At 38.3% G+C, this 144,179-nt stretch overlaps 1 protein-coding gene across 1 annotated transcript; it reads right to left on the bottom strand.

The window, feature by feature from the left end:
- Positions 1-32,865: 32,865 nt before the first annotated feature.
- COL5A2 (collagen type V alpha 2 chain) lies at positions 32,866-112,734 on the bottom strand (the record flags this gene model as incomplete). The annotated part of the gene is made up of 54 exons (XM_079538891.1): positions 32,866-33,012; positions 33,897-34,121; positions 36,322-36,509; positions 37,728-38,019; positions 39,830-39,937; positions 40,934-40,987; positions 41,802-41,909; positions 43,111-43,164; positions 43,279-43,386; positions 43,747-43,800; positions 43,930-44,037; positions 45,219-45,326; positions 45,439-45,600; positions 46,542-46,595; positions 46,782-46,835; positions 46,938-47,045; positions 47,810-47,863; positions 48,703-48,756; positions 48,874-48,927; positions 49,771-49,824; positions 49,943-50,050; positions 50,741-50,839; positions 52,592-52,636; positions 52,963-53,016; positions 53,539-53,592; positions 54,078-54,131; positions 54,281-54,334; positions 54,445-54,543; positions 55,309-55,362; positions 55,875-55,973; positions 56,653-56,706; positions 57,374-57,481; positions 58,589-58,642; positions 58,928-59,026; positions 59,122-59,166; positions 59,656-59,754; positions 61,463-61,516; positions 64,277-64,321; positions 65,018-65,071; positions 66,224-66,268; positions 67,619-67,672; positions 68,399-68,452; positions 69,664-69,717; positions 71,062-71,115; positions 71,718-71,771; positions 72,281-72,325; positions 73,929-74,006; positions 75,285-75,395; positions 78,948-79,001; positions 79,641-79,673; positions 80,464-80,496; positions 82,500-82,513; positions 84,100-84,324; positions 112,629-112,734. The coding sequence occupies 54 exons, from the start codon at positions 112,732-112,734 to the stop codon at positions 32,866-32,868; spliced, it is 4,494 nt and encodes a 1,497-aa protein (XP_079395017.1).
- Between the last annotated feature and the right edge of the window lie 31,445 nt (positions 112,735-144,179).

Raw genomic sequence — 144,179 nt, 5'->3', positions numbered from 1 at the left:
TGGGCACCTCCAGTGCTGGATCATTCTTTTGGAGAAGTATTGCTTAATGTTCAAACTGTATCTCCCCTGGTGCATCTTAAGGCCATTCCTTCTAGTTCTATCACTAGTTACTTGGGAGAAGAAGCTGACTCCCACCTCACCAGAAGCTTTGTTCAGGTATTTGTAGGGATGGATAAGGTCACCACTGAGCCTCCTCTTCTCCAGACTAAATAATCTCAGTTATGGTGTTGCACTTTTGTGATTCTTCAACTGCCATTGAAGAGATAAAATTAAAGGCTAATTTCTGGATAATGTAGTCTGACCTTCCATGATACAGACTGTTCAATTTGATCTCAATTACTGCAATTTATATCAATTTACCTCAATTGCAGTGCCCTGTGCAAAATGACATGTTAAAGCATGCATTACAGAAAAACGTCTGCTCTTACCTAATGGAAATAGCAGTGTGGAGGTTTCCAAACTTTCCTTCAGGAAATTTTCTGGTAGCTGATAGCATTCTTTTTTAAAAACAGGCTCCTTTATGTAAAATCTTCTGTTATCATGTGCTGATGCAACAGTGCCAGTAAAGTTATAAAATCCCACAGGCAAAAGTTGTTTCCTCCATCTGCACAGCACTTACACTGAGATCCAAGTCTACCTGAAAGTATTTCAGTATTATGAAGATACGTATATGACGTGATAAATCTAAGTGATTATGCACCACGTAATACAAGTATTATTAAACAGAATTAATGTTTTGAAAAAAAGAACACTGAGTGACCAACAGTGGCAATGTAGGCTACACTATTAAAGTGAGTGGCTAGAAAGCAGTATTTGTCAGCCAACTTGTTAACTTACTGTGATAACAGTTTTTTCATAATAGATTGTATAAAGTGTAAGGCAATATGCAGTTGAAAAATAATTGTTGTAAAAGCAATTGTAGGGCAAAATAAGTAAACATTATATAGTATGAACTGTACTGATAAAAATGAAAGATTGATTTAGATTTGTATCTATCGTATAAACAAGTTTCATGATTCCATCCCCATCACCCTTCTTTAATCTTATGATGTTATAGCTTTAAATATGAAGGAAAATAATATAAATGTACGTAAAATCAACCAAAGTTCAAGAAGGTACATAAAGGCTCTTCTTTTCGTCACTTCTACTTTTTGTTTGTACCTCAAAAATAAAGAGTAAGCAATTAGAGCTATAAATTCATTTTAGAAATTGTTTCTGTTGTCTGCTTTAAGCAGTCAGCTTGCACCTGTTATGCTAATGAAATAACAACTACATTTAGCTTTTATTCTATGTCTGTTATAATATACAGTCAGTAAAATGTGTTTAAACCTCTCTTTTAATATCAATATTTGATCTGTGCGATGGTAGGAAAACCAGCTGAAATGAGACTGAGGGTGAGCTGTCAGCAATGTAATCTGGAGCCCACAATTTATTCCATGTACACAGAGATACTCTGTCACTCTAGTTTTCTCACGTAGCATTTTCTTAAAAGATAAAATCTGTATTTGCTACTCCAATTCTATAAGAACATGTAAAATATTTATTATTTTTAAAGGCGTTTTCAGTTCTTTTCAGATTTACAATAATCATAAGAAACAATGTACTTGAATACTGTTCACAGATCTGGTTTTCCTTTCCCACAGGGTTTTGATGGAAAAGATGGTGCTAGAGGTGACAGTGGTGCTCCTGGTCCAAAGGTAAAATAGCTAGTAATGTTTTTTTTACATTACTGTTCTCCATTACTTGTTATGTAGCTATGCTTTGCATGTTATGCTCTTACAGAAAGCCATTAAGTATTGAAATTTATCGAACCTTTCCATGAAAAGGATGAGAATCATGCTGATAAGAGTTGGACTTTGTAAACCGTATATTGCACTGACTTTCTAGCTGTGAAAGAGGCATGATTCAAAAATGAGAGGACGTGCTCAGATCATTTGACTTTATTGTATAATAATAAATTACCAGATCTTCCCAATTATTTCTTTTCTGTTTAGATATTTTGTTCTGGCACTTTTTTACGCATCTCACATTTCACAGACATCAGTGTATGCTGTGGACACTCAGCACCACGTGGTCAGGCACAGAGAATTGGATTGTCTTAATTCCATGTCTCTTCCTCTTCAGTAAACCAATAAACAGTCTCACCACGGTTCATTCTGTAATTGTTCGGTGTTTTCTTTACACCGCAGGGTGAAGCTGGTCAACCTGGAGCAAACGGATCACCAGGCCAACCGGTAAATATTTTTATCATGTAGCATGTAAATGGAAGTGCCAGTGGCGTTTTTTTCTTAGCAGATTAACTCATTTTTATTTTAATTACCCTACTACATGTATTGCCGATACTGAGCTCTGCAAAGAAAAGAAATGGTAGACTCTATGTATTCAGGAAGCTGTGTGGCAGACTCGTTTTCTCATGTTTTCTAGGGACCAAGAGGTCCAACTGGTGAAAGAGGAAGACCTGGAAATCCCGGTGGCCCTGTAAGTAATTAATTGTGGCTGTTGATCTTATCAACGAGCAGCACATTTTATTTCAGTATTTTGGGAATTCCCTGGTCATGGATTTATTTTAAAATAGCTGTATTGTAAGGGATTGGATAACTACATAGCATCTGTAAAATCATGTATGGAAACATATTAGTCTCCACCTGAAGGTGACAGTAAGTACGACACATTTTTGACTTACAACTTGTGGGCAATGTTATTATTTCCTTTTTTAACTGAGTAGATTCATTTTGTGGGGAAGCTTACTGTTTCAACAAAAGCTTAGGTTCATCCAATAAGAACAGGGAGGTGGAGTGGAAGGAAAGAGCAGGAGAGAAAAAAACATAATCTCAGAAACTCCTTGCAGGAAGAAGGTAAAAGCTGCATTCACACCAAGGTTAGGAGGTATATTCAGTGTCCTGAAAGAAATCACAATTGATAGCATTTGACAAAATTAACAAAGCTCTACTAACTTGTAATAACAAGCAGTGTGTTCTTACAACATCTGCATATCCTCAGTGGCAGACCTAGTCTATCACGTCTCAGTGATTTAAAGCAGTGGGCTTTCGATCACACCTGCTGAGATATCACATTCTGTAGGCTTCTGGAGTGAAATTTTAGCGTCGAATGTGAACTAGAATTAACCAGTATTGTGATTTTTACATATTCAACTGTAAAAACTGGCTACACGGATGATGCTTGTGACTGTCATTTCATTAAGAAATCTCTTAAGTATCTATTTTCCTGTCGTATTATTACAGTGCAAGGCACATGAAGCGATAAATATTCCTTCCGTAATATTTAGTTAATGGTTATTCTGGAATGTCTCACCTGGAGAATCCTTGGATTTTTGGTAAACTGAGGAGGATAGTACAAACACAAAAAGATGCTTTGTGAGCGATGGGACTAGAAGATGGGTTCTGCTTCCAAGCAAATGCTCATACCTTTGTTCTTTCCATAGGGTGCCAGTGGCAAAGATGGAGCCCCAGGAGCATCAGGCCCACCTGTAAGACTTACAGTTTGAATTCAAATGTTCGTGTTCTTCAAGTGTTAGTCAAGATACTTGAAGCCTACAGCAAAAATAGGAGTCTTCTAACACTTTATATCAGAAAATGCATATATCTGGAGACGCATTCTTCTCAGGGAACATGCAGATGGATAGAACTGTAGTTCTCTATGCAGAAAAAAAATGAGCAGTCTTATCAAAGGCAATATTTAGCTGAAGTGTGCAAATGTTTTTTTCGTCTTCATGACAAAACCTCAGCGTGCCCCTATGTATGTGTAACACTTGCATTGACTTCTTTTTCTTACATCTTTTCTTAATACAAATTTTAATGCATTTTATAACTTAATGTCTGTCATGATAAATTTATGTGGTTTTTTATCTTATAACACAAATTCTGCTGAGCATGGAAGTCAGGGGAAGTGACATATAGGTGTGATGTTTCAGGTCTAGCCAAGGTTCATCTTCTACAACATGATTTGTTTTGGTTATTTTGCCAGGTGTTTCATTATTCAGAGAATAATGTCATAATCAGACATCTTTTTTAAACTTTGGAGTAGTTCTATCCATATGGCTTTTTACTTCTTGTATTAATAGTATTTCTTTCACTTTTTAAGGGTCCTCCGGGTCCCCCTGGAACTGCAGGATTTCCAGGCTCTCCGGGTTTTAAGGTATTTAGCTAAATATATGCGCTAACATCAGATTTTGTCCTTTTTCCAGTTGAACAGCTGTCACCATACATCTTCATTTTATGGGCACTCCTTTTTCTGGCTGCTGTTGCACTGTTCACAAACGTAGAACCTATGTGTTTTCATATGCAGCATGAGCTAATCTTCAAAAACGCCCACTCTAACATGCAATCCATTGTTAGATCTACTGCTTTTTGCAGCCTTATGGGAGAGTCTCAAAGGAGCAATGCAGCATGCATTTATTGGAATGTATTGGGACCATGAGCCTCAGCTTCGGCTAGCTGAATTGATCTGGCTCTTGCACTCAGGTGACATGGTAGTTTTTCTTAAATCGTGCAAAGAAGAGAAAGAAGCCATGAAGATTTAGTCATGACTCCAGGGAAAATTCATTCCTTTTTCACTGTGGCTGTTTTTTCTTAGGGTGAAGCTGGTCCTCCTGGCCCTGCTGGTGCTAGTGGCAGTCCTGGTGAGAGAGGAGAACCTGGTCCTCAAGGTCATGCTGGCCCCCCTGGGCCTCAGGTATGGAAACATCAAAGGAGGACTAGGAGGCATGGGCCCAGAATCTTCACAAAGCCCAAGGACTCCTTTGGTTTAAGCATGATAGGTTAGCAGCATTAATTATTTACATAATTCTCTTTTCCAGGGTCCTCCTGGAAGAGCTGGTAGCCCCGGCAACAAGGGTGAAATGGTGGGTACTTTTCACATCAGTGTATTTCGCTGCACTGCATTAATGAGGATCACTTTTGGACTGGGCACAATCCAGCAATTCTGAGCTCTGTTAATCCCGATCCCTTTTTGGCTCTCTACAGGGACCTTCTGGAATTCCTGGTGCTCCTGGTCTTCCAGGAGGCCGTGGTCTTCCTGGTCCTCCTGGTACTAGTGGAAACCCTGGTGCAAAAGGCACTCCGGTGAGTTACTAGTGTTCATTACAACAGTTGTAGAAAGTAATGTGGTGAACGTAGTTTACCTCAATACTCTCTCTCCTGACAGCTTTATACCACTCATAGTTCCTAGAAAAATGCTTAGGGACTTCAAGTGGAAGTTACGTCGATGTCTGCGCTAGCTCAGAAACAGGCATAAAATTATTGTCAGTGATGATCCAGATTGTGTTGTTTCTTTAATGGATTTATAAAGAGTCCTGTACATTTAACTTTCAGGTCTGACTGATATACTAATTGTGTTGCAATAAGTAATTAAGATAATAAGAATTAGTCACTATTTTGAAATATATAATGTGTATCTCTTAGCATTTTAGCATTTTATCATAGCTCTGGAATAAAAACGTGCTGCGGTCAGTAATGAGATTTTCTTCCGTTCAGGGTGAACCTGGTAAGAATGGTGCTAAAGGAGATCCAGGCCCAAAAGGCGAGCGTGTAAGTGATTGTGTAATGCTTTCAGAGGCTTCTTCCAAGGAAGTCTCAACTCTGAATTGTTCCACACACAAAAAAACATGAGTTTTTTGGGTTTTTTTTTTTTGAGATGTCTAAGTTTGCTGGTGGCTTTTGTTTTTGCCAGGGTGAAAATGGCACCCCAGGTGCTCCTGGACCTCCTGGTGAGGAAGGCAAAAGAGGTGCAAATGGTGAACCTGGCCAGAACGGTGTCCCTGGAACACCTGGAGAGAGGGTAAACCACTGTACATGACCATGCGCACTGTGTACATTTTGAGTTTGTATGTTAGTAACCAACTCTGGATGAAGAACTTGGCTCCTTATTAGTTCTCACCAAATTCAACACGTGAGGTTGGGTACGAAACTTGGGAGAGTTCTTACTGACTTCCTAATCTGAGCTGCAGAGCTTGGTTCTATCTCTGACTGAAATAATTTCATTTTGTTTTTTATTTTTTTTTTATATTGAGGAAGTAATGTGGAAGTCATATCTGCAGCTTCGTTCTGAAAATCAGCTATGATCTGTGAGAAGCACACAGGGATTGGAAAAAAAAAATTAACTTACATGCAATTTTTCAAAGTTTTAAAAAAAGGAATATTGACAAAAAATTATCTGTGAAAAGTTAAATCAATGCTAAGTCTTCTACATTCAGGATACGTCGTTATGTCACCATCTTTATTATCGATGTGCCTTAAAAGTGGATAATGTCAACAACAGTATGATCACGATCTTATAATGACTTTATTGCCAACAAACTTTGTAGCTGTTCAGTTACTTTCTAGAGAATGCTCCCTCAAAGGATTTCTTGGATTGATTTATTGAAAAAACATAGCAAAGACGTTATGAATTTTATGTTTTCGTTCCCACCTAAATCTAAGGAAATTACCATTTTACTCATAACACGTAATTTAAGAACTTGTTGCAGTATTTGTTGAAGCTGTGAGGACCTATGTGATGTGTGGTAAACTAATTATATTAAATACATATGATGGGCTGTAAATGATATTTTATAATTAACATTTATTGTACACGATAATAATACAACAGAGTAATTTTCAGAATAGAATAAGGAGAAAATAATTTTGCAAGAGTTCAATGAGTTGTTTCATTTTTTATAGTAATTAAAAAAATAATAATTCCAATGAATAAAGAGACTAACGCAGGTCCTGTTGAAATAAGTGAACAACTGTCTATTAGGTTCTATCCAGGCAAAAATTACTGTTCTCGCGTTCTTATCACAGAGAAATGTGATTTCAGTATATTTTATTCATTAGTTTTCTGAGAGTTTAAGGGTGCATAGTTTCAAAAAAGTATTTTCCGCTGCCTCATTCATATTGTTGGAGATGCATATTTGATTCATTTATTTGGCAGGGCTCTCCTGGTTTCCGTGGCTTACCCGGTAGCAATGGACTTCCAGGTGAAAAGGTACAAGTTGTCCTATAAATCCACCCCAGACTTTTGTGGAATCCATGTTAATTTGAATTGACACTTTCAGATTGAATACAATACTCATTTTCTTGCCATAAATTTTAATGTCTCTTTTTAGGGTCCTGCAGGTGAACGTGGCAGCCCAGGTCCCCCTGGCCCAAGTGGACCTGCAGGAGACCGTGGACAAGATGGAGGCCCAGGTCTTCCAGGAATGAGGGTAAGACAGGATGTCTGCAGAAAATAATAAAACAAATTCTATTAGAGGTGCTTCATTGAAGCTGATGAAGAAAGCAAAACTAGGACAAAACTTTTAGCTTTATACAAAGCTAAAAATGCTCCACAGCTCTCAGAGTACAACATGCACTGTTACCAGTTATGGCTTTAATGTGAATATCATGTATTTTTGTTTTAATAGGTTTCTAAATTTATTATAAAAATATATTTTAATATTTAATAGATAATTAAATTTTTTATTAAATATATTTATGAAGGTTGATCCGAAAGTAATGCTTTATGTTTTGTTAATTTGATCTGTAGTGTCAGAGGCAGATGTGATATCGGCAGGAAGGTTCAACCTCTGCTGCCGTGCCATCAACATTACGTTTTGTCACTGTGCAATGGATGGCAGCAGAGGGGCAGTCTGACAAAATGGCAACCTGTAGCAAAAAAGCTCAGTTGTGGCCTGAAGCAGCAGATGAGCACCTGGTGGGAAGGCAGGGCCAACCCAGGGAAGCTCAGGTCCATCTCAGCCATCCATCTGAGTGACTGCAAGGGGTAGGGCCAGAATCCACCCCTTCCCTGGTATTATGTAAGGGTTGGCAGTGGAGGCGAGGGCATCTCCCTGGAGTTCCCTGCGTACCTGAGGTTTTCTGAGGGTATGCAGTTTCTCTTTGTTTCTGTATCCATAGCTGCTGCATTTGGGCTTGTTCTCATTTGCTGTAGCCTAGGATTGTGCTATTCTGCTGCTATCACTGGACTTTCTGTCACATTACAGCATCTGACGTGCAAGACGTGTTACTGAATTTCTCCTTGCAGAAAAGACTGCGCCTATTTATATTCATGCTGAACCTTTATGGAGACTAAAAAGGGGTTGTGAGGGCAGAGAGGTGGTGGGTGGTGAGTTTCAGCAGTAGTGACAGTGGATCACCTCTGCTGGTGCAGATTTTTACAAGAGCGCTGTATGTTGGCTCTTGTTCACCCCTGGCAGGAATGCACAGCCAGTAATGGTGACTATAGTGGAAAACAGATTTTTGTAGCCAAGAACTTGCTCTATTGAACAGCATTTTTGTGCTCTTCTTCTGTTGTATTTTCCATGTAAATAAATAGGAGGCATTACTTTCTGTGTGTCTTAAATATATTCAGTATTAAAGTAGAATTAAATTTTAAAAATTGTTTAAGTTGCATGGTAAATTATTTTGACTGTTTAATTATAGTTTAATATTTAGTTCTTTATACATTGTATAGTTGTAGTTAATGCAAACTAATGAAAATGTAATTGGTTGGATTTTCATAGTACTAGAAAATAATTTGTGTGCAGAATGTAATGATATTGTGTGAACTGTGCTAAGAATTAGCAAATGCTGTCAACAGATTTGAACCTGAATGCAGGCTCTTCAGAGCTGCAGAAGATTTTATTGGAAATTGAAAGGAACTATTTAAAATAGAACAAATAATTGCATTTCAAAATGTAAAACATGAACTAAAGATATTATGAATACATATTACGAATAATATGAATTTTGTTGAAGTACAAGACAGTTGAAATTGTTTTTTTAACTTCTGAAATTAGTTTTAATCTCATATAGTGGAAATACTGTTCCTGTGTATTTTGTTTAATGTCTGATTTGATCACTTACAGTAAGTGTAAGAGAACGATGTTAACTCCTGGCAATTTGCTAGCTTTTTCAAATTTTTCTCCTTAATGAAAGGATTTTAAAGAAATTAAAACCAAGAATTTTTTAAAAATATGGTGGTTTTTTTTGTATTTATGTATTGTAAACTGAATTTATGTTTCTTTAAGCTGAAGAATAACACGATTGGTTTTTTCTTCATTTGCAGGGTTTGCCTGGGATTCCAGGAAGTCCTGGAAGCGATGGGAAGCCTGGCCCTCCAGTACGTAGGCTGCATGTATTTTATGCTAGTCTGCCCGCTGTCCTACATCCTGTGATCCTACAGTGTCTACTCTGTACATTGTTATCATAGTCAGATCAATTTTGTCTCATTAGTTTCAATTTACAGGAGCAGTTCAGGTGCTGCTGCTTTGTAAGAGCTTTCTGCAGATGTTATTTTTCTGTTACTTGAAATACAGCATATATAAAAGCAGGGTTGAAATGTAAAATACACTTGAAATCTTGAATTGAAGCATCTTTAGCCTGCTCTTTAATGATTCATAGATGTGCTTTTATTTCACTTAACTGATGTTCTGTCTTCATTTCTTTTCTGTCTATCCCAGGGTAATCAGGGTGAACCTGGCCGTTCTGGCCCACCTGGCCCAGCAGGCCCACGTGGTCAGCCTGGTGTAATGGGTTTCCCTGGTCCAAAAGGAAATGAGGTTAGTGGGCTTTTTCTATTTGTCCCGTGTTTATGCTTGAGCAGTCACATGGTAAAATTATAGTGCTTCGTGGGAGGCTTGATGCTGCAGTTAAGTTATTGTACATGGACAAGAACAGGTATTTAACACGTGATCTTTCTCTTCTGTAAGGGTGCGCCAGGTAAGAATGGAGAAAGAGGCCCTGGTGGACCACCTGGAACTCCTGTAAGTTTTACTCTTAATTTATTTTTAATAATATAGTAAAAACATGAACAGCGAATAACTTGGCTGATATTATAGAAATTGTATCAACCCATAACCTCAGCCATGTTTGTCTTGCTACAGGGTCCTGCTGGGAAGAATGGTGACGTTGGCCTCCCTGGTCCTCCTGGACCTGCTGTAAGTGTGGGACACCTGAAGAGTCACTTATCCACTGTTGCCAGGGTTGTCTGCTGCCTAGACAGACTGCAATTTTAGGGAAAGAATACTTGTATGTTCTAAAGAAATCTCCTTTTATGAGGACAAAGACTAGAAACACTAGAGCTCTTGCCCATTTTTTCATACACTAATACTCAAAGCTTTAGGAGGAAAAAGGTTAGGAGAAACCTGAGGTAGATATACCCAGTGTAAGTCAAAATGAGAAGTCAGTTCACTGCTGCCAGGGGAATGTAATGGCTTTTCTAATGGAGACGTATTAGTACTCCCTTTTGAAGTTGATCAGAGCTAGCAATTTAAGACTAAGGTCAAGTATTCCTGTGAGGTAAATATTTCTGCTGAATTAATCAGGTGGTTAGAGTGAAAAGAGCAAATACCAAGATATATTAGCCTTAAAATTGCACGGTGGCTTCTTCAGCTCAAGATAAGGAGGTGTAGGTTAGAGGTGGTGTGGAATTATTTGAGAATATCTCTAACTATAAGCAATTTCATTTTTTTCATCTTTGGTTTGATTCCAGGGTCCTGCTGGGGACAGAGGAGAACCAGGACCATCGGGTTCACCTGGCCTGCAGGTGCTGTGTGTTTGTTCTCAACTGCGTTCTTTAAAAAGAAGTCATTAGGATTCATGTTATTAGCGTTGTGTTTTGAAGTAAAACAGATTAATTAATTGACAGAATGCATTGCTCAATGGTTCAGAATTGCAAACCAGACAGCAGGCTCGGTGGGTTGAGCTGCATTAAACCTCTAGCTATCAAATTGACTCCTCCTCCTTTGTAAAGGATTGGTATGGGTGGGTGCTAGGGAGGAAAATGCACAGTTTGCTTATGCGACATAGACTTAAATGGTGATATTGCTCCTCCTTACAGGGTTTGCCTGGGGGACCAGGACCAGCTGGAGAAAATGGAAAGCCTGGAGAGCCAGTAAGTGGTGTTTCCTTTTTTTTTTTTTTTTTTTTTGTAGTTTTTTTCCCAGACACGCACAAAATAATTAAAAAATATAAAAAGAAATGATGCAGAGGTCTTCTCAGATCACACTGCCGAAATCAGACAGCTATCAGCATTCTGCAGTGCAGAGAAGTCTGCTTATAGGAATCAAAGATGGGAGAAACAGGGCGACATCCACAACATGGATTCATTAACTGAAGCTCATGGCTAAGTTGGATTTACTTTGTTTTAAACAGGGGCCAAAAGGTGATATTGGAGGACCTGGATTCCCAGGCCCTAAGGTAAATCATACAGCTTCATTTCTATAATTACATGAATGAATTAACATAATATGAACCTGACAACAAAGGATAACATCTTTCTTTGTTACAGGGTGAAAATGGAATCCCAGGTGAACGCGGTGCCCAAGGTCCTCCAGGGCCTCCAGGAGCAAGAGGTGGGCCAGGTCCTGCTGGCTCTGAAGGTGCCAAGGTACCCACAGACTTTCTTGCTTTCCCCTTGCTATGCAAAGCATTCAGATTCATGTTCTTTTTTTTTTTTTGTCCTTACTAATGACTTCTGTCCCTTTTTAGGGTCCTCCTGGTCCCCCTGGTGCCCCTGGAGGCACAGGACTGCCTGGTTTACAGGGAATGCCAGGAGAAAGAGGAGCTTCTGGAAGTCCTGGGCCAAAAGGGGATAAGGTAACATACCCATCTTGAACATCCTGTGTGTTTTATGCTAGCTCCTGTGTTGACCTTCCACAAGTCACTGGATTTATTCATATGCTGACTTTCGGACAGATTTCAGAAGTGTTAATTGTGAAGAGCCTCTGCTTGTCTGTTTAGCAATGTTACATGGGATGTATACCTTTGAAAAATACAGCATTTTACAGTCAGTGTAGTATATGCTAGACATGTTACTCCAATAGCTCTCATTGGGGAAAGGATATAACAGGACAGATCTAATGAAGCTAATGTCAACATGCCACATTCTATGCCCCTTTCTATATTCTATATATTCTATACCCATTCTATACCCATTTTAAAACAGTATGGGTTTTTGCATCAAAATACTCAGTATCTGGTGCTGAATACTGGGGAGTATGTCATCCTATTTTATATTTCCACATATGACCACAGTAAGGAAATTAAGTCATTTGGATATACTTAGTATGAGATGCTCTCCACAGTAATGTTATAATTTTGGGGTGGAGGGGGGGGGTGCTTGATTATTTTTTCCTCTTTTTTTTTACTTTTGCTTTTTTCTTACACTTATGATTTCTTTATAGGGAGAACCTGGTGGTAAAGGTGCTGATGGCCTTCCTGGTGCAAGAGGAGAGCGAGTGAGTGTTTAAGCTTCAGTGTCTGAGTTAACTTGCTATTGTCTACACATTAAATGCGAGGAGAATTTCTGTGAGTAAATACTATGTAAGAGTGACAGCAGTAATTCTGTTGTAGTACATTCTGGCTGTGCAAATCTGGTTTTGTAAACTAAATTAGTCTTAGTGCTGTTCTTTGTGATCATGCCCATTTCAGCAGAAATGGAAGAATTTAAACAAGTACAGGATTATACTTAATGGAAACCACGCTTTGGAGGAAGAATACTGATTGTAAAAGCAATAAAAAATGTGAACTCGCTGAATTAAGTCAACTGAGAAAGAATATTCCAGCTGTAACAAAGTATAAGACGTTGTGATAGCAAGGGCTGTCATGCAGAATACTTGCACAGTTGACTATATATTTATTTATATATCTATCCACAGCATATCAAATTGGAATTATATACATATATCCAAGTATTCACAAGCAGTATGTACATAAAAGTAAAGAGAGGTAGCGGATACATTAATGCTGATTGTATGAATTGAAGGAAGTAGAAAAATGGATTAAAAAATAAGGTATGCATCAAATCATCATGGAAAAAATAATGAAGGAGTTGGGTGACAGACACTGGAGAAATTGTGAAGAAATATGGGCCCATAATGTATATAAAATTTAAGGCTATCAATGACTTTCATTTTACTACTGAAGAGACCTACTGACTTGAGGTGACTTAGTTTTAGGTTTACATGGGAGGGGGAGGGGAATGAGAAGTTATACTTCTCAAAAATGTGTGATCTCACTATGCCAGTCCAAAATGTTTTGTGCAACAGCACACTGGCATTACAGAGCTGCTTTCATTTATATGTCGTTAGCCACGTGTTTACACTGAAATATAAATGGTATTGATCACAAAGATAACATTTTCCATATTTTTGATACACAATATAATAACTTTTTCTTACATATGTGTTATTATCTTAGGGTAACGTGGGTCCCATTGGTCCTCCTGGTCCTGCTGGTCCACCTGGAGATAAGGTAAAGCGTCCTTCATGACACTGTGCGACGCTGTAAGCAGCATCATTGCTGGCCAGCTCCTGGGCAGAGGAGTAAGTCCTGGTAACCGTTCTCATTCCGTACAGGGAGAGACTGGTCCAGCTGGTGCCCCAGGTCCTGTGGGTTCCCGTGGTGGTCCGGTAAGCAATAGCACTCCTCTTGCAGTGTAATTTTACCATGGCTCAGTTGTACAGCAGTGTTGCTAACTGTCTCTATCAAGAGCAGAAAGCAGCTTGAGACCATAACAAACTGAGCACTTTCAGCTCCTGTTGGACTCTTGGGATTTACATCTGCTAAGGACTTGAGAGAAATCCAGTGTTTTAGCAGCATAAAGGGATTGGAGGCTGCAGTAACAGATCAGGGTAGAGTCTGAACCAACTGTCGGTAGATAAAGCAGAGGAACGTCTTAGTTTTGTTTCCATCCTGTCATAGTTAAATCAACTTACTAAAATTGATTTTCTTATATCTTTGATAAAACAGCACATCAATTACAGCTAGGGACTACCGTGAATTGTGATCAGGGTTTATATAGGTATGACTGTAACCATTGTTTCACACTTAATTTTCAGTTAATTCCTGAGCAGTTCTCTTAGAGCTCAAGATCAGCTGTTAGCTCTGATTGTTCGCATTTACTCCTGTCCCAAGACTGCTAAAACAAAAGAACTCCAGTTCTAGTCAACAGTACTCTCTAACTTATAACAAGAAGTATATTTTTCTAACAAATCCCATTGCTGACTTAATGTTTTCTACAGGGAGAGCGAGGAGAACAAGGTCTTCCTGGGCCTGCTGGCTTCCCTGGAGCTCCAGTAAGTACGAGTCTTTTAAAGCGATAGGATATGGTTTTTGATTTCTCATTTTTTTAAAATTGACTTGAATCTCAGACTTGCTGAGACTACTTGAATGCTTACTTTGACTACAGACACTCTGATTTCCTTGCTGCTTATTCTGTACTCAGCCAAACGTAAGGCAACATGTATTTCTTTTTCTTTTATCTGTTCGTTTCCATGCTAGTTGACCAATAAAACTTTTCCCTTCAGAAGAGGATAAGGTTTTTTCATCAGCGTTATTTTCTGTGTTTATATTATTCTTTAATGTAGTTAAAACTTTCTTACAGGGCCAGAATGGTGAACCTGGTGGGAAAGGAGAGCGAGGCCCACCTGGTCTGAGGGGAGAGGCTGGGCCCCCTGGAGCTGCAGGTCCACAGGGTGGTCCTGGTGCACCAGTAAGTCTGTGCTGCTCTTACAGCTCCAAATGAAGAGGCTTCTTCAGCCTTCCCTCAGCTTCAGGGTGGCTGGGCCTAAGCACAAACATTTGATGAACTGCTTGCTGCTTAACAATGGAATGTACAATGTTAATCTATTTTTCAAATTATTTCAAAATACGTTTCTGTCCACATAGGGTCCACCTGGTCCCCAAGGAGTAAAGGGAGAACGTGGATCTCCTGGAGGCCCTGTAAGTAGCTCTTTGGTACAAACAGTGCCATTTCTCACTGACTATTACAACAAACGTGATGTAGATTAATCACAAGGTGTAATTAAATCCACGGTGTTTGGAAATCTTGGATTCAATGATATTAATAAGAAAGAGGTGCATGCCAAAACAATCGTTGGGGCAAAACCCAAAACTATGAAATACCAACAGATACTAGATTTATTTGCAGTCTCTACCAACTTTCTCAGGGATTGGTCTTAGGGAACATAAAGGACATCTGCCTGGTGAGAAACAGTGGGGAGGTGGGAGGGGGAGGAGGAGGGATGGGAGATTAGAATTTAAAAAATATGTAAAAAACAAAAAACAAACAAACAAAAAACTTGATATTCAGTTGCAGGACTTTGTTTTTTTGTTTTGCAGGAATTTGTTTTCCCTAAAATCTGAATTGAAAGAATTCAAAGGCAGCTTTTGTACGGAAATGAATTGGTTCACTTTTTTTCTAATCTTTAGAAACTGATGAAAGCGTTGGTTTCTTGTAGGGTGCTGCTGGTTTTCCTGGCGCTCGTGGCCTACCTGGTCCCCCTGGTAACAATGTAAGTTGTTTTGTCCCTCTTAACTTTTATTCTTACCTTGCAGATACCTTTATAGACTTATTGTTACATTGTATTAAACAAAATGTACCTTGACATGAATAGTAAGCAGTGTTACATCAAATTTTCTTTTGACTTTCTGACTTGCAGGAAAAAATTCTGCAAAAGAAATTTTCTCCTTTTATTTTACCTGCAATAGTAATTCTATCACTTGGAATTGGTACACATTTTTCTACTACAATTTGCTTTCCAAAGCCCATTGAAATCAGTGGAAGTCTTGAGGTTTTCGTTGACTTTTCTTGCTTTGTCATGGTATTAAAAAAAAAAAAAAAAAAAAAAAGCATACTTCAGGATTTTTACTTGATTTTTTTTCTTTTTAAAAACCACATTTTATACATACTTGAGAATTTTTTTTAGTTGTTTATGAAATGGAACAAAATTTAAACTAAATTTGAATGAAACAGAGTAATATGGAAAGATTACTGTACCAAAGCTCTTTGTATGATCTGGGCTCATGGGGAGATTAATCTACCAGTCTGCAGTATTTTAGCTTTCAAAAAAAAAAGTCATGCTCGTGCATTATCTATTTACAGACACTTCATACACTGTTTCATAATGTCCTTGAGTGTTCAACATGCGCCCACTTGTCTTTATTAGAAAAAATCCAGTCTGATTTTTAGATACTCTTTGAAGTTTAAGAAAATACAAAGAATTAAATGCTGTTTTCCATTATATTAAATAAAAAAATACTATCTATTGTTATAACTGAGGTAAGACATCAAAACATATTTTCTATTTGAATAAACAAGTTTGTTGTTTAGTTACTGATAGATGTAAATATCACACTAAATGACAAGACAAATTAGGATTTTTTTTTTTATGGAAAAGCATTTCTTTCTGCCTATGTCCAAGGCACCATTGAAGTTATAAGGCATGAGTGTTTATTGAAATCAGTTGCTTCAAATTTTGGTGGCACAGGTTTGGGTGAGGAATGCGTATCCGATCTTGGATGTGCTACAGCCACTAGACATCCCACATGTGCAGGTGTTGTATTACAGAAACCATGCATCGCAAGAACAGGGAGGAAAAAAACGTGGGCTGAAAGCAGCAGTAGTGAAGGCGACAAATACTCCTTTTAAGTTCAGATCTCGGTGTACCAGGGATGTGCTCTCAATCTACCTTTAGGAAGTTAAAGCAATTGGATTGGCTTTGACGAGGGAAGATAATTACCAGTAAGTTCATCGTACTCTTTCAGATAATACAGCTCATGGTCTTATTTTTAAAATTTGTAGGGTAGTCCAGGTCCCCCTGGTAATGCAGGGCCTGCAGGCAAGGATGGGCCTCCCGGACCCCCTGGTAATGCTGGACCTCCTGGTGGTTCAGGACCTCCTGGACTACGTGGTGAGCCTGGTGCTCCAGGTGAAAAAGGGCCTCCAGGTGCACGGGGAGAGAGGGTAAGTACATGTCCAGCCAGGAAAGTTCAATGGTAGGTAGGGGCTGAATGTGTTGACTATCGGAAGTGAGACGCTTGGTGTTGACTGGCCTAACCTTTCTTTAAACAGGGGACACCAGGTGACCCCGGACCCCAAGGCATCATTGGCAGCCGTGGCAGTACAGGTTTACCAGGTCCACGTGGCCTCCCTGGCCCAGCTGGCATGGCAGGTGGCAAGGTAAGTGTTCATGTACTGAGATAATGACCTGGGAGATTTTAGTCCAGTTATTTGCACTTGCATCCCTAAGATCAGACTTAGAGACAGCCAGTGGTTACTGGATGTCTCTAAGGTTGTCTCTAAGACTCTTGGATCAGAGTAATTATAATTATATTAAGTATATAACCACCCTCACCCCTTGAAGAGAAATAAAGTATAAAAGCTCTAGAGAATTTAAATCATAGTTTCAGCTACCACCAGTTACTTTTGCTTCATTATCAGTCTTTTTTGCTCAAACATAACCACTCAAACAGGAAAACAGTTTAACCTGTCTCGAGAAAAGGAGATGGGAAGCTTGTTTGGTGTTAAATCACTGGTAGCTAGGATAGCCAGTCATTATTTGTTAAATGCTTTGGCTATTGTTTTTGGGCACTTAAGAGGTGATTAAACCTCTGTGTAATCAGCAAGTATGCAGAGAAGTTAAGCTGGTCTTCAGAAAGGGATAACTGGAAACAAATGTAAAGCTTACTCGTGTCCTGGGCTCACAGGAAAAACTCCAAGAGGAGAGATCTCCAGAAAGAGATCATTCCCCAGTGACACTCACCCCTTAAATGTGGTCTAGATGTGGAACCAGGCTGCACCCCTTCCAGTCGAACAGGTGAATTGCCTTCACCTGTGCTCCTGTGGTCAACTCAATGCTTACATCAGGTGATTAATCAGAGGTTAGGGCTGTGATTCAATAGTCCCCATACAATGTCCTTAGTATGTTCCAGCTGATAAAACAGTAAAGTTTGCTCCTCAGTTTCAAGTGTCTTCTACAAGTATTAGAGTATTACTATTGGTGAAAAGGAAGTCTGGGAGCGTTCTTCCTTCTTGTATTCCAAGTATTCCCAATTGCCCAAGTTGGAGTGGTGCTACACTTAATCTGACATCCTTCATTACTGCCTATTTTGTTGAAGATATATAATACAATGTCATTAAATAAACATTTTATCTGCAGATAAAACTTATTCCTTTTTTCATCAGGGTGAAGATGGTAAACCAGGTGTCAATGGTGTCCCAGGTGAACGTGGTGCTCCTGGTCCGCAAGGTCCCATGGGTCAGAGAGGCTTACCTGGAGAGCCGGGCAGAGATGTGAGTGGATGCGTTAGACATTTCTGATAGGTTTTGAGTTACATGCAGAAAAATCAGGAAGTAGGCATAGCTTGAAGGTTAGCAAAGGTTCCCTCAAGCGCCTGCTGCACAGTCCTGTGCAGATGACAGGTTCCTGAAGGAGGTGTAACCTACACTGTCCATTGTGTTCTTTTCTACCTGGGGATCATGTCTCGGTCTTGCTGGAATGCAAGTGAGAGAACTCAGTGCCTGTACACTAAAAAATAAAATGTTAGAAAAATCTTTAATGGACCCTTCAACCTTCCGGAACACTTCACTGTTGAAAATGCTTTCCTAGGCTGCTGAACAGGTTTTCATATTACTGGAGAAAATGCTGCCTATCTATAATCAGATTGTTTTGGCTTTTTTGTTAGTTATTTTTTTAAATAAACCACCATTTTAATTTTCATTATTCTCCTATAGGGTAACCCTGGCTCAGATGGTTCTCCTGGACGGGATGGATCTCCAGGTGGTAAAGTAAGGAATCACCAGTGTTTGTGAATTGCCATATCTGATGATGCATTTAACTAGTTTCTGTGCCTCATAACTTGAATCTTTTAACACACCAGAGAATGTACTCTTCATACAGTAATTATATAAAACACTAAATTTCTTCCTCACTGTGACTGTCTGCAGGGTGACCGTGGTGAAAGCGGCCCTCCTGGAGTTCCAGGACCTCCTGGTCACCCGGGACCCGCAGGTAACAATGGTGCCCCTGGAAAAGCTGGTGAAAGAGGATTTCAGGTAAAAACAAAACAAATGCATGTTGAAGTGTCCTTCCCCTGCACGATCTGTTTGATGCAGTTGTAAGAGGGGAAGTTTGGGACGGTGATGCTATTGTTACTTTTAATTTGTTTTGTGGAAGTCTTTTGGCATCGAGGACCACTTGTATAAGAATATTAAGTGGAAAAACGTGCCAGTTAATATTGCTGATAACTATATGCTGACAACATTAAGCTCTAAACCCACATACTTAGGACGCTAAAAAGCGTCATAGCACAGTTAATTCCCATCCCACACGATTGTTGTGCAGCACAAGTATTGTTATTTATTTAAACTAAAAGGAGTAATTGTGTATGTATTCGAGATACTTTTGTGAAGTGCTGACACTAACACTGTGAGCACTGAACACTTTTAAAAATGGATAAGGGGTCTTACGCTCAAGGTATGGTATCGGTGCATACAAGCATCAGAACGACTTTGGGAGATAAAAAGACTGGCTAAAATTCAGCTTAGTCTGTGTGCGGCGCTTCCTTGAGTCTGACTCTACTGTGTATCAGAAAATAAAGCACTCTAGCCTAGTGCAGCTGCTCCATGCTATCTTGTTCTTATTGCATCACAGGGTCCACCTGGACCTCCTGGCTCTGCTGGTCCTGCTGGAGCTCGTGGACCTGCTGTAAGTCATATTTTAAGTACTACTGAAATAATACAGTTAGTGTTTCCTCAGCTTTTTTTTGCCATTCTCTTATTTCTTGACATACTCCTTTTATCACAAATCTAATCTTAAAGGGTCCTCAAGGTCCTCGTGGTGATAAAGGTGAAACTGGTGAACGAGGCAGCGCCGGCATCAAGGGTCATAGAGGATTTCCTGGTACGCCTGGTCTCCCTGGTCCTCCTGTGAGTATACTGCATTGGATTAGGAGTGGACAGCAATGTCAGTTCATATGGTTGGGCCCCAGCCAGCTGATTTGAGAACAAAAATAAAAATAGCAAAGTAGTAATTTGACTTTTTTCAGATGCATTCAGTAATTTACCATTAGTGAATTAACCTGAAATAAGTATTAATAAAGAACTAGAAGAAGCTGCTAGGAGCGCAGTGTCTATCTGACTAGAAAAAAAACTTTTTGCATTCACATATATAGGCTATTCCTGATTAAACAGTGAAGACGCAAATTTCAACATGTAATTCTATACAATAGGACACCTGTGTTAAACAAGCATAAAATCCATAAAATAGAATCTATTCGAAGTCCAGCAATCTCTTCTGTCACGCATATCGCTCAATAATAAATAATGCAACGTAATTGGCATGAAATGGCAAAGGAATGAATTGTAAACATGCATTACCATTATAATGGTTGCTAAGGGCTGAAATTGAAAGGTAATTGACAGGCATGCCTTAGGTATTTAGGAAAAAATGTAAAGAGCAGGTTATTTTGTGTTGAATTAAAACAGTGCTACTAATAGCACTCACAATAGAAATGAGAATTGAGAAAAGAAAACTTGTCTAGTTACTCTGCCCCTATCAATGACAAAAATTGAAGTTATACTTATAAATACCACCTATATTTAAGTAATTAACAGGATATACCCTATTGACCTTTTTGACTCACTTAGAAACAAAAAGTCTGATAAGTTCTCGTATAAACCATGAATCGTTGTTTTAAAATGAACAGTTTAGCTCTTTGTGATTCACGCATAAGTAAAAGAGCAATGTATTAAGAAAAAAACAACAAAAAACACTTGGACATGAATGGTTGTCAGATTCTAAGTTGGAAATGTGATTACATCTGATTTAATCGGTGTTTTAAGCCTTGATGTATATATTCTTAGGTATACATCACTCAATACTTGTTGATATCAGTTGGCTTCCTTGCATTTTAGATGGTATAACTTAATTTAATCACATCATAAAAGTTCTTACAATTTTAACTGGTGTAAGAAGGGCATCCATTATTTCTCATACCTGACATAGTCCTTTTTTAAGCTTGAATTTCAGTTAATTATGAAGATGTTTTTAAAATGTTAATAAACATTTACCTTGGTGCAAAACATTACTCCAAAGACTTTTTCTTTCTAGGGCCCCCTAGGTCCGCAAGGTGCAATAGGAAGTCCAGGAGCTTCAGGAGCAAGGGTAAGAAAGGCTTTTTGATTAAGATAATGGGAGGGAATATTGAATACGTTGGCTTGTGTTTTTAGAGAGGCCATCTGAACCAGCAACTGTTAAAGAAAAAGGAGGCATCTAATAAACTGTGCAGCAATGTTAGAAGCATCTCAAATAGTTAAGAAATGGAAATTATCCGATAATCTATTTTGACTATAATGACTGTATTCATCTTGATTGTAGGGTCCCCCAGGACCAGCTGGGCCCCCTGGAAAGGATGGTACAAGTGGCTATCCAGGTCCAATTGGCCCTCCTGGCCCACGGGGTAACAGAGGTGAAAGCGGCCCTGCGGTAAGTAAATTGTGCATGCTGAAATGATACTTCAGGGGCTATTCATTAAACAAAATACTCTTTTGTATTTAAGTATCTGCGTTGGAAAATGCTGGTAGGAAATGATCTAGTTATTAACGCTGAAGTTCAAATCATTTGTAGTTGGGTGTAATTTGTGATGTACTGGGTATTGAATTAGTTCCAGATAATTACAAGACTTTTCCCATGGTATACGGAGAGTAGGGATCTCACCCCGTGTCTTCCAAATCTCTCAAACAGGGCTGTGGTTCTTCATTTGTTTTAGATGTTGTTTTTTTTTTTTAATTTTCTATTACCTGTTGTTGTGCTTCATTTTTTATTTCCTGCTGTTCCTTATTTTCCTTCACTTAGGATTGTTTTTGGATTTATTATGCCTGTTTCCTTTCTTCACCATTTCATTTTCGTTCCCTTTTTGTTTGTTTCCTTTCAGGGTCCACCAGGCCAACCTGGTCTGCCTGGTCCTTCTGGTCCTCCTGGTCCATGCTGTGGTGGTGGCATAGGTGCCCTTGGTGCTGGTGAAAAAGGTCCGGTGGGCTATGGCTACGAATTCGGAGATGAGCCAAAAGAAAATGAGATCAACCTGGGTGAAATCATGTCTTCAATGAAAACAATTAATAACCAGATTGAAAATATCCTCAGTCCTGATGGATCTCGAAAGAATCCAGCTCGTAACTGCAGAGATCTCAAATTCTGCCATCCTGAGCTCAAGAGTGGTATGTCAGGTTTTTATTGGCAGTAATGGAAGCAGATGATGTTGTGTTCTTCTTTTCCTAATTGTTATGGTCTTTAAGTAAGTAAAGGCAGAGATGTGCAGTGTAAAGTTCATGGTTTTTTAAAAAATGATAAATGAAGTAGTAACTAAAAACTTGTAGTTCTTTGTTCATTCATGGAGAATCACAGTGACATCAATCCACTCCTTTGTTGTCTTACAAAAGAAAGTTTGTTAAAATCTTACTCCAAAAATGTAGGAAAGGTAAGCTCTGTACTGACTTAATTCAAGCATCAGACTTCACTATTCTCACCAACTCAGTACATTTTTATATCATCTGAATTTTGTTGCTTCTACGCTATCAGAATTGAATAAGCTTTATAATTTGGCACAGGTTTCTGGAATGGAAATAAGCCTGTCACCATAAGGTAAAAAGCTTCTCCAACTACACATGCTAAGCCCCTGAACTTTTTTCACCTGTAGGAGAGTACTGGATAGATCCCAACCAAGGCTGTAAAATGGATGCTATTAAAGTCTACTGCAATATGGAAACAGGTGAGACATGCCTCAATGCTAACCCTGCCACAGTGCCGAGGAAGAACTGGTGGACCACGGAAAGCAGTGCAAAGAAACACGTATGGTTTGGAGAGTCTATGAAGGGTGGTTTCCAGGTAAGAAATTGCTACAGATAATAGCCAAAAAGGTCCTGAATGCAATATAGTCAAAAAGTACTGAGAAATACTTGAAGTTGAGCTAAACTTGCAAGGAGTGAAATAATAACAACATAAAGAACCTCTAGAGACAACTAAATAAAAGCTGCTGTTCATGTTCTACTTTGCAGTTTAGCTATGGAGACCCTGACCTACCTGAAGATGTTTCTGAAGTACAGCTGGCATTCCTTCGCATCCTCTCGAGCCGTGCATCCCAAAACATCACCTACCACTGCAAGAACAGCATTGCCTACATGGATCAAGTCAGTGGAAATGTTAAAAAAGCCTTGAAACTGATGAGCTCGGTGGAAACAGAGATAAAGGCTGAAGGAAACAGCAAGTACATGTATGCTGTACTGGAAGACGGCTGTACTGTAAGTGAAAACCCTTTCCCCCCTTCCCTTCCTTTCCCCCCCTTCCCTTCCTTTCCTTTTCCCCGTGCACACTATTATATGCCCAGCAGGGACCCCCTGCCGCTCATCACCGCCCCTATCTGTCTTCCTCACTCCCCCTCGCTTTGGCTGTGTCCTTTCATTGGTGCTTTGAGTAATACATTCATATGGAAAAAGTATGACATACATTGCACTGTAGGATAATTTTCATCTAGCCTAACCCTGATTTCTCTAACTTTTTGGTTGTTTTACTTTCACAGAAACACACTGGTGAATGGGGTAAAACTGTGTTTGAATACAGAACACGCAAAACAATGAGGTTACCTGTGGTTGATATTGCACCCATCGATATCGGTGGTCCCGATCAGGAATTCGGTGTGGACGTTGGCCCGGTCTGCTTCTTATAAATCAAGATCATGCTCTTTCTGAAACCCTGGCAAACAGATTCACACTCCAACTGTGCTCCTTTGTTTTAACCCTGTCAGCTAGTACAGACAACCGTCTGTAGCCCAGTTATTTATTTACAAAATTTCTGGGGGGAAATCAGTTTGATATCAAGGGTTAACTTTTTTTTGCTATTACACAAAGTACAGTAAAAATGCTTCTTGCTTTTTTTAAAACCAAATTCCATCTTCAGAACACGTCTCCGTGGTGCTATAATTAAACTTCAACACTTAAAAACAACAACACTGTGTTCTATTAGTTGAATGTTAGCCAATTTCCAAAGCACTGATTGCTCCCAGTAACAACGATTACCCTTCCTTCTAAGATACAGTCCATAAAGCTAGAAAGGCTTCCCTGTTTCAACTACCTCAACATGGCCAGAAACAGGGCTAAGTCAAACTGAAAATCGATAAAATCAGTCAAACTACATTGAATCCATCGGTCAATTCAGCGGAATCGTTTCGTACAAAATTGCCCGTTACTGTACTGATCAGCTGTGAAAAAGTACAGTCTACTTCAAGAGTTTAATACCTTAGTGGCAGTAGTCACCACAGCTTTATTGTTGGATTGTATTCTGTTATCAAAGGTGCTTCTCTACTTTCCTGTCATTGCTGGTCAAGACCACTAAAATTAGGGAAGTATAAAAGACTAACATGATGGTGCTAATGTATTTTTCACTCCTAACTCTGCAAGTCAGGGTTATCGACTTGCTTGGTAAACCAAAATAAAGGATTAAAAGCAATTATGTCTCCTGTTAAAGATTGTCATTGGCATGTCACAGCTGAGAACTTTCTCCCTTCACTCTGTAAAAGTCAATAAAGATGCAAAATTGTGAACTTCCTTTGTCACATTAACACATTTATAGTGTTGAAGGTTAACCATCTTTGTAAGCTTTTAAATGGTTGTTGGTCTATTCCTTACAGAGACACATAATAAAATACCTTAATAAAACTCCTTGTTGTTTCACAACACTGTTATATTTCACTGTTTCTGAATATTTTACTATTTCCTCAACCATATTAATGAGATGAGACACCACTCTGGCACCACTTTAAGGAAAACTTTGTAATCCTAAGGGACACAACTTATGGCATAATGCAATAAAACGTTTTCTTACTTTTTCCGTTCCTCTCCTTCAAGAAGCTCGTGTTACTGAGCACGGTGAGCTTCTTTGACCATCAGCCTGGATTCAGCTCTGTCAGCAAGATCCAAAATGGCATCCATACACAAAGCCACATCAGCTCAGAGTAAATAAAAGCACTCAATCCTTCTTCTCTCACCCAACCTCAGTCTAAATAAATAGGCAGTTGTAGTCTTTCAGATGGCTTTGGTGATCTCCAGTGCTACTGGGGCTGAGGGCGTGGCTAATAAGAGTTATTCAACATTAAAACTGAGACTGGGGGGAATTGTTTTGTTTTTGTTTTAAAGTCATCAGGTCTTTGATTACCAGTTTTATTACTAGGTTTATGACAGAAGCGTTCGTAGAAAAGTAATGGCTGACATCACCATAATAAACGTGATGCAAACACTTCCATTTTTTCTCAGAGGGTCACTTAGTAGGCTGACCTGATTCTTTTCAATTTTAATAGAAAGGCTTTCAGATAACAGCAGTACAGAATAGAGCTGGTTAATAATCCAGAATTAGCTTAGAAAGTCAGGCTGGCCTTTAGCAGATTTGAGTTCTAGACTTGTTTCTTTCTCAGTTATTTAAATCACCCTGAAAAATGCTCCAACTGTTCTATTATTATAATATTTCTCACATAAAATTGATCTTACCTGACACTTTCAGAGTAGCAGCAGCAGCATTACACACTGTTATAGGCAGCACATCAAGTTCACAGACTACAGCATTTCTGGGAGTGACACCTTTTTGCACAGGCAACTAGTAGAGATCTATCAAGGATGGACAGAGCCACCAATGTCTGCTTTTAAGCTCAAAGCTGATGTTATATGTATTCAAGTGTGTATTTATATGTATGCAACTTCCTTTGGCGTGTAAATTTAACATTATATGAGAGATTAGAGTCAGCAAAAAAAAAAAAAAAAAAAATACTGCTTGTCACAGATAACAGAGCCATTCCAACCAAGACTGAAGCCTGACTGGCTCTTTGTCCCACAGTTCCTTTAGCATTTCTAACATATCAAAAAGCAGATTTTACTTTATCTTTTGTTTTACATTTTTGTCTTGCTGATAACACCATCATTTCTATTATCAATTTTTTTTTCTTTTTTTTAAATGGTATTTGCCTACCTGGCAGGGAACCCTGTTTTCTTTTTTTCTTTTTTACACTCTTACCATTTTGCCCTGCTGTTCCTTCTACAAAGGTTTTATTCTCTCAGCCCTATTCTTTTTACAAACATGGTCTCTCTCCTGGAGTCCCACTGCCTAGCAAGAAACAGCACTTAAGTGTAACCTTCACTTCCCAAAATAAAAAGAATACAAAACAATACGTAGATGAAGTGACTAATTCAGGGATTAGATAAATTATTTTAACTGTTATTTAGAAACTTTGCAGATTCCTAGGGCACAAAGCCTGCTGAGGGGTACCTCTGTATAGTCCCAGGTTTACCACGCAGAAGTATCCTAATAACTTTTCTTAAATTTCAGGTAGGATATTCTATTAATTTGTTACTCAGTTTTAGAACTGGAAATTCTCTCCAGAATCCCATCTGAGATTCCAAGAGTGTTTCTAAGGGATATTCCTAAATATCCTTTTTGCTTACTCAGCACTAGTGAGACCACACCTGGAATGCTGTGTCCAGTTCTGGGCTCCGCAGTGCAAGAGACGTGGACTTAGCGGGATGAGTCCAGCAGTCAATATGTCTAAATACCTGAGGGAGAAAAAGCAGACAAGGGACCCAACCTCCTCTGAAGTGGTGCCCACTGACAGGGCAACAGTCACAGACCGAAGCATGGGAGATTCCAACTGAACACAACTGTGAGGGCGATCCAACACTCGTACAGTTGTCCAGAGAGGCTGGGCAATCTCTGTGCGTAGAGGTGCGCAACACCTGACCTCGCTATCAAAGCTTCAACCACTTTCTTACTTTTCATGCACAATTCATATTCTTCAACCGTGTCAGCATGCAATACTCTTCCCACATTTACCAGTCTGGCAACTGCTTAGCTCAGTTTCAGGCAACCGTAGGACAAAGAAAACCTAGAGTCCCTCAACAAGCAGCCATAAGAAAGTTACTGCTCTGTTCTTAACCCATATTTAGGACTCCTTACTTGCCTTCATAGAGAAGAATTCTTTCTTATGCTCCAGACTTTGCTTGCTATGCTTCATAGGCCTCATTTGTCTTGCTGTTAGCTATGATGTTTGCCTGATGCATTCTTCTATTGCTACGTAGTATCTCAGCACTCTAAGGATCTTCAGTAACAAAACTGAGGATGAATGAATATGTACTATACCCAAAGGAAAGCTAATAATTAGGTAAGGAAAGCACCTGATGGAGAGAGGCCATGAACTTCTGTGCTCATGCAGAGACAGCAGAACAACCACTAAGCTAGAGCAAGGCGAAAAGGAAAGGCCCATATGCAATGAGAGTGGAGAAACTGCACCTTAAGTTGTTCCAACCTTTAAAAAGAAAAAATACAGGCTAATTCTTTTTCACTGTCACTCTGCCACTGAAGCATTCACACTCAAACCTGTAAGCTGAAAAAGCCTCATTCAGGGAGGACTAAACCATTAATGCCTTGTTTTCCTCACCCTGTAAGCATCCAAACAGAAAGAGCTCTCTGTAAGGCTGTGATCACCTTAGACACACACATTCAGAGCCACAAGAGTAGGCGACATGCACTTCAGAGGTTCTGCTTTATAATAAGTTACCACAAGATGAGAAAAAATAGCCAATTTACAGAAGTGAAGGCCATCCAGCTGGCTTTACACATCGCTGTATCAGGAAAGCGACCACTGCTCTATCTCTACTGACTCCCAGTGGGTGACAAATGCTATATGGGGCTGGTTACAGCAATGGAAGCAGAACTGGCAGCACATAGGCAGACCGATCTGGGCCGCTGCCGTGTGGAAAGACATTGCTGCCTGGGTAGAGAACACTGCTGCAATTGAATTGCTCTGGCCTTTTTGACACACCCTGCAGTTACTTGGTCAGTAGCACAACACTCTTGATCCCAGGGTTGCAGGTTCCAGCCCCACACCAAACAATTAAAACCCCTCCAAATAAAGGTGATCTGTGGCTTGCACTCTGCTGCCACAGGGGTGGAAACACAGCCCCGCCGTTTGTTAGGGGCTGATACCCACTGCACTGGAACAGGGGAAGCTCCTGACCAACTGCAACGCATCAACAACAACATCATGTGGGGCAGCACAGCAGAAGTTTTTAAGAAAGGGAAGGAAATAATCCAAGTCTTTCTAAAAGCTGGTTTTGCAATAATGCAAATCAAAGGACCTGCACAGGAGATCCGGTTCTTAGGAATCAAATGCCAAGATAGACATCATCAGATCTCTGCGGACGCCATCAATAAAATACCTGGCCTCTTCTCTGCTGACTAACAAAAAGGTCAGAGAAGAGCACATCTGCAGTCCCCACAACCCTCGCCAATTAGTCCTGAGCTTACTCCAATCTCTATGACAAGCCCCATGTTGGGCACCACACTGTTGCAGTTTAACCTGCTGCGTGGCTCAGCACCACACAGTCATTCACTCCCTCTTCCCAGCTGAGATAAAACTATCCACCAAGAAGAGGAAAAAGATAGATAACTGTTATGACTATACATACATATATACACACACACACACACACACACACATATATATATATGAATGCTTATAACAAGCAATACATGAGCAAATTGCTCATCGCTCCCCAACCGATGGCTAGCTAGCCCCCAAGCAGTGCAAGAGACCCAGATGAATCTGGCTCCCTTCAGAACTCCTTCCACCTGATGCCGTATGGTATGCAATATCCCTTTGGCCAGTTTAAGTCATCTGTCTTAATTCCATTCCCTCCCAGCTCCTTGGGCCCTTTGCTCTGAATGGCTGTGGCTCTACACAACACTGCTTAGCAGCAACTTTAAACATCCATGTGTTATCAACATTGTTTTTTCCCTGGAACCAAAACATGGCATCATACCAGACTCACTGAAGAAAAAATTCCATCTCACCTGAAACTAAGACAAGAGCTAAGCTCCTCAGGAAATACAGAAGGGACAAGAACATTTGCTTCTTTGTAAAGCTACATTATTACCATTACTTCAGTATGCAGAATATAAAGCAACGCTAATATTGCCCAGCTAAACCACTGGGCAAGGTAAATGTAACACCATGACCAATTCTCTTCTGTGTCCCTTATTTTTCAAAACAAATTAACATGCGACATCAGGTAGCAGTAAGAGAAAACATCTCAGAGAAGGAATAATTAAACTCCTATCAAAATAGGAGGTGAGTGACTACTAAAACTAGTCAAACAGTAAAATAGTAAAATAAGAACAGACTCGGCAATACTTGAACCCCAATTCATTGCTCATTGTGCTTGCAGAGAAACACACTTTTCCATTTCTGGAAATATTTGTTACAACCTTCCTGGCCCTCACTAGATTTGAAAGATCGTCCACAATTTTTCTCCCTAAGAAAGAACAAATTCTTTTCAAGTTTTAAAATGTAAGAAATTCGCAAGTTAAAAACGCTGTAAGGAGCCATCAGTGTTAGGAGTCGCTGCAAGAGAAAAGAAACCCAAGATGGATTCTGAGTATGACAGCAAAGCCCAGATGTTGAACAATTAAGGAATTCTAGAGTATAGAGAATATATATATATTATCTATATATATATATCTATAATATATTATAGAGAATAGCTCTAGAGTTCATACTTGGCTGCTTCATTGTTCTCAGTGAGAGAAAGGACGGGATCCTGTAGCACTGATAGGGCCGCTCACAGCAGCCTATAAACAGCCACGTCATTACATACAAAGTCCGATATTTTATGTCAACAGTTCAGTGACACAGGGATAAAAGCTGAACAGTGAGGATACAAGCTTAGGAACAATCCGGATGCACTGGTTAAAATCTTTTTAGCATCTCAATACTGCTTACTCTCAACATCAAAACTGCATAGCATCATAGTTAACTCCACCGTTATCATCATTCACTATGGTGCCAAATTACCAGCAGCAAACAATGGGATTTCACCTCCTAGATGAGAAGTTAGTGGCTGTTGCACAGCTGCATTTGAGAGGTGCCGGCTAGAACCGCAGGGCTCCCAGTAGATCTCTCACTCAAGCCAGCGTTCTATAGGAGAATCATAGAATCGCAAGGATGGAAACGACCTCCAAGATCATCTAGTCCAACCACCCTCCCATTCCCAGTACCACAAGCTATTAAACCATATCTAAACCATACCTCGTAGCTCCAGAGTTGCTTAGGAAAAACAAGTAACCATCTCTTACAACTATCAAATTCATCTCGATTCAGCCTTTGACATTTCATTATCCTAACTGTTCTGAAGTGCCTTTTCTACTATTTCTGAAGCCACCTGCAACAAAGACAGGAGAGTTGTACTAAATGTCCTAAATAGCTGATCTTTAATTAATGCTACTTTATGAGCTAATCAACGTCTTGCAAATCATCAGATCGTTCAATCTATGCTCTTGGAATTCAAGATGTATTTACCTGAGACCGTGCCACATGACGTGCCATGCCACGTGACAAGAAAAGCCATGTTCCCATAATCCACTCTTCCACCCACTCTTCCTATTATTATTTTAAAAATTATTATAAAGACTCTTTATTAAACTTCATGTGAAGGCTCTGCCTCAGCTATCCTCCAGTGATGGTTTTTTACAGAAGACCATCTCGGAGTGCCTTACAGCTAAAGCTCTCTTTCACTACTTGAGGTGTATCCCTGTGGAAATACTGCACGCTTTGTATGGAGATGGAGGAGTGATAAGAACAACTCGAAAAGGGAAGTAATAGGTGCTCTTATAGTTACATACACTTCTCCTTCAAGAACCTCACAAAAATAATTACAATAAACAGGGATTGTGACACTTCACTGACAAAACACAAGAAATTTTAAAAACTTTCTAACATTATCTATACACCAAATGTTATTTACTTTGTGCATCTGACTGACGCTTAGAGGCATGATCACAGACCCTGGATAACACGTGTGCATGAACGCGTTAGAGCGAGCCAACAGATTCCTCAGATTATTCCCTGCAATCAATACAGTCTAGATTTCCTATTAAGGATCCAATGCAACACGCCGACTCATGAGTCACATATTAACAGTAATTCTATGCTTGTAAAAGAAAAAAAATCCTACTGCTCCCAACAGGGAAAAGAAAGAAAACAGATTACGGTGATGAGCATCTTACAGTTCTATGTTCCTAGTCCCAGTGGATGTGCATATGGACAATCTGGAAACTTCCAAAGCTCCTACATTTTCAGAAGGAAGAAAGGAACGTAAATCCTTGCCCGCCTTGATACAGTGCAGCGTTATGGCTCGTCCAAAAGCTGTTATCTGTCAGAGGTAACTTACATGGACACGTGGAATCAGATAAATCGCACTTTACCCAGTCTTATGTAAAACCATTCTAATCGCTGGAGTCTCAAAAGCAATATCAGTTTGGCAGCCTTCCTAGCGTTTCTGGTGACAGCTCCACGCAAACTGACAACTACCTTGTGAAAACTGTGACAAAATAAGGTGTTATTCAGCATACTTTCATTTCCCTATGTGTAAAATACTTCAGGCGAACACACTGCAAAGAAGTTATTCAAATAGCAACAAAAAAATAAATGCTTCCATTTTTACTTTTCTGCAAATTAATTGATACGGAACACACTGGAAAGAGTTTTACAAAAAGGAAACCACTTAAATAGCGAGAAGCATGTATTTAATTAAATGCTTTGCAAAGATACATGAATAAAGCTATGTGCATGACTTTCTTTAGGGATGGCCCCAGATGTTTATTTTTTATTTTTTTAAAGAAACAAACAAAAAACTTGGAGAGCACAGATGCAATTAAGAAATAAAAAACTAAGTAAGTAATTTTGTACCCACATACTTTACAAAATAAAGCATGCTGGTGGTACAAAACATTTTATACACTGTATGACCAACAAATAAATGCACTGTAACATTGTTCTCTCAAACACAGTAAGCCTAACAGCTAAACTCTGAAAATGATACTGAGTCAGCATCTTTATTTCGTCAGCCTTCTACAGAGCCATTTAGCACCATCACTTTTTTTTGTTTGTTTTTTTGCCCTGCCTATCGCCTTTCTCAAAATAATAACAGAAGCATAGCACCTTTCAGTACCTAAAATAACAAAACGAATATTAAATGCATCCCAACTTTCAGAGATGAGGTAGCTCACGCTAAGAAATGATGGAATTTCTTTGCCTTGACAGTTTGAGACCAGCAAGTCAAAATTACTGGCAATGCGTGTCTGGATGCCAGTTAAAAAATCAGGGATTTCTAAAATATCTCTCTTTATTAGCAACTGGTCTGGTACACACATGAATGATCGGCAACACGTAACACTGGCACCGTATATAAGATGCTGGCATAATTTGATACATAATGGCTTATTAAATGGGCAAGTATTGGAAAACAATCAACAAGTGTTGGCTTTGCTATATATGTTGAAGATCAATCATAATTTAATGGAATTGCACAGATCCATCGTGAGAAGTGACATCAGGCCTCAAAACTTAATAAATGGGACACTTATTCTGAAATCTTGTATTTACCCCAGTAGTAATTCTACTTCATAAATTAATCGTGGCTGTAGAAAACTCTTACGAGCAGACTATTATATAGAAAAGCGCAAGAAAGACAACGCCAGGTTCAGATGATCCTGTCCGAGAGATTTCCGTCTGCAAGAGACATGGATAGCTATGACAGTAGCAACCACAGGAAGATAAACTGGGGTAGAGAGAGTAGATAGGACTGAAAAATATCAAACAGTTCACAAAAGCGCTCCACTTTTCTGTTATTCGTTATGCATCCAAGCAAAAGAAATTACCATTAGAGCTTTACGTAGTCCCACATAAAAACTATCTATTTTGAATACCTGTAAATTCTGAAGTAATCTGAAAGAAAAGCGAGGAAAAGGATTCGTGTTATTTTTAAAAAGGTGGTCCTTGTTTCTCTCATAATTGTACTGCTGCGCAAGAAGTTGGTTCAACCATTTAAAACGGAAGGTTTGTAAGTAAAATAAATATTCAAAAGGAGGCTGGGCATTTAGAAACTGTATATACAGTGCTGATCCGACATCAGCCATTACTTCAAGAGTCCCAGGATTAACTTCAATCAGTCTAAGTTCATGAGTTTAATTGCTGTTGCGGCTGAGTACCATTTTAATTTCCCCCCTTCCTCTTACACAAAACAAACTGGCCCAATTTCAATTCCAAATTCCTGGTCAGTGCTGCCAACATCCACCGGTGCGATATCTATGATAGGCAGGCGTGCCACGTTCTGCGTTCTGTACTCAAAGATTGTCTTGCCCACGTTGCCATTACGTTTCTGAAAGACAAAAAAAAAAAAAAAAAAAAAAAAAAAAGAGAAAAATTAATCCAGATCTCATCTGAAGTCCAGCTGGGTGAGTCAACTGTCTGGGATATTTCAGGATTATCTCACTGTACCTCTGCTGAGCAATCCTCTCCTCTCTGCACTGTACCTTATTTTAAAACGTATATGTCTCGCTTTCACTGTGATGAACAGACCTGTCCAAATGATACAGGAGGATTCCCCCCTCAAGACGGATTGATTTTTCCTTTCATTATTAATTTCTTCTTTCTGTGTATATGTACCTGCATGCACATACTTGAAGTACATTCCTTTAAAACACAGAGAGTATTCTGATTTATATCAAGTGCAAGACTAATTTTAGTCAAATTTTGCCCATCTCTTGGATTTAGCTGAGAATGCTATTGACAAAATCTACACTATACTCACTCACTGGATTTAAGGCTACTAAAACTTTCTGGGGAAGGAACATTTTCCTCTCCATTTCAGTCAGTCTGAAATGACTAAATACCAGAGAATTTTCTCTAGAGTACTGCCGCAGTAATCCTACCCACTTGGCAGACCAATGCTTGAGATTATTCAATGTATGAGATTTCACACAGAAATAACAAATATTGTTTGCAAAATTGCAAATTGGGAAGATACGTTTATCCTCAGCGTGCTGACTAATAACTAGTAATTTTAAAATATCCTCTAAAGACATTGATTACACATACTGAGAATTGCAGTAAAATGCCTATTCAGGTATTTCTGTAACTCTTAGTGAAATTCTGCAGCGTTATATTTTTCCTATTCTATGGATTGCTTTCCAAATCAAGAATTGCCACCATCAAAAGCTAGAAGTCCTGTTCTTCCATGCCAAGAACAGAAAGGCAACTTACAGAACAGCTGTCGTGAAGAACAGTGTATCTGAATCGGCTGTTTCCCTCTGCCTTGATCTCCAGGTCATTGGCCCCTTTCAGAATGACAGCTTTCTTCAGGTTTTTAGTTTGGTCATCCATGTACCCAACGCTGTTCTTACAGAGGTAAGTGATATTCTGGGAAGCTTCCTTTGACAGGAGGCGCAGGAATGTCATTTGAGTGACAGCTGTATCCCCGTACACAAACTGAGAAGACACGAAATAGATCATCATTCATAAAAATTCAATAACAGCTTGTGAATTTTATAAACATCATTGCTGTAACTTTTCCCAGACACGACTAGCAGGAGCTTTACTACATAAAATCTAAGAATGATTTCTTTCTTAATTTCTTGGATGCTGAGAATGAGGAAACTGATAGCATGTAGCAGGGATCGTTTTGGGAGAATTTTGACCATTAAGCTCTGAAGCTGAACAACAGAAAGGCGGAATGAAATAGTGCTTTACAACAACCTCAACTGGAATGAGAAAAGTCAAGCTGAGAAAGTCCTCTTATAGTGTACCCACTATATTGCAACTGCAGTAGGTGGTTTTCTACAGGTCATGTACCGCATGTAGAAATGTCACAAACAGCCAGTTTGACTACATAAATTCTGCATATAGATATCCATCACATAATTAGCTTCCACAAAAATATGAATGTTTTATGATGTGCCATTGTTTCTAAAAAACATTATAGCAGTATTACTACGAATGACAACAATGTTTGAATTCTTGACAATTTTTCCCCTCTTGCGAAGATTTCATTTGATTTGTGCTTAGCAAATCGTTACACCATAGAAAAAAGTGAAGAATGACTAAAAATGAAAACGTTTCACTGGAACTGGCAAAGAAAAAAGAAAATCCTGCATGTCACCTCTGTCATTTATTATAAAATGTTATCTTTGCTTAGCAACATCAGACGTGTATTAATTAGCATCTGTAGTAAGGGCATATAACTACTAAACAGTTTCTAATGCGAGCTACCAAATCGGGCAGCGTTTTCAAAAATGAAATATTCTTTTACAGTTTTACTCAAAATCGCAGAATTACAGAATGGCCTGGGTTGAAAAGGACCACAATGATCATCTAGTTTCGACCCCCCCTGCTATGTGCAGGGTTGCCGACTGCCAGACCAGGCTGCCCAGAACCACATCCAGCCTGGCCTTGAATGCCTCCAGGGGTGGGGCATCCACAGCCTCCTCGGGCAACCTGTTCCAGTGCTTCACCGCCCTCTGAGTGAAAACCTTCCTCCTAATATCTAATCTACACCTCCCCCATCTCAGTTTAAAACCATTCCCCCTTGTCCTGTCACTATCCACACTAATCAACAGCCGTTCCCCTCCTGTTCACATGCTCTCTTCCAGTATTGGAAGGCCACAACAAAGTCTCCCCGGAGCCTTCTCTTCTCCAACTTAAAAGCTAATTTCTTCCTCCAAAGAGCACAGTACTTCAAAACAAAACAAAAAACCTCTTTATGTAGCACTGTGGGCAGCTAAATGTCAACTGTGACCTCTTGGTTCAAGGAAAGTTCTCTAAAACTTCACAGTAAGTGAAAGCATCTCAAAGAAAGCAATCAATGCCACATATTTTCTTAATGCTACATCTGTTTGAAACTCTAACCTGTCAACAGGAACTGTCTGATTGATAAAATCCCTATTATATTTACCCATTACATGTTCATTTTTAAGATATTTAATTGCTCTATGTGAAATAACAACTGAAAATATATTTGTTTTTAATTTAATGAACCAGGAATGAAAATTATTAAAAGGTGGTCAATTAATTATATGTTTTACATAGCATGAATTTCTATCACTTAGCAGGAGAGTTCAGCCTAACTTAGGAAGCGGGCTTATCACAGAGAGAAAACTGAACAGAAAGCTAAGGACAAAGTTTTTGTTTGCCTAGAAACTGACAGACTCAGCATTGAGTACTTGAAAACTAACGACAGCCTTATTTTCTACAAAAATAGATTCAATGAGAGAATTTCAAGTGAGTCTTGTAATTTTCAGCACTAAAGAGCTTTCTTTCAGAAAGCGTAGAATTCAATTAAAACAGGAGCAACTGCAGTCACATATTAGGGCAAAGATACACAGTAGGGACAAATATACTAAGTTTCTAAAGTAGATTGTCAGAAGAGCTGACAATTTTTAGGGCCAAGAGAAATAAACATCTACTAGCAGTGGCAGATCAGTCCTGCCTTAGATGTACAATTTTTTCCCTTTCTATAATAACTGTATAATAACAAATAATTGCGTATAAGTCAGTCAAATCAAGAAACAAAACGTTGTAATTGAAATCAAATTTGCTCGGTAGAGCAGATGAAATTCTACATCTACATCTACAAAAGGAAATAATGTTCATCACAAGTAGCTAATTCTTGAAACTAAATACATTTAGTTACCTGCGATCCCCTGTTCATATCAAGGCCGTACCAAATGGGCTTCAAGTCAGATGATCTGCTGGCCCACCATGTTTTACGTGGGATAGTTGATGGATTTGCAGAAATGCAGGTCTCTCCAGTTTCCATGTTGCAGTATACTTTTATAGCATCTTCAACACATCCCTGATTAGGATCAATCCAATATTCACCTGCCAAGGATATAAAATATAAAATTCTGTTATATTGCCATGATTCTTAAAACAATAGGGAAGATACAAACAAAACAATGCCTCGACAGTACAAAACACAAGGAAAAACAAGCGTTCGCTTCATGTAACCACCCAATATTGACATGCACTTCACTTTAAAGTCGCATCAGATGCAAGCCAATCAGCCTTTCAAATATTTCCCAGCTGAGGAATCAAGACTTGACAGTTGTTCAAGGTTAAAGTTGCTCAAATCTATTTCAAAGCTCCTGGCCGCTCCAAGTGCACAGAGAACAAGTAAGGGTTAGACACAAATTTTTGCTGCAGATGCCTCTCCTAACGTTGATGCTGGTGGCAGTGCACCAGGAAGCAAGGGAAAAGATGGTAGGGGGTACAAAAACCATCTGCCTTCCAGTCTATCAGTGGCAACTCATATTAATTAGGGAAACTCTAACTGTCACGTTAGCATTTTACCACCTACCAACTGCCAGTAAGAAGCAGCAGCAAAAACTCGGGATGGAACGAAGTCATACGCCATCAATCCTAGTTTGATTAGTAATATTTTGAGCTAATAGCAATTAAGCAAATATTCACAACTGATGTAACTATCTATCTCTGTCATCATCTAAGCAGTACTTCCTTACTACCTGCTGGTAACTTCCAGAAGCCGACCACCATGAAGTAAGAACTATTTTACATGTAAAAATACATAAAAATATGAAAGAAGGGGGTCACCTCTTCTCCCATGTAACCAGCAACAGGACTAAAGGGAATGGCATTAAGTTGTGCCAAAGGCATTTGGATTGGATATAAGAAGAATCTCTTCTCAGAAGGAGCGGTGAGGCATTGGAACGGGCTGCCCAGGGACGTGGTGGAGTCACTGACCCTGGAGATGCCCAAGAAACATGGAGATGTGGCACCGAAGGACACAGTTAGTGCACATAGTGGTGACAGGCTGATGGTTGGACTGGATGATCTTAGCAGTCTATTTCAACCTTAATGATTCCATTCTATACACCAAATGAATAAATTGGCATGTATTAGAATATATATCTAATAAGCAAGAAGAAATACTTTCCTGTGTGGGAGAAGTTTTTGACTTCCTAGTGTTCATGCTGAATTAGACTGAACTCAAAACTACGCGCTTTTTTCATGTATACATGAAAAAGTATAAGTATACACTGGAAATAAGACAGACTCTTATGGCATGTTCACACTCACCACTCTTCTTGGATGGGTGGCACAGTTTCAGGTCATCGCAAGTCCGTGCCGGGTGTTTCTTCGAACCGTCTGGGCTGCGCATAGTCTCAATCTGGCTGCTCAGTGACTTCAGCGTGGCATGGACTCCCGGGTCTGTTTTATTGTGGTCATCAGGAGCTGCTTCATCTTCAGTAAACTCTGGTAGCGGATCTGCCATAGCATCATCATAGTGTCCCATGATGTCACCGATGGCAGCAGTGAGGTGGCCTGGAGGGCCTGGGGGACCAGGAGGGCCAGGATCACCTGGTGGACCCTAAAGTACAACACAACAACAACAAAAATAGCAATAGAGGCACAACAGAGTAAATACAGAATAAAATGACAGAGAAGCAAGTCACTAAACAACAAAACTTTGGGGCCATTCACTCTGACATGGAGGAAAAAAATCACATATAGGTAAACACTGCACACTTCCAAGAACAGAGAAAAGAGATTAGCACTGCACACGAGGTACTGCATTCTAAGATTAGAGCTGCACCCTGCTTCACATCTTCACTGTCTGTCTTAATATCTTGCTCAAATTCGTCTCAATTTAGCTTTCAGACAACAGCTGGAAGAAGTCAAAGCCTCTTGATTCCAGTTTTTTTTAAGTCATTTGTCCCTCCTTGTTCTCGAATCCCAGTCTAACAGCTTTATTTCCACACAGCTGCAAGCAATTTTCAGAGCAATCTAAAATTTCTGCCTTCCATGAGTCAGCTCAAGCACACTTTCAATTAGTAAAACCTGGAAGGAAAATTTGGAAACAGAAATACCTATACATTTATCCCGCACAGTTCTGAGCTTTCTGGCAACAGATCACCAAGATGTGAATGAGAATCCACATCATCCTGACTCGGAACAGCAAGTATTTTTCCAAAAAACAATATTTTTCCTAATGTTGAGGTCTGTCTGTCCACCTGGACTGTGATATCTACAGAGGCAACTGAGTCTTGAGATAGATAAGGTATCTGTCAGCAAGCATTATATGTCCACCTGCACGTTCCGAGAGCTCTTTGGCAACAGAAAGCCTGCAATATACCCACACTGTAAGCCTGATGCTCTGGTACATGACATGGTATATTATAATGTGGCACTTCCTTTGAGGTTAATTACTGCAGAATTCATAACTAGCATTCCAAATTATGATAGAGCATACAGCCAAACAAATATATGCTGCATCTCTCAAATGAAACATTTAGCATTTATTTCTTTTTTGTTCCAATTATTAGTTGCATGCAAGTCAACATGAGAAGCAAGACTGAAAATATTGCTATGTAGTATTTCTTGTATTGTCTCATTATACTAAAGAACTATTTAGATACACATTTTATTCTACACCGAGTATTCATTCATTGTTGATGTTTCAGCAGAAATTGAAATACTGATAATTGGTAGGAATTAAAATGAAATAGAGTAAATATTAGCACGTGATAAAGACAGTAAACATCATGAATGTTTATTCCATGATGCAGAAATAAACAGCTGAAAATGCCTTCTCTTGTTTGTTAGTTTAGGAACATTTGTTCTACCTTTTCTGCCTTATTTCTCAAAACGAGCAACATCATTTCTTAATTCTTCACACAATCACCCGTGCCACCCCTTTCTCAAATCCCTCCAGTTTCTAACTATCCTTCTGGGGATGATATAACACATGTTTTATAAATTAGGGTATCATTAATTGATAAATTTGTAATATGCCTGCTGGATTTAGAGAAGTTTAAGACTTTGGCCAAAGCAGAGTTTTTTTATTTGCTCATTGTCAGCGGCTTAAAACTTCAGTCTGAAGGTCAGCTGAGCTCAGTATTAGTTTGTGCTGGGATTAACGGACTGAAGAATTTCCTGAATGCAAAGCATGATAGAGCAAGCTGCTGGAAATCTTGGTGATTAAGACAGGGGATGTCAAGAGGTTCAGAAGATAATGAATGAGATATTAGCCCTTTTGTTGCATGGTCACCCCAGTTAGCTGTTGGAGAAACTGTATCCAGTATCACGATGTGTCTGGAGTTTGTGGATGTTTGATAAAGCTGCAATGTACCGTAAAAAAAATCTCGTTATTTTAAAGTAACCTATTTCCATCAACTTACCTCAGGTCCAGCTTCTCCTACACTTCCTCTAACACCAGGAGGCCCGATTGGCCCTAGTGGTCCAGGACTTCCATCTTTGCCTGATGGACCAACTGGACCTGGAGGACCCTACATGAAATTGGAGAAAGAAGAAACCTATTTTAGCACTGAACAACAAAGTTATACAAAACCACCTTTCTACAAACAATCACAGAATTTCAAAATTGTTGGGGTTGGAATGGACTTCTGGAGCTCCCCCAGTTCAACGCCTCGCTAAAGCACATCCCCTACAGCAGGTTCCACTGGAAAGTTTCTGGGCAGGTTTTTAATATCTCCAGAACAGGAGAATCCACAATCTCTCTGGGCAGCCTGCACTGCCGTGTTCTGTAACTCTAAGTGAAAAGTTTTTCCTCATGTTCATATGGAACTACTCGTGTTCCAGTTTGCACCTGAAGCTCCTTGTCTTGTCGCTGGGCACAAGTGAGATGAGCCTTAAAACTTCAATACAATTATTTGTATTACCAAACTTCAAAAATAATCATTTTTGTTCTCTAATGCTAAAAAAGGCAGTTTCAATATTCTTCCAAAGTCAGTCACCTCAGACAACATACTTTGAATTCAGTGACTACCTTTGCCTAAAAGATTTAAGTCCAACTTCAAATGCTACATCTTAGAGCAGCCGCTGTATGCCCACATTCATACAGACCCAGAGACATCCCGTTACTCAAGAACACACCAAGAATCATACTTCTCCTTTATCACGGGTCAGTGATACCTTCCCAGGGTATAGTGAAGTCCAAGAAGTAGAACAGCCACATATGTGGCTTTGCATCAGATGTAGCTTAAGTGTCTGTATAAAGAGACTGCAGATCCCGAACTTCTCATCTAGCTCTCTTCATATAACTTTCTTTTGTTAGCTATTTTCATCTAACTACATTTTATGTTAAGCCTCATTTATTTAGCAAGGTAAATCTCTCAGCAGAGATGTGGCAAAAAAAGATATGGCAATAAACCCATAATACTGAAATCAATAAAAGCCAGAAAATTAAAAACAAAACTCAAATAGAAATCTAATTGTGGAAAAAACAAATGGGAAAAAGTCCCAGACTGAATCTTTATACTCACCCGAGGACCAAATGGGCCTGGAATCCCAGGACTGCCCTGTTCACCAATAGGGCCCTAAACAGAAAAAAAATCATAACTGTGATAACTGTACAATATAGACCTTAGTGTGTGAATATATTTATATTATATTTTAACAAGGGCAAGTACCTTTCCTTCTCCTGATTAGTTTTCATCTTATTCTCTTTTTCACTAAGACAATGGCAACAACAGCAATCTCAATTCAAATGGATAGAAGACGGTGCTTAGGTACACTGATAAAGTTGTTTCTGCAGAACAGGCTTGCTTCATGCCATTTACAATCAGTGCTATTATGAAGTCCAAAGATGCTTCACATGGTGCTTAATTTGTTTTGGTGGGCTTTTTTTGACTGACTCTTTGCCTACTGGTTGAAACATTCAGCTCCTACACAGGATCAGTGACCAGCCGTCAAAAAATTTTCCGTTTTATTTCCAATCAACTGCCACTGAATTCATGAAGTTCTTACAAGTACTGGTGAGAAAGAAACTGTCATAGTCCTCATGCGATTTTGGATTTGATTTCCTGACTGTTAAAATACAGCGTCAAAAAAATACTCCGCATTCTAATGTAATTACCCAAAGGGACCAAATTCTGAATAGTAGAGTGCAGTTCTCGCAAAGCAAAGGTTTACTTCACTACCAAGTAGTATTGCAATATTGCAATAAAAATAATTAGCAAGTGCAGGCCGACAGGCCAACCAAAAATACCTAATGAGAAAAAACAAACAAAAAAATAAAACTTGTGATTTTGTTCTTCCTTTGTGAGTTTTTGTTGTTGTTTTTTATTATGCATTTAACACATGGTTTAACTGCCACGAAAATGTGATTACAGTATAAACAAAACAGCTTACAGGAGGACCAGGAAGACCTTGAAGCCCAGTGAAACCTCGGTGTCCTTTCTGGCCCCTGTCACCTCGATCTCCATTGTCACCTTTGTCACCACGAGGCCCTTGGGGACCCTGTAACAATCAGTAATTATACGTAAAATTCCAAACTGGGAAAGAAAACAAAACAAAAAAAACCCCACTCATTTTCTTTTACGTGCTGCATTCAGAACTCCCTCACTTCTAAAGATAAAAAGAATATGATGCTGAAGCAGTTCCAGGAATTGTAATTGTTACCAAAGCATAAGCAAACAATTACAAAAACGGTGTAACACTTAATTACGAGTGTGATAATCAGCTTAGTCTGCTTAACTTCATAATACAGTAAAAAAAGACAAAAAACCGTAATAACACTACTAAATATCTTACACCATGAAGTTTACACTGAGAAACATCTTTGTCTTACTGGACATAGGAAATCATTTCCATGGGCAAGACTGAAGTATTACAAACCTTTCACAGGCTTGTAACAATAAACAGAAAGCCCCCGCGTCGCACTTTCAATTCTTGAAGCTCCTTTTGCCTTCGTTATGATTGAAGTACAAGTGAAGTTACACTGCCTAACTGCAGACAAAAGTGTTTGGGCTCCCCGGTACAAATGGCTGGATTCTCCTGCTGTCAATTTCACTCTTGTCATTTTAGATTGAAAATTCCCATACTAATTCAAGAATCATTGAAAAAAAACGGCTCGTGCTCTCAGTTCTATGTTTCTTATCACAAGTTTCATGCTAAATTTCTCAGTGCCAAATACCAAATCGTTTATCAACGGCATCATTATCACTAACTTTCTTTCAGTCATACAACTTCTGCTTAGGCTCTGGACAACATTCTTTCAATTTCCCAAGTTTGCAATTCATTTTTCTCCAATGTTGGATTATAAAAGAATTATGTAACACAAAAAGATGGGGTTTGTTTGCTTTTCTATTGGATTGAATTCAGATTCTTCTAAGCTGAATAAGGCAGTTTCATGGGAACAGGTGATTTTTTTTTTTTTTTTTTTGTCTTTTATATTTCTGCCATTTTGATCTAATAATCTGCCTTTAGCATTCATTTCTGCACTCCTAATGTGAACTGCCAGACAGATCATAGCCAATTACTGACTCAGGTCCACCATGCTCTGGACAACATCACGCTCCAAAGAGACTTGAAAAGCATTTGGAAATCAAAGCACTTAACGTCGAAGCTTTGCTCAATATTCTGATTCAGGCTCTGTTTCTCACGCTCTGTCCTGTTAAAAGTATCTCAGATGAAATCATAGAGATCACAGAAAACTTACAGGCAAACCTCTTTTTCCTGCACGGCCTGGGGGACCCACTGGCCCTCGAGAACCCTAAAAGATTGCACAGAGAGGACATGCGCATCAATCCACAAAAGTAGACACAATACTATACATATATAAAATAACAAATTATTAAAACCAAACCAGAACAAACTGGTCACTTACAGTTTCACCTCTTTGACCTGCATCTCCCGGAGGTCCAACAGGACCTGGAGTTCCAGGACCTCCTGGAGAGCCAGGTAAGCCTGCAGGGCCAGGCTCCCCACGATCACCCTGCAAAACATAATTTCAATATTATTTACCTGAAGAGAATGGAAGTACACTAAAACAACTAAAGTTAGCATTCTCAATGTATTTTCCCCTAAGCAATGAGACATTAGCATTCCTAATCTATTTTCTCACAACTGTGATCTACAAAGATATTCATTCCGTAAGAAGTCAAGTCTGAGTTTCCAGGGACATGTGCTCTTAGCGAGGTGTCAATTTTGAGAGAATCTTCTTACTCAAAGCTGTAATATGCTTTTAAAGCAAATTCTTCACTCCATGAAAAATGAATGAAAAAAAAAAAAACCACTAAAAAAACACAATAATAAAATTGAGATTTACAGATTTAAGAAAATAACTTATTCTTACACGCTCTCCAACAGCTCCATCTCGTCCTGGAGTACCATCATTACCAGCAGGTCCCTAGAGTTATGAAACATATATGGCCATTGATTAGCTCCATAATCTCACACTTACACAAGACAAACTAGAAATTTGTCTTTCTGTTGTTTTGGGTTTTTTTTCTGCATATTCCTAGGCTCTAATACTTACTTCTGGACCAGCTTCCCCTACAGGTCCAGTGGCACCAGACTGGCCAATAGGTCCTGGGGGACCTTTATCACCGGGTGGCCCTGTGGGACCTTGCTTTCCTGGTGTACCCTAAGAGAAATGAGAAATGCCACATCAACATTTTAATCACTGAAAGAAGAAAGCACAAGAAAAATAATGCCTAGAAGACACTGCTCATGAACCTGAACTACCCTCAACATCATTCAATGCATCTGAGTGACAGGAAGGGCTGGAGCCAGGATCCATCCTCTCCCAGACTTCATTTAAGGGTCGGCAGTGGAGGCAAGGGGTTCTTGCCAAAGATCCCTGCACTCCTGCGACCTCCCAAGGGTAAGCAGATTCTTTCCTTTGTTTCTACTTACGTGGCTGCTACATTTGGGCATATCCTCATTTGCTGCAGCTTAGACTTTGTCATGCTGCTATTATTGCTGTGCTTTCCATCGCGTTATAGCATTTTAGTATTCTAATAGATTTTTAATAATATTTCATATACTGCAATGTTTTTAAGCAATTTATTTGTGTTACTCACTTTTAAATAGGGTTATATTGACTAAAAGCTTCACTTGACATTAGTCTGTCTAGGAGCAGATCATGAGTATGTAATTTCTTTGTCAATGTCTTATGTCCTTATCCCCAGCAGACAAAGTTTTCCCAACACTGGAAAAATGCAATGCACTTAGAATTCATCCACACCAATACATTCTTTGAACCTGGAATAGTTCACACCTGTCAAACTATAAAGTGATTTCGTGGATCCAGCACTAGTGACAGAACTTCCATACTACCATTTTCATTGATACTTTATTTGATGTTTTTGTCTCCTAGATAATGAAGCTTTTTAATAAATACCTCTAAATACTGCAATGAAGTAAAGAGCACAACTGGCAACTGGGAATATTGTAGTTCACAATTTATGAAATAGCAGTTACAGAACATTTACTCGCATTCAAGTGACTTTTGGACACCTAAGCATATAGTCTGGGGTGTTTCTTGAAAGGTCTAGTTTCAAGTCAAATAAGAATATTTTAGCCAGATGCCTTAGCATATAACCCACTTACTCTTAATTCAGGTCCAGGTCATCCAATAAATCAGAAATAACATCTCCCACCTCATACACTTTTATGAGATTTAGTTATTCGCTATTCTCTCCACATTCACTCCAGGAATTTATGTTTTCCAGTTTTCTCTTCACATTACGGTGCGCTATGCTCTCATCCCACAAAGATTATGAGAATATCCAAGGTTGGTATATCAGTTGGGCTGTTACTTACTGCAGGACCTGGCAGTCCTGGCATGCCTCTTTCCCCTCGCTGTCCTGGCATACCAACGATACCTCTTTGACCAGTAGTTCCTGCTGGACCTGGGGGGCCATCTGGACCCTGAAATTCACAGGAGATAAAATGATGCTACCATAATTTCTGTAGCAATAACATGACAAGACCAAGCCTGGAGTTAGTTGAGGGAGAAGTAATGACATGAAGAAGGACATACCGGCTGCCCATCTTCCCCTGCATCACCCTTGTCTCCAGGACCACCAGGGGGGCCGGCTGGTCCTCGATCTCCCACACGACCGTGAGAACCAGGATCACCACGAAGACCTGGGGGACCTTCTTTTCCCGGCTCACCAACAGGCCCAGCAGGCCCTGGAGCTCCCTAATAACATTTTAAAAACTTCGTTACAATGGACATTATTCTGATCAAGACAAACAACCACCAAGGACAGCTCTTTTTATTAACTTTAAATATGAACCCCAAGAGGAACAACGTGTGACAGAGCACAGACGTAGTGTAATCTGATGTACAGCGGTGCTAGTCTCCCAGGATTTTAAAATTATATCCATGCCCAAGCCTTCTTCCTCACCCCATCACAATTTCAAATCCCTCCTTTAACATGCACTTTTATTTCTTTATTTATTAACTTAAACTATACGACTACTGCTAAAACATTCTTTGGCCATGGTTTCCAACATCAAACACAAGTTCACATTCAATGTTTTGAGAGTCATGTGGTCCAAAGGAGTGCTATCACTGGCCTTCTTTCATTTCTCAAATGCCTCTAAAGGAATTCACATTCATATTAGGTTTTTCCATCAACTTCACCTTTGGGCAAACTTACCATGACTGCCATTTATTTTGTACAAAAATTACTCTGTGAAGATGAATCTTCACCTGTTGATCCACAGCTAAGTTTTCATTTTACTCAAGAGCTTCTAAGAATGTTTACATATGAGAGATTTGGGTTTGTGTTTTAATTTTAATGGATCTCATGAGTAACTCCACTAATGAGAAACTAGCAGAGGCCTTGCCCTTTTTACAAAAACTTGCCTAACCTCAGTCACCACTGAAGAAAAAAAAAGAACAAACAATAGATAAGATTGTCACTTTGTTAACCCTGCAGAGTAGTTTGAGAAGCTAACACGAAGTCTACCTAAACACTACATAATCCAGTGAAGTCACATAAGTCAGTGGTGACAAACTGCTCTCTTTCATAGCATCACATGGTAAACGTTGCTTCCCGCTTCACACTATTTTATTCAAATGTTCAATGACTGAGTTATAATATACATCTATTACTGAAATGTCAATTGACTTACAGTAGGTCCAGGAGGTCCAACTCTTCCAGCAGATCCTGGGAATCCAGTAGCACCCTAAAACATATTTTAACAGCAACTTTACTAAAAGAAATACAGCACTGAAGTTACCTAAAAAGCTCTTAACCAAATTAGTGAAACTGCAAAATGCAAGCTGAGATGAGGAATGGCACACACATTGCATGAAGTTGTCATGTTAGATTGTCTACAGTTACCTCACAAAAAAAAAAAAAACCTACTTACAGGGGGACCCTGAGTTCCTCGACCACCTTTCAGACCAGGAACACCTGAAGGACCCTAAGAGGAAAGGAGAAAGAGAGGAGTGATGGGGAACACTCAGAAGACTTTAAGCAGGATCAATCTATGACACTATCCTCTGACAATGCTGCTTATACTTACTGGTGGACCAGGAGATCCAGCAAGCCCCTGAGGTCCTGGAGATCCAGCATCTCCTTTCTGTCCAGGTTCCCCAGGTTCACCTTTCACACCTGGCTGACCATCAGGACCCTATAAGAAATCATATTACAATAGAAGCACCAGATCGGAGAATACCACATCCTTCTAACCCAACAGGTCACTTTGCAGAGAACATCAAGAAAGCAAAATAAAACATAAAACAGTGCTCAATAGGTAAATTCAAGGGAAATGTAATCATTCACCACAGTCTGCAGAAGATGACAGATACGGTTTTCTGAAAACTCCGTGAAGTCAGAATTTCCATTAAAAATATTTTCTAATTAATATTTTTCATCTCTTTAGATTTCGTATTTTCCTCAGAACCTTTTCCATTTGTAAAAGAAACTGAACCGACATTGTCTTTTCCAGTCCTTTCTTCCTAATAGTGAAAGCAGGCACCTAATTCCTTGTGAGAGGAAGTTTGGGGTGTTCACTGAAAATCTCACAAATTTTCTATTTATTCCATTAATTCATACCATCTTCCACTAGTCACAGAGTAAATTTTACTACCTTCAGTAGATGACACTTTACAATCTGTTTTATTTTAATCTCAAAGGAACAACTAAGTGTATTCATGAAGATATGAAATCTGGTGAAAAATTACATCATCTTTTCAACTAAGCTATTTTTCAATCATCTAGGGTATTCATTGGCCCTCTTCACTACTTTGTATAACAATGGGTAAAAGAAACAAATCCTTTTCCAACAAAAACGTGACTCACGTTCCAAAACACTGCAGTATTATTCATAATGAAATAAACCAAATAAGTCAGAGCATGACTAAAAGAAACTCATTAGTGTTACGAAACACATACCGGAGGACCAGCAAAACCAACAGCACCAGTTGGGCCATTTTCTCCTCGAGAGCCCTATTTTAAAAAAAAAGAGTAACTGTAAAAATTGTAAAAGTAAAATAAACGTCTGTTTATATACAGTAATTTTTGTAAGCAGTAGTAGCAGGAGTAGCTAGTAACACAGTCTAAAGAATTTACCATTCCAATCAGATACATCTGGGGAAAAAAACTACCAACAATTCACAGATGCACTCCTGAGCAAGGTCAGAATGGGCTGTGAACTGCTTCAGCTGGTCTTTTCACGTAATGTTTTTTTGCAAAGGGAGGAGTTGAAGGCTGCCAAGCTCCTGCACTCCCCAGAGGGGTGCAAGCTGTTTCAATTTATACTAGAATTGAGATTGCTCTGATTTATGACAGAGACATAATCAATTCCAATTGGTATGAAGAATCTAGAAGGGCTGAGCTTCTAACTCCTTCGTCATCCAAACCAACTATCAAGACATCTAAATCACAAATAAAAGGAAGAATAGATGAAAAGAATTAACACTTTTGAATGAATCAAGATATATCTCTGTGCTTTTTTTTATGGAAAAAGTAATATCTGGAATTGGCAATCTTTTAAAAAGTCTTAAACGATTACAAGTGGTGTTATACTTTCAGAATCAAGGTAAGTGAGGGTAACTCTAAGTAAAGATTGCCCTAAAACAAGTACAAGACAGAGGAACAAGACCTGGCAACACTTTTCAAGTGAACAATATCAAGACAAGAACTACAAAGGTTGGCTAAAAAAGAAAGAAAGAAGAAAAACAAGAAAATATTAAAGCAAACGATACAAATGCTCAAAGCTTGGATCAGAATTATGTATTTGTAACATTTGTTAACTCGTGTCAGGTAAAAACTGAACATTTACTCACAGGGTTTCCACGAGAACCGGGAGGACCAACGAGCCCTCGAGGACCTGGTTCACCCTTAAGATAAAATTTAAAGTTAGTTCCCAGTAACTTATTGGATGAGTAGGAAACATGCCAATAAAACATGATGATACTAAGAAACTTGAGTAGGGAATGGCATGAAAATCTGTTTACCTTTTCTCCTGTGGACCCTGCTGGACCCATTGGGCCTATTGGACCGGGAAGACCCTTTTGAACAAATTAAGTAGAAAGAAAGTTAGAAAAGGGATACTTCAAATTGTTATTTCAAAACCTCTGGAACGATACTATTTCCATTATTTCTCCTTTCCTTTAAATTCTTCTTTCTGTCTGAAAACTTACTGTGTCCTCCATACCTAAAATTCACTTGCATTTCTTTTTGCAGTGACCAAAGACACTGTACATATCTCTGTAGTCTTGTTTCCTTAATTCTCTGCTTCTTCACTAACTTCAACTTCTCCTTCACAGCATTTATGAGTAAGGCCAATGATAAAAAACACAATACCAGCCCTGGCTTTATTTTGCTTTCTGAGGAAGAAATTAAGTCCTTTTTTACCCATTTAACACAGAAGACCTCAATATCTTTTATCCTAGTTGTTCACGCTTTAATTTTAAAGCATCTGTCATTACTTTGGAAGACTCTCATACATCTTGCACACTCTTCTAATGCATACTTTCTCCATGGCATAGTTAGGCAAGTGAGTTCCTATCTCTCCATCCAAACTGACCAACTACGGTTGATGATCCTCCAGCACTAACTTCAGCTTCCCTGTGTATCTAAAATATCAAATTAACACGTTACTTCTGCGAATCTTTACCATTAAAATCTCAACTCCAATTACCTATTATACAAAACAGGCTTGAAATAGGCATACAAGTGCACTGTGCACAGTTGTCTCGCAAAATTTGACCAGAGTTGAAGCATCAGAGGAAATGCATCAATTCATCATGTCTCCAAATTGAGTACATTTTAACTCTGCTCTGAGTAGCCCCTAACACAGTAAACAACCTTCTGCGTGGAGGGCAGATATTAAGAGTTACAGATTTACTTACTCTTGCCCCATCATTGCCAGCAGTACCTTCAGCACCTTTCTCACCTATACCGCCCTATGGAAAAAACCCAGAAACTCGAAGTTATGACACTGAATGCTGAACAGTTCACGCTACTGCACAAATGCAATATTAAGAGATGAGTGATTCTACTTGGCAAAACAAAAATACTTACTCTGTCACCCTTCGGACCAGGAGTTCCAGCAATCCCTCTTTCTCCAGGCATACCTTGAAGACCTGGTGGGCCTGGATCACCAGGTGTCCCACTAGGACCTGGGCTTCCCTGAAATGAATAAAGTACAAGTTATTGTCTATTCATCTGAGAAGTATCTTTGTCTCTAGGCTCCAGAACACGCTGAGCCTGTATCAAAGTCTCTGGGGTAGAGAATTAAGTAATAATTTTCTCTTAAATTTTGAACTTATTCATGTCCAAATACTTCTCATTTCCCAAAGCGTTCCTCAGGAAATTCAACTGTAACACCATAGTCCTTCCAAAAGCATTAGCATGTAATCATACCAGTGCATACTGGTGGTTAGAACAGGCAAAACAAAAAGAAGCTTGAGCTTCTCTCTGCCTTTACCTTGATGCTTCATCAGTTTATTATACAAAGTAGCAGCAGGTAGAAGCAACAGGGGGCAGAGATGTTCTATTTATGCTTAGTTTCTCACAGCTCACGTCTGTGTACGGATCTCACGTAACTAGTGCGCAAGGACCAATTAAATCAATTGCAGGTGAAGGAAAGATGTGCAGTTTTCAGCATTTACTTTTAAACACTCAACACTGCCAAGTCTCTTAAGGTAAACTGATATAGTTCTTCAAATAGAGCCATTATTAGAGTTTTTTCTTTTGTAGCTTAGAAATGGCTTTGCCTTTGATCTACTGAGAAGTATACACAATAAAAATCACTCTGATGCGCTTCTGAACAATTACACAAGGCATTGGTTTAGCAACACAAATGTCACTGCAGCTTACCTTTGGACCATCAGGACCATGACCTCCAGCCATACCCTTTTCACCTGGAAGTCCTGATGCACCTGGCTCTCCCCGTTCCCCTGGATTGCCGCGTTCTCCCTATGAAACGGATACTTGTTACTTATTTACTAGTCAGGGCACAATTCTGGTAGCAAAAACCCTAAGTACACTATGAGCACAGAAATACTACATAAAAAAAGAGCCTGTGAACTAAATCTACCAGGGCCACTCCAAAAGTAATGCCTCCTATTTCATTATGCTGGCCCACAGCATCAGAGGTGGATGTTGGTGGCATAGTAGTAGAGGCTGGGCCTTCCCACCAGTGTCCTGCTACATTTTGTTGCCGTGCAGCTGATGGCAGCAGAGGGGCAGTTTGACAGAAAGGCACCTGACGTGGAAGCGCGAATGAAACAAAGGTGTGTCACTGCATTCCTCCGTGTGGAAAAAATGGCACACGATGGCATTCATTGATGCTTCCTGAATGTTTGTGAAGACCAAACAGTGGATGTGGGTGCAACAAGGAGATGGGTGTTGTGTTTCAGCAGCAGCAACGGTAATGTGAACAATAAGCCATGTTCTGGACAGTCATGTACTTTCACAGCATGAAACGAAGAGCATATTAATCTGTGCCAACCAGAGGATTATGACCAGGGAACTGTGCACAGAGCCAAAGGTCAGCTTCGGTGCACTGAAACAATGGTGGTAACATTGTAACATCACAAAGTTTGTGTGAGGTTGTTCCCACAAACAGGGTATAGAAAGAACACCATATGCAAGTTGGTCAGGACCTACTGAGCCAATACAAGACCAATGGTGACAGTTTTCTGAATCGCATGATCACCAGAAGTTGTGTCACCACTATGAGCCAGAATCAAAACGGCAGTCCTTGGAGTGACCACATGTGAATTCCCCATTGAATAATAAGTTCAAGATGCAGCCCTCAGTGGCTGAAGTGATGCACACTGTCTTTTGCAAGGAAAAGGAATCTCCTTAAGAAAGGAGATTACTTCAATTTTCTGGAACACTGACAAACCATCAACACTGACCACACCATCATGATGCTGACAAAGCTGAAGGCTGAACTTTCAGAGTCAGGTCTGAAAAGACAACAATCAGGCCCCATTCCAGCATGAAAACCATGGAGCCAATCTTGGCTGGGCCGTTCTATCACACCCACTGTACAGTGTGGATTTGGTGCCTTCTGACTTCCATCTGTTTAGGCCAAGGGAACATGGATGTCATAGGCAACAATTTCCCAGCAACAGTGCCATTATATAGCTTTGAAACAGCAGAGCACCTCTGCTGGTACAGATTTTTATGAGTACTGCATAAAGACTCTTTTTCATTGCTGGTGAAAAATTAGTAGCTAACGGCGGCGATAATGTTGAAAAATAGTATCCTATAGCTGAGAACTTGCCCTTTCAACTAGTGCTGCTTTGCATTTTTTATCTACTGTAGTATCCACGGAAATAAATAGGAAGCATTACATTCAGAGCAACCTACGCAGGAGAACTGATGAAACAAAAAACAGCTTTATGTTTTTACTGTTAAAGCATCTCATAGAATGTTCCTTGGCAAAATAGACAGTCTTTTCACAGACTGTAAACCACATAGTTTATGGAGTTACATCTGTTCACTCAGCAGATATTAATACTACTTCATGAGGTATGGAACCATTAAAGGTGGTCAATTTTATAGAAAACACATCACCTTTAAATATATCCATGCTTACATTTATTCTACTGGGGGCAAGAAAAACAAAACGTTCATTTTGGGTGTCAAATTTCACATGGTGCATCAACTTTCAACCTCAGAAAACTGTTACAAATACTTCTGAAGGAGAATACTTACCCTGGGGCCCAAAGGACCAACAACTCCAGGATCTCCGGGAACACCCTACGCAGAAGAGAGTTCACCATTAGGATGAAAGCATACTCATAACCTTATAGCTGTGAAAACTACAGATAATTATTTTAATTTCCAAAGTAATGTGAAAGTGGACGACTAGCTCTGAATACCACGCGCAGAACAAGAGAAGATTTTCCAAGAACAGTAAGGTAGCTATATTCTAGTAATTACTTTTTCCAAAAGCAGTCCTCATACACAGCTTCTAGACTACATCAGTAAATATTCTGAAATAGAGCAGGAAATTAAAATACAAAGACAAGAAAAGGTAAAGCTACTTCACAAAGTTATTTCTTGAAAAATTATACAGAGATTACCTGATCACCTGGCTTTCCTCCTTCACCTGGAGGACCTGGCGGCCCAGGTAATCCCTGTAAAAAAATAGGTAAAAATAAAATATTTTAATAAAGTATGAGAAGTTCAAGTCAGACTTAGGACACTTTATACAGTATGAGACTATGCCCTCAGAAATCCCGAAGCAAAATAGTTACGTGAATATTGCATACAAGTGTTTTCCTACTCCGAAATAGCAGTCCTTCTTCAACATTTGTCAGACATATGCATGTCAGTTCTAAAAATAATGTTATCTACACATAGATTGACTTAATTGATACTTCATTATCAAGACAATCCTTTTGTTCCACATTTGGAACATTTTTGGAAAATCTGGAAAAATCAACTGAAAAACAGGACAGGTTTTCTCAGTGGATACAGAAATGCCACTTAAGCCTTTTCCAGTTAAGTGTACTGTACAGCTGATATGAAAGCTATCATTAATTATTCCACATATTATTGCCATCAATTCCCATGCTTTTCTTAAACATCACTTGATTGTATTCCTAACTTAAGAGATGGCTGTTTAGTTTTCCTCTTGCAAAAATTAATGCACACACCTGAAACCCTGTAGGACCTGGAGAGCCTTGTTCTCCTCTTTCTCCTGCCAGACCCTGCACAAAGGAAAGTAATAAGTGCACATCAGAGGAATAGTAGAGGAATTTTCCTTCTCCATGAATATTCATTTCTTCAGTTACATATTTGTTTATTGTACATTTTTACTTACACCAGACCAAATATATCCTATCTAAAATAAGGAGATATCTTGTACATTTAAGATTCTCACTCACCATTCTTTGCTAATGGCAAGACACTCGGTTCCAATAAAACCAAGGAAGCTAGGAAAATGAACTATGAAAAAAAATTTCTCCTTTGCACTTTTTTTATTTTATAATTGTCATAATGGAAATTGTGCTATCGATAGATACGTGTTTTAATAAAAAATTACCCAATTTCAAGGATTTCTTTTAGTATTATTGTAATTCTTGTTTGGAATCAACAACTGGCGTAAAGACAAAAAAAGCATGAGGGCAGAAAGATCAATGAAGGAACGGAGGAACGGGCAGGTAAGCAAATAATGTTGAAAAAGTTGACTTACTGGTGGGCCAACAGGGCCAGAAGGACCAACTTCACCATCTTTGCCAGGAGCTCCCTAAAAAAAATAAGACATTAATTAAAAAAAAAAAAAAAAAAAAAAAAAAAAAAAAAAAAAAAGACACTGAAAAAGCTTTGTACAGTGAGCAAACGTAACAGAGATGTATACTTTCTGTAATCACTGAAAATGATAACAGTCACACTCACTCTTTGTCCTGGAACACCTGCATTTCCTGCTTCTCCCGGTTTACCAGGATCACCCTAATTAACGGGAAGAGAAATGATTATTTTTACATCTTGTTTTCAGCCATTAACATGTACGGAAATGTGTAAAAGTGAAGCAGATCTTGGGTACCAAGTGTCATACTCACACTACCACCCTTTGGCCCAGAAAGGCCCATACTGCCTGGCTGACCTCTGATTCCTATTGAACCTGCAGGACCAGGACGTCCATCTTCTCCAGGGCCACCCTACAGAGAAAAAGCATTTTCTGCATTAGATTAAAAAAAAAATTACTTACTTATGTGAGCCTATTAACCTCTGGAAAATGACTACCAGCACTACTAGAGCAAAACAGCTCTAACTGAATTTGAGAACAACCTTGAAGTGGCTAGATATTCACATCTATTACCTCAACAAAATAACTGTCTTAAATGAAATTAAAATATAGCATACGTATTGTGTCATCGCTCAGTAACCGAACTCACACTGTTTCTGAAGTGTCATAGAGGAAAAAGTTCAGCAACAAAAATAAACGGCTTTCCAATATAATACAAATAATCCTTCCTAAAAAGGGCTTTTGGTGCTGGAATTTTTCACTTCTAAGTCGGTAAATATAACAAGAAGTACTTGGTTATCTTATACTGTTTAAGCACACAGAATAATACTAGCCTTATTTTGTCCTATAGTTATCAAAGCGTATCTGAAACAGAGCTACAGCCAGACAGCTGGAGCTCAACAAATACGATCTGTTTATTAACATTGAGCCATCATGTAGAAGCATTTTATTGTTCCCAAAAAAGAGGCACTTAGAAAATACTGCAGCAGCTGCTAAACAGACAAAATTATAGGAATATTAATTGCACTACATCTCAAGTTAGAAACCCAAGATTAATGCGTAATAGAGAAGGCAAACTTCCAGAAATCAAGAAAAATGGGGTTAATAGACGTAATTTCAATGAGTTGGGATCTCCAAACAACTGTGGCATCAGCTGAAATGACATACTGCCACTTACCAAGGGGCCAAGTTTTCCTTCAGGCCCTTGAACGCCTGGATTTCCAGTCAAACCCTAAAAACGGGAATAACATTGCTGTTAAATTGTGCATATAATTCTGTTAAAATATAAGAGAAATACAAGGAAAATGCAAATAAACTGAGAAGATATGCTCAGTTACTATCATGATAAAAGCACCAAGATATTCTTCACACAATTTTCTTCTCTGTGTCCAAGGTCCTCATCCTTTACATCTTCATCCCTCACCATCTTTGATCTTCCCTTTCCTATTCCCCCTTTTGCTGCTTTTACACCTCTCAAACTACCCACAGGGTCACATTCTTCAGTTGCATTAGCCAGTCTGTAATTAAGGTATCTTCTTCTTTCAAAGACAAATGGAACTTGTGCCTTCCAACATCAGCAGAAGAATAAAAAGAAGACAGGTATTCTGGGCTTTGGCTTTTAAGTTGTCCCACTGAAACAGGTCTATCCTTGTAACAGCAGCTACTGAATTTTGTGAAGTGTACTCTCACCTTTTGAAAATGACATAAGACATGGTTTATAATGTACTGTTATTAGTTACTTACTCTTGCACCTGGGAGTCCAGGCTCACCAGGACGCCCAGGATCTCCTTGCCCTCCTTTAGGACCAGAAGAACCTGCCGGACCACGCTCTCCTTGGGCACCCTACGGAGATATCAATAAGCTATTAGTTAACACATAGAATAGTCACAGTGAAAAAGCTAAATAAAATAGATATCTTCAATTTAGGACATAATTTTTTGTGAACAGAGTTCCAAAACATCAATACTTCTATAATTACTGCTGCTTTCCAAATTAATATTAAAAACTGTCTCTTCCATAAAGCAATCTGATGCGAGGACATTATAGTTCCTGTGGTTTTACCAAAAAGTCAAGTATTATGAGAAACACTAGAAAAGCATGTAGTGAGCCACTACCCTACAAGTGTTGTAGCACTTTAGAGAGCCAAAGACAGGTAAACTGATCTGTTCAAGAGACAAGTCAGAATATGAAGAAACACCAAAAAAAGGCAATTTTTCAAGTAGCCCCATATTACAGAACTATGTCTATAACAATACAGTACTACAAACAGCTCAGTTTCTCTTATGAGCTCGAGGGACCATTAACTCAGGCACATAAAATAAAAGCTGAACATCACAGGAATTCAAAGTGATTTCTCTCCATAAAATTTAATCTGAAAAACTTCCAACCGCTTTTTGACATTTTTCAATTCCTTTTCAGTCTACTTCTGGTGATTTTAAGGATCTGCCCATTTGTCCAGAAGCATAGGTTTTAATTGAACACTTCCTCTATATGGATGCATTTATGAAAACATTTCACTTACCTTTGGTCCAGGCAAGCCATCAGAACCTGGAAAACCACGGTTCCCAGGAGCACCCTGGGGAAAAAAAATCACAGATACAAAATTATTGTCAATATATCTTTTCAGCATAACTTATTGTAAATAAGCTATTTGACTTCTAGATTGGGGATTCAATTTATTTCCTTGCAATTTTCTTCAATAGTATAAATGTGGGATTTTCTTGTCCACGTGGAGACATGAAAATATCAGTGTTTTACTCATGCATGCTGAACAGCATGATTCAATAAATGATGACCATTTGTACAGAACATAAGTACAAAATCCGCAGATTAGCTCGTCGTCTCTCCAACATTTGTTACCATGTTATTCTGTGCACTGAATTCAGAAATTAAAGTATCCACGGCAGAAGTAATGCACAGTATCACCCATCTCTCTCCCCATAAAATAATAATCAGAAGTAAGATCAATTCAAAAAATATCATGCCACATTTTTAGATCCTGAGCTTCAGAGTATAATTTTCAAAAAGATTACGGTCTATCAGAGAAAACAGCACCCTGAAGTCACTAATCTGGTACAGAGTCAAGTGGTATACCAATATTTGTTACTGTTAGGAAAATAAAGTCTGATCGTACCCACAATCACACAATCAAAGCATAAGAAAATACGTGGTTAGGTCACGACGAGAAGTTTTCAACTTGCCAGTACATCTCTCACAAGACATTATTCTTCTGGATTGCTTACCCTCTCTCCAACAGGACCTGGTGGACCCACTGACCCTGGATCACCTCGAGGGCCTCTTTTCCCTTCTTCACCTATGGGGCCGATGGGACCCTGGGGACCTTGTGGGCCCTATTGAAAGTTAAATTTTGTAAAAATTTCTTGTTAAGCTTACCACTCCTCAAAAGCATATTGAAACAGACTGTCTTTTAAATATCATAAACATTTTTCTAAATGAAGGACGAAAGAAAACACACTTAGGTTTTGAATCAGTTAAAAAACACAGCATTTCAGAATCAGCTTTTCTCTTTTTCTATATTAATAAATAAATACCTCAGTAAGAGGGGCAATATGAATAAACTCCAACTCTATAGTTTGACCCTATGGTGGTTACTAAAAACACCTGCTTGCTCAGACACCGCTACGTAATTTTATTCATCATCACAAAATGAACAAACAACAAAGAACTGAAATTCAACAAGAATCTTGAAGAAATTCCCAAAGAAACAAGAAGCCAGTCAGTGGTAACAAAACTGTTATTTTATCCGCATGATTTTGACAGTTTTTATGCGATCACTTAAATTACTGAAAAATTAAAGATAAACAAGCCAAACTGAGCCCAACTCTGTAGAATCACCTTTTTCTCCCCTGAAATTTGTAAGTTAAAGCATGAAAACATTTCCAAAGAATACTTCTCAAATATTAGCTGTAGGGTAAGCAGCTATTTATACCATACAACCATATAAGCATTTCTATTACTCAAATGTTTCTATCTATATATACAGATCTGTTTAGGATGTATTAAATGTATAGTTTAAAACAGATTTTGTTCTTATGATTAGCACACAGATCTGAGTGATTTTAAATGCCTAGAAACATATGGGATCCATTTCTCTTGGTATGAAGAAATTGGAATGAAGTAATTCTGAGTGCTGTAGAAACCTGAGTAAATGCACTAATTGGTTTCTGAGTTCTTCCAGGCTTATAAGGCCTATACAGGATAGGTGATTTATACCATCAAAGGAACTCTTTTGCCATTCATTCTGTGTACTGTCCAGCTAAGTTCACTGTGGCTTGTCTTCCATAATAATTATTACTTGACAAACAGTAAGTAATAATGTAATAAACAAAACAGAAGTAGTAATGCATCAGAATAGTCATAAAATTTTTAAGCCTATTCAGAATACACATACAACCTCCGTGACTCCTTTTCATCTTACAAATCACATGGAGACTTACCGGTTCACCTTTGGGTCCTGCTTCTCCCTTGAAACCTGGAACGCCAGGATCTCCCTGAAAACAAACACGCAATTAATACATACAAAGTTAAAACCGTGTAAGTCATTCATTCATTTCGGATTATGCTATGAAATAGAAGTAGGCACTCTTCTTTCTTAGACCTCTAAGAAAGCAACAAAGTTATTCCAAACTCACAGAACATTGACAAGATCTCATTCTCAGCACACTCATTACCATGCTGCTAAGTTAAAGGCACCTCACCACTAAAACCAGCGTTTTAGTTTCATAGAGTAACACATTTGATAGATATCATAATTTTCACAGAAAATACATCATTACCGGCTGCCCTCGAATACCAGGTGGGCCTGTACTGCCTTGTGGTCCTGGGGAACCAGGTGGACCTAATAAGCCAGGGGGGCCCCCAGTGCCCGGAGATCCCTACAAACAGAAATAGCAGTAAGGAAAAATTGAAATACTAACAAGGAAGTAAATCCACTTACACAGTTTCTTCAACAGGTGATATGTTTACTTACAGTTGGGCCTTTGGCACCTGGAGAGCCATCTGTCCCTTCCGTACCCTAGAAATAACATCCCAATCATTAAAATTAATTTTATTGAGGAGGATATTGACAACAAAAGCAGAAGATAGTTATTTGATAACTTTAACAGAGCAGACAATAAAGGCTATTGAATAAATACATTAACCTAAGATCTACTCATGCAATATGAGTAACAAAGGGTACAAATTAAGATCTTAAAGACTGAAAATCACATTAAGTTTTTACAGTATCCATAGGATTGAGACTGTATCATACAGCACAACTTCCAGTTTTCTAAGTTGCTTTAATTAAATAACAGAAAGCAGTTATGGGAAAAAAAACAAAAAACAAAAAACAAAAAACCAACCCCAGAACAAAAAACAGAAAATAGATGAATGACGCCTTTCCTTCTCTGGAAAAAAGTACCTTGGGCAAAACTTACCCTCTACCAAGTAGGATGTTAAAATCCCCAGTAAACAGGCAATGTGCACATACTGAGCAGAGAGGAATTCCAAGTAATGTACTTACAGGAAGACCTTGTGATCCAGCTGGGCCTTGTGGACCTGTTTCACCTCTTTGTCCTTGAGGGCCTTCAGGACCACGAGGACCGGTTGGACCTGCTTCTCCCTAAGATTTCACAGAAGAAAACTGGAGATTACCTTCTGCTAGGAAGTAAACTTCAAACTAATGCAGGAGTAATACTGAGCTCATAAGAGAAAAACAATTCAGATCTTGATATACCTTATTATCCTTAAAATATACATTCACTTACCCAATTCTACTTCTCTGTGCACATTGACTACAAAAAGAATTCCCCCTCAATGTATATAAGAAAACTTTCCACAGAGGAGGAAACCGCTCCATCCTGTGGCCTAAATCACACTAAAGACTTCAGAGAGATCTCTGTCTAAAATCCTGGTCCATACCTGTAATTTAACAGTTTTATTTTGCTTAGTTAGCAGATAAAGATCAGGATTCAGGAGTTACAAAACACTTAGGTGGGGTTTTTTTTTTTGCACAGCACAGATGGACTTGCTGTTGCAGCACTACAGCTTATATTAAACAAAGTATCTTCATAGAGAGATATAGGTGATACAAAGATAGATGTAATAGTCCAGTAGTTGCATGTCACGCTGGTCAGAGTAGAACAGAACAAATAGATTATTAGTCCCAGTAAAGCCTTGTAAGCGTGGAACAAATACTCCAACAAAATAATTCCTCCTGGGATCTATTTAGAATTCTATTGTTATAAAGGAAATTTGCCTTTTGGAATTGATGGCCATCAGTATTACATTTTCAGAAATGAAGTCTACATCTTCAACACGATCAGTTTTTATAAGTTCATAGCAGCTATTCCAATTTAATTAATCTAATCTTCAATCTTGAAGATAGGTCCTCTTTTTCAAAATGTTTTCATCAATTCTTCACATAGAAGTTCCCCCAAATATTTATTTTGATATTTAGCACATGATAGACATGCAGTAAAAAGCACTATCATTTAATCATATACATTATCTTAACACTCCTATTCAGACTCCTTTCCAAAAGACTACTTCATGCATGCCGTCAGCTTCCCAGCAACACAAAACATCTGCTGAACTTGGCTCCCTGGCAAACTGAAAAAAAATTCTTTACGATACATTTTTCATGTCATGTTTAAGGATTGAAAAAGAACAAGGGGAAGCATCCAGGCAGGGAGCAAGTGCAAGAAATACAAAGAGGTTATATGAGTTTTCTTTTGTACCTTCTTGGCAGACATATTCTCAAGGCAAGGAAAAAAAATAAATAATGGAGAGGCTTCTTGAAAAACAAGAGAAGAAAATCCCACAAAGACAGTACTGCAGCTCATACAAGCTTTCCTCACCAGCCCAATCACACAGAACCACGAGAGCATCAAATTATTGTTTGTCTTACTGTAGAGCTGCAATGTATCTCTATTGGTGTTTCAGGTATTTTCTTTGGAGTTGACCTAGACCTGTAAAAGTATTATTGGCCAAAACTGATCATCAGAAGATGCTGCTCCCATGCTCTCTTGGACTGATTGTTACAACTCAACTTCCAGACTATACTGTGTTATTCTCTGAATAAACTGGACAACATTTTGGCTCACTGGATAAAAGAATAATTCCTTAGTGCAAGCAAAAGTGAAAGCAAGAAAAAATATCCTAACTGTGGTAATTTCTATTACTTTATTTGGTTTCTAACATCCTTCTCAAGGCCATGACAAAGATTGATGTTACAGCCACTCTTAGGGACCTGTACACAGTTGGTGTGAAAAGACTCCAAGATGAAACTGTTGTTAAGCGTACTACAAGGGAATTTTTATTATTTTTACCTTCATTCCAGGAGCGCCTGGAAAACCTGGAGAACCAGTTATGCCGAGGGGACCCTATAAAAGATGTTCATACAAAGATATAATTCCACTCTTCAAGTCACACAGATTAGTATCTAAACATTGGGTAAATAAGACTCTAGGATTCAGTATAGATTTAGTCATAAAACATGTTCTAAAAAGAAAAAAAAAAATTTCTTTTCCTGAGTGATACATGTGTTCTCTGAAATAATGGTATGGTGTTTTAAAATGTATTTAATGAATTATAACCAAACTTACAGCTCTTGATTCAGCTAATAATGTGTAAATTGCACAGCTCATAATTACTACAATGATCTTTCAATTTTAGCTTTTAATAAAGCCTTACTTCCTCTTTCTACATTCACGTTACTGTGGTATACAAAGGAAAAGGCAAGTGTTAAGCAATCAAATTTTTCCTACTGAAAGTAGCAGAGTTTCAATTATTAAAAAAAAAAAAAAAAAGAAAGAAAGAAATACAAGTTACTTCTCCATCATATCATAACAAATCATAAGTTTGCTGCTTGACAAGATATTTGAGTTGACCAATATGAAAAGCAAAAATATAAGAAAAAAAATGTAAGAAAAAATTTAATGCTGTGCAACTGCATGTCCTCTCTTCCTACACTTCTCTCTCATTGAGATTTCCAAATTCACAACCAAATTCTTGCCAGAGTTACAATGCAGACTTCCTATCAGGTTTCTGAAGTTATACAAAGACGTACAGCAGGAACAGCCCATTGCTTAGATATTTATCCCAAGATAAACACATGACTCTGGAAAAGGAAGAGAAGGAAAGGCTGGATTTCATGGCACACCATGAAATGTATTTCTTTGCAGAGGTGCATCTTCAGCTCCACCAAGCAGCATAGTTCTTTCTAAATAGTTTTATACCTCAAGAAAGTCAGTGCAAGACCTAAGAATGTCTGACAGCTTGAGCAGACAGATTATTATATGGCTACACTATTTCTAGATCTAGAGTCACATTCTGGATGCATTGTACCACAGAGCATTGGCTCACCCTTACGTGGCTCCTATGTTTGGGCATTGATGCAAACAGCTGGACTTGCCTGGCAGACTGTCCAAAGTCACAGGAAAGCAAACTTCAAGTGTATGTACTTTAATATACATGCATATAATGATGTAAAACTTGTTAAACAGAAAGAATTCCAATTAAGAGCCTCATAGTAAATTTATAAATCCGTTTCCACTTCCACAATACTTCTTTTGCTGAATAAGATATTCAGCAGAAGACTACTTCTACTGTATTATAAACTCTCTGAGTGGTGACACACAGTGGTTACACATATTCACTACAATGCTGGGTTCCTAAATGATTCCTCTTTCTTTTCCTGATTATTTTTTTTGCAAACTGACACGCTCTGCGAAAAAAAAATGTTCTATGTAATGAAGTTTTGCTGACAAACTCAAGAACAATCTGTCCCAGTGAGTATTAATTACAGACATTTCTGCCATGACCTCACACTGGATTTCTATAGAATTATGTAATATCTCCAAAGTAAAATTTAGAAAACATATGTCCCAGTTAACTGGATCACAAATAGACATAGGCCACATCTCCCTCAGAATTCAAGAATTCCAGAATTAGGGTAGATCACCAACTCAAATAACAATGCTTTTCATTAACTCTTCTTCCAATTAGAAAGATATGTACTAAGAATCACTGTCTCCCTTGTGACTATGCATGAGAATTTACCAAAGGAGTCTGCCAAACAATTGTGTCCAGTGAAGCTGAATTCATGCTTTACGCCAAACAAAAATTTCAGCCTTCATGTAGAATTTTCACAGTTTGAGAATTAGCCTTTTTTAACCTTTATATTTTGATTTCAGTGCTGAAAAATTTTTTCACTGTTTTGAAGTTTCTTCTATTAACTTACCCTTCTTCCATGATACATTAGCTGCATTTTTTAGACAATATTCATTCTCTAGCTTCTATTAGAGTTAATTATCTTTAATGAATTTTGTTATAAAATTGCTTGGTCATTAAGATGACACATGAAAATAAATATTTCTCAGGCTCATATTATTCCGAGACTATGGAAGCTTCTAAGTAGAGAAATAAACTGTGGGCAGATATGTTTGGGGATCAGTTTCCTTTTTCTTTTTTTTTCTTTTTTTTTTTTTTCTGAAATTATTGCCCTTCAATATGCTCACGTCCACAGTTTGCACCACCACAACCATCAGCAACTCAGCTGAAATTGTGTGAGACAGCCCGCCATTGTGCTTATTAAGCTTTTTCAGTGAGGAACCTTTTATCAATTTGAAGACATTCATACACATGCTGCTGGTTCTGCAGTTCAGTATGTGTGTGTTAATAATTAAAAGCCTGGCTTTTGTATATTTTATAACAGAGCAACAGCAAGTACCAAATTCTGCTATTGGGGAGTATTTCCGCTTGCTGAGTAAAATCTCATTTGTCAACTTTGCATATAGAGGAAGAATATATGCAATCATAAACTGCTTTACGTTACATATTATTTAAAGGCAATTATCACCCTATAACATGGATCCTAATTTAAAAAAGCAGCAAAACACCATCTGTCCATGGAAAATGCTATCCTAGTCCTCTGCAAATTAAAACCTTTAAATTAAGTAAAATATTTTGCATCGTTTTCAGAAAACATCAGTAAAACCAAGATCAGTAACTTCCTGGTCCAGAATCAGGAATCAATTATGGCTCCAACAATGGCCAGCAGTTGTTTGTGTTTCTCTTGATGATGCCAAAGGGTAAGTGGTAAATACGGGATGAAAAAAATCAAGATTAAGAAAGCAACTTACCATTGGCCCCGGCTTCCCAGGCATGCCATGCTGACCACGTCCACCCTACGTATGAAAATGGACAAGACAGAAAGTCTGGAGGAACTCGTTTTTTTTTTTTTTTTTTTTTTTTTTTTTTTTTTTTTTTAATCATTAGCATTTGTGATAATGACCACAGAGACTACAGTGTTCAAATACATGCTGGATTACAGACCCCTCCAAACACTGATGTATAACATTTTGGGAAGAAAATACGCTTCCTTTATGGAAATAGATTTCTCTTCAACTTCCAAGAGGCCAAAATTTTGACAGTGTCACTGTATGGTGCAGTAACGTAAACAAAACAAGAGAAGGAAATTTTTACTCAAATACAATTTCATACAAGGGCAAATGCCTATTTTTGTTTTCTGCTTCAGCATTTTTTGTTGAAAATAGCCTTTCCAGAGAGTTTTCACAAAAACAAAGGAGAAATTCTTGAATCACAGGAAAAAAGAAATACCGTTATGAGGGTATCTGTCCTACTGAAAAGTTCAAGCATGAGAAATTACAATGCTAGCATACAGGTGGCATTTTCCTCTTCAACTTGACTTCTGAAATACACTTTAAAGTTCTCTCTCCACAAAACTCTACTCAGGCTGTAACTTTAAGATACAGCAGAACTCACCACTGAAGTGACCAGCAGTCACACAAAAACTTATGGGCTTTAAATTTAAATTAAAACAACAGAGGAATTACTAGGAGACAATCCAAGACCCTACTTACAGGAGCACCCTGTGGTCCAATTCGACCTCTTTCTCCTGGCATTCCTCTAGGTCCCTTGAAGAGAGAATAAGAAATGCAATGCTCGAGTACAGAACAACAAAAAGTAGAAAACATGGTTTACTTAATTTTTCCTCAAAGCAGAAGAGACCCTTTCTTTTTTTTTCCTCCTATCTGTTTTTTTCTTTTTACTTTTTCTTCAAAAATTCTTGACTTTTCCTTAGTTTCAGAGATCCTTTGCATTATACTGCTCTTCAGGAATTTTCTGTTCAGTCTTCTTTATTTGTTTTTAATGAGAACATGATTAGCTTTAGTGAGACTACAAGCACAAAAAGGACAGCTGATTTGAACAATCATTACAGAAAACAAGCTTGATTTTGGTTTCTTCGTTCAGGCATATTTTATATTGCTCTATGACAGGAAAGAAATAGGAGCTTAGACAAATCCTTGCAGCTTCACAGGCTTGCCTAGCAGAAATGTAATGTAAGACTATAATTTCTCTTTTCCTGCTCCAACAGTATTTCTAGTTCTAAAATCATCAGAATAAATTCAGTACATTCTTACCAGGGTCAATAATGAAATCTCATTTACTGTGGCTCATTCACAAACAAGGTTCCCCTTCAGGGATATTACATTATGTAGGACACGATAGTGTGCTTTGAAGAGATGTCATTACCTGATACCGTGCACGTGCTTTATGTCTACAAGCAACTGCTGAAAGTGAACTTTTGCAATGCTATACTGCTTACAGTTCTCCACAAACACATCTGAATGAAAGCTATGCTGAAAAAAAGCTTCTCCTTTCTATGCCACAAAGGCACATCCTCACCATAATATCAAAAAACCTTTCTCGGTGGTTTTCTTAGCTCATACGTTTGTGATCTAAATTATTCCATCTCAGATTAATCTAATTCAAATGATGCATTAACATGGAAAAAAAAAAAAACTATCGCTACCCCAAATGTCTCAGTTTCTGTGAGTAGGCAAACAATTACAAAACCTACATGAAATTTTCTGTTGAATCTATTATTTGTATGTCCATGAATTGCCAAGAAAAACATCTTACAAGGTACTAGCACTACTTATAGTACAGTGGAAAACAAAGTGTTAGTAAGGAGAAAATTCAGCTTCAAGGCATCAAGTATAGATTTCATAAACATAAAATTCCTACACATACTATTGGCAGTATGTAACAGTGCCTATACTCACTAGAGGACCTGTTGCACCCATGGCACCTGTTGGTCCAGATTCTCCCTAGAAAAAGAAATGAGATGGTACAGTTAGAGGATACAAGTTAAAGGAAAATAGAATTACTTATTTCAACCCCTTCCTCTGCACTCATGTACAGCCTAAGAAGATGATTTGAACAGTCACCTGCATGCATCACACATGCACCAAAGGCATTGTTTTATCCTGACATCAGGTGTTCACTGGTTGACAAGGAGAAAAAGCAACAGAAAACAATAGCTAGCAGGATTCACAGGCAAGAAATTGTTGTATTTTCCCCCTGTTGTCCTAGCTGACAGCCAACTATTGCGCTGTTTCTACCAAATCCAATATTTCTGCTGTTCTTGTTTCTACAGTGTTACTCTTAGCAAAGATACCTCATCTTAGACAAACTTCCTTTACTTCTAATTTCACATTTATATAAACATTTTTGGAAGACATTCTTCATTCACTGCATTTGTAATCTGAAGGAATAGATCTATTCCACCTGTGATTATCACCTTCAGCAAGCCAAAAATGTTTTAGCATCAGCACTAATCAAGGTGTAAAAATTTGAAAATAGGTTTTCTATGCTTCATTAAAATAACTTTTAATCCATCTTGAAAGCACTGATAGCAGCTGACTATCCTGCTTTGAGCTGAAATGTAGTGGTGCTACAGAACCAGAGAATATCCCAAAGAGAAATTGCTAGCTGAAAAAAATTTGCGTTGATAGAATGTTTTCTTTCCCCTTCAACATCTGTTTCCTTTAAGCCAATCCTGTTTAAACCTAGCAAGGTAAATTAAGAGAAGAAAATTAGACCTGAACTGTGCATTGCTTTATTTTCTTACATATATTCTATATATGTAATTTTATACAAAATTTTAGAAAATTGTTTTTACTCTCTGTTCCAAGACACTCATTTGATCTGTGGTTATCTAAGGTAATTCATAAAGCAGTAACACAATGATCCCTCAACCAGCTCACACAAAACCAACATGGACCATAAACTGGCCAAGAAGCAATGTATATGGACACTTTGCTAACAGAATTCAACACCTTCAACATTACATAGGTGTCACAGACAGGCAACAGACTCACCTCATGACACCCCAAGTGAAACTGCAACCAACACAAACTCAAATGCTTTTTTTTTTTTTTTTTTTTTTTTTTTAATAAAGCCCAACTATGTAATTTCATAAGAGTTAACAATGATTGAGCACAAAGTAAAAATGGACAAGTCCACATAGCATCCCCAGAAAAAAAAACGTTAACTGCATGCAAGCAGCATGCAACAAAAGTGGGTACAAAGCTTTATTCTATCGTCTACTGACTTTCATTAGCTCGACTTTACATAAAACTTGTTTGAAGTTTTAACTCCTTGGGCCACAAAAATACCTTTGCTCCAGCTGCTCCAATTTCACCTTTTGGACCGTCGAGACCTTTCAATCCCTGTAAGAGTTACGAAAATCTGGTGATATTATATTTATATACATACACACTTATACGCACAGCATTTCTACCATTATTGTTACAATAATTCAATACCAGAACCTTAAGAATGGACTCCAATTGACAAGAGCAAGAAAGGGGGAAAAAACAGAAGGAAAAAATTATGAAAAAAGTTTCTAAACATTTCCTAAATGGAAATTGTTTGTACAAGGTACATTTCCTTGAGTTTACTTTCCTTAAAAAAAAAAAAAATCCGAGAACAACAAGGAGTAGACTCTGAGCAATAGGAAACCTATTTATTTCTCCCTGGAGTAAAGTTCTGGCCTGAAAACTTGCTACTTTGTAATCACTCCATCTTGCAAACACATCCACCCCTCAGGTTCCCCACCCTAAGGAAAGACTTGCCAATGGAGTGAAAGAACTGTCAGCTTTGGGCCTCCTGAAGCTTGGCAGGGCTCATGCAAGCTCCATCCAGATTCCCAGAACATATGAAAGTAAAGAGAAGAAATTAGAAAAGAATACAACTGAGGTCAGCTTAATGGGGAATAGCACTGATTTTCTACAAGGCCCTCTCTCTCTCTCTTTCTAATGGCAGTGGTTCTGCTATTATTGGCAGGACTAACAGTGTAGTCAAATTCATCACAAATACAAAACCAGCTGAATGTCTTAATGCTGAAAGTGTCTTGAAACATCACCAGTAAGGAGAGGGCAGACCATGTTTCTTACCCTGTGACCCTTGAGACCTGGAAGACCTGGAGCACCAGGAAAACCTCGAGGCCCCTAAGAAGAGAAAAGGAAAAAGAAAACAAAAACAAACACACCAAGTTAAAACACTACAGATTTCTGCAGATAAAACTAGTAACAACATTGTAAACAGGGAAGAGGGTAGTTTTAATTAGTAATAATGTTCCTGAAACTCCTTCACCACAGTGACATGATTCAGCATGGTACAGCATTTAAGGGGGGTCACAGACAAAACAAGGTAACATCCTATGAAGCCAGAGAGTCCCAACATTATACACATTTTCACTGATACTGACACTCTTCCAGGATTTTACTAGAGGCTTTAAGCACAGATGACGTTCAACTGCATGCACTACTCTAAAAGCACACAAAGATGATTTTATTAAGTAAAAATAAAACAGCCTAAACTGAACAGAATACTCCATAGGCTACATTAGCATGAAGCTTACAAAATATCATCTTTGATCCATAAAATTTTGAAGAAAGGCTTAGGAGACAACGCTGCCTCACTAAAAGATAATTTCTCTCTTGAAGAGATTGTATCTCTCACCACTAACAAAATTAACTGGCAAAAACTGAATGCTTGAGAGAAAAGGAGGCAGTTTAAGAGATGATGTGTATCAGGCAGCTTCTTGGATTTACCTGTCTCCTTTTCAGCCACACTACAGTTTCCTTCCAGGTATAGAAATGTGACTAATACAGGTCAAATATAACATTACACGTTATATGTGATGGCAAAATGGTTTATCAGACATAACTGCTTTCTTTTATTTCTAGAGTGAACCACGATGAGCATTCTCTGCAGCACCAGTACCTATTACTTGGAAATACTTTAGTCATGTGTACACACTGAAAACGCATAACAATATTTTTGATAATGTCCATGATACCATCACTTCTTCCCCTGTCTCAGACTTGAAAGGTGAACACTGCCACCTTAACCTGACGTCGCTTTATACTACAGTATGCATGACTGCAAATGACAATGTGAGATACTGGGAACTGTACAACTGGCAGGCACTGCCATCTGCTTCATGCATATTTCATATAGGAAATGACTCTCAGATTAATTGAGGGGACTGCTGAAACACCTGTTTGTTTCTTAGCTATTACACTGATCTGAATTGTTAGAGTTAGGTGATACAAACACTGCAGAAGCTGAATGAGTAAGCTCTGCACTTATCGAAAACAGATACTAATGACATAATTATGGCTATTTGCTAAAATGCAAATAATTATGCTCTTACTGGAGATCCTGGAAATCCGGGCTCACCAGACTGTCCTGGTCTACCGGGTTCGCCCTAAGAGGAAAAAGAACAACAACAACAACAAAAGATACATAAAAACAGCAAATAAGAAAATGCAGTTTTCTCACCTCTATCTCCCATCCAAACAAATACAAAGCCTGTTTTACAGTAACATTTTCAGTAACATAAAGCAACTGCACACACGACTAACAGCGTGCATTGCATGCACTAACTTAAAAGGCATTTTAACAGAGAATTGCAGAAACTGAAGATTGAGTCTAAAGTGCCAGGTGGTGCTGCAAGGTGGTGGTGTGCTGGGAATTTAGAACCAGGCAGCCTTTGGCAGCCAAATCATTTTGATTGTCCTTAGGAACAGAAATCTAAAACGATTTGCATTACAGCTTGTTACTTCTCCTTCTGTTTGAATTCTGTTGCAAAATGAGTACAATCCACCATTGATGGTTTTCTCCACAAAGCAATATTTTAAAGACCAAAAATCTACTAGACAATCAAATATTCCTTATACATATCAGGTAGGTCACATACATCCAGGACATCAGACTGCAGAAATACGAAAAGTAGTTTCTGGACAGAGAGATGGTAAAAACACATCACAGATGCAATTAATGAAACCCATACAGACATTGGAAATGGCGAAAGTTCCTAAAGTAGTATTGATATTTAGTTTCAGTGCATTGAGAATAAACTGTTTTCACAGATTCTTATACCGTTTGGTTCAGTTTAACAGGAAAGCAACCATTCCCATGGTAATTTCTATACTGAAGCATCTGGCATCTCCAGCTTTCAATTCACTTTACAGTTACAGTTCACAACTCCAATGAATTTGATGTGCTTTGCAAACAAAGAATGTATGTCTAATGGAAAATCCCCAGCTTACTGTTGTGCAGTATGTATACATTCATTCATATGCATGTATTTTACATGAAATATGTGTAAATAATCATAAAATCAATTATGGATATAATAAATTATTTAGTTAAGTTTTCTAATTGTAAAATTGTATTGTTCATATCCATGTGCATGTTATTGTTACAGTTCTTCTAGCTCATCATGTCACTCCAGGGAGAGCAGGGGCTGCAATTTGCCCCCTGATTTCAAGAAAGACAACTTACTGAAGAACTGGCTGAGGAAAGAAATAACAAGGGCTTAAACTTTGGGTATCATGGTAACATGTAGTAAGAAGAAAGGTAGGTTTTGAACAGAAAAACATTGCTAAAGATTATTGTTATGACACTGCAATAGTGGGAAGTATGATTACAAAAAGAAATAGAAAACACGTAGCTGCAACAGACACATCTGCTCGTTAGTCATTCTCTAAAAGAAGCCAATATTTGTTTTATTTGAAATAAAACAAAATACGAACAGTAACAAACTTACATCTTCACCAGGTTTGCCTGGAGGTCCTTCCGGTCCACGAGAACCAACTGGACCCTAAGGAATAAGTAGATTTGTTGAGAAGTAAATCTAGTCACTAAAATAGCTATTTGCTCTATTTGAATGCCTTGTTTCACAAAAAAAAACAGGTGTAGAAAAAGGATTATAATGCGTAAGCACGATTGCAAAATTTTGTGGTGCTTCAATCATCCTGCCCCTAAGAAAGCTGCATTAAGTTAAAATGTACATATGTATAGTACAAAAATGCAAGATAGATTCTTCAGGAGAAAGGAAATTAAAAATCAGTTACTGTTCCCAGTCTGTCTCTCACTTATACTTTTGAATCATTATAGTACTTCGAAAAAATGAATATTTTCATCTTCCTTTATGGGCTACCCTACCAGCTATGGTGTTACTCGTGGTTAGCTATCCTCAGGTCTGTGGTGGCAAAGTAAAAAAGACTGTTTATAATATCACTCAGATACAAAATAATTCAAGTTCACTGATCCCTGAAGGCATACTTCAAACACCACAACTCTTTACTTAAGTATTCATTACTTAGCTTTGGTTGAGACAGCATGGAAGAAAGATCTCTAAAGGAGGTGTAATAAACTGTTTGCAATTTTATGGTAGAAGTGCTTGAATTTAACTGGTCTTACCATAGGTCCTGGATCTCCAGGTTCACCAGGAGGGCCTGTGGGGCCAGCACCACCCTATAATTGAGGAGAGATGAGTATAATTACACATTCTATAAAGCAAACATAAAAGGATATAAATTAAACATCAGGATAAGGAAAACAACAGATTATGGGACAGTCTGGATTCTAATTCAGAAAAAAGCACAGATGAGTGAAAGGCAGATGCTAAGATTTCTCTGGAAGGATTCCTCTTCAGAGAAGCCCTGAGCCATACAGAAGTCCCATAAGACGTTAACATCACGCTAATGTCAAAATCACAATTGAAGCAGCATCATTTGCCCATCCTCATTAAAAGATGTGTTGGGTCAAAACCTTTTTAGAGATCTGATAAATTGTACAGTCTATAGAGTAGATCTGAAGCAGAACTTGAAAGCAGTACATTTAGTTCACTTCTAGATGAGGACGCATTCAGCCATACTTAAGACAGTCTCAGAGTTGAGTTCTCTTCTACATATACAAGTTACTACATGCTCTGTCATCTTCTTTGGCCAACTGTCTTAAAACGCATAAGATGAAACACTTACTTGTTTTCCTTGGAGGCCTTGTGGACCTCTTGGACCCACTGGACCCTATCAAAATAATAAAACGTTACAGACTGAAGACCATGTTTCCTTAAGCAACAATCACCCTTCAGAGACAGCAAAATTGCCTGATAACAACCGTCTAGTTAACACTTGTATGGACAAACTCTCTGAAAGGCTTGTATGTTATGAAATCCAAATAAAGCACATCAAATGAAACTAATCAAACTCAAAAGCCACAGCAGCATAACTCATTAGCCACTGAAATCACGAGCTTCGGATGTCACAGTCTGACATCAGTAAGAACAGCCTGCATGAGTGCATAATTTTACTAGAAAAATCCAAGGCTACAATTTCACCTAGGGGGAAAACAGTCTCCCCCTTTAATTGAATTTGATTAATTAGATTAATTTACTAATGCAAACAATGATAAAATAAATTTGCACTGTTCTTGGCTATGAGCAGGAGTGGTAATGAAAGGATGCACTTTCATGAATCATACAAAATACAGGAGGAGACTCCAAATGATTGCTGTTTGTTACAGAAAATGTAGATTTGCCCTTCAAAAGTTTCATGGTATTTTTAGAACCCGCAATATAACGTAATCTTTTCTGAAAGTCATTTTTTTTTACTTCTACCAAGATAAAAAAGTATATAGCAGACAATAACTTCCATTTTGACAGATTCCAGATTTCTCTTTAGCACACAGTTCATTATTTTTTAGTAATTTTACATCATATTTATGTCCTTTTCAACCAAAAATTTAAAAAGTGGGAAAAAAAAAAAAAAACCACCAAAAAATAGTAGGTTAGCTGAATAACAGTTATTGAGTTTTACTGAGAGCCTTTCAAACAGTGTTAAAACTGAGTTCTAACTGCTGGGGGCTTGGACGGATAAGATGCAGGTAGGCAAACTCATGGACAGGGCAGTCACTGAAGGAGAGTTTTCTCAAGAAAGAATGCTAAAAATGACAGGAAAAAAGCTAGCAACATTTTCAAGATACCACAGTATGAAAAAATACACACAGCAAAAAGAGATACTATTTAAAAATAACCCAAACAGACAGTTTAGGGTGGTGTAATGGATTTCACAGAAGATTAAAAAAAATTCCATGTTACCAGTACGTTCCCATTGCTCTAAAAATGAAGAACATACCTAAACAGTGAGAGAAAACTGGACTCACTGTCGAAAAAGAATGCCTGCCTTAAAACAATCAGCTCACGGCTGGTTTCAGAAATACGCTTTTAAATTGCTACCAAAGATAATTATCTTCAATGGCACAACATGAAAAAGAAACCTCCAAAGCTGCACATTTGTTTATTCAGCTTTTCACTACACCTGATACTCTCCAGTTCCTCTGTACTGACTCAATAAATGAGAAAATCATGCATTGCTTTTTTAATATACCCTAATAGCTGTTGCATTTCAGAAGGAAAAAGGAAGACAAAAAGCAGGACAGAGTGAGGAACAAAAAGCTTCCACTTTAACATCTTTTCACTGTCTTCAGATACCATTAAAAGCTGCACTGAAAAATTCTGTGTATTTAATTTCTAAAGGCACAGGAATTTGAAGAGGATGAATTCTACTTTGTTTTTTGTACATGCACTCCATTTCAAAACTATTCTATAATACAAGGCTGATTTCGTCTTACCACTGCACCAGGCATCAGCCCCATCTGACTACCAAGTCCAGATTTTTCATCCAGTCCTGCCATCTGAGCTGCAAATGGCTGAAAAAATAAGATGGGTGATTTTAGTTGTCAATCATGTTTATTCACAAGGCAAAATTCTATGCAACTATCTCTTCACTACTTCAATAGGCTTTACAGCACTACGAGTAAATTCTTGTTCCAATTGGTAAAATAAAGGTTCTTTTCATATATCTGAATGCTTCAAGGCATCAAAGACCAGTCAAATGCATCACATTATCTGCTTTGTATTCTGACTCTACACCCACCTTAATTAAAAGGGAAAATGACCTAAAAAGAGAAAAACTTCTAATTGAAGTAATTACATTTCTTTCACCATCCTCAAGTTTAAATCATACTTGAACTTCACCTACAATATTTCTTCATTTCTTCTAAGACTGCTTTGTTTTCACTTGCTGTGCCTCAAGTTCAGAAATATCTGAAGGCAAACGGAAACATGCAATCATAAAATCAGCTACATTAGGCTGCATTTTGTGGCTCTAACGGATTCCTCCACGCTGAAGAGATTTACTGAATCCGCCAGATTCAGGCCCATTCAGAATGGTGTTTAAGCCAAGAAAAGCTTCCTGAATTTGGAGGCTGTCGGCCTAAATAATATTCCTTCTTTTTGCCAAATAACAACTATTTTCAGTAATAAGGCAGGAACAATAGAGTGAGAAACAAAGCAGGTACCTTTCACATAGCAACAAACATGTAATTCAATTTCCCTCAGAAATTCAGAAATCTATGTCACTGTCAGTCATCATTCCACAAAATTTAGGAAAAAAGTAAGTCTTGCAGAATATTTTGTCCACATGTAGGGCTGGTTAGCATTCTTTTCCACAGTTAGTTCCTGATTAATCATTGAAGTGTTGGTCTGAACAACGTCAGCAAGAAGTAGACTGAATGACATTTTAATTACTCATATTGATTATTTCCTTATTTATAATCTCTACTATTTTTTCTTTGCTGTACTACTAATTTGGTATTCCAGTTTCCCTGTACTATTGATTTGACCCTTTGCATTTAAGCCAGGTGGAATTAATGGGACTCTGTAAAGGGCTTTAGATTTGGGAACCTTGTCTTTTCTGCATGTTAAAATCCATTATAAAAGTGTCCTTTTAGAGTATTTTCACATTTAAATTATCTCAGTTTTTTGCAGAACTTGCTTTCCTGCTTGCCATTGTCCTTCCTGACAAGGAGACAGGAATAGTTAGAACAGCATTCTGCATTTGTTGAAGTAAATAGAAGTTACTGTGTAGGATGTGGATCTGAACCAACAATCGCTTCACATTCCACCAAATCAAATGTAAAACTCACCCTGCTTAGTCCATCTGGTCCTGCGTGGGTAGGATGCCCAGGAGGACCAGGGTCACCAGGCTGGCCAGGGATACCGGGTTCTCCATCAATCCCTTGAGGACCACGAGGACCCTAGTGGGAAGATAAAAAATGCTAAGAGGATACCATGAAAATCCTTGTACACAACAAATTCTCATCTCTGATAAATCCAAATTAGTAAAGTAAGATCTTCAAATAAACAACATCCATCAACACCTGTTCTTAACCTTTAGATGAGAAGCGCTGGTTAACCTGAGTTATCAATCCAGCACACAAGTAAATTGCGGTAATTTCTCTCCAAATCTATTCTGGAAATTCAGGCTTCCCATCATTCCATATTAAGAGTATGCTATTCTTGAAAAACTATTTGGCTATGTGCACTGTACAGAATATCAAGAGTTTATTTCCAAAATATAGATAGCTCAGACTAGTACACATACATAAAAAGTCAGGAAATTCCATTGATTTCTGCAGCCTTCTGACATCATGAATGGTTAGCTCATACTGTTGCTGAATCCCCAACACAGTCACACTGCCAAAAATACAGAGCAAGTCGCTTGGTGTTGATGCTATCTCAAACCACAGCTTGCAGAATAGAGAGGTTAGTCCCACTGCTCCCATTTTTATCACCCACTTTTGATTTCTGAGCATGATCTTATCTTGTACCAGAACCAAAATTAATTTAAAAAGCAACTTGATAAAAACAGCAGTACAATAAAATAAATAGTAGTAGGGGCAGAAGATATTCTTCAATCCCAAACACAGACTTAAAAAAAAAAAAAAAGCTTATTTTAAAGCTTATTGCTGCTGCTTTCTTCATTAAAAGAAAAAGGCTGGAAAACAGGGAGGAAAAAAGTCTATACTATATAATGAGCTCTTCTACTTTAAGGATCCTTGGAAGCCTGGCTCTATGACTCATCTTTATAAACACAATCATAGTTAGACAGCTTTCTTGTATTTCCAGGAGATGAGGACTGTGTTTCCTTGCAGTCGGCAACACGTTCCAGGGAAATGTAGGGTCTGACTAGTATGATTTATACAGTAAAGATAACGCATTCTCTTGGGAAAGAGTTATGTTGGAATGGCATCGACATTAAGATTCCTGGAAACTTCTGTTGAATAAACCATTCTTTTCTCACAATTCTCACTGTATCTTCATGGTCTAAATTCCTATATGCCAAGTAATCAGTGGAAAATTTTTCTTATCAGATATACATGCATACACACATAAACTTGCCACATCTGATTTGTGAATAGCTGGTATTCTGAGAAAGATGGTGCAGATTCTTGCACGTGGGATAGAAACAGAAGTTTCTATCAAAAAACTTTACTATCTAGTATTTCTACTTAAAAAGAAGAATACACTGCCAAACCTACAAGACCGTAACGCCTGAAGGAGGAAAATTCTGAGAATTTGCCTGAAGGGATTCAGCAAGCCTCTATAAAATGACTACAAATACCCAAACCAAGATACCTTAACAAGATGTGACGTAGTAAAATGGCTATTTTTTTAGCTCCTGCTTAGGACAGAAACCATATTTTCGGTCACTAAGCATGCTTCAAGAGCAACAGTACAACCACCCCACAATCTCAGAAGTCCTTGAAAAGCATTTCTGTATTTATAGCTGGTAACTAACCACTGGTATATAACCAGATCTTCTTGCACTTCGAGAAAATATTAATTAAAATTAATTGATAGTATATATTTAATACGTACACGTAGAAACCTTTACTTTTAGCAGCCCAGCTAGAGTAAGAGAGGATTACCAAATATTTTAAAAATCTAGCAGAGGCCACAAGGTGGCATCCTTTAAATATGTATTAGAATAATGACAATTTATTATTTTCCAGCCCACTGCTGCTGTTGGTGAGGAAATACTATTACAGGTTTTGCCTGTAATAGAAAATGCAGCTTACAGCAGAACACTTCAAAACTATTGTATTTCTACTGCAATTACTATCTAGTGTAAAAATACTGAAACAAAACATGCTGATACTCTGAGCATGCTCAAGCATATTTTCTGTCTTCGTGAGTTCATTTGTAAATTGTATCACACTCTAAAACTTCCCATTCCCAGATGCATTTTATAAATCCAAACATACTGCTGCCTTTACGTTTCTCACTACTACACAGACAAATAATTGGAAGCAAATACTATGCTAATAGTTCTGAATTCACTTTATATCCAAGTTCCTTGCTTATGTAAAACGCAGAGACCCATTGCAAGGTTGAGTTTCTACTACTCACTAGTCAGTAGGAATCCACTTAAAATATCTTAAAAAAATATATAAATTCAAACAAACAAAAGGCTTGGAAATGTGCTTTAGTGGGTTTGCAGTTAATTTTATAGAGCAAAAGCCTATCTGTTCCATTACCACTTTTAAACAAATAATAAACAACGTTTATTGAGAGTTTTTCATGTTGCAAACAGGAGGTGTAAGCTAACTTTCTATTTTCCAGAAATGTAAACCAAAAATCCTGCACTAGCAGTCACTACAGACCTAAAGCACTGCCATGCGCTCTCAGATCTTGCAGTCTGACATAAGATCTCAACAAAACCTTTGACATAACATTCTCAAAGAAGTGTTTCCTAATCCCTTCATTTCTCTTCAAAGCACTGTTAATAATACAAAGGAACTCAGAACTTTATTTTTTTTTTAATAACACAATCTTTTGATGCTTTAAGTGTTTCTAGCCATGACTTTGTAAAGATATATACAGCACAGGATCAGAAATGTAGTGTCTCGCTGATAAAACTGCACACTGAGAAGACGTCAGACATCTCTGCAAACACATTCAAGATTCCTCCACACACCACAGAATTTCACAACTACTTCAAGAATTCCTTTATGCATTGTGACAGCCATTCACCAGACAAAGGTCTTAATGTTGCCTGATCTAGAGAGCAGCAGTGGCTTGGCATCTATCTCAAGAGGCAATACAGTCATTCCCCATCTTAGAAGCAGTGTCATTACCACCTATAGACAACAGGCATTCACCAGAGGAACAGCAGAAAGGAGTCAGTCTCAGGCCTATGCCTAAAACTCAGCTCTGTCATTCAAGCAAAATACGTTAACTACTGGCCTGCTCTCTCCAGAGGAATAGGAAAATATCCACATGGAAATTAAAATGGCACAACTCTATAAAACCTGCTAAAAACAGCTTCTGCATTTTGTCCCAGCTTTTTCAACAGGAACATGTTGTCTTTGGTATTTTCAGCGCTCCCGTCTGGCCTTTCTGTGGTTCTCCACATGCAGACACTGAAATTCCCTTATGAAGTCTTTATTTCCACTGAGCAATCTCGATTATATTATTCACCAGCATACCAACATATGTAGTCACATATTAACTCCTGCTAATTTCCTGAGCTTTGTCTGTTCTGAAACACTCCAATCCTCACCATCCACACTGCTGCTAACTCACAGTAGTAATCAGTAGCCAGCAGTCAGGATACCACTTAGTCTCAATTATTTTTCTCAAAACATAGAGATAATGAGACATAAACATTTTTCTGTTTGTTAGCTAATTCTTGGGAGATATGAGGAAAGTTCTGATAACTCTAAAAGACACAGAGAAAGTTTAAAGCCATCTAACATTTTGAGGTTAGTATAATAATTAATTTCCAATACTTTTTAATAACTTACAGGTCTTCCCTTAGGTCCTCGTTCTCCTCGTGGCCCTTGTGAACCAGGAGGTCCCTAAAAGAAAGTTTAGAAATATTAAATGCCTTTTAAACTAGGTAACGATCTATAAAAGCTCTGTTAATATGGAATGCCATGCCTACGTGAAAAATAATTTGCAATTTTTTTTTCCCCACGTGATCATAAATAAAACAGTTATGACCTCAGCACCTCTTCTCGATTGCATATTGCCTGAAGGGAGTACAAACAGGATGCAGAGATCTACAAAATAGTTTCATATCTCATGTGCTCCACAGCTTAATCCAGCACAGATTTTCTGAATGCTGGAAGATCCCAAAGAAATATCCAAGTATGAGACACTCTTCAACAATAGTCCACAACTGTTCTCTGCTTATTCACAGCTGGAGAGCAGACTGAATCTCCTTCTCCTGCTAGAAAAGCATTCCTCAGCAACAACCGTGTTCAAATGTCCACGGACAAGTGTGTGCTACAAAGCACACATCTATTGCTTAGGTCATGGGCTGACCTAGTACAAATTTCCATAATCTTGTTACCTCTCCAAATCCAGCAACTTTGCAAACAATACCCCATCACATGTGTGGAAGATTCCTCCTTTATATCATTCTCACAACACAAAGGAGAAATGGCAGAAAATTGTAAATGCTATCAGTGAAGAGAAGATAAGAAAATACTCACTGCAGGACCTGGGCGGCCTCGTATTCCTGAAACCTGAAGAAAGTAATATAAATAAAAGTTAGCACGATATTATGCCTGTATTTGTCACCACAAATTGTTACAGAAAATTATTTCTTGAAAAATAAATAGCATTATAGAGAATTAAGATACCAGGCAAGTTCTAAGGCTTTTTGAAAATAATGTATTTGTTACATCCTCTCTTTTTTCCTTTTTGCAGAATTTCTACAAGCTACATGAATAAAGTCTTTGGAAGCACCATTGTTATTTTTGCAAAAATAAATAAACAAATAAACAAATAAATGACAATGAGATAGTTTATCTAGTCCTTTAATTTGTGACCATCCAACAGACTGGGAAGTGGCTTTCATCATCCTTGGAGGTATTTAACAGACGTGTACGTGGCACTTAGGGACATGGTTTAATGAGAGACATCAGATGATCTTACAGGACTTTCCCAATCTAAATGGTTCTATCATTCTCAAAAAGCATAACGGTAAAGGTGGAAAGGGAGAATTTTTAGCACCAGTTCTCTATTTTTAATTCATTTTCCAAACACTAATATTGATATTTATTGATATAGTTTAGACTATACCTAAACAGAACTGAAGTAAAACATACAAGACTGACAGAATAAACTCTAACATTTGTTTTCACCAAAATGGAATCAACAAGCTTTTGCAATTTCATATATGTAACTCATTCAATTCCTTTCAATATCAGCATATATGCTCTTGTTGCATTTCTTTAACAGCTACTATTCTGCTTGAAGTACTGAAATGTACACTTCAATGGAGCTCTAATAAATGAAGAAAAATGGACTCACAGGTGGAACTATTCCAGGTTCTCCTTTTTGCCCCTGTTAAAAATAAAAATTAAAAAATGGTAGAAAACAAATTAAAGTACAACTAACAGTACCAATTTTGCCAATTCTGTCCCTGTGATTGTGAAAAACACAAACACTTTTCTAAAGATACACCTGAGACTAAATTGAAGTCCTGCAAAAGGTAATCCGTACAATTTTTAACGAGTACAGAGACTGATTAAGTGAAGGTTATAAACCAACTCCACAAAACGCGGTCCGAAAAAAAAGGGACAGACTGAAACGTTGCCATGATTTTTTCAGTAGTGAAAAAAAACATGTTCTCACTCTGCTTTGTGATGATTTGATTCCTTCAACCAAAAAGCAGAACCCACCACAGAATTCAGATGCTATTTATTCAAGATATTAAATAGAATTCCTAACACAGCAGGCGTAAAAAACCTACATGTATATCCGCAGTGTAGAGACAGAACAAAGCAACATCACATGGCCACAAAATGAAGGGGACTGCATTTGCCAATTTACTTTTTCTTGTGCAGAGTGTGTTCACAGCTATTACACGTTAAATAAAATAAATGGGTTTAGACCTACTGGTGGTAACCATTTCATTAAGAAAAAAAAAGAGGGACTCCTTTATCAGCTAGCAAACTTGTAATAACCCATTTATTTCCATTTATTTACTCTGTGTAGGGAGTTACTTGGTTTTAATGAGTCCACAGCCTGGATAACCTGAAATTCACTTCAATTATTTCTTGTAGCTGCTTGCCATCTTAGAAGTTTATTTATTGTAACTCCTTACATTTCTCCTGCAGAAATAGATCCCCTGCCTGTTTAATGCACACTGTGCACCGTGCTGCCCACAGAAGCGTGGCCCTGAGCAGGATTACATTACTCTGGTCCTTCACCCAGCATCCTTGTCCTGCTCTTGGGAAGAGCCCAAAACTGCAGAACCATCTGTCAGAGCAGACAGTAATGGTTGCCAGCGTTCTACTCAGCAGTGACTCGAACATAGCCACAATGTTGTGCAAGCTATCTTGGGCACCCTGAGTAAAGACTGTAATGAAAGCACAAAGGGTGCCAAAAAAAAGTTTTGAGTGGTGTTTCATACCTTTAGACATGTCTGAAGAGTGCCTTTATGACATCTGTGCTATCATCTAGAGGTTTTATACAAATACCTATTTACTCATGGCCAAGTACACAATACAATGAAACAACTGCAAATATAAGAAAACCAAAGTTTATATTAAAAATACAAGCTAGATCAAAGACTGGTGTAGAATAGTTTTTAAACCTTGAATTTTAAGTATAATTTTATGATAGAGCTGATCAAATTAGTGGTCAGGATAGCAGTTGTAAGGCATGACAGTTCTGGGGTATCTTCACCTACCAGAAGCAGGCAGCATACAGGCTCCTATAAATAGGTGCAGCAACAAGCAGGCCAAGATGGAAAGCCAATGTACCAGCCATGCAAATTACCTCAGGGGCTGCTTGCCTACATGCAGCAGTGCAAGTAACCCTGCTATTGTCACTTGAATTATGTATAATTTGAAGTCAACGCAGGGAAGCCTACACAAGATGCAGTAACGCTTTGCACCACAATACAAGACAGGTCTCCTGCTCAGTGTTTTAACAAATACAGTAGGCATGATTAAAGAGGCATTATGCTACCTATCACACACAGGGCAGTAGGCAGTCTCATCAAAACCAAGCTGAAAGTTTTAAAACCGTGACTTCTAATAACTTAGTGGTCCCTTCACTCACTGCGTAGCGCTTCTAGAGATGAGACAACCAAGTTACTTAAACTGGGATTTCTCTGATGTAGACAGCAGGGATTCTCTATATTAACAGGATTTTCTGCCTGTATTCCATGATGTTTTCTATTGCAAACTCCCTAGCCACTGAGAAAAAAAAAAAAAAAAGAGGAAAAAATAAACATTTTGTACAAGAGTTGATATCTAATTTTTGTGAAGTGATCTGAGGAGATGCAGGAGACTTATTATCAGTTGTAATATATCAAAAAATGAAGAAAGAAATCTTACCTTTCTTCCTCTACCTAATGAAAAGGACAAGAGAAGAAAAGAGAATAAATTAACATTTTTACTTCAAGAGATTGAAACAGAAAGAGCTGAGTGAAGGTGTTACAGCTGAAGTCACACCAGATTCTGGATGTACAAAGAGCTGGAGAAGGTCCCAGATATACACATGCTCTCTTGTTCAAGTCTGAGGAATCCTCCTCAGACACCTCCTGGTACTCAGCCTTTTTCAGCATTGCACAGAATAAGAAAAAGCACTTTAGAATATCCTCTGTGGAGCTCTTAGAAACTTTCAGCACTGGCTAAAGAGCAGGCAGTTAAAGAAAGTTTTATTGCTTACTTGAATACAAGCAAAATTGATGAATCCATAACATACAACATCATATTTTTCGAAAGACAGAACTGACAGGAAGATCTTCCACACTTTTTCTTGTGTTAAATTTTTGCAATATTATGTATGCCCGAGTTAGAGCTATATAGCTACACTCATGTCCAAGAAAATCCTTCCAATAAATATTTTATTAATGTCTTGAATTGCAGTAAGGAATTCTGCAACGTTTCTATACTGTTCTTCTATCTTCTGGGTGTACCTGTTGGCCTTGGCCTAATGCCTCTCAAAACACAGCAGGAGGCTCCATCTGTTTACTGATGCTTGATATATCTTGTTTCACTGCTCAGTTACATGTGTCCATACTACACACTCATTATAGTACATTATCATCCTGTACTAAATTAATCAAAATTAATCATGTCTCCTGTAAAAAACTGCTTTAATTATTATATATAGAATAGTTCAAAAATGTACTCTATTAATGAATATTTATTGCAAGATACGAGATTTTCTCTTAGGGAAGTATTTAAAGGAATTTCCTTCATCCAAGTCTCCTCTGGAAGTAAAAATGAACTGGAACAGATATCACCTTTAAGATATATCACAGAAGGTACACAAACAGTGTGAATACTTCATACTAGTTTGTTGTTGTTGTTGTGTTTTGTGGAGTTTTTTTTTTTTATGTCTCACAAGAGAATTATCTGTCCATCACTTTATTTTGGGGAAGCATTTTAATAGCACTTACACTTGACTGTTCATATAAATTTTTTTGGCTACTGGAGACGCTTGAAATTAAGTACTTTATCAAAGTATGTGTTTATTTTATTGTATGCCTTAGCATACCGATCTTTCAGTTCCAGAAGAACCACCAAAAGAATAAAAAAACAATCTCAAAACATCAGGATAGAATTCAGATCAGCCTCTTAGTTCTAAGGCCTTTGGGCTTTATCAGATTCACAGTCAAGGGAAACTTTTCAAGTCAGTTCAGCTGCAAATCAAGTGCGAAACTAGCTTCTCAGTATTTACTGTCCTCAGATTTAAATACTGATCAAGGAAATACTATTAGAAATTTCAGTATCCATAGTTTCCTACTTCTTTGGGTTGATTTTAGAGAACTTGAGCCTCACCAGCAATCTTTCTGCATATTGACTTCAAGCTGAGCTACGTTTCAACAGTCTCCCTGTTCCAATTTGAGCCACAGCAGCCGAGCAAATTGCACTCTCAAGGCCAGCCTGACTGGCTCACCTTTCAAAAAGTGAACTAAAGCAAGCTTACCAATGGCAGGGTCAAAATCACGTGCGGTATGGGGACACACAGGACAGCACTCTCCTGGGGGCACCTGTGGGTTCTCACACTCCAACACATCTTGACATTGGATTTCATCACAAAGAATAGCTCCATTGTCACAGACACAAATCTGGCACGGTGAAGGCTTCCAAATATCCCTGTTCAGGTACATCTGGCCATTCTGAGTGCAGGCAATCTCTTCAACATCTTCTCCTGGTAAGGAGAGAGAATATACAAAGCATTTTCCAACTGTGAAATCAAAGGAGGAGTAAGTCTGGATGAGCAAAGAACACATTTAGAGATCAAAAGTAGCACCACGTGCACAAAGAAAACACAGTCCATCAGTACAGCTCAAAGTCAGCATTACAAAGTTCTAAATGCCAGTCAACTTAAACATCTACTTTATTTTATCATGTTATTTCTCAATCACAATGAAGTAAAATAGAGCCATCAGGGAGCACACAAATCCATCATGTGATCTCAAATGAATGCTGCTTTATGAGTTGCTGGATGCCTTTCTGCTCAATGAAGAACTGCTGCCATATGCCAGCTCTTAGAAACTCCTGCACACAGGGCAACAGGGCGTTTTCTGAGGAAAAGAACCTTTATGTGCTACCTATACCCTGCTGCAGATACTTTACACCACCAGACTTAAAGTGTTTGTGGAAAAGATAAGACAGCAGGCTTGTTGAAAAGGAAGAAACCTTATTTGTTAGGATCTTGAATAAGGTAATACCAGCATGGAGGATGAAGCCTTCCAAACAAGACAGTCAGTCACTGTCCAGTGGCAACCAAAGTGTGCATTGCAAGGGTATGCACAGCAGCAGCTGCAGCTCAATGAAGAGAGGCTCCTCAAACCACTGGGTTTGTTCAGTTCTTATAATCCAGCTCACTGTCTTCCAACACACGATCACACCAGCACATGCATAATTCATTGATGTATGTTAACTACGCATCAAATAAATCTTAAATAACTATATGTGAAAGAATGTCCCACATGGCCATTTCTATAGGAGCAACAGCTACTGACTGTATGCATGTCATGCTTATGTACATATCCTCACATTGGAACAACACTCATCTCATATTACTGAAGTTGCACACCTTTTTGAACCTAATCAATTTCCTGCATAACAACTTAACTTTCTTGTTTTAATACCCATCTTTAATTCTTTCTCGTTGACCTCATTTAGAAATCTATTCAGTGCAGATTTTACTCTCTCCTCTCAAACTAATGTACTGGTCACCAAGACAGAATAACTTCTTGGGGTTAAATTATCTCTCTCTCTTTTTTTTTTTTTTTTTTTTTTTTGTGTGTGTGTGTGTGTGTGTGTGTTTAATGTCCCAAGAGAACTTAAAATTTTCAAAACTTTCCCTATTTGACTGGGTTTGAGGAACATGGAGAGTAACTACCCCTTCATACATTGTCCTACCCAAAGTGAAGTCCATGCCTTTGTTTCCTTCTTATTGTGTACACTATTAGTCCAAGTATCTGTGTATATTTTCGTGGGCACCTTTTTTTATATATACCAAGGTAAGTATCAGTATTTCCCCCAAAAAAGCAAAATACACTTTTCCTCAGTAGTCCAATTTTTTTAAAGAATGCCCTAGCAGCAGAAAAGACTTTTATGATTACTTCGGCCTAACAAATATTTCATCCTCTGAAGGAACACGGGCTCCAGCAAACAGAATTAACAGTCTCCAGACTGCCCCTAGGCAGGAGGTCACAACCCTGCAACTCAAAACCCCAGTGCCATGAATTCCCTCTCAGCCACAGGGACAGCAGGGCTCCCACGCAGGCTCCTGTGCTCTGAAGGACTGTCTTGACCCCGAGATACTGCAACGAGGCGTAGTCACACCCTGTGTGGGAGCTCCATCTGGCCATGGAAACCCTCCTAATAAAAATGTCTTCAAAACTGCAACAACTGGGTTTAAATTGCTAAGCAAAGCTTCTTAAGCAGCTCTAATTTCTAATAGATATAAAATAGGGAATAGAGGCAATTATAAATACATGCATTAGGTGCATCCCAGTAGTCAACGATTATGATTTGTTAAGAAAACTTACTATTTGTGTGAAAATTAACAGCAGTAAGCACACAGTCAGCTTCGCTGTTCTATGCCTTTCTGCTGTAATTTGAACCAGATGTAAACAGAAAATCACAAAGTAATAAATAGGAACAGATTTGGGATTTTGGCTTCATGCCTTAGCTCAAGTCCAGTTACTCCATCAATGTCAAAAGCCCAGAGAAATGGAGCAGATGTATCATTAACTGTTGCCTGCCATCATCAGCTCCTGCAGCTTTCTAACAAAAACTGAAATCAAAATTTATACCAGCTCATCTCCTGACCGTGATCAGCTCATCACATAAACTGACCAAATTGCTCAAAGGGGTGTGCTGCAGAAGCTCAGGAGGAAATGTTTTCACTGTGAAGTAAAGACATCAACCAAGTGTGCTGTACAGTCCATTTATGACACTGTGAGAATCATTTTCCAAACTGCAGAATGCGTTCTGGAAAGCACTCTTCTCACTTCTCCCTTGTGTGCATGACATAACACACTGTCTGACATACTTAGCCTTTCTCCCCCAGATGTCTGGCATATGGTCTCCGTCTTCCTTAATGCAGCACCAGGAGAACTCGCTGTGCTGCTCAAGAGCAGCAGTTTGCATAAATGAAATTTCTCAGTTACTGAGCCCAAAGTCAGCATTCTGTCATAACTTCAAATAAGCCACATAGCAACAACTGCCTTGACAAATAAGAGCTGAGCCAGAAGGGGACTGCTTCTGATGGAGTCCTGCTAAGTGGCTCAGAGAGATGTACAAAGGGAGGCAAAAGGAACACATCCTGACTTCTGGAAATATATTGAGAGGTCTGATTTACTGCCAGATTGCATATATGCTGGTAACTTTAAAGGAAAAGTAAGCATGTCTTTAAGGTTAAAATGTGTTAGCTGATTCTAGCTTTCCTTTATGCTGTGACAGTGCCATACTAATAGGAATGTTAAAACTACAATTCCAACTCATTCATGCTTTCCACTTCACTAGCAGACCTGAACCATAGGCAAGTCATCCATCCATACCCAGACCAGGGAAGACAGCAGAGGAAAATTTACTACTCTGTTTCTTTCTTGTTATGGAAATCAACAAGTTTTTGTTTTGTTTTTAAATTACAGACACCAAGGCACTGTTTTCTTCACATATTCTTTCTACCTCAGCAGTTCTTAACACAAGGTGCTTAATGACTACAGAGGCAGGAACCGTTAACGTGGCACACTAACGGGATCAGTTCTGCCACCACACTGAAATTGCTCTAATTACTGGGAAACAAACACCGCAGCCACTAGATGGCTGTCAAAGCCCATCATTCACCATCAGTAAATCCAAAATGAGTTCCCATCCAGCAAAAGTGGACAAGCCACACCCTGCTTTTGGCACTTTACGCTAAGCTTCTTTTCCTTTTAAGCTGATCTCTAAAACAGTTCCCTCCTTCAACAAGCCACGGGCAGGACTAACCTACCTTAAACTACCTACCAGGCATGAGCCATTGTGCAAGCTATACCAGAGATCCAAACTGCTTACTGACACACATGCTTTCTGCACACATGATCTGTTAGCAGAACATGGATAACACGCTGCTTTTCCCAGGGCAGAAGCAGAGGGAAGAAATGGAAATAAGAGACAATAAAGTGGGAGATAATGTGTCTTTGTTTAGTATTCAAAGTTGTTTTCGTTGCCTGCTTTCATTGATTTCTGATTCAAGTCTTGCATGTGAACAAGAAAAGTAAGGCCTCAGCATGGAAACTGGATGGACGAAAGGAAAATCACATCTAGAAATGAGAAAATGAAGGGGAAAAAGAAAAAAAAGTTTCTTGATCAAAAATTACTCAAGAAGGGTTGAAAGATGAAGAGAACTACTTTTAGCAGCTTTCTAAAAGTGTCTTCCAAAGATACTAATTTTCCTTGCAGAAAAGCCCCCAAAGCCTCACACAGTGCTCTTGTGTTACCTGTCTATGTTTATAAAACAAGTTAATATTTCAAATTAGAAGAGAAGCCAGGAGATACATCTCTGAATGCCATACGCAGGGGGAAAAAAAGCCTGAGCAGAGCTTGCATATGTACAGCTTTTCCACAGACATTAACAACTTTGGCTGATTTATGAAAAGGCAAGGGAAAGGATTCAGCAGCAAAGCAGCTCCATTTCATTACACTTCTACTATTTCAAGTAATCAAAAATTAAAGGAGCCTGAAGTCTGATAGACCTACAAGTAGTAGAGAATGTAGTTTAATGAAACCAGAGCAGGTGATGACTGGTTTTCTAAACATAGTCTGTCAGTTGTATTCTTTCTTTTGCCAAGATGAACTTCTTGAAGTTCATTTTTTTTTTTATGTTGCTTAACATAAAAAGTGTGGAATAAAAAAGGGAGGATTATTTAAGAAAAAGGCCAGAAGATAAAACAACTTCCCCAAGTAGTTTCTCATATGTTCACCCTGATTCTAGTTTGTGAACAGTATATGGAAATATAAGATTACAGTAAAATGCACACAGTGTTTAAATAAAAAAGAAAAAAGAAAAAAAGAAAAAGTCAAACTCCGAAAGAAAGCTGAAGAATAAGAAAAGCTGAGTTTCAAGTTATGAATTACAAAAATGAAATTCTACTGACAGGCAGAGGTGCAGAAGAAAATTGAAGTGAAAGGCAATACGTGCTAACAACCATTCTGCAGATGTACTGTTGGGTATGTGTACAGACTGCCAAGAGATGGACAAGAGGAGCTGGGTGTTAATAATACTTGATTGCCAGACTGTTACAACATTAATGTAGAACTTGGTCCAGTTCTCATTAAATCAATAGGAAAAAAAAACTCATTTACTGCTATAGGAATTGCACTGTATGTAGAGACTTTATCTTTTGAAAACATTTTTCCCAAGCAGTAATAAATAGCATTATCTAAATTATCACACAAACTATAGCGCAAATATCAATTATTTTGAAAAATCAGACACTTTTCAGAAGCGCTGATGAATATAAAACTTATTTTGCCTTCATGCACAGGAAAGATTCTTCTTCACGATTAACAGAGTTTACAGGAAATATAATTTACGGTTACAGACATAAGGATAAACCTAGAATCCTTGAGCAATAAAAAAGTGAATTGATTCAGAATTCACTTTATTTGAAAGACTCAATTGGCACCATCAAATCAAATTTGCGTTCAGCCAATTCCATTCAGGATGCATCATGCACCTCAGTGAACTAGAGATAATAGCCACAGTGCAAAGATGCACTTAAATGCAAATAACAGCTTTCTCTTGGAAATGCTCATCACTAACAAGGCCTTTACCACACTGTTAAGTCGGTAAGTATTGCACAAGATGAATGCTCTCTCGATGGCTTGAGATTCAGTTTATGTCCCCCTGGGCAGCCAAGGTTAGAAACGACACAAATTCAGCATAAAGAATTTATTTGTTACAGAAAAGCCTAAAAAACATCCAGCAAAGTCATTCATTGGTCTAAAACGTCTTTATCAAAGCTCTGTATTGTTTTACGCTATCTGAAGGTCCAAATGAATATTTCATTCTGCATTTTTCCCCAAGTTTTCCTAGGCAAATTAGGCTTGTGTGTCCCAACACATATCTGATTCCAGAGGCTGATTTACACCATGTTTGACAGACACTCTGCGAGAGACAGGGTCACTGAAATACTGCACTCCCACAGGTTTTGTGAACGCACAATTGGGAAGAGAAGGTAGGCCCAAGTTAGAGCACGACTGAGGGCCCCTTCCAAAAGAAGTGGATAATAATAAATTCCTTTCATTATACTTTTGAGAATGCTCACAGTTTGAAATAAAACCTAGGAAACGAGGCTTCATCAGAAGTATTTCTTAGGAAAACTGGGCATGCCTTTTCAATTCATTCTATGAGTCTCTTCCTAAGAACTTCACAGGATAATTTGCACAAAATAAATATTTTTAAAAGCATTCTACACATTAAAAGTAGTTCAGTGGTCTTAGTTCCCAGCAAACTTTCAGTGCGATTGGTCAGTCAACCACCTAGGCAAGGAGACAAAGCCCTCGTGCCTTGTTTCAGAATAAGACTAAGCTCTGGGACTTTTATTAACTAGTGGAGGTAATTTTAAAACACGTACTCTAGGAATGGAAAATTACAGAGACTCAGCTGTTCTTGCTGCAGAGTCCACTACCATAGCAGTAAATGTGAATAAATGCTGCTAAGTATCAAGACACAAGTAGGCTCCCAAGCAGGGACTTCATTGCTGAAATGGATACAGCATTTAACTGGAGCTCCACTGAAGATATGCACTTTGCAGCTAACTAGCTGCTTCAAAGTGCACTAAAGGGAGTGAGTTCACTCACTGAAGTTTGTCAGCTGAGAAAACCCAGCCTGTATGGTCTAAACAACAGTCTGGAGGCAAAAACCAACAAAAAAGCACAGTATCTGAACTCAGGTGAAGGGGTAACCTTCAAACGGGCTCCAAGTGTGATCTGGCAACTGTTTTTGTCTGTTCCAGAAAATTGTGCCAAAACAAATAATTCTGCTTTCCAGCTCAGCACTGCGATTCCAGATTTAGCTGAACAGTGATAACTGAAAACGGAAAGCCATGCTTTGGATATGGTTAGACTCCTCTGAATGAATTTTAACATGACATTGCAAGCATCTGATTCTCCTCATTTTGTTAACTGTTTAGAAGCAACACTATGCCACATTTGCCGTGTTAGTCTCTACTTCTACTAACTCAAGTTCTTACATTTATGCCTCCATCAGTGAGAAGTTGATTTTCGCTCATCCTTCATGGAAAAAAGTTCATTTCCAAAACAACAGTCAAGAACAATGTTTTTATTACAAGGTCCAATGCATGCTGGATATAAAGGCAGAATATACTGGGAGCTTTTCCACTAAAAAGGATTTTTCTTGCTGGTCCTACAGTGTTATCCACTGTTTATTATACCGTTCAATTCACAAAGAGCATCTGATGATGTTTCTGCATATTGACTTCATTGTTACTGACTTAATTAATGAACAAGACTCGACCCTTCTAAACACCCCCTTCTTATGCTATGGACAGGGCAATGAACTGTAAAGACGTTTCAGGTCGGTCATTTTCTATTGGTTACTCCACAGCCTCGGATCCTCGCGCTTTGGAAACAGTTGGTTTAACTAACTCACTAAAGTCATTCTGTAAATAAGGGCAGGGTTTTTTTCTTTGTTTTTCTCTGTTTTTACTTTGGTTCAGGGATAGAATGACTGATTACGTTCTCTGGAGCCTGTAGGAGAACAGCGTGAAGAGGGAGGTTGAAGAGCCTGATCTGCCAGCAGTGCTCATATAAACAGTCTCAGAATACACCAGTCAAACATCAAGCACACAGTGGAGAAAAAAATAACTTTGAAGTGTCTAAGGTGCACAGATAGTAACAGGCAGGCATTTCAGGGCATGGCTGAGAAAATGCTGTAGCTGGTTTCAGCAGCTGGAGCAATTCAGCTGAAAAAACAGGGTGTCTGGTCTCTGTTGTCATCCATGCCGCTTAAACTTCATCATTCAAGGTCATCACCCCAAAGCCAGTTCAGCTCTGTTCAGCCAGTTCGTCCCAGTCGTCTCACTTCCTACCTCAGGCAGATCAAACCTAAAAGTGTGCTTACCACATCAAGTTACTACATTTTATTATTTCAAAAGAGGATTGAGGCACCAGAGAGCATTTGGTTTTCTAAGCTAAGTGTTTGAATACATTCTTGACTCTGGTATGACATTTTTAAGTGGAGCCGCTTTCATTTGCATGAGGATAGGCTGGTCCCACAGAAACAGCAGAGTCTTTTGATCAAGCACTTACAAAGAGAATATGCTGAAATAGTTTCAGCCTGTGGAAGCAGAGCAGGGCCAGGGCTCAGCACTGCTGAATATTCACAAATTTGGCAATATGGGCATTGTCTTTGAAAGTACAACAGAGTCAAAACTGCAAGACTGAATGCTTTAGCTTCATTCTGGAAGCAACCGTGCTCCAACTGTGGGAAACCTGGCCAAACCTGCTCCTGCCACCAACTGAAGCAAACTTTGTCAGGACGTAAGGGCCATGTCTAATGTATTTAAACCCAAGCCTAAAATAAGAAAACTTTTCAATGAAAACGTAATATTTTTCTACTGTCTATTTTGGCACACTATTCTGGAACCCGCAATTGCTACATTTTGGTCTTTCCAAAGTCCATTCTTTAGAACTGCTGTACTTCAGTAAAACAATGTATTTTGGCTGTGAAGAAAATTCTCTCAGCTGCCTCCTGAGCTGGTATCAAGACAGTTTCCACTCACAGAATACTTGGATTCCTGCAGTAAGCATAACTCACAAGCAGCCATCCTGGCTGTCCAGCCAGACAAAAAGCGACTGCCCAAGTGACAAGGCATGTGGAGTAACACCAGGCTGTGTCAGTCCTGAACAACCACTTCTGAAACCATCAAGATTGTATAGGCGTCTCATGCTGCCTTGTATTTTCATTTTTTGTCAAATGATTAGAAAACACATTTTGAAATCTGAGCAATAAGCTCTTCATCTATAAGCCTATGCTCTTCCGGCTGCTCTTAGCAAAGAATCAGTTTCTTAGTTCATGCATAGAGAATAACTCTACTTGATGTACATATTAAAGAATATGTTGTACTGCTCTCCGACAACTGAAACAAAGAGGATCCTTCATTTCATCTTAAAGGTTTCAATAGCTCCTCTGTTCATTACTATTGTTATACTATTATTATTACTGCACATTAAAGAAAAAACCACCCTTGTCTTTTCTTGCCTAAATCATGCTTTACTTCTTAGAAATCCTTTGCCTACATAACACTACTCACCCCTTCAGTGTTCTAAAATGTGTAATGAAAAGGACATAGCTTACAACTTCACTCAAAAATAATCATGCCTCTTCTGCAACGCATGTTTTAAAGAAAAAAATACTGCACACAGTCTAAATGGTTTAACCACTCTGGTCAAGCAGGAAAGTAAGTTACCATCTGTTCTGACATTAACAGTGGAGGTAGCCTATGTGAGTTCCATACACCACAGCATGAGCCCACACAAAACCTGATGGCAAACAGAGAAGAAAAAGATAGGGGGCAAATATAGTAAAATCTGTTCACAAAAGACCTGGTTATGTACAGGATGGATTACGCTGCTTTCCCTTTGTTCTCCACGTGAATTATCACATTGCCAAAGGCAATCAGATTGTACCGAATGAACAGCAACAGGAAAATTCATGAAGCAGCTGCTTAACCGCAAGCCAATCTCACTTGTGTTTCCAACTACTGAATTCTAGCAAGTTTTTTCCACTGTTCTAGCTTCACATATGCAATCATACTGAAAGTTGAACTGACAAAGTAATATTTTGCTTTCTGAAGGAATGGTTTTGCCTTTCTTATGCTGTAGGATTTATCTCTTTTGAAGTCAGGCAAAATGGGTATGGATGTCATCTTATTTCATCTAAGAGAAACATGCTACTGCCCAAACATCCTCATTCTTTGAAGCTATACACATCAAAGTTCCATAGAAACCTATCATCACACTGCCTTTTCCACAAACCTCTTATACACCGTGGTTTGCAAAGTGGGTTCACACAGTCCCTAAACGCATCCTCTGCTGACTAATATCACCCTCTTTCTTAGCTAAAAATAAAGATTTGTAATTAGTAAGAAAACTCAATTCCATAATTAAAAATCCTTACATTTCAACAGGCTCAGCATTTCAAACTGAAGAGAAAACCACCCAGTGTTTGGGTGGAGTAGGAAGGTAGCACTGGAAGGCCATACTCATAACACGTTGTTCATACAGCAAAGCTATTCATTTTCTGAAACTCTGTGCCTCTGAAATTAGAAAAGAGCAAGAAAGTCTACAAAAATTCCAGCAACAAAACCTCTGTTTCTTTTCTGCTACCACTACCTTTACTATACACCAGACAGCTCAGTCAGCAGCTTCTGGTTTCAAGATAACACGGAGCAGGCTTTGGCAGCCCTCAGGATATCCTAGCTATTCTCGGTGCAGCATCAAGGATGAAGGTTATAAAGGAGTAACTTAGTTTCAAATGTAATTTAAAGTCACTTGCACAAGTGTGTGAGAAAGGAGACAGTGATTTTGGTGTATTGAGTCCAAGAAGAAATGTTTTACTTCTGCAGAAATTCAATTTATTAGAGACATAGGAGCAATAATCAATTTCCTTCCTTTACTGTCTACAAAGAAGTGCCAGTAAGAAGCAAGTAGAACTCAAGTAATTTCAATAAAGGTTAGATATGAGAAAATCTTTGAGACTGAATATCAGAGCTGGACGCTAAGGACCAGACAGGAAGTTTTCTACTGTATGGGAGCTCTTGAGTCAGGGCTTGAACCACTGATTGATCACCTGGGGAAAGGACAGAGACAGCCCTGGGAGCACAGGTGAAGGCAATTCACCTGTGTTACCAGAAGGGGTGGAGCCTGGCTGCACCTCTCTTAGACCCATTTAAGGGCTGACTGCCACCAGAGAAGGATCTCTGGTTGGAGATTCCTCCCTTGTGGAATTTGTTTCCAAGAACCTAGATCCTTATGGATGGGTGAGCATTCCTTTCCTGTTTGTCCCTTTTGCCATTCCACTCCTGTATTGCCTTTCTGCCATGCTAATCTTTCTGACTGTAACATCTACATTTTTTTTGTTGTTGATGTTGGAAAGCACTGAAATACTAAAACAATAAAGAAGGTAATTTTACTAGATACATCCACTGGAAACCGTATTTATTTTCAGAATAGTTTATTTCAAGTATTTCATTCAGGACTTTAGAAATCTTTATACCAAGAAAGCATTATAAAAACAGATATTTGAGCTAAGTTGAGAGAAAGTGCTCTCACCGACCTGATTCTATCTTTGTCATCATTACTGATATTGAGGCCTCCCACAGTTGCTTCAATTCATCTGAATGGATAGGGAACGTGAATATTTATAAACAGTTTCCTCTCTGACACAAGCTGCTCTTTGTATATCACAACTCCAAAGATGTCTTCAAGTAGAGTCCCATGTATAGACTAATGAAACTTAATTCCAACTGGAGGAACATAAAGTTAGGTCAGAGAAAGACCCCTACTCCATTTTCCAAGTGTTACAGAACTTCTCTAAGTTTAAGTGGGAAAATTTAGTTTCTTCTTTTGTCTTTGTGCAACTGTGGAAAATGGTAACGCTCTTTAGATTTACAGGTAGGCATTGTAAAAAAAAAAAATCCAGTGTGAAAGCAGAATTAGAGACCTCTGCATATGTGGAGACTTCCTATTACTGCATTCTATTTTTGAAAATTCAATTTTCAAATTGAAATTGTTTAACTTAGTTCTGCTACTGCCTCAAGTGTTAGTCCATACACACTTTGAAATAAATAAAAGAGTGATGAGCGTGAAGAATGACGCTGCGTGTTAAAAACACAAGTCAGAAAACAAAAAAAATCCTGCCATTCAGATGTATAATGTTAATAAAAGTTCTTTTAACAGATACATACCAGGCTTTACTTCACTACCCTGCAGGATTAGGGTTTCTGGGACAAAGGAAATGAAAGGCTTTTCTGCAGGCTCTCCTGCTCTTGCTCACTGGATATCTTCCATGCTTCAGGGATGAAGCATTATGAACTTTTGTCAGACAAACGTTCCATGGTAGAAAGAGTTTGAAAGAATTGAAATTCAAATAGAGTTCCATACTTTAAAACAAACCAGCCATCACCACCTCCAGCTACTATTTGCTTTGAACTTCATCTGCTATTTCCCTTAGTTCTTTCTTTCAAAACTACTTTGTCATTTTTCATATCTTTTCTATTTTTTTCTATTGTTGTTTCTTTGATACAAGCTTTTAAAGGCCCATGAATGCAGCATCCAACTAATAAGAACTTCATTTCAAACAGTCAAGTTCTACAAATACTGACATCTTTTTGCATCATTTAACTCAGAAGAATTTCAAATACTGTTTTGCTGAAATCCAGCTTATTAGAAGCACACCTGAGCCTTTCAAAATCTTCCTCAAAGAGCATCTCAATTTCAAGTCTTTTATGTTCTTAAGCAATATAATATTCTGAACCGCAAAGCTCTTCCACTTCACCCTTTTCCTCCAAATCCTAGTTTTATCCTCTGTATCTCTGCTGTCCTTCTCTAAGAAGATAATCTATCTTTCCTTTTCTTCAGCACCTTACATCATTTGGAATGTTGCACTAAGAGTATAACTTAACATTAAAATTTGCAATTTGAGAAATGCTCCATGAAGTTTTCAGAGCATCAGCAACTCCCTAAGCAAGAGGTATTACTACTCACTGGTTAGGAACAGACAACCATTTGACGTGTTTTCCTATCAGTTTAGAAGTAGAAATCCAGTTCAGTGAGGTACTAGGTATGTGGGGACATGCTTCTGGTAACAACAGTGAAGTCCAATATGAATGATGATTGAGAGGACAGAACTGAGATCATTATCCTGATTCCTGTTTATATGTTTAAGTGCCTTAAGAGGTGATGTTGCTCGAGTCACTGCTCCCTATTCTACATGAAATAAGCTCAAATGTCTGCAAGCAAATTCATGTTTTGTTCTACCCATTACTGAAATTCAGTTAATCGATTAGGAATGTTATATTTGCACAGCTTTAGAGCAAACTCTAATCTTTTACCTCCTTCAGAACATTACAGTGGTCAACAGCATCTCCAAATGTACTCATACTTCTTATACTTGAAGAAAAAGGCTGGAAATGAGGTGCAGCATGCTTAGCTGATACAATCAGTTACAGGTTTGAAAAATCAGTAGCTGTCAATTAACTGGATCATCAGTTTACCCAGTTCACCCCAGCTAACCATTTTGACTTTTAGTCTCTCAATCAACATCTGTTTTTCAAATAGATAGATAGCTATGTTCTGTTCTAAGAAAGTTCCCAGAGGATTAGAAATAGCTGGCATCCATCCACAATATACAGTAGAGGTCTGTGATAATTTCCAGAACACAGTGTCCTATTGCTAAACTTATTCGTTGCCAGTGCCTTCACCAGTTCTTTCTCCACCTGTGATCTGTGCTCTTATAGTTTCATGCAGCCACTTCCAACAGTTTTTTGTTACTGCAGTAGAGGACATATCACACACAGACCGCAAGACCTGTGCATACACAGAGACAATAAATCACTGGGCTGGACTCTGTGTCATACATGCCACCAAGACCGAGCCCTGTATCTCATGACAGCCAGGACAGTCATACACACATGCTGCCCCTCAGGCCTTCCAAATAATCGATGAGCATCCCATACTCAAGACCAGCTTTCTAACTGTTTTCAAGTATAACTTTATTTCTGCTTAAAAGAAAATAGTGATCTAAAACAGTACTGCTGAGTTAGCAGTTCACATCTCCTTGCTAGAGTTCTTCGCTGCCTGGCTCTTTACAAAAAGCGATGTGAGGTTTCAGACATTCAGTAATAATATCAGGTGTACTAGATGCACAGAATGTGACAAACTTATTTCATGCTTCCAGCCCACCTTCAAGGCTTTGAGGTTGCACTTTTTGGCACAAACATATTATGGTTCAGTTTGGCTGAAGAATTGACATCATTATCCACTACTTACCACATCTCTCCAAAGCAACTAGCTGGTACACTAGTTTGTAAACAGTGGACCTAGCAGCACTTTTTATTAAGAGCTTCAGGATAAGATACAAGGGTGACCACATGCACTGAATCCCTGAAGAACCATCAGAACTGACAAACTGGGGAAACATAAAAAGGAGCAAACTTCTGCCTCTGCAAAAGCATGAACTTAATGGTCTGAAAGACAGTTATCCATTTTGATAAACCTGAATCTCAGCACATCAGTAACTGCACAGCTGACTGCTACAGACATTGAAAGAGTGTAAAATATTTTCCTAGTGATAAATTTGACAAGAAAAGGTAATAACCATCTTACATGAAACAGATGGCTTATATTGCTCTGCTATAGATAAAGTTGTGTCAGCATTTCCTTAAAGGCCTCCCGGTTTCCTGTGGTTTTCAAGCTGGCAGAGTTTCTATGTCAACTCCAAAGACACAACCCAGGAGGTACTTAGAAAAATTAGGAAAAAAATAAGTTCTTAAGCAAATATTGAAAGAAAGAAGGCAGATTTCAGGGAAGCAGGTTGACAGAGAAAGCAGGAGTTTCCCAGGAGTTAGCAGACTTCTACTAGAAATGAGTCTGTGTTTAGTGAGCATGGAGGTATCTGTCTGCAGCTCTTGATGTTCACAGCATGTCTGCAGAATAACATATATTGTATCTGTCACATACTGCCTGTATAAATATGCATATACAGTATGTAGTTTTATGAACAGTTATAAAACAAAGAAACAATTCATAAGAAATTGAAAGTAAAACAGCTATTTATGATAGAAAAGACTAGGTCCTTCATCTAATGGATGATCGATCACAAATTTCTTTACTGCTGCAACTAACCCCTAGTTAATAAACAACATTCAGATACATTCCAGAGAATGTTAGTTCAGCTCCATCCCTATCCAAAGCATTTAACCCTGAATACTTTCCTAAACACAGAAGTTAGGGCCCAACTTCTGCTCTGGACTCCATGATGGAATTAGTGCAGAGACCTAGAGGCACAATTTGACCTACTACTGTCAATTACCTAAGATAACGTAGTATCACAGAATCATAGAATATCCTGAGTTAGAAGGGACCCATAAAGATCAATGAGCCCAACTCCTGTCTCCACAGAGAACCAACACAATAAATAAAAACAAAAAAATCAGACCGTCTTACTGAGAGCATTATCCAAATAACGAGTATTGGAAGTTCAGACATGTCCACCACCCTCTGGTACAGAACCTGTCTCTAACCTCCCCTAGCACAGCTCTATGCCATTCCCTCATGCCCTGCTGCTGTCATAGAGAGCAGAGCTCAGCACTGCTGTGAGAAGATACAGCTGCCACAAGCCTACCTGCAGCCTGCTCTGCTCTAGGCTGAACAAACCTAGGGACCTCACCCCACTCTCCTCATGTCTTCCCCTCCAGACCCTTCACCATCTTTGTAGACGTCCTTTGGACACTATCTAGTAGTTTTAAGTCCTCTTTTTATTGTGACACCCAGAACTGTACAAAATACTCAAGGTGAGGCTGCACCTGTGCAGCATAGATCAGGACAATCACTTCCCTAGACTGGCTGGCAATGCCATGCATGGTGTGCACCAGGCAATGGTTGGCTTTCCTGGCTGCCCAGGCATGCTGCTGACTCACGTTCAATTCGTTGTTGTTGAAGATCCTCAGATCCCTTTCAGCAGTGCTGCTCTGCAGTGTCTCACCCCTCACTCTGTACAGATAGTCAGGGTCACTCCTGCATAGGTGCATGTAAACTAACTGCATTTACTGAAAATTAACTGATATTTTAAGATCCATGTTAAAAGTAGAATTAACAAAGCTTTCTACTGAGCTCTGCAAAGTTCTGGATCAAACTTGAATTTGACATCATGATTAAAAGCTCTCTCATTTGATAACCACAAAATTTTTTTTTTTTTTTTTAACTTCAGTGAAGTTGGACTGGGCTCTCCTTGATACACTTCATCAATTCACTTTATACCAACTAGCTCTAGTCTTCTTATACTACTAGCTTTGGGATATTTGAATTCTCTCTTTTCCCAAAGACTCTCCCAATATTTAGCATTGTGCATATGCTCTGAACATTTATAATCTCTAATAGAACCAAGCAAGGTTTATTCCATGTTCACCTTCTGAAATTGCTACGTCATTCTGAACTTGATATACAAGGGCTGCTCTGAAAGCAACAGCTTTTTTTTTTTTTTTTTTTTTTTTTTTTTTTTTTTTTTTTTTTTTAAGATGTTGTCCTACAATGTCAGAGGCAGATGGAGGTGGTATGGCAGCAAGGGTTGAAGCCTCCCACCAACATCCTGTTGCACCTTGTTCTCGTGTGACAGATAGCAGCAGAGGAGCACTAGGTAACAGTAAACAGTATCTGACATAGAAGTGCACATGAAGCAAAGGTGTGTCACTGAATTCCTTCATGCAGAAAAATGGCACCCACTGACATTCATCAACACCTGCTCAACATTAATGGAAACCAAAAAGTGGACATGAGAAAAGTGAGGTGGCGGGTGGTGCATTTCAGCAGTGGTGACAGCAATGTGAAAGACAAGCAGAGTTCTGGATGACCATACAGATTTCTATGAGCCCAGCATGCAGACTCTTTTTCATTGCCTGTGAAAATGCACAGCTCACAGTGGTGACTGTGTTGAAAAATAATTTTTTTGCAGCTGCAAATTTGCTCTATCAAATTATTGTGTTATTGTGTTCTTTGCATCTGTTGTACTTTCCATGAAAATAGGAAGCATTACTTTCAGAGCGATCTACACACACTGTACTCTTTAATGTTAAGGAATCAATCAGATAGCCTGAGATTCAGCCATAATACACCTGTGTTGTAAGGCTTACTTCAATGTGTGAAGTTTCTCCACAAAATGGGAACTACAGTAATTAAGCAGCAGAGATTCAACCTCAGGTAACAGAAAGAAGGAAAACTTCACTAAGTCACAACACATCACAAGAACACAACCTGCAAGACTTGAAAACTGAGTAGGGTTTGCACGCTTTACAAGATGCAACCTAATTGAAAATCAAAGCCACTCCTGACACTACTACGCATTTTTATAAATTGTGATTTGTATGGATTTCTCAGCACACAGGGCATCTAACTTCAACAGAAATCACCATGGAGAATAAAGTATCATCATCTCAACAGAGTCTATTAAAGAAAGCACAAACAAACCTTTTTAAAAGTCTCCATACCAAAACCTTGCCCAGCAGCTACAAAGACTCACCATAAACTCCAGACCTCCAGAAAGAGTCTGAAAGAAAACCAGTGTGAATGAAACCTAGACGACTGGCGACTTCCCCAATCCAAAACAAAACCGAAGTCTGTACCTTGAATTGTTTTTGCCAAGCTGAAAAACAGGCGAGTCTACATTTCCAAACCAAATCTAAGATTTGTTGTATTATTCTTCAGTGATTCTCTCATACTTCACGAAAGCTCTAAAAGCAGAACTGAGCCCTCCAATCAAGTATTTCTTAGAAGTAGTTGAGCTGTGTTTAAAAAAGCACAGTTGTGTTTGTTTAAGGTAAGATTAACTTGAGGTATGATTAGATTTCTGTTCAATTATTGCAGATGTATTTTTTGGATCTCAAACTGCTGCTGGTTCAGAAGCCACTGTAAAGTATTATTTCATGTTCTCTAGTGACTGATTTGGAGGTATTGATCAGAGGTTTACCAAAAAAAGTTGCAAAAATTCCCGTCCTCACAGAAAGCTTCCCAATCCCTAGAGACAAAGAAGTTTTTGTGCCACGTTTTATATCTATTTTTGTATCAAACAGCTCATTTTTCTAGGATATAAGTGGTAGTTTCCTGCTACATCCACCCACTCACAGTACAGCTTCTCATGGTACAAAACACCCCAAACCAGCTATTATGGCTTAGCAAAGATCAAAGCTCTCCACCTATAAAAACCAGTGATTTAAGTTTTGCAACACAAAAGTTCTACCACACAATCTCTTTTCTTTTTCTAGATCAGTTGCTCATGTCAACGTACATGAAGAGACACTGCTGTGGACCATCACTGATGCTCAGCCTTGTATTTCCTGCATTCACATTAATCATCAAGACTCATTTTGGAAAAGAAAAAAAAAAAAAAAAACAACAAAAAAACAAAAAAAAAACCCACAGTTAATTTAACACCATTTTTATTCTCCATTTTCCTGGCTCTGCCTGGAGGTCAAGATTGCTTCACTTATATCACCACTAAGTGTAATAAATATATCTGGAAAAACTCTTCCCAGTCACCAAAAAATCCAAAGAGTCAAATTTAAGACACTGGCTACACTTACTGCATGAAAGAGCTTGAAATACAGCTCGGAAAGATACCCTGAGATATAAATAACATCTGTGTGAGAGGAACCCTTCCTCAGAAGTACCCCACAGTTTAGGATCAGAAAGGAATTAGGAAGGAATTACTATCCATGGGTTTTTTTGTTCTGCAAATAGGTGGTTGTGCTTAAGATTCACATGCATTCCGCAGATTTCCACTGGCTACAGCACATAGCATATTTTCAAATGGTTTATTACAAGTCATTCACAGTCTTCATGCCTGTTGGAAAGCATAATAAATACGCATACCTAACAACAAACCAAACCATCGCTTGACAGAACCACTTCAAAGCCTTTAGATGCATAGCAAAAAAAAAAAAAAAAAAAAAAAAAAAAGCAATCCTGCAAAAATCGGTCTTCCAGCCTCCTTCCCTCCCACCTTACTGGAAGTGCTGCCTTTTAAGTGCCACCTCTCGATAGCAAATAGAAACATACTCTACTGCTGTCTGCAGTCTCCCAGCAGGAGCTGCTAGACTCCCTTACTCCATCCCTAGGGCTCAGGTCAGTCCCAGGTGACAGTTACCACCTCGTTACTGGAACTAGAAACCCAACACAGCAGCACTCTTTTCACTGTTGAATTGCTTTGGAAGGAATCTTTAGCAGCTGAACGAGATACACACCTGCACCTAATGACCGTGCTGTGCAACATGTAGTATCTGGTAGGAAGTATTAGTTTTTATCTTAGCTGTTTTTCAAAGTCATTTCTAGTTCTTTAGATATTTATGTTTCATAGCAAATCCCATAAATAACAGTTTTCTTTCTCTCTTGCTCTTTTAAAACGCACAGAGCAACCCTTCACAATTATGAAACTCTGAAAACACAGATACAAGCCTACTTCAATATTTTTGAAATATCTGAAATAATTTCTGTTTGCCAATATAAATATTGATAAACTAAATTACTGACATAGCAGATGATTCAACTGTTTACTAAAGGATAATAACATGAACAGGTTATAGAAAGCTGCAAAATCACAAAGAATGTGCACAGTTGGCACAGCCCTTCACCACCACATTAGGCTGAGCACAGCTGTGCTGACCTGCCTCACATGAGGATTCAATTGCTCTCCACATTTAGCAATCAGGGACTGTGAGGAATGTAAGCCACAGGCTGAAATACTAGTTTCCTTTTTTCTTTTCCATTAATTAGAATTCCCCATAGAAATTTGGCTTATGGATTAGGTATTAAATTATTTTATAATATCCTGCTCTGTACTGGGTAGCATATACAATAAATGGAAAACAGACAATTGCTCTGGGTTTACATCCCGTTGGAATTTTCAATCTCTTTCTATACATAGAATTTTTGTCTTTCAAACACTCCAGTCTGGAAGCACACCAGGTTCAGCATATTGTGCCTAACAGACACACAGAGCATGTTCCATGCAGTTACGAACCTGCACATTGGAACAGAAGAGCAGGCCAGTACTAGCTTGGGTTGGTAGCTTTGCATTAAAAAAAACACAAATTCATTCCCCCGGTATGCAAAGTTTGTGTTAAGAACAGACGATATCCCCGTTAATCATTTTTCTGCCCTATCTATTTATGAGTACCTTACCAAAGCATAGCAACACAACAAACAAACAAACAAGGAAAAAAAAAAGAGCAGACTGAAGGAAATCCTGGAAAAAAAGATTCAAAAAAAGATTCCTGTGTTTGGAGGTGTTACCATCATGGCCATCCATATTTGGCAAGACTCGATTTCCTAACTTAACCATGTATCTATCCATTCAGCTTTCCACTGTTATCTTTACAACCATTATGAATGCCTGCTCCAGACTGGAATTCACAAGATTGGTTATATAGTACTACAATTTATATGTATTAAATGAATTAAATATTAATCACAGCTTATATTAAACACACATAATAAATTTAAATAAATACAATGTAATGCTGTAATGCTATAACGTGATACAACCCCAGGCTGCAGCAAATGAGACCAAGCCGAAACGTAGCAGCTGTGGACACACAGAAACAAAAGAAGAAAATCTGCTTACCTTTAGAAGACCTTTAGTAGGGAGAGATCTCCAGACAGATGCCCTCACCCACACTGCCAACCCTTAAATGAGATTTGAGAAGGGGTGGATACTGGCTCCAGCCCTTCCAATCACTCCGATGCATTACATGCACCTGAGCTCTGCAGGGTTGGCCCTGCCTTCCCACCAGGTGCTCAATCAGCATCTCCACTACACACGAATATATTTTAAAATCAATTATTTATATAATTTCTCTAAATGTATTTCCAGATAGATTCTATGAAATCAGCATTAAAGCTCAGAAAATAACAGAATTAATACAAGTCTCCTCTTGGTAACATTATGAAATATCACAGTAATCACACAGTATCTTTATATGAATAATAATATTAAACATTATCTTATAAAAGTATTGATTTCTGCACATTTGCTGAGCCAGGCACCTTAGCTTATAAGAATCAGACGTATTTCGAATGGTTCCTTCATGTGAGGATATGTCTGTCTATACATCTGAAACACAGGCAAATACTTGGTTCTATTTTCAAATCTCTCATTTTCCTTTCCTGCAGTCACTGCATCCCTGCGTTAGATTTATTTACATCCTCCCTAATACTAAGGAGAACTAGATATGTATAACAGATCATAGGTATGCAAGATCAATTAAAACAACAGCAACACCTGTTGGTAACAGTAAGCCATGCATGGAAGAAAAATATACATTTACTGTGTCTTCATGATTGATTGTAAACTTAACAGTAAAGAACAAGAGCACATTTTCCACTATTTTAATACATACGGGAACTCGAGACACAGCCAGGAAGGAAAGCTCTTTCATACAGAAACAGCTTCAGTCTTCCAAAGTTCAGGAAAGTATTGCCTTTCTTTATAAACATCTCCCTAATTCCAAGGCAGATTAAATTCAAAAACGTGGAATAAAAATCAGTCTGAAGGCCCATGCTAGCACAAAGCTTGATGAGATTTGTTTTCAGTCCTTGGCCAGAGTTTATTTTCCTCCTCATTTATGCTCAAGAAACCATCATTTCTGCATTTTCTTTCTAATTTGTTTCATTATTCTGTCTGACTTGCTCATAAAAATAAAATAAACCAAGTTCTGATCTAGGCCATGGCACTCACCAAAAACAGAACCTGCATCACAAGAGAAAAGAGTCAGTGAGAAGAGATGTCATATCAGCTTCAGCTGCTTCTCTGCAACTGTTCTTTTACAGTCTCATGTATCAGTCACCAAAGTTTATGGTTAGCAAGCACTACCAAAAGTGAGAGTACAACTCCATTGGCACACAGGGCATTTAGCTGACACTCAAGTCATAGAGCAGCCTAGAAGTGCATCACAGCAAAATAGAACAGCGATGCCAGACCCAGGTGCAGCCACAAGCTGGCTCTGCAGAAGGAGCTCCAAAGAGCCTTTAATCAAGCATTTCCTAAATGTGGTGGTATTTGAATACTCACCACACAGACGGTTTGGAAAATAAAAATCAGGCACGTGTAGAGCATTTTCTCTTCAGTAGAACAAGCCCCAGTGTGTAGCTGTGAAATCTCAGCTGCCACAGGCACATTAGTGAGCTGAGTACCATCCAGGATCCCCAGCTCTACCAGCCACAGTGGTCAAGCCATGAGCTGAAAGCTTCTGAGACACTGGGGCAAACTCACAGAATCACAGAAAGGCCAGGGTTGGAAGGGACCTCAAGGATCATCAATCTCCAACCCCCCTGCCACAAACTCAGGACAGTCCCCTATGCATGTGGCCTTAGTTCTCTATAAATGACTGTATCTATCACACAGCTCAGCTCTTCTTCTTTGCATCAGCTGTACACAGAAGGATACATTCTGGCTTATTCTTCATCTGCACAGATATTTCTAAGAGCAATAGTACAAAAAGCCAATTGGGAAATGTTTTAAGCCACACATTTAGTTTTAGTGTAGCTGGACCTTTACAGGATATAAAATACATGTACCACATGTTCTAACTCATTGGTCTTTTGAATAAATCAAAATAACTGTCTAAGACAAAACAAAAGAGGCTTTAAAAGCATCACTTAAAATCTGCTTGTAGAAATACATGGATTGATCTAACGTTTCTGGCTGTCATCATGACTTAGGAAATCATGTATTTCTCCTTCCACTCATGTGCACTTCATCTTAACTATAATAATAAAACTCTTCCCAAGGAACATTAAGCACAATAATTATTTCACTATTACACCAAATATTAAGTACACTATGTCCCATTTCTGCCTTAGTTACATTCCACATATAACTACATCCTTCAGTACTAAGAAGTACTGACCAGGGGCTATTTCACACCCTGCCTGTTCCCATGTTTTCATGGTAAGTCTAAAGATAGACGGTATTTTTCTTAAAACTATAAGTTCTGCATCATATATCTATTTTTTGTGAGTATATAAGCTATCATGGAAAAAAACACAATTCTATCCCCAAGCTTGCTTGTGTAAAAAGGAAAGCTTTAAATAATAAACTCTGTGCATACTGTTGTGGTTTACAGTTGTTTTACAAGAGGGAGAAGGGGAGCTACAAACTCAAACAAGCCCAGAAGCACCAAAAAAAAAAAAAAAAAAAAAAAGCAGCTTACAATTATTTTAGCATGACTTACGGTACTGGAAAGCTTGAGATTGGCAATACTGATATAAGTTTTTAAAAGCATGTATTCAGGACAGCATGCCTTTTCATATCAAATCTCCAGCTTCCTTTCCCTCTTGAACTCCAGTCCCTTCATTTACAAAAATGTTCATTCATCATCCCCTAAAATTCTCCACTGCCTTCTGCAAAATGAAAGAATCACTCCAAGTCTTGTCTTTTTATTATTCTGCTATTGGACTAGCAAGTTTCAAACAATTTCTACTCAACTTGTGTTCCTTAGCTGATAGAGTTGTGGTTGGGCAGGAAATGAGTAAATATAGAGAAGGGCATAATTCTTAATAAAAAAAATAGAAGTTTGGTTTCTTTCATTGTCAGCTGACCAAGTTTTGGGTGGTTTTTTTGTTTGTTTGTTTTGCTTCTCTTTTTGTTTGTTTTTGGTTTTGTTTTTTAAACAGTGAGAAAACTACTATTAAAAATGTATTGTAAAATCTCAATGGAGACAAGATTAACCTTACGGTAAAATCCAGGCTGTTTTTTCTACAGTTGCATGAGTAAATGTGTATTAATTATCTAGTGGTGAAAACACTTCTTCTTGGCACTGAGGACAAAGCTACTGTTTTGTTCACTTTGGCACAAGAAGAAAATCAGTTTCCAAATTGATTTCATCTCATACTTTTGAAACATTTTATAGATTCATTTAGAATAAGCAAGCTCTCATTTTGGTAGCTGACAATAACCCAAAAGCCACTTTGGTAGTTATTATTTAATTGGAACACTCTTTGTAATTCCTCATATCAATAGACTTGTCAATCATTAAAGCACTGTAGTTTTAAGCAGCTGAAAGTAGATAGACAAAAGATATTATTAAAATGTCACTAAAAATAATCACAAAAAAATTTTATTTTACACAGATTAATTCGAGAATTTGACATTGTGATACTTCATTTTATAACAGACTGAATCAGAGAAAAATATCCATCTGAAAGTCTAGAAAATAACAATTGTTTACAGAGAAGCAGATATTTGCCTTTCACCATAAATCCAACAGTCTTATACCCAAATCTGAAATCTGGAATGAGGTCATCACTGTTTGAAAACCTTTAGGCTAACTTCCACACTCTGCAAAAGCTGAGGTTATCTGACAAGGTGTTCTTGAATTATATGCTGACACTTGCTAGAAGTGTGCATTTAACTGGGCATTTTGTAGGCTTCTGACATTCAGGAAGACTCCACCTCTGTTTATTTTCTAGTACTTCCAGAAAATACAAAGTTCTTCCATTCCCTGCAGCCCACCTCCTTGGCACGTTTTGTGCAAGAAAAAAATAATGCATGAGACAAATTGTAACTAATATATTCCAACAGCCAGCACATTCCTTATTACTCTATTAAACGGACAACCAGCACCCAGAACTTGCTCATTAACACTGTAGTTAGACAGCTGATTGTGTGCGCTAATAAGCCATAAGAAAGACTAAACACGCTGGCCTGCTGCCCAAATAGTGGTGGCTGTGAAGAGCAGAATGAAGCACAGAGTTAGAAAACTCTGGCTTCCTTCTGTCTACCTTAATTTGGGCCTTCCCTGTCTGAAAGGAGTGGGTTTTTTTAATATATATACATACAAATACATGTATAGTATATACATATTTAACTACACCTGCGTTTAATTTTTGTCCCTTCATTTTGTCTCACTGCTTTTAAAACTGAAGAGGCTGGGTTAGACCTCCCAGCGAGGCCTGAGCAAAGCCAAGAGACACCCAAGCAAGGCAGGCATGACAGGGATGAAAACCTGGTCCCTTCCACAACCGGGAGGGGAGCAGGTAGATCACCAGGAGCCCAGTGAGTTCCTGGCTGAGCTTCACCCACTGAAAGGTGTGATGAAAGTGCTGCAGTGCCACACCAGACAGGACCAAGTAAAGATAAAGCTGAGTAAAGGTCTCTTCTGTATGCTCAGCCACAGATTTTAGTCTCTGAGATGTAGTGCATAAGTGCATTTATAAAATCATTCGCTTATCTTCCATCCACATTAATGTACACAAACAGAAAATATCTTCCCCCATTTTGGCTGGATTTAGCCTATGATTCTAAGAGGTTATGGTTTTCTACGTATAAAATATGGGCTTAATAGGAGTCATCTTTGGCAACATGTCCAATCCAGTCATGGTTTAGATTGATAACAAATAATTTCTCATAAAAGTAAATGAGATCTTCATTGACACAGCATTAACTATATGTCAGCAGCAGCAACGCAATAGCCATGTCTACTACTACCCAGCATCAGATTGTTCTGTTAGCTTAGTTCTACATTTCCAATTACTTTACTGGTAACCAAGCTTTAGTTAATTGCACACGTTTCTACAGTTACCAAGAAAGGCTAACATCAGCATTATATGTATAAGCAGCATGTAAACGTTTCCCATACCCTATCTTTACATGAACACAAAACAACTCTGAAAAAAACAAAAAAGCAACCGCTAATAAATTCACATTTACTCAACTTCAAGGGTACTAAATAAACATCCCAGGGGGCACTCCTTCATAGCATTATCAAGAAACTTTTGGCTTGGCTTATCTTCCCAGATGGTAGAAAACAACTTGATTATGAATAAAGGAGAGCTCAAGTATTTTGCTGTAAAATGCATTCCAGGTCACGAGAACAGAAAAAGCTCAATGATGAGTCCCAACCTGCAGCCAGTTGCGCATTTACCATCAGGTTCTGGCAGGTCCAACTACTCACAAACAATTTTCCTCAAACTGAAAGCCTGACACATCAGATGCACTATTTTTACAAGGGAAATCTATCAGGTTTACATCTGGCACGATATACCCCGTGGTGCAGCTGTGCTCAGGATTCCCGAGTGCTCACACCTACTCCTGCTGTGCCCTTACCTGCTTTAGCGGAAGGCTGGAGTCGATCTTGAGATCCAATCCAACCCCTGCGATTCTGTGACTGCCTTCCTGTTTTCGGGCAAGTAACCTGGCTCTACACCCCCAAGTAACCTAGGCTCCTAATGTGTCAAACGTGACTGTCTACAGTCATGTTCTCACTCAGTCCTTTGCACTGATAACGTCCTGGCTGCCTTCAGGGTCTGATCCCGGGTCCAGCATAGCCTGCCAGTATGATCTTGAAGGAAGTAATATACCTAAATATTTTTCTGGATGGATCAGTATCCATAGTCCTAGCTTAACTAAACTGGGTAATGGCCCCACTTAGTTATAAGTATTCATGCTACTGCCTAGCTTGCCAGCTGACATTTGTTTTCTGCATTCCCAAAACGAGCTGGTAAGAATTGAGCTTACTGGCCATTTATTACAAATCTACCGAACAGCAACAAAAGTCAGAAGAATAAAAGTTGGGTAAAACCAGTATAAATAGATAGCCACATACTCTTTGCATAACAAATGTGACTGGCAGTTCACTCACGGCTGTATGTAATTGATCCTCAATTTGCAATATTAGCTTCTGTCCCAATACAGAAGACATGTTTTCCAAGGAGTGCAAATGCCAGGCTGAATCAGACAGGCTGCCACACGGTTTCCCCAACAGGTTCAGTCATGCTGTTGTACTCAGGATCACTGCTGGCACTAGTATGCAAACCTCATGCTACCTTTAATTAACCTTTGCACAAGGTTGGAAGTTTTTAAATAAGTGTAGAATAACTTGTGTTTTGGTTTGGGACAGCTCCAGTTTCAGCTTGCACATCTGGATTTGCAAAAACCTGATGTCTGAATTAAAATAGAAGTATTAGGTAAACCAGTATTTAATTATTTAGTCCCTGGGGGTCACTCATTGTACATAGTTGTATTTGGAAAATGAAAATAAATTAGCAGCTTTGTAGTATGTGTGATCAACTTAAATCCTTTGTTGCAGTTTTTTTGCTGATATATATTTTCCTGATATATAAGAATTAGAGTAGAAATTATTAGCTAATTTAAAGATCCTTAGATGCAGCATCACACATAATGAAATTAGAGACAGAATCAGCAGATACTATCCCTAAAATATATTAATGATAATAAAACTGAGAAACCTCTTTTAAATATGTTTTTCTTAATTATTTCTTTTTCTGTTCATTCAGTGAATTCTGATAAGACAACCTGTGTGCCAGGTTTGCTGTACAATTCCTTCCTTACCTTTGCATAATATAAATGTTATAATATCCATAGATTATGTGTATATTTTGTAGTATATCTGAAGTGCCAATATAGTTTGATCATTCTACATTTCAGAATTACTGATATTCTGTGAGGCTTAGCTGTGAAGTTCATAATTTAAGAAGATTTTTTTCCACTGTATTATAAAACATTAATATTTTAAGATGGTGTTGTTAACATAAAATATTTTGAAGACATAATTAATTCCATCAAAAGATATTAAGTGTTTTGAAGTTTCAAAAAAAACCTTACATTATATAATACTACTTTGTTCCTATTTTACAGCGGAGGAATGTGGAATATTTGAAAGATGTCCCTTGTTTCTGGCTGTTGAGCTGGAAAGATTTCATTTATTGTTGTTTTCTAATGAAATGATGTACAACTGTCACTCAACCTGAAGTAAAAAGGGCAAATAAATTACTCCTTTCAAATTCAGGCCTAAAAATCTCCCAATTTAGAATGCTGAAATCTTTACCTCTTTGAAATAGTAGGCCTATTCATCTTGAGACCCTCTGAGGACAGCTACTCATCAAGTACATTCCTCCTCTTTTTTTTTTTTAGCTGGCTAATGAAAGATCCAACCAGAGGTCACTTTTCTGAAATCTGACCTGAGCCTGCACTTAACTGGAAAGATAAAATGGCGTTTTTAATTTTTTTTTTTTTTTTTTTTTTTTTGGAGCTACATTTTATTTAACACTTAAGATGGGTAAAGCAATATCTTTATAAATCTGGGAAGCATTTTTTATAAAATCCATCAACTTGCTCATTTTGTTTCTTAGTAGCAACACTGATTTAGATATTAACGTTATTTAAACATTTCTTGCGTGACTACGTGCAAAAACTCACTCAGCTCTGCTCTACAAAAAAAAAAAAAAAAAGAATTGCTCCTATAGTTTGCCAAGCTTGTATTCCATCTGCCTCCCTTGTTCATGTCTACTACTATGAACTTTTGAGGGAACTGGGCTGACCTCCTTCTGATTTTGAAGTGAAGCAAGACCATCTGAGACGGCAAACTGAGATCATCCCACTCCTGGGCCTCAAAGATGCAGGAAACAAAGCAAGGGCACTACAAATAATATGACCAGAAGACCAAGTTTATTTTCCAATTTTCTATAATTTGCAACTACAGCATCTGGCTATTTTATAATCATCAGTTTTCATTTCAGCTTCTATGTCACAAATCTTGCTTCGTGTCACTTTTACTATAAAAAATAATTTATAAAAGAAATGAAATGGGCTATAAAGAGAGTAATTACACTGCTGCAATGAACAATAGCAAGCTAAATTTGCTGATTACATTTTGTTATACACATCTTAAAGCGTCTCAGAGATTTAAGTGAAATATCTATCACTTAGAAATTCAACTGCATGCGACACCAACAACCAGTACTGGAAGAACTCAACCAAGCACATAACTTTTCATTCACTGGAAAAAAAGAAAAAGAAACACCTTCTGGTCCTTTCTACAACACTGTACAAGTAACTGTTTTTTCCCTAGTTTTACTAGAGAGTAACCTATCCATGCTCTTCACAAACAGAAGTGTCAAGCACACCGTGTTTTGTCACTCAGCAAACTAAGGTTGACATTGCTGTAAGACAAACACTAAGCAAATGTATGATTGCACTTGCCATTAGCAAGTCCCAGTAAAGATGTCCAGTCCTCAACTTCTCGTACCTTGTCTTGAAAGCAATCCTTTTACAAGGACATTTCACCCTTTGCCATGTTTGATGCAGTTAAAAAACAAACAAAAAAAAGGCTTCTTGTCTCAAAGCTGTGTAGTTGTAATTTTGGAAAGCAGCATTTCCATACTGACAAACTTACCCTGCAGATAGTTTTGTATACTCACCTTGCAGTCTTTTTGAACACATTTTGCTCTTCAACAGTATATCGTAAGTTTCACTTATTTGTTCTACGCAGTAAACTTTCGTCTGGTTATTGCTACTTTCCTCCATACGTGCAAGACAAATGTGAATTGTTCACACTCAAACTTTGTCAGCACAGTCATGAAAAGGAAATCAACTGCTACAGATGTAATAGCTTGCACTGCTTTGATCATAAAAGATCACATACTTTTTTTTTTTTTCAGTTTAGCATTTATTTTGACTCTCCAGTAACACAAGTGTATGGTGACAGACATCCCTAAATGTAGAAATGTTTGCAAGAGCTACAATATTTATATTCAGAGCTAGAAGCCTGCTGTATGTTCTCACGCTTCTAGCACTGGAGTCTAAAAACGTCCTAATTAGCAACAACAATAAACAAAAAAGTGAAAGCAACTGTCATCTTTCTTAACTTCAAATTCATTTTAAAAGTACACAGGAAGTGAAAGAAAGTTGTCTGTTGTGTTTTATTCCCCTAAATTCTTAAAGTTATTTGCTTAGCTACTTCAGAATCAGCATTTCTTATAATTCATGTTAAACTTTCTTCCCTATCTCATCTAATTTTAAGAGAATTATACTTCACATTTCACTTTGGACATGAGGCATGCTGTAAAATAAGCCTTAATTACAGTAAAGAAACAAGCATAGTCCATATTGACATTACTAAAAATGCTGAGAGGCCATGATATCAAGTGCGACCCAATAAATACCTTCCCAGCTTCAACATACCAGCTCAATGAGACACCGCCTTAACCTGTAGCCATACAAATAAACTAAACAGACAACAAAGATTAACACTGCTTCCTGCCTTTCCATACGTGCTACAAAATATTTTGCTGTCCAGATCCAGTGCAACTGCAGAAAATGCTCATTTCAGTGTCTTTACTTCTGTCTTCACCCGTTATTTTCCCAAACTACGCTAGCCTTCAATTATCCTTACCAACTGGATATAAACTGAACAGTTAGTTAGGGGAGGAAAAAAAAAAAGCTTCTCATTTCTCTATGGTAATCCATTAACTGCAAGAGCAGGCCATGTCATAAATTAACTTTATGTACATTAGCTTAAATATCTTTCTTGTGGAACACGAGGTGTGTTATTAACTAATACGTAATATTAAACAAATTACTTTCAACCACATTACTGAGCTCTGTGTCAATCCTCTAGAACATTTAATACCACCAAAACTGAAAATCTTTAAAAATTAAAAAAAAAATTAAAAAAAAATTAAAAGCTTTAGTAGAAATATGGACTGATTTAGAACAAACCTAAAAGAAAGGTGTAATTCTGAGAGGTTTTTTTTTTGCCTTCTTCATTTCAGCTCTGCCATGTCATCCTGCTGTGGAAAGAACCAGCAGACCGACAAAAGTTTCCCTTCAACATGACTCTTCCTCTGCTCCTGTCTCACGATTCACAAATTCAGTGGCACTGTCCCTTCTTCCCCCAACTACTAAAATCCCAGTTCAAGTCAAAAACACTAGCAATATTCATGGGACTGCTCCACTAAGGACACCCATCTTTCTGGCTTTAGCAAACAGATGATAGAGTTTATGGCAGGGCTGAGGCTTATTTCACTGCTTGGAGGACTGCACGGAAATGAAAATCATTTAAGAATTTTCACAATGGCAAAAAAATTCTGATCTCTAGCTCCACCTTTTTCTAGTAAATAAAATTTGCTGAAATTAAATTCATTAATATTTCAAAATAAGTGAAGTACATTTTTTACTTTCGCATGCCTCTCATTAGAGATGCATCAATTTGACAACACGATAAATAAATTTTTAAGTGTAAATAATTCCTAAATGTGTGCTTAAAGATGGAAAAGAAAAGAGGTATCAACATTGCTGGATACCAACATTCAAAAACATCTTGTGTTTCTTTTTTAAATGACACACCCTAATATTCTCTCATTAGTATATTATGCTTTTTTTCCCCTTTTACTTTTGTTACGCATATGCACAAACAAATTCCTACATACTTTTTTCACAATTTCAACATGCTCCCCACCCTCTTCTATCAAGAAGTGCCATGTGACAACAAACAGATAATTTCTACACTTCCAGGAAATGACATGACCACAAGTTCAAATAGATGTAATTACTGACCAATTAGATTGTCAGCACATTAATATTATCAGCTGCTTTACTATCTGATGAAATACAGGAAAGGACTACATGGTTCTTTGCAAAAATAAATCTTTTGCTTGATGTTATTCGTTTCACTAGAACATAAGCCTGGTGATATCCCAAATACTTTATTTTACTAGTAAAACATTCCAGTCTAGAGGAGACAAACTATCTTCCTATAGCTGTTTTTAGGTTGTATTATTAGTAATAGCTCTGGAATTGGTTTCATGGTAACAGCTGGAGTCACAGGATCAGTAAAAAAGATCAGGTCCTTTTTCAAAGAAATTACTGTGCCATCAGAGGAAATACAAGGCAATCTGCTGCAGATTGGGAATTAATGCACTGAAACTTACCTGTTCATTGCCCAGACTCTCCGTCTCTGATGCAAACTTCAGAGGGCTCTAAACCCACCTGTTTTCACATGTAACATTAAACAATGTCTGAAAGATCACCCACTTTGAATTCCTAAGTCTTCACTTCTGAAGTCAAAACTGGGGTCACCTGAGCAGACAGAAACGCCCCTTCACTGCACTCAGGACACAGAGAGTTGTACGTTGTGGTGACAATATCACAACTTCATAGAGGTGTTCATCCTAGGCTCCATTTACATACTACAGGGCTATGATGGGCCAGGACCACGTAAAGAGTAAAATGAATTCTAACTACTTGTTGTTTTTTCTGCATTTAAAAAAAATGGTGCATTGCAGGTTCCTATATCATCATATTTCTGCCTGGCATTTAAGAAATGTTTCCAAACTTACTGATGATCTCTTCAGATCTCCTTCAGATTGTGAACATATACAGCGTGATTTTACAAAACAAAACATATAATCACCTTATCTCCGAATAATGTTGCAGATCTTTGGCTTGTTTAAGTTATTCCACTGAAGTAATGGCACTTCTGTGATTTGCATGCGATGTTTTTCAATTGGCTTTTTTTTTCCTTAAGGTAATAAGGTCAGGAGACAGCTCTTTTCCTTCTTGTTCCAATCTCCCTGGTTAATGTCTTCTGAGAGTCGCATTTTTATATCTCTACTAACCCTAGCATGCCAGTAGCCAACAATCCCCAGGTTAAGCTAGTGCCAAGAATAACGTGACTATTTTCTACTAGCAAAGCCAGAAGGTAGAATGGTCTAGAAAAAACTGGGGAGATGAAACCAGGACTAGAAATGGATATCACACAATTCTCTCCCCAATATCATACTTCCCAAATATAACCTCATATCGTCATATTTCAAATTTAGTCTTTGATAGCAATTTCATTAAGGTAACATTTCTGCTAACATACACTGGCAGAGAACAGAGAAGAAATTTTAAACAAAATTTCATAAATGAACTGAGATAACCCTAAATGTGTAGCTTGATTTCAAGTTCAGTGCAGGCTCTTCCCTTCCGTTTTGCACAGATGACTGAAAACAGACCCCTGCACTTACTGGAGTTTTAATCCTAGCAGTGCTGGGAAAAGTCTTCGCACTCAAATCCTCAGACTCAAAGAGCACAGGACCACACCTGCCTGCAGCATGCATCAATGACACTCTCGAAACCCACTTTTGGGTTTAGGAACAGAACTCTGCGAGCACTTCGGCATGTTCAGTGCTGGGGGTTTGGTCTAGATCTGACACAGGGCTTGCTGAGGAAGGCAGCTCAGGGCAGGCTGCAGTCGAGCAGCGCAGGCATGCTGACGTGGAAGAGGCACACTGCGCCGGGGCTGAGTGGGTCCAGATGCTTCTTCTCTCTTTAGAAAGGAAATTATAGTCTGCGCAGGCAGAGCTTGGCACAGCCAGCTTTCTAAGCAAGGAAATTTCATGATCTGTTGGAATATATTAACATGTACATTTTTAACTCCAACAGAGACTGCGCTTGTTTCTGGAACAAACATTTGATAGGGGCTGAGTTGCTGGGCCCAAGGGAACAAGAGGGGCTGGATGATTTCATTTCCCCTAACCTAAGGCAGTTGGCAAATGTGGTTTGCTGCTTTTTGCTTTTATTGTTATGAATTGTGTGGATAATTGATGGCCGGTTGCCTAGAGCCCAGGATAGGCCTCCTTCATGGAACTGAAATAAATAAATGGTGGCTTGCCCTTATTTCACTTGTTCTGTGCTGACTTCAGAAACGACTAAGGCCCACTTCGCCTTAAAAGCGGTGACCCCGAGGGTTGGGGAAGGCTCCTCTGCACAGCAGCAGCCCAGGGATCACCCTCAAGTCAGCTCCTACTCCTGGAGCTCAGCACCAGCCCCAGGCAGATTCTTTTGTTGGTGAAAGGGATTGCAGCTCCCAAGCCACTTTCCTAAGGCCATTCGCAAGAGCTGAACTTCATTCTGTTGCACAGACCCAAAGAGAAATAACATGTGAATCTCCTGAGAGTAGCATTGGGGAAAAAAAAAAAAAAAGTGAAAAAAACCACATGCTTCAGTCTTTATTTTTTAAGCTAAAATCTTCCTTGCAAAAATATAACACTGCATTCAAATGACATGTTTGCCCTCTTAGTAATACACAAGATGTGCATAGGTGTCTCTCCCCACTATATAGGATCCCACTCATCCCCACTATAAGGAAAGTATTTCCATTACAGGGATATAAAGCCAAGGGGGAAAGCTAATGCCCTGGTCAAAAGCAAATTCCCAGCCCTAAGGAGGAAGCAGATCTGCAGAGAAGGTATCCAGCCAAATCTAAGTCCAAATCCTGCTCCCATGCCCTAAATAAATGTCAAATCACCGGAGTGAAATTCCCTCCATTATCTCATTCATAACTGGAGAGAAACCGGCTCTGGGAGAGGGGGAAGGGCAGAGAGCCAGCAGATAGCTTTAACACAATGGCAGCCATCTGAGAAGAAATGGTAATTTACTAAATTTACCAAATCAAACAAAACGAGAGAGACAAGAGTATCCAAAACGCGAGTCAATCCTCGACAGTGCGAGGGAAACACGTGCTTTTCTCTGCGGAGAGCTGAGATGGCTGAGCTGAGCTGGAAGGAAAAGGCTCAGGTTCCTCCGGAGTTGTTGCCCATCCCCTCACATCAGGATACTCACAACGCCCCTAAGGGGCAATAAGTGGGACCAGAACATTAACTCTTGAACTGCCACTGGTCCGCATGATGGTCTGATGTGGAATACTGACAACAAAAAACCACTAAGCCACAACAGTCTGCTATGTCTTCATTCAGAACACTCTTCAGAGTGTCTTAAGTCTAATTAATTAAATATCTACTTCCCAACAGGATAGTCTTTGCACAAGATCCTCTTGCAACTGAGCCATAAAATGAGTGTCTACAGCACCCTGCGACACTGCCTTATGCAGAAGGTGTTGATTACATGAATAAAGCTGTGAACACAGTGCCTAGATAGCTGAGTATCTGAGGGAATACTCAGGTGGAACTAGATGCCTAATCCCTCTGTGCTTCTATTTCCCTGCCGGTTAGCAGTGCAGCACCCTTAACAGCCTGGTGTGCAACACTTATGTGCGTGCAGATCATTTTTAAAGGGGATGACATTTTACAACAACATAGCAATACAATGCTTTCAAGAAAATAGTCCAGAGGTAAAATCAATTTTAACATCCATACAATTTAAAAATATTAGTTATTAGGATGTTTAAATGGATCTTGAGAAAAATTTCAGCTTAGTATTTCCTGCATTGTCTGTATATTGGTGCTTGATGATGAAAAAACTGATATTGCAGTCCTGAAATCTTGAGACTTAGTCACAGATCTTGTCATACGGTCAAGGTGGAGGAAGCAGACTCTGTTACCAACGTGCTCCAAAACTTACTTTACAAACTTACTCCATCTGAATCAGATCTCAAGCACCTAAAATCTTAGTACTATTTCATATTTTTAGTAGTAAGATCTTATTAACAAAGTTAACAGCTTCTCCTGAGTAGAAAACTGTCCTACAAAGGTCACTGCTTAATTTCAGGTAATTGCTGAATATTATTTTTTAAAAAAAATTCAAAGATACTGTGACTCAAAGAGAATATTCCTGAATCAAAAATGCAAAGTCATTTGTACCAAAGGCAGCTGGAATACATTTGTTTTTCCCACAACTCTCTGTTCTGCTCCTTCTTGATATTCTCACCAACATATACCAGGCTGTTCCAGGTTTCACTAAATCTTTCCTTCCCACTGGACAACAGATGTTGGTGCCCAGACCCAACAGTACATGCTAACACACATAGCAGTGATGTCTCTCGGTGCAGAAAGTTTCTCTCATAAGCACTACCCGAAGCACTGGTGCAACATATGATTTGAGCTTTAATTACATTTGACACACAGAAATTTCAAAGGCTAAGAAAACATAAGTTTTGTAAGCATTCCAGGCTCCTTGTAGTACAGCAGGGAGGGCATTACCACAGGTGCTGGAAAACTCGTTACGCATGTCATTAGGCTGAAAGAAAACATTGCCCCTCAGGCCTTTTGTGAGAAGACAGCTCTATTGCAAAACCAGAGCCGTCTGGTAGCACGCTCCTACATGTTTCCCACAGGATGAGCAGAGGAAAAAGATGAATTCCATTTTTTTCCAGTCCTAAAAGCCAGCAGTTACCAGCAGTTATGGCAAATCTGCACATGATGAGTGACACATGTCTACATCACCTGTAGGAATAGGGGATGTGTCTAGTTCGGGAAGATCTCAGATGCTGGCAAAGACTGTGCTGCACTGGATGAAAAACAGATTAACATAACTGGTAGAATTTCATATCACCTGTAACCACCTACACAGAAGCCACTTCTCTTTTAAATAACTGCGTTCCTGCAAAAGATGGTTTTGTTATTCAGAGTCAAATTGAGGATATTAGTTTTCAGTTTAACAGAAACTACTGTCAACAAGAACCATGCATAATTTCCTTTACTAAGCTTCCTTTAGCCACAGTTGGTTTATACCATTTGTTGTCTTCTCAGAGCACAGCCAGGAATACTAGAAGCAGTGCCTCTCCAGCACGCTGGAAGGGGCAAGAGCAGCTTTTCCTGTATTAGTTCAGATATTATTTGCCAAATCCCAATTATATACTAGATAACTCAGGAGAGGGGAAAAAAAAAAAAATCTACTTACTGAAACAAATACTAACAGAACATGGCCTAAGCAACTTCTAGTTTCAGACTTCACAATTTGTTGCATATCAGAAGGGCTCAAAATGATTAGCCATTTGCATTGCCTGACTATGACAAGATGTCCTAAAACTAGCTCTGCCTTGGAATAAACAGTTCTAAGTCCATTTTGTCTGCAGACTTCGGAGCATCAATGACCTGGTATTTACATTACACTGTGAACTGCATTACACTGTATAAACAAATGACTTAGAAAACTCTATGCCTTCCAAACATCAGGAAAGAATTTCAGCCTTTCAGCCTCCATAATGGACAAGATTTTTTTTTTTAAAGACAACAAGAAAGGGCAAGATGAAGAGTGAATTCAGCCATCATATAAAAAAAGAAAGTCCAGAAATCCAATTCACAAAAAACACATTGTTTTTTTTTTTCTTTGTGACCAGAAGTATTACCTGTGGACATTCTAACAGTCAGTAGTAGAAACTAGTTTTAATAAAAACATCCCTATAGCTAAATCAGCTCCAAGCCCTACTGATTATGTTGTTGTCACACATACCAGATCCCAAACTACTACCCCATTTATACATGCTTAATTCTATGATGAACTTAAATCTCTACTGAACATAAAGTAGCTTTTTGTGTGCACATACAGTACCTAAGCACATGGACCACCTTAACACCTCGAAGGCCACACGTGCCAGTTCTTAGTGCAGAGATCCTGCAGTGCCTGAACTTGAGTCAGATTGGAGCGAAGAGCAGGCTCACATCAAAGCTGCTGAGATTGTCGTGGTTTTCCCTGAAACCAGAAACTAGGCTGAGTTTATGGGCTCATGTTTACTCATGACTGGCAGCAAACTTCATTTGAAATCATGTGAATTTGGACAGAAAGACAGCAAAACTCAGCTTATGTGGCATAATATGGGAGTGGATTATGAAAAGCTTGCATATCTCTAATACTGTAAATATGTAAACAGATTAAAAATAGGAAAATGTGAAATATTTTTCTGTGAAAGTAATCACTATGTGCACCTCCATCTTTTTTCAGTATAATTAACTCAAGATTTCCACGATAACTACTCTTTTATTTCAAGTGACTCCTTGCTACACCGTTTTCCCTAATCGCTTCTTACTTCAGATCCTGATGTTTGTTGCTCTCTTTCAAATGAAAAATGGAGATAATTAAAGCCTTCATTCATTAAGGTATTAGACAAATATAGCTAAATACAAATCATCCCATTCTAAGAAAGAAAATTATTAACATGCCTGAAGATAGATTCTAAAGTGCTCAGCTGAATGGGAGGTTTAAAATCACCAAATATTTACCTTCAGTGTTCATTACATTTAAACACTAACAAAATACACTGCCCATCTTGCAGTGCCTGTAAAATAGACAAATTCCATCCTATAAAGATTTCCTAGGAAACCAGGGCAGGCTCAAAGAAACAGAAAACAGCTGGAGAAAAAAAAAGTATTCAGTTCTCCATATCCTCAGCTGTAAAACCATGAGAAAGATCTCACTAATAAAAATTAGAGCAGTGCAACTCACAGTGGTTGGCTCTGGCATCCTTCGTAATGGCAAATATGCATATCCTGAAGAGATCAAGGATTTAACCCTTCTCTCCCTAACCCAGTCCCCTGAAGAAAAACTTAAAAAAAAAAAAGTCAAGTGTGCACTTTTTGACACAGTATGAAACTGCAAAGTTTTGGTCTATGTACTGAAAGGAAAACAAACCCAACACAGAGGTGTTTTTACTGAAACCTGACAACAAGCCACAATTCCTGTGCTTCACTATCTAGAGAATTCTTTGCAGAGGAGCCAGATTCTACCTCTGAAACACATCAGCTATTAAACATGAACATCCATGTGATTCAATGAAAATATTATTAGCGTGACGACTCAGTATGTAGATGACAGTAGATCAAGGATGCTTTGCATTCAGCAGCAGTATAGAAATTAATAAGGAAGTCCTGCAATTCACAGTAACAACACAAAACCAAATCACAGCAAAACTACTCAATCTCAGTATCAAGGTCTAGACTGACTAGAGTAGAAGTTTCAATCAGAAAAATGAGTAACAAGCTAATTTGTCTAATTGCAGCCCTGATCTCTGAAGTCAACTTCTGGCACTCTGCCAGTCAGTGTAATTTTAATATCCAGCACAATCATTGCAGCCATACTGTTTTGTTAGCTCCATACAGCTCCATTTTCCATGTTCTCCTTCCCTTGTCATCAGCTTAAGGTCTCTTGCATCAGTTTCTTCACTTCCTTTCTTCCTTTGTTGCCAATGCAAGTTTCAGTATTTTCTGATTCTTGCCAAAACAAGCATTTAAACATCTGGAAATCATCCTACATTACCTTCATCAGTGAGATGCTTTTGTCTTGCAATGTAGTTCCCATACAACAGGAATGGCTCATGTCTAGAGACTTCACACTATGTAAACTGCATTAAATATATATATACACACACACACACATATATATATATATATATCAAATGCATAACATATTACACTCGTTTAAAATTTAACTTTCATTAAGTTGAAAACACATCTGAATTTCTGTGAAAAAAATGTAAGTACTTCTACGAGTAGCTTTCCAGTCCAAAAGATTCCTGACCTAAAAGAGTTCAAAATTAAGGGTATTTAAATTAATATGAAACATAACATAAAATTCAGAGTTGTGTTGTTCTTCTAGTACAAGCAATTTGAAATTAAATATTTTTTCCACTAATGTTTCCTGAAAACAAAGTCTTCAATCAACTTGGATTTCAGATGCAAAACCAAGAGCCTTTTCTGTGATCTGCCTATAAAAGTGACATCAAAGTACTCTGATTTGAATACTGGCCTATGAAAGTCTTAATCACGTCTTCAAAAGCTGTTGTCACATGCATTTCCCATCTCACTACTCAGACAACTCATGCTGTTTTAACAGGTTCTGTTTTTATAAAACACAGGGTCACTAAGTCTCATTAAGAGGCAACATATGCTTACTGCACCAATTCGGTCTTATAAGCCTCTCACTAAAAATGTTGTTGTAATGCCTCGCGTTCATGAAAAAACACTGTCAAGGCTGATATACAGAACATGAAAAGCTTTTCCATGTTTCAAGAGCATGTATCATGAAAAATATATTTACTTTTAACTCCAGGGTTTTTTTTTTGTCTGCATCATGAATTTAAGATGATAATCTTTTAGATTGAAATCTAGTAAATTCTCCATTTATTTATCAGGTGTAATTTTTTTAATTATTTTTTAATAGAAGAAGCCACTCCTTCAATGGAAAATTTGTAAAGAAGAAAAAGGCACTACTATTCCTTTCAGTGCTTCTAAGCAAGTGAAAAATGCCAATTATTCCCACACCTTTTCCCCACTGAAGTCACAGAAGGGCAACAATGCCTCAGTCACACAGAGCCATGGGCTCCTCAAAAGGCAAGAGCTCCACCTTCTATATGGAGCTTCTCTGCAAAGTCTTGCCTGTTTTGTTTCCCCTCGACTTTCCTTTTCTGATCTTTGGACACACTGAGAATTATTCAGTTTGGCAGGTGTATACAAAGCAAAAATCCTGAGTAAAATTATTCAACTCTCAAAATACCTGCCTCATGCAAATTCACCCTTACAATTCCATTTTATCCTCCCTCTCCCCCCTCATATACTACCATTTGGGATGGCATTAGATTTGATCACCAGAGGGTGAACAAAAGCTTCTCTTCCTTTTCCTCATGTTTTTCTGCCTAGCACAGGTCATGAGAATACTGCTTTGTGCCCCTAGATGTGACAAAGAATTGTGTTCTAAGTTTTACCCTCTTCTGATCACATAGCATTACACAAAATCAATCTGTGTAATTGTAACCCTTCAGTCTGGTCTTCACTTTAAGATAATTCTGTTCTTTGTGATTCTTACCCATATTTTTCCACAGATGGCAAGTATTTCATTCCTTATTCTCATCTGTGAAATTCATTAACAACCTTCTTCCTAGATGACTCCAGAAGACCATTTCCAAAACCATGAGGCATCATCCACAATAGATCCTGTTAACCATGTATATTTAATTAATTTTCCCACCACTCACAATGGCAATGTTCAAGCCAGTTCCAGTACCAAATGCTTCATTAGCAGTGAAATGCTTTTCAACATGGAAAACACAGCATGAAGTCATGAAACAGTAACATTTTGAAACTATCTGGAGAAAAAGGTTTTTTTAAAAAAAAAAAAAAAAAAGCTAAGGTATTTCCCCTGCAACAACAATCACATGCCTGACATCTAACAGATTTTCAAAACTTATGATGAGCAAGCAGTCATGTTTCCTAAACTACAACAAATAAATGGCCTATCCCTGTAGAAATGACATCTGAAAGCTTTGAGCTAGCACCAGCAGTCATGCTTCGCCAGCTGGAGCCCTCAGTGGTTAACCTCCATGGTAGCTCACTTATTTGATAGGTTTCTATGGGCCTAGTTACAAATAATAACAAAATGCTCTCCTTTTTATTGCACCTGAACTTCTTTAAGCTGATGGCGTAAAGTGAGATTTCAATTGGCTGTGAAGCTTCCATTAAAATGCTGTTTCCCAGCCACTGCGCATGTGAAGCAATGTATTTGGAAAACCTGAAGCATTGCAGGTGAGGGAAAGAATCATTAAGTAGAAAATGAGATCAAAATAATCACCACAGGATTGCAATCGTTACACCCCATTTTCATACATGAAAAAATTTAGTAGAACCCTGTAACTTGAGCAAAGCTGAACATAAAACAGCTAAGCAACCAAGTACAGCTTCTGTTTGCTGATTCTGTTTCAATGTTTTTCCCCAGACATTTTTCCTTGGCCTACTGGGATATTTAACAAAACAGGAGACATGAGACCTTGGACTGGAAAGCGATGAAAGAAATCAATCAATCAAGGTTTATTATGATCTCCAGGAAGAGGGAGGATTGCTTTAAAGCAAACTCTCAGCACAGCTTTTGAAGGCACCTGAAGGTATCCAGGGTCAAGTGGCAGAAATTTTTCCCAAATAACAAGCAAGTTCTTCTTGACTTTCTTCCCTGTACTTTCATTTCATTTTAGAGTGCAGTATTAATCTTGGACCAACTGGGCCAAGACATAGTCTCACGATGATACATTTGACCTCCTTACTCTCTTTCTACGCTGACATGCCTTTAATCTTTCACTTAAGATTCTCAGCTTCCTGAAGGATGCTGGCAAGTATTTTATTGGGAAAAGATGACGTACTGACCTTCTCATCAGCCATCTCCTGCACAGCAGGGAACAAGCCTCAATGAAAGAGTTTACTCTTGTTCCTACTCTCCATGAGTTCATGTACGGAACTCTGAATTCCTGCCAGCAGTATCAGAGTCGTTGTTTGTGTTTCTATTTAGCCCCATTATCCCAAGAACTGGGGCACAGAGATTCACATTACTTCTCCAGACCATCCATGCTGTGCTATAAACGAAAATCACTGAAGACACAAAACACTGTAGAAATTTCCCAATACAAAAACAGCCCCATTATATCATTTTCCCCACTGTACTATTTAGACAAGGATAAAGAAAAATACAAATTCTCCAAAACCCCAAACGTGTCTACCTTCAATTGGCAGTAGCACAGACAGGGAACAACGTGAGCCTTGCCCTCCAGAGAGAAGACTTTTCTTCAGCAGCTAATACGAACAGAATCTCAAGAGCCTGCACGAACAGTGTTTCCTGTATGAGACAGCAGCACACCGCCGCTGACCCCCTGACAATCCTCCTTAGTCTTCGTGCTTACATAACACATGACCCTTCCGCAGCAAATGCGGGTGGGAGAACAGAGTAATGGAATTGTTCTCACTGCGAGAATAAAAGACAGCACAGCAGGCTACAAAAAATGTAGGTTGCTGGAAAGATAACTGTAAGCAACTGTTTAGAGATTTTAATTATCACAGCACTGAGTGCTTATCAGCATCCAAACTTCCATGTATACTATTACTATCGTAAGTTTAAATTAACCTATGAAACGAGAATTTCAGTAACAACTCCAATAGCAGTCAACCTCTCCAGCAGCTTATCTGCATGTCAGTTTTCAGTGAGGCAGATGGGAACCATACAGAGACTAAAGTGTGATGCAACTCAGGAGTAAAAGATGGACATACAGTTAACATAAGAAACCTAAGTGAATAAAAGTACTATCAGTATTTCTATACGTAACATTTATAGTTTCCAATCATATCTGAGCATTAGAAAGACTCACAGAATATTCAGTATTTGTATTTTCTATAAAAAATAAACTTCTAACATAGACTTTAAATAAATGCAGAACTAGCAACAATTTTCTTGGTCTAAAGCAAGGATGTGTTAAGGCATACTGGCATCAAAAACCTCTACCACCAAGAAAAAGCAATAGGATGTTTTCCCAACACAGTATATATTAGATTTCCCAATACAGTATGTATTTATGTATGTTACCAATATGGTAACTACTTTCCTTCATCTGCAGAAGGTTTTCATATTCATTTTTTGATTATTCAAAATTAAAATTTGCGGAAATGTTTAGAAGCAAGAGGGCCCCAGTGCCCTTCCGTGCAATCAATAATAGCAAAATCTAAATATTTGGGTCTCTTTAAACTATTAACTTGAAATACATCCAAAACATGCAGAAATGTTGATTAGAATGATATAAACGCATCAGTCACAGGGCATGCAGAGTATACAGTGTTTTCCCTTCCAGGAGCTCCAGCAATGTACTATTTCTTGAAATGGCACAACACGTACTCTTACAGTAGACAATTTCAAGTAATATTGGATGATTTAGGAAAAAAAAGTTTCCTACCACTTCTTCCAAAATAATCTAAGCAAGTCAAACCTCCTTACTGCCCATCTGACCCATCTGTCAGTGCAGTAACACAGAACCTGGCCCATCATCCATATTGCTGACACACAAGCACACAGCTCAAGACCCAGCCAACCACTGGAGCAGTACAAGAGGTGCATGACAGTGGTTGGTGGAGTTCTCTATCTTCTACATCAAATACAATCCTACAGAAGTAGTAAGGAGTCCCCCATTGGCTTTAAGTTGCTTAGCACCACAAAGTAAAGAATAAAATGACAGGCATGGATGAGCCACAGCAAACACCAGAATAAGCAGGAATTTGTGATTTGGTCACGTTCCTTTAAAGAAATAAACATGAGCAAAAGGACAGACTTCTTACTGAAGTTTGCTTCAGAGAAGGTGTAGAATGTAGAAAATGTGTTACTTCCTGTGAACAGTATCACTGCTTCATGCCTTCTAGTAGCTCAACAACTGCACTCTTCCAATTTCCAAATTTAAATTGGAAAAAAAAGCCCAATAACCATAAATCACATAATAAAATTATTGACAAAAATAGTGGAATTTACACACACACATCTTGCATTGACTACATCAAAGATGTGAACAGTACACAGTGTCACCAGTAAGGTACCTCTCTTACTCAGAACATTATATGACTTACCAGCAACTTTTTCACAACTTGAAAGCAGATCATTTATTCAATAACTGAACATTTATGTTACAGTACTAAAAACTCTGCTTTCTTCATCTTCATGTCATTATACTTGAATTAATGACCAAATAACCAAATATGTATCACACATTCCAGTTCAAATGACATCTGACCTCCTGCCTGTGACACTCTCAATAGGGCTTGAGAAGGGCAATCTACCCAAGAGGGGCTGCTGTGGTCTGAGATTTCAGGCAGACAACACAATGCTGCTCGCCTCATGCAAAGATTCAAAGTCCAAGACACCTTTCTCAAAAAAAAAAAAAGTAATTCCAAGTTCATCTGATTAATTTTTCACTTGACAATAAAGCAAATTTATTTTTGCCTTATGCTTTACAATGAGAATAGGCTCACTTGCCTATAAAGTAAGTTAAAGTATAAGTTCAGTCTTTCTTCTCTGATCAAACAGAATTCATTGGATCAACATAGGGAGCTTTTCCTTCTAAGCAAACTTTCCTCAGAAATTCTTCTACTGTCAGGAGAATACAGGCAAAAATGAGCAGAGTCACAAAGACAAACATGGGTGAAACAATCAGTGTACGTATAATAACAGATCACATGCCTGCAGTTGGAATTTCAACTATTTTTTATTATTACTCTATTATTTTTTTGGCACTGAATTCATTGCCTCTCTCTGCATATGGAAAAATTGTTGCAGACAGGCCATAAACATCTGCTTGGGTCTTTTAAAGGACTGTAGCATTGCACAAAGGCTTGCCTTCAGAGCCACTGCTTCCCCACAAGTACACAGAAGAATCCATCTCACAAAACACTGAAAACCAAGTAATCTGGTGAGCTCACCACCTCTAGTTCTAACCACACTTAAGTCATACAACTTCCAGCTAGCCCAGAGAGAAATTTGGCTAAATACTATTTAAATGTCAAGAACTGCTATTAAGCAAAATTTTCTTAGGCACGTCTATAATAAATTGAAATTCATAATTTTTTTTACAAGGTTAACATAAACAAGAAAAAAAAGGCTTAGCTTTAAATTAATGTATATTACTAAACAGAACTGAACCTGCAGTTTTACATGAACAAATCGCCCCAATAAAATGTTATCACAGTGAAACAAACTGTCAAGATAAAAGGACTTCACCACAGAATGAATTGTGAGTGTGCCAAAACATGAATTAGGATTGAGAGAAAGAAATGACCATTTGGTTTGTAGTTAAATGATCTATGTATCTATGCTATGAAAACACCACGGCAAAAAAAATGTCTGCACTAACAACCATCACAGGTAATTCTTCAAAAAACAAAAAAACTTTCAAAAAAAAAAAAAGAAAACCAAGAACATGAGCTGACATAGATGGCTTGAGACCCCAGTTGTATGGATTGCAGAATTTCTGAGCGAGAGCCTACTCAGTGTGAGCAGGAGGAATCTTCTTGAGGACTCTGGAAATTTCTCCTCCCCACACTGTCATAGGCAGGGAACTAACCACAAATATTCAGAAGTCACATCATGAGTCATCCCCCAAAGAACTGCTTTTTGTGGGTTGCTGGTTTTGGTTTTTTTTGTTGTTGTTGTTAATATAAGTAAAGTGTTCATATTTTCTGCTTTTTTGGACCCATAATCACTACTTTTTTCAGTTACCTGCGAAAATTAGACCCACAGTCATTGATAGCTACACACATACACACACTTTTTCCTCACTAAATGCACAGGTATACATTTAAGCAAGTGATCTTCTGATCTAGAACTTGGTGAATAGAAGAACAAAGCACTATGAGATCCTCACTAAAATAGTAAGAGTTATCAAGGCAGACTGTTTTCTCCACTTTCATATCATTCTTCTAATGGAACTCTGAGGACTCCTTTTTAAGGTTGAAAGATCCACAAAAACCAAAGGAGCATCTGGTGTGCTCAACAATTCCCTTTCCTTCTCATAGCTGCAGCAGACTTGTTACCAAATTTCCAGTACCTGTAACAGACTGTGCAACACATGAATTTTTTTCCCCCTGAAGATACTATCTCTGTTATTAGGGAGGGGTAGATGGTAGATTTAATAGCCCCTATTCAACCAGCTCAGCTGTTTCTGTCTCCTCCTCCTTTGTAAGGTTTCCAGACAAATTGAAAGACCTGATGAATTCAAAGAGGTCAGAGAGGATCATGAATTCAGAGGGAATGACCCTCATTTGTTTGTTCTTGTTCACACAGTGGAACAAGAGGAAATTAGCTCAGATACTTTGAATCAATACTAGAGCCCACGCTGATCTCAGCTGATGTAGGGATGACACTACCCGAGCTGGACTGGGAAGAATAAATCAACCCCAAATTTTCAGACAAAAGCACGATTCAGAAACTAATGGGAATCTAATGACAAGTCTAGGAGTGAAGAGAGAATATAGGAAATTGTGACATTAGATCACCACCACTATATGCCCAAACTGACTCTGCAGACAAATCCTTTTGAAGGAAGTAATTTCCACAGCTGCTGCTTCAAGCCAAGTTACCAAGAGATCTTCCATTAGAAGTGTGTTTCTAGTTTTCTTAAGTAATGACTCCGAAGAAAGCAATCACATTTACACTCTCAAGTGGGTGGGAAAAGATTCCAGAAGCACGTACTACTTCTGCTAGTTGCTTCCTGTATACTGAATCCTAAAGGAAGAAGACGGACAACGCTGTGTGTGTGGAAAACCCTTCACCAAAGGTTCAGAGCTCAAACAATGCAATCTCAGCCCTCTTCTGGCTACTTATTCCATCTCTGAGCCTGTCTGGGCCCCTACAAGGAACATAAAACTCGGACCTTTCACTCCTAGGCATTTGTAGGACAGGCTTCATTCTCATGTAACTTTTTAACGGGCACATTCAAAGCCATCAGACTCAAAATGACCAACTTTGCTGTACTAGACTTCAAAGCATCTGTTCTTCACATTCTGAATGTGCATTTTAAGGCGTGTGTACTATTCAGCACTGCCAGCCAAGTGCTCTTGAGCAAAACAGATCGACCTGCAATGGTTCCAAGAGAAAAAAAAATGGATATAGAAGCTGGCATCACTTAAGAGTACAACAAGGTAACTGTCAGAAAAAAATTGTTAAGCAGTAATACTTCATGCTTTTTTTTAAAGCAATTTTACCTGCTTTATTGTTTTAACTTATCTATCAATATATGGATCTCAGCTTTGCTGTGATAAACTCTGTGCTTCTACAAAAGCTATTTTCTTCTTCCACTGTGATTGACAGAACCAGTTTCTAATTCTTCTCCTTCTTCTCCAGTGTTGGTATGAAAAATGACTGGCGTAATACCACTTTGCATACCTTCTGCAAGACTGATAATTTTTTCTAATTTTTGCTTCTTGAAGCGCCATCTTTGTCTCCCCACATACCACTGAAATTAATTTAACACAGCACCTATATTCAAATGACACTCACCAACTGAACGGTTAGAAGTGAAGCAGCTGCCAAGATGCAACCACTTGCAGCACAATATAACATGCACTACTCTGCACTGGTTAATGCTGAAACCAAGACAAATTAATGACCCAAACCTCCCCATTCAGCAACATTTGTGAGCTTCTGTCAGGAACTACATCAGAATTGTAACTCCCTGTTACACACTTAAACCAGACCTACGTGCAGGATAAGCTCTCTCCCTCCTCTTTGTGTCCCACCCCTCACAGCACAGTTTGTTTTCTTTTTGTGGTTTCATTTTTAATATATCGAGCATATGAGAAGCAGGTTTCTCATATAGACAGCTTTCTCATGTAAACCAAAGCTATTTAAGGTCCCAAACAGGAAGATGAATGAGTGAAATAAGAGCAAACAGATGTCACTCATTTATTATGGTGTTTTCTGCTGAGTTACCACGTACCTCTCAGTTTCTTTAGCCATCAGCATATGGGAAGTACATCCCAGAAGGTGTTGCTACATTACTGGCTCATCCCATAATTTTCATGATAGCAGCAACCTAATAAATGGCACATAATAACTTGATCCCACAGACATCTCGCATAACATTTGAACATTTGTTGTTTTGCTCCTCCCTCCACCCCCCAAATCTGAATTCAATATTTTCAGAAGTGTTTTCTTTTGTAAAAGAAAAGAAAGATCTATACTGTGGGTCTCCCTTTATGGCAAGTATTTGAACTACGCTCCCAAGCTTATACCAAGTGCCCCCTCTACGGGACTTCTTAGACAGTCATGCAGAGTCAGGAGTGTCCTGCTTTGCTTCATAGAACAAAATTTTCCAAACTATTGCACTGTATTAGTCACTGGAATTTGAAACCCGCTCTCTGATGCAATGCAGGGCATTACAAGACATACAGTTGCAAGAAAAATCAATCTCTTGTAAATATGCAATAAAATAATTACAAACTGCACTGTAGGGCAACAGAGTGGCCCGTTTGGCATCTTTTCCAAATAACATCCAAAAAGGTAATACACAAGAAGCCTGGAAATCATTTTCAGGAGTACGACAGCAACAAACTGTCCTGCAATCAGCCTTCTCACATTTCAGGAAACCAACAGACAGCAAGGCACTCAGACCGATGAAAGAGGACAGTTAGTATAAGTTCTTCCAACCTCTCCTACACACATTTAACTTCAGAAAAGATACAGAACAGCCTAAGAAAGTTCAAGTTGCACAGGTCGGGTGCACAGCTGGCCAAACCTCCCGCTTTAAGACAGCTCGCTAAAAACCTCCGCTTTCAGATAAGTGAGCCAGAGGGTGGGAAAGCACCAAGGCAGGGAAGGCTGTGTTCCATCACAGCCTGTCACTGGGGATTAAACAGCCTCTGCAGCCAGGGCCAGAGGGGGAAGGAGACAGAGAAGGCAAAGGAAGAGGAAAAAGAAGGAAACAAAAGAAAAGAGAAGAAAGGAAAATGACATTTTTGTGTTTTTAAAACAAAAAACCTAAGAAAGCAGATGTCGTTTGGTGCAAAAAGACTCCACCCTGCACAGCTCCTGTGTTTACTTCTCCCAGCTCTGGTCGGTCTCCAGCCCCGGAGCCTCCTTCAGCCTCATCCTAAGTACTTTCTTTTGTTGCAAACTTCCCAGCCCCGCGTGTTGTTTGTGCCAGGCAGCAGGGTTTACTTCAGGGTGCTCCACAGCTGCATTTTGCATTAAATCATTTCTTCCTCCTCTGTGTTCACAGGACTGTGCGCTGAGACCCGGGAATACCAAAAAAAAAACCTCCAACTTTTACAACTTCTCTGTTTTCTGATTATATTCCCAAACTGCAAGCCCCAATCTTAGCATTTAAACCAAAAATCCCCCAAGAAGTTTTCCATTTCTCTCATTAACGAAGTAACACAATAAGCACTCAGCATACAAAGAAAAAAGAAAAAAAAAAAAAAAGGAGAGAAGAAACTCACCAGCGTCATAATCTTCCTCTTCTTGTGCTTTTATGGTTACAAATAGCCCTAATAAAGCAGCAAGGATGAAAAAAGTTCTCTTTTCTACCCTGGTTGCCATCATGCCTAGCTATTAGACATGTATCCTCCTGGGCAGCAAAATGTGCAGAAATGGAAGGTTATTTTAGCACCATGAAGCCAGCTGGGGAATCGCTCCGTCTTTCAGCATCAGTCCTGGGACAAAGTCTGAGAGCCCTTTTTTTCAGCACCAGCTCCAGTGCAGTGTGCAAGCGCTCTTTTCAGGGGATGCAGCTTTAAATAGGAAGAATGCTGCCTCCACTTCTCTTCCTGCCCCTTTTCGGCTTGTTCAGGCTCATAATCATCCACTCCCTGCCAAGCAAGAATCTGATTGATGGTAAATAACCGAATCAGAGCTGGCTTCTCTCTTCCTTGAACTTTACTCTTTAAGAATACACTTGCAGGATATTTTCCTGCTGCTGAGCAGTGTGTGCTATGTCAGAACCATTTATTAAGAAAGTAAAGCATAATTCAGTAAGAAGCTGCCAGGAGAAAAAAGCCCTGCTTTTCAACCCTCCACACTCTTCCTGGGACTGAAGGGTAGAGCCCCACTAGGAGCTGATTCACTTATTAGGAACTTGATCCCTTCCAGCTCGCTGAGAGAGGAGGATTTCCTCCCTTCCCTGGTACCTGCCCCCTGCCTCGCTCCAGCTGTATTGGCAAACGTGACTGCAGTCTACAGAGAGGGGCCACAGAGCTATCAGCGCCGCGTGATTCGGGAACCTGTAAATCATCTCCTCCCCCTGCCACAGGGCTCTGTATGATCTTTGCTCAAATGCTTACTGTACTCTATATTTACAGCCCTACCAGCTGGGATGACTATTGCAAAACTCTGGAAGGCGCTCTACACTTGAAGCTTCGTAATGACAGTCAAAAATGATCAGATATCTGCTTTCTCCATCACCTCTCCACCTAACAGAGTGACAACTGGAAATCTACCCAGACTCCAACCTCATATTTAGCCCTTGACAGTGCCCCTAAATTAGCATCCTAGTATGGGCACTAAGTAAATCTCTTTTTTGTGGATCATTGCAACTGGGAGTAGGATGCTAGATTTTCCTCTTTCCTCAGAGTAGACTGTCTGGAAAGGAAGCTCTATCACAAATCCCCTCCCCTTCTAAGAATGGAGTTGCCAATGCATGCTACAGGGAAATACAGATCTGTCTGCTGGAAGGTTGTTTTTGTTGTTGTTGTTTTTAAACTTCAGCCAGTGCACTTCAAAACAATCCCACTGTAAATGAATGCAGTGAGATGTAAATCTCTTCACCAGGATTTGTACATGCTGGAAACAGCGGCCCACTCTGCTTATCACAATGGTATTTAACCCTTCTAAGTCATGCAGAGGCCTAACTCCTACGAAGTTTTCTTCTGTGCCCAGAAAAGGAAAAGCAACACCAGAACTTGTATAGAACTGCAGTTCTATATGAAATCTGCTCAGTAGGAAGACCAAAGATTAATTATTTCACTGAAACAGAACAAAATAGGAAAAGCAAACTCTGTTCGCTTCGTGTCTCAACACAGTAACCACTGCAGAAGCGTAGTATCTCACAATCAACAGCACAGGAGCACAAACTCCAAGAAAAAGAGAGAAATACTGAAGGATTGCAAGTCATTGCAAGCAGAATCATTGGTGAGTACCAGCTGAGAAACTCAAAACTCATTAACCAAAACTTAGTATCTGTCAGCCTGCCCAGTCATAGGTGAAATTCAGTTTTGACATGTTCATGACTATTTGCAGTGGTTTGCTGGTCTCAAAAGTCACACATTTTCAATTCATACTTAATCAAAGCTGCATCTCCCTTGAAAAGCTGTGGTTATGTGATGCTGGCCAGAAACACCAGATCTTCTATTAATAGAGCCAGACCTGATCTTTGGCACTGATCTGTACACACATTAGCAACAAGAAAGTAGCTTAAGGCATAATCAAGCAAGCTGCTATTGCTAAATTCCCTCATGAAAATTACACATGGTAGAAAATCATTATATAAATGAGAAAAGAGAAAGAACACGTTTTTAGAACCATACCTTCTGAAGTTAAAGTTTCCCACAGATGGAAGAGTTCTATCATTATTTAAGAACAGGAATATTAGTATTAATAACTTAAAAGGAGAAAGGATGAGAATACAGGCAGTGCTTTGAAGACTCCTCGTGCACACTGATGAAAAACCATTAAGACAAAGACATACACATTTGTGAACTATGTGCTACTAACTGTAGGGTATTTACATGAAAATTCTTAAAAGAAAGATGACAACTGCTCAGAGAACTCAGCTGAAAATCCTGCACCCTGCCTGGGGAAAGTTATGATAGAACTACAGCCGGAACTGACTACCATAGAATTAGATGTCTATTTGCTGGTAAAACTTATCAGCACTAGTAGCTTTGTCTTTAAGATTAGTTAAAAGGTGATTCCTAAGTCTTAGTCTGCAACAGGTTTGTAAATTCCTGGCGGACTTGCATGAAGAATGAGCCTTACCATCATTACCCCCGATTTCAAACAAACAGCACAACAACGGCGAGGATATTTTCCTCTCTACAGCTCACCGAGAGAAAGACGGACCTCTTTTACTATTTTAAGTCAATGAGGTCAGCCCTTTGAAAAGATTCCTGTGGCAATATCTGGAAGTTGCTCTTAACATCCATTTCTGCCATCATCTCACCAATAAGTTATACCACATAATTACAACAGTTGAACAATGGAGAATAGAGAAGGATGTAAATGATTTAGCAAATCAATCCCTTTGTGCCTCCTTACAAATACTTCCTTTCACCATGCCCGTACGTTTGATGAGCTTTTCAATTTTATTACAAGCATCACAGCTCTACTCATTAAGCCTATCATTTTTAATTTAAACAAATTTATTTCTAGGCCTAACATGTATGATTGCATCACATTGGGCACAAGCGAGAGAAATTCTTTAGTTAGCACCATTGTAAACACAGTCAGACTAAACAATTAAGAGTGGGCAGAAAAATAATTCCAAGTATGCACAGCAACACCTCCCCTCTCCTTGTCTCAATAGGGAAGAAACCAACACTGCATGAAATAATACCGTATATTTATGGAACAATTGCTCTCCAACCATTTTTCACTTTTTCCATAGTTCCTAGGATTCTGTAAGAGCAGAGGAATGTGGAATTTAACAAACTACGCTAAGGTCATGCATTCAGTAGAAGTAAAGCCAGATACATATTTTTGGAGCTCATTTTTATTCTGTGCCAAGGAAAACCTATACAGGATGAAAGTTACTTGAGAGGATAATCCAGATATCTGCTGTTGGAATAAACTCTCCTCCAGCAAACTTCTATCTATCCACTGTTATATATTAAATATCAGGCATGCAAGAAACACAACTTTAGTAGACATAGACAGATACTGCATGAGTTAAGAACCATCCTCTTTCCAGTATGTCTCAGTAGAGCGAATGATCTGGAAACACAGTCATAGAACTAGGCTCCTTCTACCAGTTGGAAATTCTCCACAATTGGATGCTCACAGCTACTGATTTATGGTTGATTTCTGACTCCCAGGAGATAAAAAACAAAAGATATGACAAAAATATGAATTTCCAATGCTTCCTGCTTCACTCAAGAGCAACCAGATGCTTTGAGGTTCAAAGTGTCTCTACATCAGGCAAAGGGAACAGCAACCACAAAAGCGTGTGCCTCTTTCAGAGTATACAATACTCTGAAATGTCTTCATGGAATGACAACTGTCACCAAAGCTGGGACGCTCCTGGAAATTTCCAGATGCAGTAACCTGGAAAAATATATAGATAAATACTCCCTAAAATCCAGTCCGTTGATATCAACCCCTACATTTTAGCCAATGAGTAGGACTGAAAATCATACGTAAGGTTCAAAGTCAAATTTCATATCCAAAGCACATTTTGAGTGATAGATGAAGCTAGGGAATGCTATTAGTTAATTTTGAGGATTCAGAAATACATGAAAATAAAATGCTATAATATGATTACATGCTTCAAATTCTCCAAGTCAGGTCAGGAAAAAAAATAATTATCTTCATTTCTTTCAGACTGTGTATACATCTGAGCAATTAAAATCTCAATATCCATAAAAAGCTCATTCTATTCAGTGGAACATAAACTCTCACATACACAGAGTATAAACCTGATTAAAATTCATTTGTACCAATATGATAAAAGTGAATTCATATATAAAAATCTAACGCTACACGTAGTATGCCTGACCATACTTTCAGGAGCAACATGAAATTAATGGAATTGGGGAAATTCAAGCTCAGGTTGAATTAAAAATATCTATCAAAAAACATGCAAGATTTTCAAAAGTGCTGCTTTTGAAGCAGAGCTTAAGTCAATGTGAGAGTTACTCTCAGATTTTACATAGGTAGTTAAACCCATGGTAAGTGCGCTTTGAAATTTCCACCTTGAATAACAGCTCTTTGAACACAATTAGCCAAAAAAAAAGACATGCAATATTTAATTTAAAAATACAGTCAGCATAAAATATTGCAGTCTTATTAAAGTTAACCATGAAAATTAGCGTGACTGAAGTCAGATATGAGAGAAAAACATTTCTTTTCCTCTGCAGTGCATTCACATTGAACTTTCAAGATTCTTTACTACATAGGAAATCTGTTTCCTTGTTTTACATTAGTTTTCCCCAAAGTAAATGACAAAAAATTCTCATATTTAAAATCAGAAAATGTATTGGGAAACTGCAAAAAAAGGCAATATAAATGGAGAAATATGATGCTACTTTTAAATTGGATCTTTAAAAAGACTAAATTCCAAACTGTACTGCCTCAAGATTCCAGTCTCCCTGCTCAAAAATCCACAGAAAAAATTACTATCAGCTAGAAACAATAAACACTGTTACATCAGATATGTTGCTGCCTGTTTCCAGCAGAATTTTCCCATCAACTTCTGGTGTGGAGGTTTAAAAAAATTGAACTGAAGTCCTTTTGGAGAAGAGGGAATAAAGATCTCTTTCCTGCTTACGCTTAAATCACGTAATGCTGTTTCACAGCTAGTTTTCATTTAGGCAAGTAGGATGATACTTTGCTTGAAACTGTTAGTGTGAGGTCTTGGATTATGTCAGTCATTTTGAGTTTGTTTTTGCTATGAGCAAGTCTAAACCTAATAAGCTATGTAAGGTTATTAGCACTGGCAGCCTTTCCTTCAGAATGCCTTAGTTAAATTAAACTCAACATTAGTACAAGGGAAAGATCAGGAATAGTTAAGAGAAATCTTCATGAAGTGCTTCTGAAAGAAAAAAAAAAAAACAACAACGATCGTACTAATTTTTTACCTAGAACAGGAAGAATGGCACCATTATTTCAGCGTTCATTACAAATTCATTGTCAACCTAGTTCTCCTCTTCCTTAGAACATAAACTGACTAAGTGAAAATAACGGCCGTCAAGCTACACGTTTAAATAGCAAGGGCAAATGCTAATCTGCAATTCAAACAGGCACCAACAACCTTCATCTTTTTTTTTTTTCTTCTAAATATTAAGTTTCTTCACCCAGGAATCCCAAGTGAGACACTTGGAGCTTTTTCCTTTACTGAAGGTCCATCATTTTTCTTACCATGGGTCTCCGTTAAAACAATGGGACTGTAAACATGAATCTGGCTGAAAGCTCATTTTCTACCCTCTTCCGTTTCAGAAATAGGCTGGTTAGGAGCTGTGTCTGTGCTCAAGGTCTCATAGAGAGCACTGCAGTCATCACCTCAATACTTTATCCATAGGTTTTAAGTGATCATATTTTTACACTCATTGCACACATTCCTTTGTTTAAAAGCAAAACAAAAAACAGTGTGTAGGGATATAACTATTTGGTTTTTTTGTCAGTCATACCAGACCCAAGAGCTGCTTTAACATTTCAATGGACCTTTGATGATTAGTCTTCGTTTCCTAGTATAACATATCATTCCTTTAAGACATTAAATACTATATCTGTCTTGTATAAAATACATTAACTACTTACACAGTTAAAACCTTACTCATTTATTCTGTCATTTTTGTCAGCACTCTTTAATTTCAGTCTGTTCCATTTAATAAGAGCATGTAATCACCAGAGATTTCACCTTTCCAAAATATTACTGAATTTATTCTCACGACACCTAAACATTATTAATGAACTCGGTGAAAAGATGGGAAGATGATGTGCAGCTCGATTAAATCCTCATTGCCCCATAGCTTTATCAAAAGATGCATGCAGATGGAACTGCATATTCACCAGCATTTATTTGCAAGTGACATACCTAAGAGCATGTCCTCATCTACCGGAAGCAAAATAGCCAGATTATCACAACATCCTGCCTGAATCTGTGCTCAGTCCTCCTGATTTTAAATGTTTCAGTTTGTTAAGAAAAATGTGTGGTTTCCATTTCTCATGAACCAACATAACACTGGCTGTAAAAACAACATTGAACCAAAGCTCTATAAATATACTGGGCAATGGTTCTGTTTTCCTAATCAATAAACTTCCTTGACCTTCAGCTTTACAGTTAGTTCTGTGGAATGCAAACAGTCACTTAGTTGTGGCATACCTGGAAAACAGAGCATTTAAGTCCGTAGTAAAATTCCTACTAACCATAAGCAGCATTAAGTTCAGGACACGGTCTTACACACAGTGCTGCTCCCACAATGCAACCTGTTTCCTAGCAAAATAAGGATGCTGAAAAAAATTGTACATACTATATGCCGATTAGGAGAGTTGGCCTACAGATGGGATTTGAGAATGGCTAAAGAAACAACCATGCTCCAGGAGGAATTTCTGCATCACTGTAAATGTATGTTAAAATTAATCTTGAAGGAAAATATGCAGATAATGTTCCAAGGAAAGCTGATCATGCTCTATAGATTGAAATGCCAAATTATATAAACCCCAGGGTAAGCAAATGTACTGGAATTTCTCTGTTAGCTTTAAAGTGAGATTTTTTCATCAGTTTCAGGCTGAGTCTGCTATTGACCAGGGAGCAATGGGAGGTCTGCAGGAGGAAGCATCTCAAGCAGATGGGGCATTGGCATGCCAGAAGTGGAAGCAAGTCCAAGTAGACTTTCTCTTCTCAGGAGAAAAATGCTGAAGAAAAGGATCAGAGACTGTAAGATTCCTTTCTTTCTCTGCAAAACCATATTCTTTTCTGCTTAGGAACAATGTATACATCCATGTGAAACAAAGTGCCAGTGGCTTTACACAGGCAATGAAGTAGGACTGAAGGGATCCGTTTACACAGGATATTGTTTCCCATGTAAAAATCTTAGCAGATGTTTAGTGAATGTTTGATATAATGTCATATATTAAATTTACATTTGCCAGAAAAATCTCCATTTTTAATCTACTTTTTTTTTCTTTTTTTCCAATCCCAGAAAGTCAAAGAGCATTTCATTTTAACTCTAAAGCCAGGAAATGCCTGAGCTCTACCGACAAAAGGAATTGAGCTTGCTTGGGGTATTTTAGTGGAATTATTTTGCTTTTTGTGAGGTAAAAAAAACCCACAATATTTTAGGTAGGTATCCTTGACACCACACCGAAGCAGCTACCATGCCAAAGCACCACAGAAAGAAAACAAACTACATCAAGACTAAGAACATAAAAGATATTTAACATAAAAAAGAGAAATAGCAACAGCCACAGAAGGAAGTAATAGATGAAAGAGACAAACGCAGGAATCAGCATTTGTGTACAGCAAGGATATAAGATTAGAGTTTATGCATTGCACTCGCACCAAGCTAATACTAGGAGAGAAAACAAGGCATTTAAGAGCTATAAGTCTAGCAGTGTGAGCACTGATGTCGTCATTACAATTAGAAGGCCAGGACAACACAAAGTAAATGTGAGTTCAGTTGCCTGGTTACTTATGCTAGACTCAAATACAGAATGCAAAACAGATTTATTAAAAAGAAAGGTTCATTCTGCCGTCTTTACTTTTCCATTTCCTTTCCACTCTGTCTTCTTTCCAATATTCTATCACATTTATGACTCTTATTACATAAGGATTTGAATACATATGTGGAGCACATCTCCCACTGCTTTTAAAGGCTAAGTGCTAATTGGAAACATAATTTACTCAGAAGAAATCCGTCAAAACTACACTTAATCTTTGCTGTGAAGTGTTAACTGAGCCTTTTTAGGAATTTTCTGCCAGAACCAACCATGAGATAGGCTTATTTTCAAAGCTATGGCCCATCAGCAAGTGTGGATTTTCATCTGGTTAATGGGTTGAAACAGATTGTTGAAGGAGAATATACACCCCCTGTACTCACTGATGTTTTATTTTGCCACAACTGCTAGATTTTACGAAGTATTTCAGGAAACCAGCTTGATGGCCTTTCAGAGATGATCCTGAGGTCTTTTTTAAGTAGTTATTAATGCTTAGAGACCATTTTACATTTCCTCAGAAGCTTGTCTCATTTCTCATTAAAGGCGCTTAAACTTCTTGCGATAGATAGGAACTCACAAACTGTCTCCAAACTCCTGATGGTAGTTCAAGCAGCTAAAAATAATTAAATTTTCCAGCTCTGCAACACACGACCACAAACTTACCTTGTAATGTGAGCATCTTCTACTCAAAAATAGGCTGATTTAAACCAGAGATGAGTAATCCCACAGTGTAGGGACAGGATCAGTCTTTTCTCTGCATTTCTCAGGTAACAGTGCTTTCAAAATATTTAGAGCTCTTGCTAGAAATGAAGGGTTTGCGTAAAGGATCCATATTTAAGTACTTATAAAATACTACAGCATGTCATGTAACTTCCTTGAATCTTGCAGAAGTTTACACTCACATCAGTTCAGCACAAACATCAAGTCTATTTAGAATGCAGCACAGAGCAAAGCTTGCAAACTTTGCTATACCCAAGACAAGATGAGGGTGAAGCCCGCAGATACTTTTCAACCCATTTCTACCACCTAATGAGTTTTCCACGCAGATTCCTGACCTAATCTCCAGCACAGTTTTCTTCAGCGAACTGACGAGCAGCACCCATTCACCCAAGCCTCCCCTGCTCAGTGAATGGCACAGCCCCAGCTTTCTAGGTCATGGGGCACATTAGAAAAATAGACCCTAATTTATATTTGTAATACTTCGTGTCCACTTTATTCTGTATCCACTTTATAGATTTTATTGTCACACATTCTCAAATTTTAGTTGCCTAAGCTTTATTCACTTAATTCAAGCACAAATCCATCTGCAAAAAAAAAAAAACCTAAGCAGCATAGGTATGAGTTAACCCCACATTATCTATCTTGTAATTACACTTGTTAGTGACTTTTCATGTAGTTTTATTGTTTTGATTATAATATTTCCAAAAATCTTTCATGTTACTTTCAGAATGATTATATCACTTCATTTAGTAGCACATGCTTGATGTTTCACTGAATTTAGGATACCAGAAATATTTTATTATAGTTGACTATTCTGTGCTTATATTTAAACATCTCACATAATCAGTATAAAATACACATGAAAAAGTTATTTCAGCCTCTTCCATGTACTTCTAACATTCTCCCCTACAATAATTGTCCTGTTAGAAAGATCAAAGCACAATTTCTGAATGAACAATGCTTTCAAAGAGAATACAACAGATGCTCTTGTCTAGTGTTAATAAGGAAAGAGCTTATCTAAAATCGTCAGTGGGGAAATAATGGTGGTAGGTGAGCATCCAAACCACATCATCTGGGAGGTCTTATACAGCCAAGGTGATTCTATGATTCTGTAGCTAGAATACAAGATGTTATTATTCCATATATGTTTACACAGTTACCAGTAGGTAACACGGCAGCTGACATACAGTCAGTGAAGAAGAATTCTCCACGTTTTTCAACCACTTTGTGCAGCTGTTTTCATAGTTACATATAAAAATAAGAGATTTTTATGAAAGCCAGCCCTAATCTACTGAGAATAAAGGAAAATCTTTAATTTAACATCTTGATGTCATTTATTTGGATTTAAGAAGGCTGCAACAATGTTTCTCCAAAGGAAAAGCAAACACTGATTGATCTCAGCCTTATCTTGAAAGAGTCCCTTAGGAGTAATTGTCAAAACAGTCCTGAACCCCTCAAGATTTTTTCTAGGTTTAGTTAATTTATCTCTTCTCTATTCTTTCAGCCTTTCTGAAAACCTTAGACATACTTCTGTACAACAAGCTGTCCTGAATTATCCTGTGAGACTACTCTAGTACACAGAAAATGAAGGGGAGACAAGATCAAAAGGAGATATTCCTTATGTCTCCTCTGTGACATCTGAGAACTTACTCTCTATAAGAGAAGTCAAGAACTCCTTAAGAAATTACCTTTTTTTTTTTTTAAAGCTGTGTAATAAATCCGCCTCCAGTCAAGGTGGGACATTAATCAGAGAGGGCTTGTAGCACTGCAGCTCAGATATCCTAATTCTACAAGAAAAGTCAGCCCACTGAACTGCTAACATATGTCCTCGAAAATGACTTTCTACTATGTCCAAAGGCATGCAACCAATACACCATATTCAGACTCGTTGTGTCAACAGTGACATAAAGAAACTGTGATGACGAAAGGCAAAGCAAATAGAGCACGCTTACTCTCAAAGAACTGTAATGGCTATTTAAGCATTTGCTGCTAAACCTAAACCAAGGAATTTTATGAGCACGTCACCTTACGTTCATGCTACAACCCAGCCCAGAAGACCACACTAGACTTTTTACGCCTACAGACAAAAGGAAATGCTTAGTTAGGGTGGCACACAAATGAATATTTTCTTTGGCAGAGAACAAGCCTGTATAAACATGAGCACAACTGAATCCTGCTCCTTTTACAGGACCTAAATTATCTGAGCTATCAAAAAGAAAAGCTACCTCAAGTTAAAATACCTACAAAGGAAACAAAAGAATGAATACGTAGTTGAGAATGTTGTCCTCGTTCATAAGAAGCTGGATTATTATCAAAATGTTTATTAACGTGATTTCTTACAGTTCTTATCGTAACATTTAAAACTCTAGAAGTTGTATCATGTAAATCGTACCAGAAGGACTGTTCATTTCTACAAGAAAGGAGGTTTCAGTAAAACCCCTCAATCCACATAAGGACAATTTGCAATTGTCTATTTTCAATTTTTATTTTCTGTCACTTTTCCACAGCCAGATTCAAGTCAGCACTAAGCACTCTTTATGAAAACAGACATCAGAGAAAGGCAAAGACAAATGCTGCATTTCTAATGGCAGTGAAAAATGACCCCAATAAACAGCAAGAAAAAGTTACTCTGAGTAGTATTGAAACTTGAGCTGCTGATGATTACCAGAGTTCACAATCAAACCGAATACACAGAATTTATTACACTACCTTACCAGTTTTTATTATAAGCTGTAATTGATAAGGATCCTATGAAGCCTAAAACATTTCAACAATTTTCATCTAGCTATCTAGCCCAAAGTCCTCACTAAATAGCTTTCCATAACTTCGTAGTACTGTTGCAGGATGACTGTAAAACCAAGCCTACTTGGTAAAGACAG

This window comes from Tetrao urogallus, assembly GCF_951394365.1.
Source record: "Tetrao urogallus genome assembly, chromosome: 8".
NCBI classification, from domain to species: Eukaryota; Metazoa; Chordata; class Aves; order Galliformes; family Phasianidae; genus Tetrao; species Tetrao urogallus.
This window is presented reverse-complemented; position numbering and strand designations above follow the sequence as displayed.